The 144179-nt window shown below is 36.3% G+C and overlaps 5 protein-coding genes and 1 long non-coding RNA gene across 11 annotated transcripts; 3 read left to right on the top strand and 3 right to left on the bottom strand.

The window, feature by feature from the left end:
* Positions 1-40174: 40174 nt before the first annotated feature.
* LOC116168004 (galectin-8-like) lies at positions 40175-53309 on the bottom strand. Of its 4 annotated transcripts, none has more exons than XM_031483641.1 (5): positions 52883-53309; positions 47276-47364; positions 46814-47228; positions 40584-40749; positions 40175-40500 (listed from the first exon to the last, which is right to left on the bottom strand). In XM_031483641.1, the coding sequence occupies exons 1-5, from the start codon at positions 53138-53140 to the stop codon at positions 40220-40222; spliced, it is 1209 nt and encodes a 402-aa protein (XP_031339501.1). In that variant the 5' UTR covers positions 53141-53309; the 3' UTR covers positions 40175-40219. The 4 variants fall into 4 exon arrangements, with proteins under 4 accessions (XP_031339501.1, XP_031339503.1, XP_031339505.1 ...); XM_031483643.1 differs by having other exon boundaries at positions 53003-53307; XM_031483645.1 differs by lacking the exon at positions 52883-53309 and adding an exon at positions 47869-48044.
* On the top strand, positions 48197-48838 carry LOC116168005. The gene is made up of 2 exons (XR_004144686.1): positions 48197-48303; positions 48361-48838. It is a non-coding gene; the product is annotated as an uncharacterized LOC116168005 (long non-coding RNA).
* A 3460-nt stretch (positions 53310-56769) lies between the features above and the next one.
* LOC116169532 (signal-induced proliferation-associated 1-like protein 1) lies at positions 56770-106569 on the bottom strand. 2 transcript variants are annotated; one of them, XM_031485637.1, is made up of 7 exons: positions 106340-106569; positions 64837-65998; positions 64186-64689; positions 60079-60582; positions 59174-60030; positions 57971-59121; positions 56771-57864 (listed from the first exon to the last, which is right to left on the bottom strand). In XM_031485637.1, the coding sequence occupies exons 2-7, from the start codon at positions 65987-65989 to the stop codon at positions 57651-57653; spliced, it is 4383 nt and encodes a 1460-aa protein (XP_031341497.1). In that variant the 5' UTR covers positions 65990-65998; positions 106340-106569; the 3' UTR covers positions 56771-57650. The 2 variants fall into 2 exon arrangements, with proteins under 2 accessions (XP_031341496.1, XP_031341497.1); XM_031485636.1 differs by having other exon boundaries at positions 56770-57864; positions 59174-60582.
* Positions 103726-115509, top strand: LOC116169534 (60S ribosomal protein L9). 2 transcript variants are annotated; one of them, XM_031485640.1, is made up of 2 exons: positions 103726-103744; positions 114905-115509. In XM_031485640.1, exon 2 carries the CDS (start codon positions 114909-114911, stop codon positions 115476-115478), a length of 570 nt encoding a protein of 189 aa, XP_031341500.1. In that variant the 5' UTR covers positions 103726-103744; positions 114905-114908; the 3' UTR covers positions 115479-115509. The 2 variants fall into 2 exon arrangements, with proteins under 2 accessions (XP_031341500.1, XP_031341499.1); XM_031485639.1 differs by lacking the exon at positions 103726-103744 and adding an exon at positions 114608-114713.
* LOC116169533 (gastrula zinc finger protein XlCGF26.1-like) lies at positions 109477-111057 on the bottom strand. The gene has a single exon (XM_031485638.1). The coding sequence runs from the start codon at positions 111017-111019 to the stop codon at positions 109661-109663; it is 1359 nt and encodes a 452-aa protein (XP_031341498.1). The 5' UTR covers positions 111020-111057; the 3' UTR covers positions 109477-109660.
* A 5743-nt stretch (positions 115510-121252) lies between the features above and the next one.
* On the top strand, positions 121253-135646 carry LOC116169361 (ATP-binding cassette sub-family G member 1-like). The gene is made up of 8 exons (XM_031485433.1): positions 121253-121585; positions 133089-133206; positions 133501-133690; positions 133742-133887; positions 133934-134172; positions 134218-134349; positions 134393-134737; positions 134783-135646. The coding sequence occupies exons 1-8, from the start codon at positions 121420-121422 to the stop codon at positions 135379-135381; spliced, it is 1935 nt and encodes a 644-aa protein (XP_031341293.1). The 5' UTR covers positions 121253-121419; the 3' UTR covers positions 135382-135646.
* Positions 135647-144179: the final 8533 nt, after the last annotated feature.

The raw sequence follows: 144179 nt of genomic DNA, 5'->3' as shown, positions 1-144179 counted from the left end.
TAACTCTAGAAATTAAATCAATTACCTTTAGTTTTCACTCCTAGATCCAACACACATACTTTCAGCATCTGGTCACCTGAAATTAAAAATAAAGTAACACTAAAGAAAGAAGCCTTAAATTGGACATTGGATAATTGTCAAGGAATACTGGAGGCACAAAGAGAGTTGTTGGAAAAATATGACACCGGAGAGAACCAGTAACGTGGTCTGGAAAGATGGTGGGAGCAATATCCGGAAAAATCGATAGCAATTACCTTTTTTTACGCAATATTTACGGGATGATTACAAGTAACCTGCAAAATATAACGAATATCCCTGCAGATCAATTCTACAATGTTAGTACTTCCCTGTCTACCTTTCTAAAGCCGAAACTTGTAAAAGAAACCCTTTTTAAAATGCTTAAATTATTCTATTTCTACCAGTAGTAATGTGCGTCGCGAATATGGAATATTTGGAACGAGCAATGGAGTGAGTCAAAAGTTCAAGCGGGCTGTGGGTACGATATTCTTACGAATTAAGGTAAGATATCTGAATGGAAAACACATCGGCTCAGATTGGGACATACTGGCTTTACGCATTCATTCCTTTTGACGAGTCTCCAATGCGAGAGATGTAACCCTGTATACGAGGTATAAAAGATAGATGGAGAAAAGGTTTTTGAAAAGGAACTGAGAATTGGAAAAGCAATGTGACAGTTTGGAAAAAGAGAAAAAAGGCAAACAAGTATAAATCTTGCACAAATCGTACCCAGAAGGAGGCATTTTTATATCTCAACAATCTGAAAAATCTAAAAGCTTTTTTTGACGTTTCTAAATGTAATGGTGCTACCATTTCACGAATTTTTAGCTTCCTAGCATGTGCTAGGTAGCTATTGCGATAGCCGTTTTTTGAACATTGCAAAATTTCATCAAATGTCGACGTTTTAGACCATTTTAAGCAACTTTTAAAGAATAAAATTTATTTCCGTCTGTACGTATGTACGTACGTACGTTTGTTGGCAATTTTCTGAGAAAACGGCTCGACGGTTTTGTTGAAATTTTGTATATATGTTTTAGGCATACCGAACAGAAAAATAACGGGCCTGATTTTTGAAAAAAAATTTTGGAGCGCCGTAACGGCATCGAACTTTTTTTTTCAAATAGCAACCTAAAATTTTTATTCTATTATTTGGAAGACCTTATTTTCCTGTGTACAACCTACAAAAAATTGGGCCGGGTTATATTATCAAAAAACGTAGAAAAAAATTGTCAAAGTCAAAAAATTGTGTTGCATATGTGCAAAACGCAACGATCTTGTTTCTGAAGCAATTTAAACGAAATTTGTAGGGTAAGTCCCTTTAATAAAAGCAAACAAAATTCATGCGCAAAAATCATGTTGCGCATGCGCAGAAATGCAATTTTCTTATTTATGAAACAATTAAAACGAAATTTGGATGGTAGGTCCTCCTAATAAAAGAAAACAAAATGCATGCGCAAAAAATCGAGTTGCGCATGTGCAACATCCAACTTTCTTATTTATGGAGCAATTTTAACGAAATTTGGATGGTAGGTCCCTCTAATAAAAGCAAACAAAATGCATGCGTAAAAAAACATATGTTGGCAATTTTTGGTTTCAGCTAGGAAGCTATTCTGTCAAGAATTTGACACCTGGTTTTTAGTATCCTGCATTCCAGTGTAATCTTCATTTTCTTAAAAGTAATTTCCCGCGAGTAAAATGTACAAGATTTCCTGTCTATTCCCACTTTATCCCCAACACATTCTTAAAACTTAAAAAAGCTCTATGACTACATTAATTTCGTCTTCTTCACTAATTTTCCATGCGTTCGTTTCCTTAATTTCCACCTTGATCGACTTTCCCCATAATGTTTATACATTTCTGATTCATCCTCTTTGTGTTCTGATCAATTTTCACCTGCATTTCTTTCTTTCATTATCAACTACCTAAACATCTGCTTAGTGCAAAAGTTTCCTTAAATGGATTTTTAGGAATGTCAATCTTTCTTACGAAATTGGTATAAAGCCTCATCGGTCAAGTAATTCATGAGGGTTGATGGAAAAGGTTTATCAGATCCTTTCCACTGGGGGGGGGGGGGTCTGGGCGGAATGGAATACCCCAGCAAATGAAAATGTCTATGACCATTTTGTGAAAATTATGTTGCAGCCGTGGGGGTGCAAAGCCTCCCATCAAAGAAGGACTCCATAACCCTTATCTTCAGTAGCCTCTTACAGTAGTATTTTAGAAATGGCAAAAATTCCATTTGGACAAACGAAGTTGTCAGTTTCTACTCAAAAAATAAGTAATAGTTTCGTGTAGCACCGTTCTAAATGTAAAGGTACCGAACGGTTCAAAAGTTATAGGGGGACGACTTACTTTATGTCCTTACTGTATACACGTTATAATTTGGTCATCGGAAAGTAATCAATACATTGTGTACAGTGATCTTAAATAAGCATAATGTTATTCCCAATAAAAAAATCAGTAGGTAAGTATTTAATAACGTTTTAGAATTATGAAATATTGAACAAAGGCGAAAAAGGTTAAGAGAAACTTCGGGTGATGTTTGAAAAGTTTCATTATTTTTTTGAATGGGGGAAAAGTGCAAAAGGTAGTATTCTGCTGTTTGCGTTATCTACACCTATAGAAAGACTTTCGCTTCCTTTTAAAACGTCAGTAATGATATCGCTGATTTCTATCTTAAAGCGCCGACATTGTGATGCGAAGTGTATTGTACAAATATAGCGTGATGTCACACCATCCGGAAGTATTCTTTTCTCCCATTTCAAATGGGGTTAATTAAAGCCGATTTTCTCTAATCTTGCCGACTGTTAATGAGACACTAATTTGCCGACGATTCTTTGCATTAAGGGTGTCGTTAGGGGGATGTTATCTGGATTGGATGCAATTTCGACTCCCGCCGTAATGAAGGTTTATATGCAAGCAGCCGATAAATCAGCGATATTTCATCGCGGTACAAAAATACCGGTTCTACTTTGCCAAACAGTAACTATAAGATGTATTACGGCGGTAGAAATTATTTCATTGAACAAGTACTGTCTGCGAAAGAATTATGACCGCCTTATAAATAATACTCCAATATTTTACTTCAGCGCGGAGTGTTGCGGACGCAATACTTTGGGACCTCGTTTTATGAGGCAAAGTTCAAAGCTTGCGCTTGAAGGGTACAGCTAAAGCTGTGGTGTATATAAATTGTTATGTAACATAATTTTTGTAGCGCTATATTGCTTTCTTTCGCACGCTGTACTTTATATTATAAACAGGCGGCGGATTTGTAGGCGCAGTTAGAAAGGAAAGCTCATCTTATGAAATTTGTTCCACCAAATGTAACCAAAAAGGTATACTGTTTTATTATAACCTGAAACTCGTTCCCTTTTTCCTCCCCGTTTTCCACTCGCGTAACTTTGTCATCAATGTAAATGTCGGATTCCATTAAAACACACAAGCGAAAATTTAGGGAAATTTTGATGTAAGAAGGGAGTTAACCAAAATGTTTTAGCAATTAAGTCTATCTTGACATTAAATCGTAGCAAACTATAGTTAAGACGGGATATAATAGGTGCAAATTAGTATAATTGTCGTCTCAGAATTCCTGGCATATTGCAGTAATTAGATTTCAGTAATAGTTTTGGTAATGTAGGCAATTAACGCGATGACACAAGACAGACTTCAACGACTGCCGCAGATTTAATCACCCGTATCCATTGTTTCATAGAGAACAATGGGGCGAATCCCAGTTTCGCAAGATCTTTTCATACCTACAGGTTTTATTTATATGAAACGTGACATTTTTTTGCATCGATCTTGTATGAAAATACTTGTTGATCTGAACCTCTTAATATTAAACCACATTCTTTTCAAGTCCTTGTCTCAGCAATTATAATGGACGAGCTTTTATAAATTGTAATTAGTACAGTACCTGACTGTTCCATATTCAAAGGTTTTTAATAAAGAACCAAATTGGTATTATTAAACATTGTTACACCGCATATACCTCGCTTTATCAATGGGAAAGTAAATGTATTTGAGCTCTGTTTCCCCACTTTCGTCCATCGGCACAAGAAACAAAAACGGAGTGTAGAACCACTGATTAACGTATAGGTCAGCGGTAGGTATAGAACTAGGAGAAGCTAATTAGAACAACGTATATACAGTAAATAAATAACTTGACTCCTAATGAAACAATTTTCAATTAAATTTTACAATGATTAAGTTTATTATAGATATACCAACGTATAATAATTTCACTTCAGCGCACCTTAATTAAAAGATAAAAGTTGGAAGAAAATGTAATACTAAAAATAGAAAGTGGTTCGTGAAAACAGTCACGTCAGCGGAAACGGTGTGAAAAGTGTTGGAAAAACAATATGTTATCGGCTCTTTGTAAATATCAATTTTCAGAAAGTTATTGTTCTCACTTCCTTAAAGAGGCCGCATCTATGTTTTCTAAGCAAACAGTGGCTTAAAAAGCTTTGTTTTAAATTAGTTTGCTACTTTTCTTTGAGTTAGTTTCGTAGGTACCTCACTATTTGATGTATAAATTTATCCAATTGAAGGTAATTACAGTTTACAGATACTGTCTGTAGTAATTTCCTACGGACACTGGAACTTATTTCAGCCGAAAGTCGAATACGAGCTAAAATATTACAGTTGATGTTTGAATAATTAACTCAATGGATGTCCCGTAAAATTTGGGATAAATTCCCCCACAAGTGAAAATTAGCTCTCGGAAGGTTAACCCCCCGAACATTTGTCCTCCGAAGATTCGCTCCCGGACCAACAGGACCTTTTCGCAAGGAACTAGCTCCAAGGATAACCTGCATCCGAAGGATCGACTTGAAATAACCGCTAATTCCTCATTTCCAAAATTCCCTTCTATTTCTGTATAATAATTCGGCACGGTATAATAAATTCGCTTCCGACAAATATCGCTCCAGAAAATTCATCTCCATGTAAATACACCCCTTGAAGATTGATTGATTGATTGAAAATACACCCTATTTAATATTTATTAGTGGCAATTTAATAGGATTTAAATAAGATTTTATAATTTTTTTGACGTTCTCCCTCCGTACACGGAGAAAAATGGATTGTAAAAAAAATTGTAAAAATTACATTGTAATCAGTACGAGAAGCTATTATTAAATCAAACAAACTTTGACACACGCTGTACAATATGAATATGTCTCCCGGAAAAAAAATTTTCTTATAGAATGTGGCTTGTAGAATCCATAATTTCAAACAGTTCCAAGATTGGGCTACTAGTTCAAAAGTTACAGCCCTTTGAATTTTCTTTCGAAATTGGTGTCTAGTCTATAACTTTTGATTGAGAAGTCTGGTCGAAAAAGTAATATGGCATCCTATTAGAGAGACGCATTGGTCTTGATTAGAATTGTCCTATTTATATATATTCGACGGGCGGTAAAATAGATAGGGTGGATTTAAAAAAAAGATGCACTGTATCGCAATCGAGTAGTCCTAAGGGGATGTTCTTTGGAGGACATTACCATTGATCCAGAATTGTAGACGGGGAATCTCAACGTACGTACATTTTCCTTTGACGCAAAGGCGCTGAATGTTCCTTCGAGGCAAATCTTACGTGGGCGAATCTTCCTTCGACAAATATTTTCAGGTGCAAGTATTTCCAGTAGTTCCACCGTTACGAATCTTTTTTCTGAGTGAATCTCCCGAGAGCAAATATTTTGAGGACGAGTAAAGGCTGGGTATTCCGGAGGCTAGTATTCTATAGGTGAATATTCTTGGGAGAGTTTTCCTGCACATACACAAATTCTTATTTTTTCTTTCCAGTGATTTAAAAAAGGATTGTTCAAAGTGCTTTCCTTCTTTCAATTATTCACATTTATCGATGATTGTAAATAATATTCGCATTAATTAGTTTCATCGTAACATACACAGAACGTTTAAAGTAGAGCATTTATCACAATCAGAATCACATACGATCTTCAGGAAGGAAAGTTTGTATGGCTCTGTCAGCGTAATGGAAAGTCGGGCAATTACCTATAACTTACAAAATTGTAATACCTAAAACCAAATATTTGAGGTTTACTTTTCCATGCGAACGACAATAACGCACAGATTACAATGTGTGCAACAACGCCCTTACAAAAAATTCATTCAACTCCACTTACGTTACATGTTTCCTAAAATGTGACTGAGGAATTTGTCGACCAAGGGGACGACTGTGTTTACTTTGTTAATGAAACTGATAACGGCGAATTATTTTTTAAATAATTGTTAAACTTTTTTCGTTAAAAATGTACTATGATTTTTGAGGCACTTTAGAAGACTTTTTGTGCTTTACAGGTAAGGTTTTTTTGAGTTCTAAGTTAGGCCGAAAGTACTTTTTTGTTAAATATTGTGATAATTAGCGATTTATTTTAATACAGGAGTTAACCGCACAGAATTGCTTATTTGTCAATTTATTTAAAGTTTTGCGGGATTCCGCAAATTCCGGGATCCCGCGGGATTAACATCTAACAATCCCGCAAATACCGGGATTGAGATTTTGCTGCGGGATTGCATTCCCTACTAGAAACCAATTTCGAAAGAAAATTCAAAGGGCTGTAACTTTTGAACTAGTAGCCCAATCTTGGAACTGTTTGAAATTATGGATTCTACAGGCCACATTCTATAAGAAAATTTTTTCCGGGTCGATCTGAGACAATTTTTTTTTCGGGGCTCAAAAAAAGGCAGTGTATAACCTTCCTTTTTTACCAAAAATCGACTACACCAAAATTTCTCGGGAAACCACTTTTTCTTATTAATTTTGGTGCGTAGAATCCAAAACAATTCGTACTTTTTCGATCAGACTTCTCAATCAAAAGTTATAGACTAGAAACTAGGGAATGCAATACCGGGATTACGGGATCTCGAAATACCGGGATCCCGCAGCATTTTTGCGAGATTAATCCCGCACATAAATCGAGGGATTTGCGGGACTGAGGAATTTGTCGACCAAGGGGACGACTCTGTTTACTTTGTTAATGAAACTGATAACGGCGAATTATTTTTTAAATAATTGTTAAACTTTTTTCGTTAAAAATGTACTATGATTTTTGAGGCACTTTAGAAGACTTTTTGTGCTTTACAGGTAAGGTTTTTTTGAGTTCTAAGTTAGGCCGAAGGTACTTTTTTGTTAAATATTGTGATAATTAGCGATTTATTTTAATACAGAAGTTAACCGCACAGAATTGCTTATTTGCCAATTTATTTAAAGTTTTGCGAGATCCCGCAAATACCGGAGCGTTGTGTGCGGTTGCACCATCCTATTTAAACCAACAGTTTCCTTGCTAGTTTGTTTTTTTTCTGTGTGTCGTAAATTGTTGTATTCGTAATACGTAAAGGTACCTAACAGTCAGTATGTAAGTACTTTTTTTGCGAACCATATAAAAAATTAAGTTGATTGCAAATCTCTCAACTATGTCTTGTAGAACTCAAAAAGTGGCAATTAGAAAGATTTTTTTTTTAATAAAAACAAAATCGGCAAATTTCGATTATTCTGGAGTGTATTTGGAAATAATCGGAATTTTCTGGTTTTTTAAAAGCATGATAATAACTCGTGATGTGCAACCAAAGTTCAAATGAAATCGACTATTGACATTTCTGTGTTTTGTATTTTCTGTGCACTAATTTATAATAGTTATTTACATAAAAGTCCGGAAAATGATACAGTACCGGCGAGGAAATATTGAATTCAATTTCCGAGTCAGGTAATGTCATTTTACTGACGAGTTTTGTATTAAATTTTACCCAAAATCGTATATTAATATAAAATTTCAATGTTTATATAGAACTTTTGATTAATGTCAATCTGTCAGTGATGACAGGAGTCATTATAGACATTTGGAAATGTCACAAATGCGGCCGGTAAAGTGACGGTGCGGCCAGTCTGCTCTGCCTCTGTCATGGAAACTAAAATTTCCTGACATAAAGTAGGCATGAAGATGAAGGTTTCAGGATGATTTTGGGTAAAAGTAATTTTCCATCTCTCTAAAAGGGTTCTTTTTTATGGAAATTCTCTGAACGTACCCAGTTAATAGCCCTATTTGGCAGTTGTTGGATTTAGAAAGCATGTAGCTTTCAGTCTCGTCCACCACTTAATTTATTCACATGTTTGCCTGTTGATCCTGTGTATTAACTCATTCGTTCCAAAACGGTCGTAGCGGAAATAAAGAAAAGAAATTCCTTTTTACCCTAAATGCTTACTGATAACGATGGCTGTTGTATTGTGAATGGATTCACGTAAATTATTCATCTAGTATTAGCTGTCGCAAATACACGTACTCGGCGAGATAATAAAGAGAAATACAGAGACGCGTTTACTTTACAAAATGTAGGGAACGCCTTTGGCATCCAGTTATATGTTTCTCATGTATACAAAATTCTTCCACAATTTCATCTATGCGGTTCAACTAGACGATCTGTGTTGTTATAAGAAGGAAATAAGTTTACGTGAGCATGTAGGTAAACGTCTTCAAATTCCAATATTTTAGAAGAAGCGAATAGTGTGTTTACACTCTGAAAGTTCCTTTTCACTCTATTTTCTTTGGGGTTGAAATTTTTTACCGTAAGAGGTTTTAAAACATTGCGCGGCTTTTATATTTAGAACTGCTGGGGAATGCAATATTGCTGCCGTTCCGTCAATCTATGTATAATTTTGAAGTTCGTTTTAATGTTGAAGTACGGCGTCCGTATTGATCGGAGGTTTTTTAAAGCTCGCGCACTATAAATAATTCAAAAGCTCTCATTTTGACGAGCTTCAAAAAATAATAACTATAAACGATCAGTCCCGCGAGCTTCTTAAAGGAGCGCTGGCCCGTTGAAGATTATCTCTCGGTATTGTTTGTTGAGTAATCCATCATGGCCGAGCTTAAATACATTCCAAAGCCATCTCTCATCTCTGCCCGGAAATCTGAAAGCGCCCGAAGGAGCACGGACATCTGATGGACAAATTGTGTTAGTCGGTGGATTGGGATGCGCCTTAGTTCTCGTGGGGTAAAATTTAACGTAGAGGGACGCCGAGATCTCCACCGCTACCTGTAACTCTACCGTTTGTAGAGTGCTTTTAGTTGTCCATTCCAAGACTGAACTGTAATTCAATTTGTTTGTCCGTTGCGCCAGATGGATTGGAAAGACAACATCGTACGACTTCAGGCGTTCTTTGATCCTGATGTTTTCTAATGCACCCCGTGTTCTTATATGTAAGGTGGGAAATCTAATTTGGAATACACGAGAGGATTAACTTTTTTTTATTGCGTTACTCCGGACCGTTTGTATATTCGAGGTAGGACTCCGGCAAGCAACTCGAAGTTCCCCTTTTATCTTTGTCTTTAAATCCCGATCTCTGTAAATATTTGAATATGAATGCAAATTTTGTGTGACTTGTGAATTTCAATGTAAAGCTTGTTTTATTTCGCCGGCCGAGAGTTTATTAATATTTCCTTGTGTAACACAAACCACTTAATAACCACCAGATCTGCATTGCGCAACGCAGCATAATCAACTGAAGTGATTTATTTATTCATCTCAATTCCACTTTCGGTTTGCTCGATTTCACGGCCTTTGTCGGCGATCTCCCGTGCCCCCAAAATCTTGTTAATAAAGTAATGAGCTAATTAACTGGTACAAAAGAATCGTTTCGGTACTTGATGTCGGATGTCGTACAAATTTCTAAAGGTGTATTAAATTTCCATTTTAAAAGAGTAGACGAAATAAAAAATTATATTGTCTACCTCGCGCGCTGATCGCCGCCTCTTTCTCCCTACTAATTAAATTTTATTTATTATTTAAAGCGTGCTACTACCGTTTTTGCTTCTTTTGCCGCGGTTGTCGTTTCCGTAGTATTAAAAAGCTGCTTATACTTTTAATGAAACTTTTATAGTTTTAGTGAAACGCTGGGTTGGAAATTAATTAATCCTGAACTCATTATCGGTTAGAATTAAATTATTAAGATCAGACCACTCCCTGGACCAGGAACCTGTCAGGGATTTTGCAATAATCGCTTCAGAAGTACAAACAGTAACAAAATACTACCCCATCTCTATAGTTTATTCTACTTCACTTTTTGATCACTTTTCATATCTCTACTCTGTTCAAGTGTGTTTCTTATATAGCAAGGATTTATTCCTTTTAGCTTCTGATGCCAATTTATTTGGTTCATACAGTTTTGCTCGTTGTATTGTTCTTGAAGTCATAGAGGCATTTTCCTCGAAAGGTTTTTTCTACAAGGGGAGTTTTTTTGTTATCTGCCTATCATACTATAGCCTAGATATGAAAACAATATACATACCAGCTATAAAATTTTCTCATGTCAACATCCTGTGAAATTTTATAGTGGCAGCGACAAGTTTGTTTCAGTCCAATCATTTTTATTTTAGTTTAGTTTTAGAACTTGAACAAAAAAACGTCATACCATTTTTATCAAAACCGAGGCAATGCAAAAGTAGTAGATACTTATGAAGAAAATAGCCCGTTCTATTTTCAAGTTCAATTTTGAGAAAGCGGAACAGGGGAATGACTCTTCCCTTTGTTTTGATAAAACTGGAACAAGAAAACTTTATTCCAGGAAAGTTACTTAAATACCCTCGACTATGATTCGCTACTGAACGTTACCTGCTTTAAACTCCCCTTGCTTGCGTGTACCAAAATGCCATATAAATGTAGATATATTGAGGAAAATCAGGAAATGTGTTTAGCTCTAGATAAGACCGCAATTATAATTGACGTTTTAGGCTTCATTTCTAAAAAGGTAAAGATGGCAAAAAATGCACCTACAAGTTGCTGTCATTTGATTCAATTTATCCTGACACACGTTTATATATAACAGAGCAATGTCTCAGACTAAGAAAAAAATACAAAATCATCAAAATCCTAGCCCTAGTACTAATTATCCTTTGAACTTGGTTTCATTCACAGTGAAATTTATGTAATACCTTTAATTCGGAAAAATAAAATTTAATTAGAACTGACTCCAAATCCGTGAGTACTTTTGACTGCAACACAAATTAAAAGTACACAATATATCACTTTTTTCAGGTCCGTGAAGTTGGCAATGCCCATTTCACCAAACTTAAAATTGTTGTAACCATATTTTTGTGCTAATTTTGTGCTATTTATTGCTGATAAACAAAAATTTTGTGCTTTTGAATTTACCGAGTTTTTCGAAAAAACAGATGGGTACGGCCAACTTCACTAAGCGATACCCATGTAACAATTTCGAAAAACTTATACTAATTAATTTTGTGCTAATTTTGTGCTATTTATTGCTGATAAACAAAAATTTTGTGCTTTTGAATTTACCGAGTTTTTCGAAAAAACAGATGGGTACGGCCAACTTCACTAAGCGATACCCAAGTAATGATTTGGTTATTTATTGGCCATTATTACATAATGTTCTGCTATAATCTTGGTTATAATACTGACTGAGCAACTATTACTTGTATAATCAAGAAAGTACGAACGACTAGCCGCATGCTGCCATAACCAACGATTTGTTTTGGTTTGTGGTACCACATTATTTAGTAGTAGAGTAGTTACATCTTCTTTAAAAAAGATTTTTGGTTCCAAAAAAGTGGTGATAACGGATACAGATTCTATGCGACGACAGAAAAAAATGCACAAAGAAACTGTAGTAAACGTTCAGGTGACAGCATATCCTAATCGAAAGTGTTTGTTGACAAGCCCATACAGATTAGATCTTTTATATGTGTACTACATCGTCATAGCTGTTTTTTCAACAACTTTACTATTCAACACTACGTCGATGTCATTATTAACGTCACGTCTTTATGTAGCACACATATCGGAAAGGGTTGAAGTTCGGAATTTGGTACAATGCTACAGGCCATGTGCCGTTGAAGATTTTTCGTAATCCCATTGAAAATTTTTAATAGAGCTGGAAAAACGAGGAAACTATTACGAAATATCATATTCGTATATAAAATATTTATTCATAGGAAATAATTTCTCTTATAGATGATACCACAATTTATTAACTAAATTATAGTTGTGACTGTTCATTGTTGTGAATGTCAATCAATTTAAGATATAGAAAATGTTTCTAAAAGAAAATAATATTTAATTAAAAACTACCTACTTAGTAAATGCCAACAATTAATTCCCATTCAAAGACAAAATTAAAATATCGGGACAAAGGGGATTGAATGATAACTAAAATTACATTAGACTGCATAAATGTGGTTCAAATGGAATATTATCTAATATAATTTTTACTCGAATTTTTATTTTATAACTTTGTACCCAAGTTCTTACATGAACAGTGATTCATTTTAATTTTTAAATTTTAGAACGGAATGCGCTGTGTAGATTTAAACATAATTTATTCTAGAGATTAGAGATTCCTTACACAAGCTCTTTTGTACGATGGTTCAGAAGGGCCACCGCCCAACTTTTTTTCATGAAAATCTTGCACTTCGTGATTTAATCTCGCACTGCATGATATTATCTCGCACTGCATGATTTTATCTCGCACTGCATGATTTCATCTCGCACTGCATGATTTTATCTCGCACTGCATGATTTTATCGTGCACTGCATGATTCTCGTACTGCATGATTTTATCTCGCACTGCATGGATTTATTTCGCACTGCATGAATTTATCTCGCACTGCATGAATTTATCTCGCACTGCATGATTTTATCTCGCACTGCATGATTTTATCTCGCACTGCGTGATTTTCGACTTCCTTAAAATCCCTTGCTTAAAAATTGTATTACTAATTATACAACGGATAGCATTTTCTTGGGAGAAATTGATTTTCCGAAAAATCTTTAGTGGATTCCTTTTGTAACGAAGGACCTATTAAGCGCATTGAAAATTGCATACTTTCATTACCACCCGGTACGTGAAGTGCTTCGTTACGAAAAGTGTCGTACCAAAAGTATTTGTGTTGTGTTTCAGCTGCTGTTACCGTAAAACGACTGACGGCATTGATTTGTACGTTAAAGTGCCTTAATAATGTTAAAGCCATTTTGTTCTAGCTTCAAAAATAAAGGAGTTTCAGCAAATTTAAGGAATCTGCTAGTTTTTAGTTTTCTCTCTAGGGAAAAAACAAAAGACGGCAGCTTATTTCTGGCAACGGTAACGGAATAATCATGAAAAAAGAGGTCACGAGGACTTAAACCGTTTTCGTTTATCTGCACTAATATGGAAGTTACCCATTTAATCCCATCGAAATTGGACCACACTGTACATTTTATGTATTTTTTTACTGAGCCCACTGGAAAATATCCCCAATCCCCTTAAGATTTGCTGATAATGAAAACCTAGGGATAACTTCAGAAAATGTGGAATAAACGAATAAATCTTAATGGAAACTTGAGTTGAAGCATTAAGAATGTGATGGAAACGCGCGAGAGAATTAAAATTAACTTGAAAATAAACGTGATAAATCATAAGGGGAATTAAATTGTGAACGTGAGAGGAACTTGAGTAAAATTTGTTTAGAACTAAAAGGATAAGTGAAGGGAAAATTTAGAGGAAATGTTGATAAACCTGACAGGGACCAACTTAAAAAATGATAATGATTAATTATTATTTTTATTATCATAGGACCTGTAGCAGAAAATTTAACAGGAAATTAGTGAAATCCTAAAGTGAACATAAAATGGGAAAAGGCTTGAAAATACCACGAATTAAATATTAGGAACTTAATTTAATTGGAGCTTAGAATTTTGGGGAAATTCAGAGGAATTGAGCAGACTTGCAGTAAAAATTAGGGGAATTGTAACTTGAGATAAGAGAACTGCAGGTAAACTTACGAGACACTTAATTAAGAGATAATTAAGTAAAGTCATTGTATAAGATGGTAAAGCTTAAGTAAAACACCAGAGGAAATTCAAAATTGAATTATTGAAAATATTATTAATACGTAGAATACGTAGAAGTAGTAGTAAAATGTTGAGACTATTATTATTAATGTGATTTCATGTTGCATGTGTGTTGTTTTTCAGGTATTTAAAAAAATTGATACAAACTTCGTTAAAGAAGAAATTAAGGAACCCTCTGTTGAAAATATAGTGATATCTGTTGATTGTACCATTTCAATTTTTAATATGGAACATTGACGAAACGTCCGAAAACGTCAGATGACAATTGGGTAACAGCCCTCCTCATGTATGTGCATCGTGCCCCCTGTAGGGTTGAAAAAATCTTCTTTGAATGAAAATATCCAAAAGATTAATATGATTCCCAGCTATAACAACAATACAATTTACATTGACCATTTTCTACAAAAATTCTTTTATCCTCCCCTTTCTCTTTAAAGTTTAAATCAAAACTTATTTCTCTCCTTTCTTAGCTATCTAAATGCGGGTAATAAATACACAAGAACAAATTCATCAAATATGGCTATGGAACCCTGACAGCAAAATTTTCTAACGCAAACAAATACTCTTGTCTTAGGATGCGCGTAAGGGATCTAATTCACCACCGTGATTTCCTCCCTTCCCTTGAGCAGTAAAAGCTTTTTCCCACTTCTGAAAAAGGACAATGTATTGTCACAAGGTGTATTACCTTTAACACGTGCGTGGTTATAGTAGGTCAACGCAAGGGGTAAAAATATTTATTTAGGGTGTCCGTTGTTAACACGAGACACTACACTCAATTAAACTATAATGCGTAAAACGTCGTCGGTAAGTACCTAATCAGTAAAGTAAGAAACAAAATGTAAATATCGCCCACATATGTCGTTTCCACTCATTTAGGCACTGACATGTTGGAACCTAAGTGAACAAAAAGGATTTTGCGCAAAATATATCAAAGAAAGGATTTTCAAGTTTTAAGTGCAGAGTCAAACAGTCTCAAATGTAACATAGTCGGTATTCAAGTGGATCATAAATCAAACGGAATAAAGGAATGGAAATTTTGCTGCTGATTTGATTACATACAAGTAAAAGAAAAAAGTGCAATTTGAAAGGAGTTATTTTCAATTGGAGTAGGCGAATTTGTCACCGTCATTAGGGATGCGCTCCGACTTGCAACAAAAGGATGTAATAATTCATTTACATATTCTTTTACATATTCTCCATTTGCATACACATTGCAAGTGTCAGTCCGTGGTCCATGTCCAACCCCCCATTGCGAATACGATGACCACAGCTGTGTGAATGACACGAAACGTTTATACATCGTACTTGCATATTCGATATTTCAAATTTGTACCATTCGGCGGTTGTTATGGCATGATGTGTGTTATCCGAGGGAAACTTGGATGCGTTTAATAAACATTTATCTTTCCACTGCATTAAAACTGTTGGTGTATATTTCGCGAAGCTCAAGAATTTAACAATTGATGATGTGGAAGTTTACACATCTTATACCCTTCATGCGATCGGCTTAGTTGCGTCAATAATTTCCCTCGCTTGAACATTAAGTTGAATAAAAAAAAACGACGAGCTCCTTTTATACGAACACATGAAGAGCAGATAAATATTAAAATGCGTATAGACAAAGGAAGGTTGAGTTCAGCAATAAAGGTGTTATTTGTGAATATTTATTGGCATAAATATTAAAAAGTGCATAGTATCGCTAACAAACTTTAAAAGGTATGGAGGGTCGTGTCAATTACATCAGTAAACTTTAAATTAACAAATTCAATTAAGAAAATGTCGCTTACGTAACATTAATAAAAATTTTATAAATTCCTCAATTGCATGAATAGCAAAAAATGCATTGTTTCGAAATGCAGAACTAAGGGAGGGGCAAAGGTTTTCCACAAAAAGGATGGGAAAGAAAATATTGAGTTCGGCGGAATTTAGCCTCTAACTGATTTTTAACTTGAGGATAACGAGTGAAGAGCGACCTCGATACACTCGCCCCTTTCCCCATAAGTTATACGGTAAGCTTTCCAAATGAGATAAAGGAATTTTTTCAAATTTTTTAATGGAGTGATGCGCCCAGGAATTTTATAAATTGTGTAGAAAATCATCCTATTTCCCTCTAACGCATAGGTATATGATGCCTACTTAACTGTACATTTTCATGCATTGTTAGTTTTTACATTGTAAAAGAAATTATGTGCATCTTCTTGTACAGTTTCTTGCGTGCATTAGGTTGGCAATCCTCTACCCTTAAATTTACATGAAGCTGTTACTCAATGTATGAACGATTTTGTACTGGTAGCGATCGGTCCTGTTACAGTGGGAGCGGTAAGTTAAAAAAAACGGTGTTTAATTAGCCAGTCAATAAAAAGATTAATAGCGATGGGGTCCTTTGTAAATAAACCAAGGGTTCCTTGGATCCTCTCAAGTCATCTCTTTAATTTTGTAGCGGCATAACTCCTAGAGAGATAGATATGACTATCGCTTTATATAGGTCCTTCGGTATGCTTCAGTTTTTGTCTCTACAGATTAGTCAAATTCGCGGAGTCCTTCTGACCCTTCTGGGATTTATCAGGTTATACTAACCTCTCTGATCCTTAGGCCCTTGTTGTGCTTCAGATTTTCTGTTCCTTTAGACTTTTCATATTTTTTCGGTTCTTAGAATTCTTTAAACTCTTGAATTTCTTGTACATTCGTTGCATATTCGTCAGGTTCTTTGGATTCGTTAGTTTCCACAAGTATTGCCGACTCGCGGATTCTTCAGATTTTTTATGCTATCCAAATCCGACTATTTCTATTCATACTTTGTTCCGATGTGCTTTCAGCAGGGCTTTCAGTTATTCTTCTTGGGTTCTGGGAATTGGGATTGTATGATTTTTCAGATTCTAAAAAATTGTTATATTCTGAGAATGCATCCTATTGATTCCAATCTTTTAATTTTTCACTCAAACAATAGCCCCTTTTTAGTGCATTTTTGCAAATTTATTTGTAAAAAGTAGCTTTTAATCTCACTTTGGCTGGCTGGCTGGCTGGTCGGCTGGATGGCAGCATTTCTTTTCAAATTGGTGTCGTCGGAAAGATGTTGTAAACGCGCACAACTCCTGCGTGGCGAAATTTTGTTTTTTGTCATAGGGGCGAAATTAACGACCTTTTGCAAGGCGCGCGCGCGTCTTCGAGAGGTAGTCAACTTCGGGCACCTTTTACCTTCCGTTGCGAATTCTGTCACGCGTTTTAACGTTTCGTAAATCTCGAATGGCTGTCTCTCTTTCTCGTGTCGCCAATAGAAGCTCGAGCAATGAGAAGTGCCCCCCAAAAATTAAGTACTATCTTGTGGAAGGTTTTTAGCGAGATCCACCAAAATGTGGGTGTAATATAAGTATGCACCGAAAAAGGAAATGTGGTAACCTCCGACAAGATCTAACTGATGGTGGAGAAAAATCTTCAAACGCGAATTGCAGGTGAACGGGACGTCGGAAGTGGGTACCGTCAAAGGGAATGTGGTAGCCCCCGACATGATCTTACTGATAGTGGAGGCAAATCTTCAAACGCGAATTGCGGGTGAACGGGACATTGGAAGTGGGTACCGTCAAAGGGAATGTGGTATTCTTCGACAAGATCTTTTATTCATGGTTGAGTCAAAAGTGGCTAATAGAATACTGATCTGCCACACAAAAATGCGCTGAAGTCCCTTCGATCTCACACGAGGACTTTGATAATTTTTTCTTAAAAAATGCGCAAAAAATTAAGGACACAAACTCAGGGTAACAAAGACTTTCTAACAGTATGTAGTTGACTTATAGTACTTTGGGGGTTGTTACCACGAAACTTAAACGTGACGCTGGAGAATGTTAGAAGATTTTGCGGAAATTCATTTGAGACATACATATAGTTCATGAAATTTAATGTAGTATCAGAACGCACAAGAAATAAAACAATTTGAAGATTTGCAAGCAACCGAATCTTTCCCTTGCCTATACAATTACAGTAGCTGTTTTACCATACAAATTTACATAAACATTTTAGAGACCATTATAACTTTCTGACTCCTAAATCATTTTGATGTCGCGTCCATGTAGTGTGTATGGTATAATCGTAAATCATCCAATAAATACATTAATAATTAACTTTGATGTGTTTCAATATGAGGCGCATCCTGAAAGCTGCCCAATTTAATATTGTACCAATCGTAACGCGATGAAGTACAATTAATTGTCGGTACATTCACAGGTAATCAATAATTACATTGTTTTTAAGCATCCAATTGAGTATAAATGAAGAGTCATTTAAAAGTTTTGTATTGCTTTTAATAAAACTGTTCCTCTTGACTATGGATTTTTAATATCGATGTTAAATTAAAGCGTCCAACGGAAAAAAAACCTTTTTCAGCATTCCGCAGAATTTAATTGAAAATTGTTGGCACGAGCTGTACTTGTGACAAAAGTTTTTTAATTACTAAACATTTACGTCATACTTTAATTATCTTTACTCTTAATGTTACTTAGGTAAGGTTAACTTCAAATTAAAATATGTATGATGTAGATTTACAATAAAAGATTTTCTAAGGTAATTGCTAATAAAATAATTCTCTTTTCAGCACATATACAAGTGAGATGCTTTGATTCTTCCTGTTTCTCAATGTCCTTAGTTTCTATTAATTTTTCAGTGCCTCTTAAAGGCACCAATTGAAAGAAAACTAAAATTCATACCATAAGCTTTTACTTCCATTTCCTTTTCGGAAAGTTTCGTGTCAATCGTACCTGATCTGTAAAAATTTCGAAGGCGAAAAAGCCCCACCTACCTAATTTTTTTTAAATTTCCACCTTAAAATTCAGAATTTCTGATTTTCTTTAGAAAACGAGTAAAAAGTCAACAGGATCTTTGATGGGAACGATGGCCGAACTAAGGATCAGGAGGGAGAAAAGGGAAACAGAGATGAAAGAAAAGAAAGAAAATGCAAACCGGACCTATGCAAGGTGACTAGGTGGAATAGGTAAATTGGTCGAGTTGAGGGGGACATCTACAAATCTACGGAAAAAAATCTAAAAGAGGATAACTTGTGTGCTAGGAGTTTTTCTATACTTAGCTGTCCTAGAATTCTAAAATTTTCTAAAATTGAACTTGTAATTTTGGTCAGTCATTGAAAGCTCTGAGAAGTTTGTAAAATCACCCCAGGAGCCACCAAGCTCGTCTCCAAGCCAATATCTACGCTATGAGTTTCAGTAATTTTGGTGATTGTTCAAATTTCACCCGTTGGGAAATATATGTATACTTATTAAAACAGTAATTACATTCAAATTTTGCACGTATATCAAAATTATGGAAGCATTTCCTTATGCTTTAATACACATACATAAACTGAACCCTTGTAGAATGTCAAATAATAATAAGATCGAAAACATTTTCGTTTGATAAGAAAGGGCGTTACGAAAATTGTACATCATAAAAGTGCCAAAAGTATCGCCTTTAAATCTCATTTTGCGGCATCCCTCTATAAATATTATGTGTGTTTCCGCGGCCATCCCTCTACTGACCTTACACCTTATTAACAGTAAAGCAGAGAAAAGTTGCCTATAAAAGTAAAACCAAAAGAAGGACTATAAAACGTAAAAGCACCCCGCTTTATTCTTAGTATGCGGGCGGTGTGATGCCTTAATGGTGGTACCAGGAAGCACGTCATCTATAATGCATCAGAGCTGCGTGGGTCTTTGAAGTGTATATGTATGTGTTTATATGTAGGCGGATATGTTGCTCACTTCACAATGCTAATTACTTTATCGCGTACATCATAGGTGTGCGTGGTTTGCCGTTTTCATTTCTTGATTACACGAATTAGCTCCCAGGAACGCAAGATCTCTTGATGGGTGATAATTTAGTCTCTTATATGCTCCCTCTAAGTATTTGAAGTACCTTTCTCTATTTTATCAAAGTTACGAAACTTGGCGCTTTAAAAGCGCAATGAATAGACCACTTTACGGAAAGGTTAAAATGAGGCTTTCAGATTTAACTTGCTTGCTGGCTTACAACTTATCCATTGTTACGGGCCGTTTAATATGAACTATTATGTAAAAGCCACCATTCTCGACAAAAAGTGTTAAATCGAATCGTTTCATTAAAATAGAACGGAAATAAAGCATCAACGGCCCGCGACTCACTTGATATTGCAATGGAGACATCAGAAATATGAATATAAATATGGATCCGCAAAAAGACAAATTGTGCCATTTCCTTTAAAACTTGAGTTTTGTAGACCGTATGAGATCAACATCAAATATAAATGACAGTTTTGGAATTGTACTTCTATATACACCCTCATTTGTGTTTATTTCTTTCGAGTTATTTTTAGACTACCTTTTGAGGGATATCGCTGAAAAGAAACGCACTTACGCTTCAACTGCCTTCAAAAAACTTTACTCACTCTTTAAATCTCTAAATATAAATGGAAATTCGGAATCTTCTGATTTTCTCTACGCCGTGATAATAACTGTAATTGCTCAACTTTTCCCTAATTTGATCATCGGCGTATTTTCTTGGTTCCCGAAATCCCCATGATTAGCCATTTACTGTACAATCTTCCTTTTTTACCAAAAATCGACTACACCAAAATTTCTCGGGAAAACACTTTTTCTTATTAATTTTGGTGCGTAGAATCCACAACAATTCGTACTTTTTCGATTAGACTTCTCAATCAAAAGTTACAGACTAGAAACAAATTTCGAAAGAAAATTCAAAGGGCTGTAACTTTTGAACTAGTAGCCCAATCTTGGAACTGTTTGAAATTATGGATTCTACAGGCCACATTCTATAAGAAAATGTTTTTTCCGGGTCGATCTGAGACAATTTTTTTTTCGGGGCTCAAAAAAAGGCAGTGTATAACCTTCCTTTTTTACCAAAAATCGACTGCACCAAAATTTCTCCGGAAAACACTTTTTCTTATTAATTTTGGTGCGTAGAATCCAAAACAATTCGTACTTTTTCGATCAGACTTCTCAATCAAAAGTTATAGACTAGAAACCTATTTCGAAAGAAAATTCAAAGGGCTGTAACTTTTGAACTAGTAGCCCAATCTTGGAACTGTTTGAAATTATGGATTCTACAGGCCATATTCTATAAGAAAATGTTTTTTTCCGGTCGATCTGAGACAATTTTTTTTCGAGCCTCACAAAAAGGCAGTGTACTGTACAGTGTAGGTATAAAGCATCATAATCCAGCTTTTGGTCGTATGGGTTATTTTTCCGCGCATCGACAAAGTTCCCCTGTAAACCCCAAAGAACCCAAAGCATGCAAAAAATACATTGGCGGTACGGACTGAGAGCTTGCTCAAAATTGTGGGATCAATTGTTACGAAATTTTCACCGAAAAATTGAAGATGCATTTCATATTTCATATTTATTTATTTTTTTCCATTTTGATTTCAGTGTACAGGTAATATTGGAAACGTCATTTTAAATTTTACGCGACTTGAAAAATACCTACAAACTAGAGAATTGACTACAACCAGACTAACAGTAACACGCATTTACATATAACACACAGAAAGACATAATTAGGTTTTGCAGAGGTATTCGTTGACACTATAGAACGGATTATCTAGAAATAACGTTTTAACCTTAGACATAAAGGAGGCCTGATTGCATTTCAGGAGATCAATAGGGAGGCTGTTGAAAAGTTTAAGTTCCCATGTAAACCCCAACATGTATTTTGGAGAGTTCTCGAACAGGGTGGTATTAAGTCGAGGGACGGTGAGCTAAGAACCGAAACGAGTCTTCCTGTCACAGCTGCGGATCTCTTCGTTCGTTGTAAACTGATATGAGTTGTCGAAAACGAATTGCACACAGTTATAGATATATAGGGAGTACACAGTCCTTATTTGCAAGCGTTTAAAAAGAGGTTTGCAGTGGTCACGTATGCCAGAGTTACACATATGACGTATGATCCGTTTTTGCAGTAACAGCAGTCTGACAGTTGCATTGGATTTGCCCCATATAATGATGGCGTAGTGTAGTTGACTTTGGACCGGGGCATAGTAGTACTTCTGTAGAGCAGACTGCCCTACCACGGGCCTCATACATACAGGGTGATTCCTATAGTACCTGCCACCGTTTGGGAGCGTATAGGGGGTGCCTAGGGGAAGTCTTTTCATATAGGACACTTGGGGTCGGAAATCCAAAATAAGGGCGCCAGAACCAAATTTATCTTCTGGAATTTCACGCCTGTATGTAGGCAACCCAACCGACCGACATTTCGCGCGGAGCGATGCAGAGCGAGTTAGCGCGAGGAAGCGACATGGGAGGGAAGGAGGGAAAACGACATTCAAAAGCAATAACGTTCACAAGTGTTCAACGGGGCCACCGTTGTTCTCAATGCACTTCCTACATCTAGCCAACCACTCCCCTCGACCTCGCGTGAAGACTCCTATGTCCTGGCGAACAGCCTCTCCGGCCATGACGACGCGCGCAATTAAGTCCTCTTCGGATTCGACGGGAGTCTCGTAGACGTGCGCTTCCATCACACCCCACAAGTAAAAATCTAATGGGGTGATGTCGGGCGAGCGGGCAGGCCACTCCACCGCACCTCCACGGCCGATCCATCTGTCCGGATAGGTTTAGTCCAAGTGTTCCCTCACCTGCCGCCCGTAGTGAGCAGGGCACCCATCGTGCTGGAACCAGTGGTCCCAGTACAAGTTCACTGGAACATCCATTAAAAGTTCTGGTAGCACCTCGCGCAAGAAAATCAGGTAATTATGGGCATTTAGACGCGGAGGGAGGATGTAAGGCCCCAGTAGGTTGTCCCCCAGGATGCCAGCCCAAACGTTTAAAGAAAACTTGTCCTGGTATCCTCGCGTAAACGTTTCATGAGGATTGTGCTCCGCCTAGTAGTGGCTGTTACGAGGATTGAAGGTCCCCTCTCTTGAGAATCCTTTCTCGTCAGTAACTAGCACGCTCCTCAGAAAGTTCGGATTAGCTTCTTCCTCCTGGACGACTAAGTTGCAGAATTCCAGCCTCTTTTCATGGTCACCCGGCCGTAACTCTTGCACTTTCTTAAACTTATAGGGGTGTAAGTTGTTGTTGTTGGCGATGTTCCACACTGTGTGTTGACTACAACCATTGAATAAAAACACTATAAGAAGCCTAACGCTTATGGAAGAAAGCGCGACAAATCCCCTTGCACCCGCATTGGTTGTGATCACCGAACTCTGTTTGCGGTAAATAGGAGGAAAGCAAATTCTCATTCTTCTCAGTTTAAGAATCGACACTATTGACAGTGTTTCCATTATATTCTCAGTTCAATCTCTGTCGCGCTTTATTTCCACGGGGTTAGGCTTCTTATAGTGTTTTTATTCAATGCTACAACCCACCTGATCGGCTACAAGTCGAGTGCTAGTACGCGGGTTTGCCTCGAAACGTTCCAACACATCTTCCTCTAAGGCATTTACCAACGGGCGATCGCGATCACGGGCGCTAGTGGGCTGCGAAATAGGAGGAGGTCGGTGTAAACAAACAAACTTTTCGAAATGGGTGCTTAAATGACCCAAGTATCGATGTGCATCACGAATCTGTGTGTAAAGTTAAAGCCTCCGTCAGCTTACCTGCAATTGCCCTGTCTCGCACAGTCGGAAGTGAACTTCTTGAAAGACCTGTCTGCAGGGTAACTGACGGTTTCGATACCGCTCAGCGTACGCTCGTCGTGCAGCTCGTGCGTTACCATTTGCCAATCCGTACATGAAGTGCATGTCCGCGTATTCCGTGTTAGTAAAACGTGCCATAGTGTTTTTTCACTTGATACGCGTCGTTGCAGACGGGATTTCGTGGGTTTAAACAAAATTCTGATCAAGTGTCAGCCACACATCGCCGCCTGAGATCGCCCCGTGTGCACCGCCGGCCGGTTGGGTTGCCTACCTACAGGCGCGAAATTCCAGAAGGTAAATTTGGCTCTGGCACCCTTATTTTAGATTTCCGACCCCAAGTGTCCTATACGAGGTCCTATATCAAAATACTCCCCTACGCACCACCTACACGCTCCCAAACGGTGGCAGGTACTATAGGAATCACCCTGTATAATTGCGTAGCATGCACTTCTTAGTTTCGAGCAGATTTGATTGATGTGAGAGCTCCAATTTAGATTGTCACTTACAGTTACTCAAAGGAAGCGTTTACCACTGGTAATGCGCAACAGTTTCCCATTCATGATAATGTTAGGATGTCCCGCTTGGTTATTTCGGCTATTGCAGAAGCTTACTACGCCAGTTTTAGTTATTGCATCGCTTTGCTGCGAAATTTATTCCACGCGAATTTTCTCAGCAAGTCCATTTACAAAATCACCTCATCGACGATGTCTGCTACCAATACTTGATGCGTAACTTTTTTTGAGTCAAACTAGAATAGAAGACTCGGTGGCAGATCGATGCTAACCCCTTCCCTTCGACCCGTTTAGTTTTCCTGGTTATTGGTCGCTGTACTGTCGGGATTCTTCTAATGTACTTGTTCTGAACACACCTCCAGCAACGCAGTCCTCGGCGTTTTGATCGTTGCTGCTCCATTAATATTTGCGGTTAAAAGTTATTTTGTTTACCCATTTCTCCCATGATCAAGTAAGCAAATAGATGTCGCCCAAGTCTTTAGTTATAGTAGATTTACCATCCACCCGGGTTTTATAAAATAAATTTGCCCCTAACAGCAAATCAATTGGTCACGAAACATTAAAATTATCGCCGGCCAAGCTTAAGCTTCACAATGAAGTCAAAGAGCTAATATCAAAATCCAGGTCCTTATAATTGAGGTGACACCTAGTAAGACCTTGCCATTCATCTTAGAGTTAAAAAGTAAGGGATTTTTCGATCTAGCAAAAGCACCTTACACTTATAGATATTTAATTTCAGTTTATTTTTGATACTCCACTTAATCCTAGACTTAATAATTGAGTTAATGTACTCTTGAATATTTAAACAGTCACGTACGGATTGGTCTTTTTATTAAAAAGTTTTAGGTCGTCCGCAAATAGTAGTGCTATCGAGTCTTTTATCACTCGGGGTAAATCATTTATTTATAAGAGAAACAGAAAAGGGCCAAGAAGTATTCCCTGGGGAACGCCTGATGAGGGACAAAATTCGCCTGAATTCACACCATTGAATTTTGTTTTACGGAAAGATAAATATGATTTCAGGAATTTGACTATCGGATTACCTATGAAATTTAATAGTATATTAAGTATGGAGAACGGTAAGGGATTTTTACCGTTTGAAGACAATTGTTTGGAGGAGGAGCGAAGCGACGACTCCAATTATTGTCTGAGAACGGTAACCCTTAACGTTCGACGTGCTTATAACATTTTTTGCGCGATCGAAATTAAAATAATGCATCAATATAAATATGCACTAAGAAATTAACTAGCAAAATAAATCGAAATGATCGAAGTGGTATGGTGTACATCACTAGGTAACCAGTTTATTTGTCAAAATTGAAATTAATAATTTCATAAAATTGTGCATGTCTCTGATGTAGTTTGCTAGCTTTGCACTTCCTTTATGACTTTATGAGCGTCTTTCTGTAGGAAACAACAGCACAAATTGTACGTTTAATGTACCTAACAATAATTATAAAGATTAAATGTAATGTAAGACTGTTGATTTTTAAAAAGGCGTCGGTAAGTATTTTTGCTGTTCTGTTTTTAGATCGGTAAGTAATTTTGGCGTCGTCGTAATCATAGCAACTGGTAAATTCTACGTACTGTCATGGAAACACCCATGGTAAATAGTCAGAAATGACCGATCGCGCAAAAAACAAGTTTACGGAACAAGACTTGATGGGATACTGTGTCGAGTGCCTCAGCAAAATCTGTATAAACACAGTCTACCTGGGCTCTCTCATCCAAGGTTGCTGATCAGAAATGCGTAACCTGCATTTGTTCCGCGTGAAACCGTGCTGTTGATCTGCAATTATACTGCTGAGATGGGAATAGTCTATTGTAGATCACTCTTTCGAACATTTTCGCTATTGCGAGTATAATTTCAATTAGGCGATAAATCTCAACAATTGGTTCCAATTTATTAATTGGTTTTCGTAAACTATGAGTATGCGTGTTATTTAACATTAATTTGCGGACTGAAAACAAAATTTGAATCATGTATATAATGTATGGTGCCTTTTTTGCACATGTGCGGCAAATAAAAGTAGAATTGCAATTGTTTGCTTCGTGATTTCGTGAGCAATTAGTGTGGAAGTAATTAATGCGGCAAATAGACCGATGTGATAAATTTGGGGTGCGTTATAGGGGAAGAAAAACTACTGCCATTTATATAAGAAGATATTGAATATTATAAAAATTCATTCCGGGGGCTGTTCAAAATATTTTCCTTCCCTCAACCCTATTTACATTGACCGGTTATTATGAATAATCGTCGCATTAATTACTTTGACCGTAGCATATAAATTATTCTGTTCTATGGGTTAAAATAAAAAACTTAATGAATTCTGAACACACGGGTAAAATCTACAAATTTTGTCTGAATTTCCTTGGTAACGAAAGGTGAAACTGCGACGACTGCCATGGTACTTAATCATTTTAATTTTTTCATCCATTTCCAGGCGACTTAAATTTAAAATTTCATCAGCTATAAAAATCCTTTATGGAAACGGGAAAAGAAGAGGTAATTAAGCATGCTGTTATAAACTGGTAAAAAAATAATTTGAGGTCGAGCTTAAGTGGCAAAGTTTCCGTTAAAGTACAGCAAGTATTGCCAAAAATGTTCATTTCGGACCGGATTTATTACATCTCGGAATGACTTTAGTATAATCTCGTTTTAACTAAACTACGAAAGAAAAATTCAAACTTTGACACGATGTTGGTAGATTATCACTTCGTTGCGGATTTAAAAACCTCGTTTACAAGTTTTGTTAGCAAAACTTTTGTTATATAAAGCGACCATCCACTCGTCGTCATTGATGAAAATCGGAAATTTTATTATAATCTTCTTCCACATATGAAATTCTATAAGTTTCTAAACGAATGGCACTGGATAAAACAAGTTGAAAATCGGTACAGAAAGTCTCATTAACGAAATGGCGGTGTTAATTGAAACACTGAGGTAAGAGGATTTCAACATTCTTTTGATGTCATCTACGTTCATTAAAAGATTTTTTAAATAAAATTGTATAAAGAGAAAACCAAGAAATTTTGTTTTTCAACTTATACTTGTTAAAAAAGGCAAATTCGCTTTTTTTATTCTTTTATCTAAATTGAACAAAAGAAATTAATTAGATTTGGGATCGTTGCCGAGTTTGCAGGTGCCCCTGTTTCATTTTCATAATCTGAATATGATTCATTTACAAGAGGAATTCAAAGCACTAATTAGATTTGTGTCAAACGAAATGACATTGTTTATTCGGGTCGTTATTAAGATGTATCACCGCGAAAATCCCCAATATAGACCGTTATATTTGCACAAGCTCGTTCGCGTTCCCAGTAAATACCTGCAACAATAAAAAGTATAATTGTCTTGTTGGGTTATACTTTTGTCGGCGGAACATACATCAGTATTTGAATAAAGCGTTAAGCCCCCGCTTCGTTGTTTCCAGTTTTAAATACTAATTTAATCGTCCCATCTCACTTAAAGCTCCCCTTTTTCTCGCTCTAACGAACAACGGGCAGACTTTAAGGGGGGACTTGCGAAAGCTTGCTCCCGAATGATAATTTCACAAACGACCGCTCTGGCACAGTAGATAGGAAATATTTATTATTATTACTCGAATGCCATATTGTCATAGATTCGATTGCCAGTTTCCGGTGAAATATATTGAAAGTATTGCGAACTTGGGATGATATGAATTTTAGATAATATCACGACTCTTAGATTTTTTGGTTTGAATTTATTGCTCGTCCTACAAATTGCAACTCTATTTCCACTTGGAAGTTTCCGGTATTGATGCTCAACTGCTGCCAACATACAGACGAGAACAGATTGCGAGGCTTTGTGTAGTTCAAATGACTTTAGAACGTTATTATTTTGCGGTAGAACCGGAACTCTGCCAAAAGAAAAATTGCTTTCGCTTTGGGATCTGTATAACTAAAATTTATTGCCAATATTAAACACTGGACCGACTTTCATAAATATTTGCTAGATTGATTAATCTCGCACCAGATCCAATACATATAAAGAGCCCGTTGTGTGGAGCTTATATAGCCCTCCCTAAATAAGCCTAATATCGTTAGACGATCAAAGCGTTATATAACATATACGATGGGTATGATTAATTTGGTTGCGTCATGGCGCTTTAATTAATTATTTAGTGATAAGGATTAAATAAAGTACGTCAAGTAGACGACGTAGTTATACTAGAATAATTTATGTACAGACAATACAAAACCACTCTGTATGCCGCATCAGCTGAACTTTGAGGGTAATATAGTCTATTCGATACAATCTTTAATCACAAGTGATGTGCTAGTAATGGTTTAATGATAATTAGTAAAGCAGCTAAGTAGTGTATACAGTTACAGTGTAAAGCGGCGCAAGGTGTCGGGGTGGTTTTATTAGTTTCTGTTTGATTAACTACAGCTCCAAGTCTTGGAACGTCACATTTTCAATTATACGCCATCTAAGGGTTTTCTCCTGTCGTCTGCAGCCAATGAATACAGATTAAATCTCTTCGACTTCTCGAGGCATGTACTTACACCCCCTTGTAGCTTATTTACGCTCAACGCACGAAGCTTGTTATTTCGAGAAAAAAACTTTCACCATCCCTCCTCGCGTCATCATACTACCAACCCATTTTCGCGCATATCCCTTAAAGGATATTTTTTCTGAATATTCAATTACGAGAATGGAAAGTTTAATCAATCTAGATTTAGAAAGTTTAGATTAAGCGGTTTTATTTGGCGGTTTCAGCTTTAATCACCATTCATTTGAATTAATCAACATCTAAGGTTCAACCGAGTTCCTTTCAAAGTTATCCTCCGGTAAAGCAGTCGAATTGTTTTCTCTTTGGCTTTAAAATTTATGCAGATATATCGAGAAAGAAAATGGTAATTTATTTGTAACGACTCACCCTCTTGCATTGCAACTTTCCTATAATAAACAATCTACATTTCGACTTGCAAAAAACACGGGAGTCGTAGATACCACCCGCAAACCAGCGCATGCCTGATTTTGCCCTTTTATGTCTAAGAATATGTATACCAAATTTGGTTCCAATCGGTTGAGCCGGAAATGAGAGTACAGACCGACAAACCCACAGACCCACATCATCGAGATTCGGATTCCTGGAGCTTCAAAACGTGTATTTCCGTCAAAAAAGTGGGACCACCCGCACGTTAGTAAGGGAGGTAAAAATGGCACAAATTGGTTAAACATGTTTTTTGAGCTACACCTGTGATATGGGTTTTCCTAGTCAATGCGATATACTGGTGGTAACAGGTAAATTGATATGAGGGCGAACCCAGGCCACCTACTCTTTACGGTTTTAGGCTTAGCGTTGCCTCTTATTGCTAGCGAAACCACAAGTTAAGGGAACCCATATACCATCCATCCGTCTACCAAAAATTAGCGGGGCTGTTATTGTTCTGGTGCCTTAGTGTGTTGTAAGGAAGGAAGATTGTCTGAACGTAATTATATAGGCTTGTTGTATCGTAAGTATCCCGTAGGTTGACTGGTCCAAGAGAAACCGTTGTGACATTAGAAGGATTTTGTCATTTAAAAGTAGACATGAGAAAAACAATACACGTAAATTCCTATGTCTACTTCTAAATAAATATCACTGCATAAATTACCTTATCGGTTACAATATCGCCACTGCGCAAAGCAGTAAAAAAATTGGATGGTATAACGGGGATCAAAACAAGAATTTTATAAACAAACCAAATGTCCAAAATGGATTGCCCAGTTTCAAAATTTATGTTTCTTCTTTATTTTTTTTATTGTTTCCAAAATTCATACCCCAAGATTAATAAGCAACCAGGAATTCTTAAATAATTTCTGATATTCGTATATGAGTATCTCTAAACGTGAAAATAATCAATCCATAATTAATTGTTGAAGTCTCCAACAATTCCAACTGCAATTCTTGGTCGACACAAAACTAGTCAGAAATAGCTTGATGTATTTCAGTTGAATTATCTTTTAATTTTGAAAAATCAAGTTTAGTTTCGATAATTCGGTAATTCTAGTGGCGAGTATACTGTAGTAACAAGTCTCTGGTTGTTATAACAAACAACTACCCCAGTTACATCTACCTTAAATTAATACCTGTCTAGTGGATCAGTAGGTACTAGAATCGGAGGGTGGTCTCTGGTTCAAAATTTCAAAAAGAAACGCTTTGGCAGTACCTATCATAAGTCTGTCAAAAAAATCAGCCTCATTCATCCAACCGTAACCGAGTCCGTAGAAAGTTCCTGAAAAACCGAAGAATTATTTTTTACAGTTATCAATTTCTTTAAATATTTTTTAAGAGCTATTATCAACGTTTTCATTTGGTGTGTTACGTATTTTCTCAAAAAAAAACAATTTAGAATTGGTACCTACTGCAAGAAATACATTACCGGAGGCGGCAGAGGGTCGATTTTAGCATACTCGGATAGGCCATCGGTTAAAATTTTGATCACTCTCGTTCAGTGGATTTCGAGCTAGCTCCCCTACTATCTTATGTATTAAAAAGCCGCAATTGTTGGAGGTGAAGGTTTCTCTCCGAAGATGTGACAGATTAACCTAAATATATAAATCGAAAGTTGAAAGACCGAATCGCTTTAATCAAAAGCTCTGTTCGTCGCATCCCAAAAGCACCAAAACTTCACCCACAGGAATAAACGAAATCGATTCAGAAGAAGGCCTGCATTGTGAAATCCCTCATTTATCTGATCGCATTTTTAAGGAGATCCTTTAGGAAATAATCTCGGAAATTAAGTTTTAGTAAGGAAACGTTTAAGTAGATTTCCAATCATTTCTAGGAATGTCGTACAGCAATTTCTAAACATAGCTAGCTTAATTAGAAATCTTTAAGGAAATTTGTAAGAGGAGTCGTAAGCAAATTTCCTGGAAAAGCTTCTAGAATGGTCCCCTAAACAATTTCTAGGCGAAATTCTTTTGAAAATGTGTATTCCCTCATTTATTCACGTCTCCTATAAATTATATATAAGAAGAAATCCATCTACTGAAACCCCTATGTTTAACGGGGGTTTTCTGAAATCGAGAGCCATAATAAATCGAATTGTTGAAAGGTAAGTTCTCAAAATTGATTAAGGATAGAGATTTACTTTGAAAAGTAACATGTACTTTTGAATGTCTCATGAATTACAAGAGCCAATATGTTATACTTAAAAAGTCTTTGAAACTGGAAGAGACAACAGCTTATGTATTGTAGTATCGAGCACATATAAAGTAAATCAATTGAATTGGTATTTTTCCCAGCCTACAAAAAACGCTAATCCCACAAGCTTAGACCGTCTTAGAAGTTATCTAATTTATTGTGATCTAGATTCAATCTTACAAATTCCGATAAACTTACTTGAAAGGCCTGAGGCTTTATGTTGCTATGATTTAGGTAGGAACTCTCTCTCTAATTACGCTAACCAAAGTCTTTACACTTTGTTACTTCTAAAACCTTATTATCTACATTATTAAATTTTTCAGTCAGTTATCTTTGTTGGCCGTTTGAAAATCCTTCGGCTTTACGTAGTATCTTACAATTAATTCTTAAAAAATGAAGCGCCGCAATTTACACGGACTTGCGGGGATTAGACTAATTAGAAGTTATTGTAATATCTTTTAATTAGCACCCTAAAGTTTTAGGGTTACGGCGAGCTACGTAAACGCTATTTATTTGCGCACCTCCTTACCTTAACACAATATTCTTTACGCAATGTTGGCATTTCTTGCAAAGGATACCCTGTAATAGTTACCTAAATACAGGCGACATGTTTATTTTCTAAAGGGATCACTTACGGACCAACATGTAGGTAAGTACTATCATCGTGCTCTTAGTCGAGTTGAAAACCTATGCAGTACTAGATCAAAAATATCTGTTTTATTGTTTTGAGGTTTTTAGTGGTAGAAGGATACCTAGAGAATTCTTGAAGAAGTTTGCGAGCTCTTCAAAGACAATTTGTAGAGGGATTTATAATGAAGATCGAAATACCTTAGTGGATTCACAGAAAACAGATTTCTGCTGTATGAGAAGATTGCTAGGAAGATTCTTAGGTCAGTTACTAGGACGACTCTGGAAAAAGATTCGTAAAAAAGGCGATTCCCAAAAGAATTTCTGAGCAGGTTTCTAAAGTATCCGAGGCGATTATTAGGGATTCCTAGATAATTTTTAAATATAAAAAAGTGATATCAAATGTAGTTTCTGAACAATTTCCGAGACGCCCAAAGATATTTTTCGTTGGAAAATTGTAGGACAAATTCTGAAACAAATTTCTACGTAGTCAGAATGTTAAAGAAAATATTTTTGAGATACAGCAACAGATTGCTTGAATCTTGGGAAAATTCTTAAATAGATCCATAAGAACGTTCGTAAAGAAAATTGTGAAAAAATGCTCGACAAAATTTCGGCGAAGGTTTTTTATATTAATGAGTAAGTTTTCTTTAAGAAAGCTCCTAAGGTTCTATAGGACTATTAATGACTCGGCTAAGGGGAGATAAGGAGGTTTCGTTTTTATGGAAACTCCTAGAATTATTTTTAGAATTCCTGATCAAGTGTACGAGTCATCCAAGAAGAACTGGGAACACAGCAACTCTTGTGGCGATTGAAGTATAATGCAAAAAAGGTAGTAACAGTGAATTAAATTGTTATCAAAATTCCGAGAGTTTCAAAAACAAGCGCTTGATAATGAATTTTAGAGCATTAAAACGGAATACAATTTGTGTTTTCTCTTAATTATTCGCTGATGATGACAGCTTTACTGTCGAAACGCGTTTGTGTTATTAAAATTATCAAAAGACACTTTGTTAAATTTTTGAAGAGCCTACTAAACTCTTATGGGGCACTGGATATCAACTATTTATCATCTGCACAACATTGGGGCAGATTATGTGGTCTGTCACTGTGGCGCCTTAACCAAAGACAGACATCAGCTCCTTGGCCACAGCTATCTGGAAACGGGGAAGGTAAAGCAACTTAAACTAAACAGAGTCCTTTTGAGAGGAACGGTCCCTTAACCGAGTTGCGAAAGAAAGAGGATAGGCGCAACGGGCCTTTGGTATAATGTATAGTCAAAAATTTCTGAAAAAGACCTCATAGTGATCGATTTTCAAGTTGACGTGGAGTTGAAACTCATCAAAAAGTTCTGTAAGTTCATGTGAATTTATCAGGACATTGTAACCTGGAATTATGGAATAACTATAGGGGATGAATAATTTGAAATTACCACAAAATTTCATAAATATAGATCGATTATGAAATTTTTTTTTATTCTAAAAATTTCCTCTCAGATACCTCATCTTACACTGCGAAAATGACGGAACTTTACCCTCTAGGGAATGAGACGTCTTACAACTGCTCAGTGATCCACCTTCTAAGGGTACATGGAGGCGAAAAAGAAAAAAAACATTATTTTCAAAGATTGAACTCTCTCCATGCGTGCCATTGATTAGTCACCTCTTACGGCATGCAGTAATGCCCTATTATAATTAGAGGGTGAAGCCTATAATGTAACTGTCTCTGCCTTTTCCCTCCATAAATTGTAGTAGAGAAGATGGAATTAATTTTGTAAAACTAGTCGAGGTCTATTTGCATATTTGTTTAGAAAATGACCAAAGTTGGTCGACATTTTAAAGAGATAATCTTATTTCAGTTCTATTCTATGAAGCAGGATTTTACTAAATTCCCTTTTAATCCGCTCGTAGTCGTAAACGAAAACAAGAAAGGCATTTCGGAATATACCACGCGTACGTCCCAACAACTCCAGATATATATTTCAGATATTACAATGATCCGCTTATGAGGAACTCAAACGCTAAAATGTAAGTCGGTTCGACGAAGGGTCTCAAACATTAGCCTCTTGTAAAGTTTGCCATAATGTCCTAATGGACTTTCTTGTAATAGTTTAATAAGATTGAAAACCCTCAGTACCGGTTCTGCTTTCGAGAAGGGTTTTTTTTCCGCGCGTTAAATTGAATGTCAATCATTGTGACTAATTTCCAATTATAATTACGGCAAGTCCAATACATCCATCCCTTCGTAAAGTTTCTAATCCTTCCATGCAATCAACGAGCAACACATTTTGTTACTATTAATTACGTTAGACAAGAAACAGCAAACTTCATGTGACACGTTTTGATAGATTTATGTATTTAGCCCTAACTTGCTTAAAACTTTCTCGGCGTGCCGTATTCTCATTTGCATTAATGATATGGATTAAATAGGAAATTCAATTATATCATCAATTAATTACGTTTCCTTGTGAAAACTACTTCGATACGGCTATAACAGGATAAAACCTGCCAGCTATGTCTCGTCTAAGTTCTTCGTTGTTTCTAACAAGATAAATACGGGTAGGCACTTACGGGATCAAAACGACTATTTAGTCTCCATTTTTATAGACAGAAGTTGTTCATTTGCTCCCAAGGGATTAAATTTTCATTTAATCCCTTGGGATTATATTCTAAAATAGTTACGCATGTTTCATGAGAACTTCAAGTATATTATTTATTAAAGTAAACGTTTCAATTCACATTTTTACAGTGCTTTAAGTTAAATAATCGATTTATCTGGTCGTCAATTTGTGACAATTCAATATTACCAAATTTCTAATGAGATTTTGAAAATGTTTTCACCTTTTGTTGACCTATTCTGAAGACACAGTCGATGATCTTCAGTCGCCGTGACGCGATACCAAAGTCCTTCTACAACAGCAACGCTTTTGGTAGAATGTAATAAATCTAGTCACGATTTGAGGCGAAAATATCTTTCCCCAAAGGCAAAAGACGAAATTTTTTTCAAGCACGGACTTGTTTTATTTTTTCTTCATTGTAGTTATGCAATTACGAACCAAACTGCTTGAGTTAATTATTTAAAAACACAGAAATGTTAAGTCGAAATTTGAAATCCACTCATTTTTTGAAGTGCGGAATGGAAAAATCACCAACCATGCAATGGGCAGAGATTCAGTAAGAAGTTGGCTCTCCAAAACTGCGAAACGTCTCAATTTTCTAAATCAGTTTCCTTTTCCTAATCTAGGTACTTCCCCGAAAATGACAGGCATATAAGCGCCATCTCGTAAATTGCGCGTTTCCTGCACAAATGTAATTATATAATTCATTTGTAATTAAATATCTACATATGATAATTCACTGTAATGATATACAAAACAAATAGTTTCCTTACGGACTCGTGCTTCTACACAGTTAAGGGTATCAAAACATTTAGGTACTAGCCAGTTCAGCCTAGAGAAATAGTCTTTCATTAATTATTCGTTTTAGGAATCTAAATCGTGAATAAACACCGCGTGTTATTACAGTGGTGGAAATTGGAGATGTTTCTATTAAAAATGTGCTCTTTGTATTATTATAAGCGGGGTGTATTACTCATTTCGTTCAAAGTGATTGATTACATTACAATTAGCCAATTACGTTGGGTTGATGTTTAAAATCCTTCTGTGTTAATTAATGAAACAGCAGTACTTTTACTTTATCCAGTGCGGAAAAGCCAAATAGAATAAATTCATTATTTCGCTTACTGTACATAAATCCCGAAACATGAAAATGTGATCCCTGCCCTCAACCCCCCAAGTTGTTTAATGGGAAAAATTAAAGTAATGTACAAAACAAAACAAAAAATGAATGTCAATGAAGTAGATGTTCAAAATGCTCACAGTAACGTCTTGGCAAATAGAAATGTCTTCTAATCTTATTTACTATACGTATACAGCGTGACCGACCTAATCGCAATTTTTGCTCATACTTCCCATTTAAAAGTTTGAGGGTTGTAACTGTTGCGCGACAGGCGATAAACAAATAGTAAAATTAATTATATAAGAATAGAGACTGCAGTCCATTGTTAATTTTTCTAGACCTTTTGCATACTTTTTGGGAGTGTTGAATCCGAATTTAAGGTTCGCTGTGGGTCTTCAATTTTTCCATTAGTTTGGACAGCTATGCAATGTACAAATTAGGAATACTGTAATTACTATGTTTTCACTTGCTTTCCTTGCTCCTTGTAACAACCTTGATGTTACAAACGCTTCTTGATGTGGTTTACCTAGCTCTAAAAGATTTTTTGGTAACATATATTTTTCGTAGAAAGTCAGAATTTTTAACGGTTTTGGAAAAGTCGACCTTTGAATCATCTTAGAGAGGCTAAATCGTCACCTTGTTATTATATAACATTGTAAGTAATAAACAACACGGGTTTTGCAATGGGAAATCGACAATTATTTCTTCATTTCAAATTTTTATCCACACCTTTGCCTGGGGGTTCCACAAGGATTTGTTTTAGGGCCTATTATTTTTATTATTTACTAATGATTTTGTTATGTTTTTAAATTGCTTGGTTTTGTATGCGGATGGCACTACGGCATGAAAAATCCAAAAGCTATTGAGATTCTAAATGAGCTCAGAAGTTGGTTTAATTATAACAAATTATTCTTAAATCATGATAACCCGTTTTTTCCTACCGTTTACAACTTTTGGTAATATTTATTATTTGTCTGACTCAAGTCTGAATAAAAACGTTCATATTCTAGGCACTGGGAATCTATTTGGATCAAAATTTAAATTGTTTAAATGTCACTGCGGAAACCTTATTAAAGGACTAGACACTTATTGCTACCAAATACAGAATCATAAAGAATTAATGGATCTGGACCATACTTTAAATTATTACCTACTTTGCTCAAATTCAATCCAGATTGTCGTATGGAATTATTGTTTGGGGCTTGCCAAGCGCGAAAAAAAATTTTTTTTTGGTACAAAACGATTCGTTAGATTCTGATAGTAAGCTGTATGATTCGTTTCGCCACATATTTCAAAAATTTAACATTCTTGCACTTTCATCACTGTATATACAATTTATCACCCCATTAACAAGGGGGAAACCATACCTCTTGGTAAATAGATCGACTTACGTACGTTACAACCTTTCTGTTGCATTATCCATTCATTTGCGACAAAATTTGAAACTAACTGTGCCGTTGTCTACTAGATATAATAAATGTTGCATTAGAACAATAAAAAGGCAGTACTTAGATCTGGAAACTAAAAATTAAAGCTGAGGAACTTAATAAATGGAAATTGCCCTAAGGAAATAACGAGTTTTACCTGTATTTTAGCACGTAATTACCGTGGAGATATATTAGCATAATATCGCGCCTTCTTTTGTACTTTTATGGCATAATTTCTGTATTGGGAAATTTTAGATAATATGCAAGTAGCTAACATGCAACAGAAGACTTTAATTAATATTGCAAAACGTGTATAAGACGCTCGCGAAGGTGTAACAACAGGATTTACTTATTACACGAGCGTCGCTTATTATTCTTAATAAAACCGAAGCACTTTTGCAATTTAAATATTCATAGTTCTCATAGCAATTTCTCGTAAATTAAATGGGCGAATCATGTAAATTTGTTAAATTGGGAGAGAGAGTGCTGAAAATACGTAGTTAGTTATGTAGTATTATTAGTGCACTGCTTTGTTTTGAATAATTTTGTGAATTTAGAGCGAACTTGCATTGTGACCGGACGAAAATTACATTGAAACAATTCGTAATTACAATAATTCTTCATGCGTAATAAACTTCAACTCGCGAACCATTTGGTAAACCACCTTCATTTATCGTTCCTTGAAATTGAAATGGAATTGGAAATTTTCGTAAAATGAATATGCATAAATTAGAGTCTTGTTTAATTTTCATCTTTATTCCAATTTTGGCAAAATTAAATAACCTATTGGAGAATCGCTTAAATATTTTTGGGTTATTTTAGCTTGTTCATTAAAATACCTGATTATTTTCGTACAACTAGAATTTATTTGGTATTTGGTGGTGGAGAATGTTAATGAAATACTTCAGCAAAAAAATTATTCTGTGAGTTCCGTGGCGGATTGTCTACTAAAACCGCATTTTTGTCAGACATTAAATACCATTACTGCAGTAGTTGCAGAATATCTGGTTCTTTTAAGCAAGCCTAATTGTTGACAGGATTTTTATGAAAATTCCCGTAGTAAAGTTTAAATTTTCAAGTAGCTATTTCCAGATGCGCAAATTATGAAGCGTGTTTGAAAATTCACAGATATCCCTAGCATGCGCATGCGCCTATAAATGAAGGTAGTAAATGAAAGAGACTCAAAAGCACTATAAAACCCAGAAAATCAATGGAGAGTTCAAGGAGTCGAGAAAGTAACCGAAGCCGATGATTTTGACGAAACCGACACTAAATGAACCCACGGTGACTAGGGCAAAAGATTCCTAAAAGGTTTCGAAGATTTTTAGCAGGCGAGAAACGTTTCTGAGAAGTTCCTAAGATATTTTCTTAAGAGGAACTTAACAGTTTCTAAGAAATGTCTAAACATTTCGAAAACCTTTCTAAAAAACTGCTTAGAAAGTGCTAAACAGTTTCTACACAAATACCTACTGTCAATTTCCTAGAAAGACTTTCAGAAAGAGAATTTTAAAAAGGAATCGTAGGGATTTCCAAAACGTTTTTTTTTAGAGAAAATTCCTTAAATTGTACATAGTTCCAAAAGGGTTACCTCTCGCAAAATTTTTAAAATTTGTGAAGATGATATCTAGGGAGCTTCCCAAAATTCAGAAAAGGTTCTCTGGCAACATTCCCAGAAAAACGTTCCTAGAAAGTTTGTTTCTAACAAGGCTTCCATAAGATACAAAAAAGATTCCCGTTTATACTAAATAAATATCCAAGAAGTCATTCAAAATCTTTATAATGACTTCAGTGGTTTTTTTTTACAATAAGTCAACTACAAAAGAAAACTAAAATTTGTGTCCCCATCCGTTCCTCTCCTCTTCTCTCCTCGTTCAGCACTTCACTCCTGCTTTCCCTTGTTCTTTTCACCTCTACATTCCCATAGCATCTAACCCTCGTTCTCAATCCTTTGTACCTATTGTTTCCTCGTGAGCTCTCGATTTTCAACGTCTGTTACTCTACTTGTATGTGTACCTTTTTGTAAATTTATGTTCCATCTTATCCCCTATTTTTCTCCTCTTTTCGACCTTAACCTATCCGTATCCATTTTTTTCATTTATATTCCTTCTAGGTTAGCCCATTCCTTCCACCTCCACTGCATCAAAAAGCTATTTTCTTATTCTGAATTCACCGGTCTCATCGGTCGTCGCCACTTCCCCCTTTTTTCTTAGTTCCCTCATTTGAGCATTTAATCCATTAATTCGTTGCATCTGGTATTTTAAATATTTAAATTCTTTACTTCCTCTACTCTTTGCTCCCTCCACTTCCATTCTACCTGCCTTTTCCTTTCTCACCCCTTCCCAAATCTCATCATCTTGGATAATTCGACGTTTAACTCAACACATTCTCTTGTCCAGGTTGCTACATATTTGAATTGGGTCGAAACAGCAAAGTGCAATCGATGTTTCTTGTAAGTAGGCCGAGAATGTGAATATTCCTACAGATTTTTCTTATTAGGCCATTGGGACAACCTGTACAAGTTCTAAATTTGAAAATAGAATTTTTCAGGGTGCAGAAATTTTGCAATTAAGGGGTATATCCAACCAAAAAGGAAAACTCAGGAAAAGTGAAACATTACAGGAATAGGAATATATATATTTACATTTCAGCAATAATTCCACGTTGTACAGAAAGTGCGTAATAGGTACATATCTGACAAACCTTTTGAATAAAACTTCCGCTCCCAAGCGAATAAAAGGTTAAGAGTTTAAAATTTAAAAAGCCCTTTTTTCTGTTGTATGGCTCCATTTGCTGATTACATAAAATTATTATGAGCATTTCTGTACGAAAACTCTTCATAAAGGGAATAATTTCGGTGAAAATTTACTAAGCAATTTTAATTAAACCGTTCGCACACTTCATTAATATTCTTATCTAAACAACTTGATATTCAAATAAAAATGAAAGAAAACTTTTTCATTTTTATGCAAATAAGTTAAAACAAAGAATTTTTTTCTTAATAGGAAACTGTCTTAATAAGGTTTCATTTCAATTCGCTCGTATCCTTTACGGAGATTTGATTGTTAACCTGAATTCTCATAGGATGTTTGAACAAAAATTCGTTGCCCCATATTTCAACAGTGCCTTTTGGGTATCCACCCGCCGTTTTAAATTTTTCTTCTATACGTCATTATTACACTCTGCAACAGATTAATATCGTTCATGAATCAACAAGTAATTGTATAAAATGTGTAATAAATAAAACATTTAAAACAAACATTCATTTGTTGAACTCAACATATTTTTTATGCATAAAAATTTCATAAAGCACTATATCACCCTGTATATAAACAGTATTAATTCCCGTAAGTTGTCCTTCAATTTTAAATTCACCACTTAACTGTCCATCAACCCAAATGGAAAGCCGATCAAATCCTCGCCGGATCGCAATTGTAAATGGTGATCCGGGAGTAAATGGAAACATTCGGGTTCTTTCTTCTGGACCCCATTGATCCCCATATCGTGCATTTCTTATAAAAACATTCTCGCCGGCCGACGTATCTGAAATGAAAAGAGAGACGCGAACGTTTATCTGCGGCTACGAATTTTCTCTACTTTATATTAGCGAAATGATATAGACTTACTAAATCTGGGATTTAAGTGCAGGAAAATAATTGGATGAGGCCACAGCTGAGCTCCATCTTGTAAATTTATGTAAAATGAATGCGGTAAAAGTTTGATACGTCCGCTGATTTCCAACTGCCACCCTTCTTCGAATCCTTCTGGCAAATTTCCGGTGTAAGGCAGCGCCTGAAAGTAGTTTTTGTTTCGTTTTACAATTAGGCAATAAAGTAGGGTTATGTGGGGGTGCGCGTAACAACCTGTTGTTCTATTTTATTGGACAAATCGAAAACGCTTTTTGCCATGTGCGTGAGTCGTATACTTATGAAAAAGATTCGCTACGTTTAATCAATAATCTACCCCAGGTTTTGTTTTATTCACGCACACGGGAAAGGCATAACGTATGAAGTTTATTAAGAAATAGGCCTGGATCTTATTGGACCAAGGATTGCTTGATTATAACAAAAATTCAATAATGTTTCTATTCTGGAAATAGAAAATGACTAAGAAAATTATCCATTCCGTATCGTTAATTGATAAATGTTTAAAAATGTATTACGCTGTAGCCTTCTTCATGTGAGTATAATTTGGCAAAATGAAATTTTCGAGCTTCGAAATGGAAGTCGCAGAAATCTGGAGCCGCCAGAATTCACAGCGAATTCTTGGAAAAATCTCCGAATTGTAGGTGTGAGATTTTTTCCCAAGATCTTTAAAATTTTTTATCTCTGAGTTTTGAATCAAATAAATTATTTGAGATTAAACAGAACTCCGATGCTGTATAAGTGCATTCAAAATTGGTACAATTCCAGTACCTGGTTGCCAAAATTCATTATTTTAAGAATGAGAAGTTTGTTCAGAATGCCATCTTAATGCGGTGTAAAATAAAAATAGTAATTTCCTACTGGATCTCACCTTGCATATACGAATAAGATAATGGTATTTATTAAAGACACGCAAAAGTAATAATAACTTATAAATACCTATTCTTACTGTCTGACTGCAGCCGAGTACTATATTCAACGCATTCTTACATAGGAAAATTCATACATATTGCTACAATTTGCATTTTTGCAGGAACTAATTTGCCACTTCCGAAACAAATACAAAATGCATTTCTAGTGGCATTAAACGAATTCCACATTTCGTTTTTCGTATAATGTGGTATTAACAGCTTACAAACATGTTATTCTAAGGACGTAAATTACGAAAATACCAAGGGTTTATTTTCCGAGATAATATTCTTGATAATCGCCACAGTAATTTGCATTGAAATACTTTCGGTTGGCGTTAATGAAAGGTTATTGAATTTCAATTCGGAAGCTATGCAAATTCCAGGGGCATATGTTAAAATCGAATGTGATCTTTGGAAAGATTTTACACGTAGGAGTAAAAAAAATCGTGCCTACACTGGTAAGGTTTCAGAAAGCCGAAATGGGAAAGTGTGGTAATTTTCTATAGCTCTAATTAAATGTTCTTGGGTTATTACCAATATAATCAATACATACTTCTATATATTGCCAGGGTTGGACTGGACAGGAGAGATACCGGGAGATTTCCCCTGGCCACCGGAGGCCCTAATTCAATGCCTAATAATGTTATTAATAAGTAAATGGTATTTAGAGACTCGATTATCTGGACATTGGTTACAATAATCAACACAAAATAGGCACAAAACGATGACATAGGTTTCAAGTCGACCTGATTGTAAGGGCTGCTAGGTTAAGTTAGCACCCCCTGTAGAATTGTGAATGAATTATTCTTAAAAGAATGGCACACAAAACCTGAGTATTGGCGCACAAATCGGCACAAAACGAGCACTATGGCATTAGTGTCATGTGGATACGAGAATGATGGTGTTCCAGTATTGAGTTGGACCTCCAACGGACTCTTTTGACTTTTTAGTTATACTCATTGCAATTTTGTAAAAAAATCTAGGCCCAAATAACGCGATGAGGAAAATTCTGATCTGTACGAAATTTAGTCTCTGAAAATGTTTGAACATGAAGATAACTAGGTAATCTAAATATAATTATTGAAAATTTGGAAAAATGTATGACTCAACTACAAATAACTGCCTACACTGGCGAAAGTAATTTATACATCATGTAGTCGTGCATGTAATTAGTGAATTAAGAAAATTCAACCATAGAAAAATTTCCTAGGAAAAATCACTAGGTACAAAGGGAAAATGGTCGATAATCATAATTATTCTCTTTGACACAAACGGTTTTGAGAACGAGTACCATTTAAATACACATTTAAAATTTCTGTAATCCCACCAATCGCATCAGGGTATTAGAGCGGTACAAAGAGCACAAACCTAGTACCAATAACGTTTAAAAACTTTTTAATGAAAATCATTACTGGGTACGATTGATATTTCTGCAACCAAAGATCAGTGGTGTAGTATGATCTTTGCTGCAACCCAACGTATCGTGGACAGGGAGAGTAACCTGACAGAAAAAAGCATTTCCTGGCGTAGTATAAGAGTAGAGAAAGAGTAATTGGTCAATCTGTAGAGCTCTTGTTTCCTAATCTGCACCCATAAAGCAGAAGTGCAAATGTTTCACTCCTCTTTTACAGCACACAGTTTGGTTAAATGAGATGGATTGATTGACGGTGCCAGGCGCCGAAACAGATTCAGGGAGTTATGGCGGACTAGAAAAATGATGGCCCTCCTCCCCCTCCCCCAATCTCAATTAAACCTAGTCTATCTAATTAATCATAAAATGCAAGTGTAACACGTATGGTATTATTTTGCACATCCGCGGATGATATTCTGTTGGTATTCTCTACCCTTGGATTATTTTATGTATCAACTTCATTATTTGTTTAGACATTGAAAGAAAAAAAAACGCTGCAGAAATTAACAAGCAAATTCGTAGAGAAAATACGGCCCTTCCCATTCACTTCTCAAATAGAATTATATAGGTGCAATACGAAAACTAAGCTACGATTTTTTTTAATTTATTGGTCAACGTGAGCATTTCTAAATTATTCCCCTTGTCCAATTTCTGCCCTTGAGTTCCCCATTACGTCCCAACAGAAAATAAAATTAATTTCGAGATATTGGGGGGTTTTGGTATTCCTGAAAACTGAATTTCTGTACGCAAAGACCCAGAAATTAATCACTGGAATCGATCTGCACTGTGGCGTGCCGGACTGAATAGGCTATCTCTGTCTCAATGGTAGAGCGTTGGGCCACATAGCCGGAAGGTCGGGTGTTCGAACCTGGTAAGAATTTTTCATCTCTGGCAGAGATGGGAATTTCCTTGGATCAGTTGCGAGCTTATTGCCGGATACTCCGAATTAGGTTTTGCTGTAGTTTTCTTAATTCGTAAGGTAAATTTACCGGAATAGTAGTAAGTAGAACAACTCAAGACCTTCTGCAGGAGCACCTCTAAAAACCAGAACAAGAGATGAGACAATAAATAAATAAAGAATCAAAAATCGGGTCAAACTGCTGTTTTAAATAAAAATCACTATAAAACGCTTCTTTATCATTTAAAAAAGAACTGGTTCGTTGTCCATTCAAGCGATCTCCACGAAGAACCATCGGCGATCTAAAGGGATGTCAAGTGTTTTTTTTTTTTCTTTTTTTTTTTTTTTTATTTCCTGTAGACATATAAAAATGTATAGGACACGTCAGTAACAATAACAAACAACATAAATAGCAATAACATGTGAGTTGGATATTATCACAGTCCACATAGGTACGTGAAGTATGTTTGATATTATATTGTCAAATAATGGCTAGCTAGAAGATCAAGGTAAGTTCTTGTGAATGAATTCCGTAATCGAATAGTATGAGTTGTGATGTAAAATATCTTTAATTACATGTGTTCTTCAGCGATCTCCAAGGATTTCAATGAAGTTCGAGGATTTCAGAGGATCTCCGAAGTTTTTAGGGTATTTCAACGCATCCCGGAAGTGAATTTGACTCATAGCTTTCAAACGTTCTTAAGCATTAAGATTCTTAAAGTCTCCTAAAGAATAAGTGTGTACTAAAGATTCTAAAAATCTCTCCAGCCTTTTGAAAACTTTTCGAAATTCTTAAAAACCCAAATATAAGTACTAATAAATACATTTAAAAGCTTGTTCTTATACTCTTACTGATTCTTAAAGGTGACTTAAGACTACTCATCAAAGACTCGCAACGGTCAGCTCGATATTTAACGAGAGCGGAGAATTTTTAGGAACTCTTCTGAGTGGCTCTTAACGAATTCTTGAAACTCAGAAGCTCTTAAAGCCTGTTAAAGGCCCATAAATAGCTCTAAAGACTTTAAAGCATTTATCGAAGGTTTTCAAGACTCTTAAACCGTATTAAGAACCATAACAGCTTTTAAAGGTCAATTAACGGCTCTTAATCTCTAAAAGGTGTTTACACTTAAATTTTTTAATCGAAAAGACTTTTTAGAGGGCCACAACGTGGTCCTATGGCCCCTATGTTATTGAGAGCTCTTTCATGGGAGTTTCTGGGCGTTAATATTTTGACGAGCATTCCACTGGTTTCAGGAGCCGAACCTTCCGAAAAGAGAATCTTGTGGACCGCTTTTTTCAAGGCCGAATTATTGAGAAACTAAACGTCTTCTAGTATAAAAATAGTCACCTCAATCATCTCAGGTAGCCGCCCACTGCAAAACTGGTCGCCTGTGAGTTATACACAAAATACTATATTTTCATCTTTATCTAACCCATGTGAAGAAAACGACATATGTTTTTCAGCGGGCGGCTACCTGCGACTGTTCTTATACTAAACGACGTATAATTTTGCAGTGACACGAATTTTCCGGGTTTGTCAGCACATATTGGGCCCACGGAGTCTACTGGGTTCATCGAAACTAAACACGCTGAAAAAGCTGAGATTTTCCTGGTAAGGACGGGCTGAAAAAAGTCTTCTATGTAGTCTTTTTCTGTAACAGAGTAGACTGGACTATTTCAGAACTATAAGAATAACATAGCGAGATAAACCAGAGATTATTCTTTTGGGCGTTAGTATTTCTAATGGCACCAATTTATTACTCAAATTTAATTTTAAGAAAAGCAGTGATAGAGTAAAGAAAATAGAGGAGAAAGGATGGCTAGATTTTCAGCTAAATTCTAACCGAGGGTAGAAGAACGAAAGGACGCGAACGGGAAAGTATATCTTTTGATGAAATCATCAAAGTCAAAATATTGAAATTAAACACTAGCGGAGTTGATAATTAAAGTTTCGTTTTTTTTGTATCCTCTTGTTACCAAGGTGAGAAATCGGTGAAGGGCCAAGCATTGTGGCTGATAAAGTGATAACGGATCTATTAGAAATGCGGGTAAAATCCTGTACCGTATTGGTAGTGACATCTTACTTCGGAGGGTTGAATCTGCAGGGCAAACTAACGCCAAGAAAACTAAAAAATTGCAGGGATAAAAATAGTAAGCTAAAGCGAAAGACAGTAACTAAAAAGATCCCTATCACACCAATTTAGAGAAAACCGTACCTACCGTAAGCGTTACCACAGACAAAATACTATTTTAATCTGTGACGTAACTATAAAGAGGAGAACAGATTGTAGCTTATGAGAAAACTAATGGAAAAGTTAGTGGAATAGGTCTAGAAATCAATAAATAAATAATCGCAATTACAAACAAGGCAGAATATCATATAGTGACCCAAGAGGCAACTCTGTAGCGGATCGATAGGAAAGGAAGCTAAAGTTAAAATTTATAAAACGCTAATACGACTCAAGTACAGAACAAGCACACGATAAGAGTTGTTGAAAGAAAAATTATGGAGACAATAAGTGATAATATAAATGAGATGAAAAGAAGAATGCATTATATGACATTGAGAAGGAACGAGATCGAGAAGAGTCAAAGTCAAAGACAATGGTTGGGACATGTTTGGCGCGTGCTGTCCAAAAAACAACATTCAAATCACAATGAATGGAATAGGTACCTGCGACCAAAAGAAAACGAGGCCAAGAAACGGTAAACCGCCCAAACCGCCGGGATGGAAATGGGGATTAATGCTCCATACTAACGGAATTATAAAGAGACCGGCGGAACTCTAAATAAGAGTGCAGTTAGATAATCGCGCCGAATTTGATTACACGTGCTCAATTAAAAATGAAGGCTATATTTACACCTTATCGGAAACCCGAGGAAATCGATGCGGTTTTAAAGCAATAATTATTAACTACTTATTTTCAACGAATTTCGATTAGAATAATTGATTGATTTTTGATTCGAAATGGCGTACTGCGTAAACACTTACCAGGATCTGCGAGGTAACAGCTTCTTCGTCTTGTTTAGCAAATTCTATGCGTGGTATCCTTTCCGGGTTGTCTTCGGGGTAACTAGACCAATTCTTAAACGACACCCGACTGACATCGACCAGGCCTTCGATCTCTAGTCTTTTGCACGTATTCAGCGGAAATCGAAAAGAAAACCCGCAGAAATGAACACCATTAACGGAAATGAGGAACTCTTCAGTCGCAACAAACACAACCACTTCAAAATTTTTGTTTCGTTCGAGATTACTTTTGACAGCGGACGCAGTTTCCTCCTCATCCCATCGCCCACGTTTCCTCGAGTTTCTCACGATGTAATGGCGATCCAATCTCGGATTGAAGTGAAGGGGTATGTCGACGTCGCCACTTTTGTTGGGGCTGGTGAGATTAATGGCAAATCTGTAAAGAATTGGTGACTAAGAAAATTGGTAATGTGACGATAATACCTTGAACAGTCTGGATGTATGAATCCGCTGACGACGATCGTACTTCCTTTGGCAAGCGCATTAGGAAGATCTTCGGCGTACGCCACGGGCTGTTGAAAATTTCGCATCGTTATATGAATCGTCGCAATGAAATTATAAGGTGAGGTTGTGAAAGCGTGTGGATTACGTGAACAAAATACGCGAAATGGATACGTATACGTATAACAGTGGCGCACTTAGATGGTTACAATCTAAAAACTGGGTTTAACAAACAGTGAAGATAAGAGAGAATAGAAATGGACTCGAATGAAATCCCATTTGAATACAGTCATCTAATAGCAAACTAAACCTACGCTACTGGCGATATTATACGTTTCCGTATTGATTATCATCCTGCATTGCTCACCATTACAAAGCTATCCGGAATAATTTTCTTTTTTCCAAACGTTTGGTGGGTGGGGAAATTGCAATTTGTAACATTAATAATATATATATTCATAATAGCCTGTGCAAAAGTGATTTAGCAATGTCAATGTCATATGGGGGATAAAAGTGGACGTATTGCCGTCACGTACTTGTAGCAAATGGCAAATGCGTGGTCGTTGGTTACTCACAAATTCTTTTTCCTTTGCGCACATTTCGTATATTAGTGCACGGATTCTATAGGTTTAGTTCTGACCAGGGTTCTGACATTGAGCAAAAGCTCAAGTGCAGATACATAATTTCCTTCAATACGATGGAATTAATTATTTTGATCGGCCCGAAAAATTAGCAATTTGTAGGTACAACAATAATCAAGATAATTATTTCTTCCAGATCTTCGTGTATTACTTCAATTTAAACTGTTTGAACCAGGTTTGAACCTAGGTTTGAACTATAGTAAAATGCAACCAACAAGTCAAAAATGACATAAGTTAAAAAATGCTGGTCGCTCGTAGTTGACTGATTTATATGTCTACACTTCGCACGGGATGAGTGCTAAAGAATAGAAGAAACGTTTAGTTTTGTTCAAAAAAATCCGCCGTATGTTCCCAAAGAGAATAAATGAGGTAAACCTGTAGAAACATTTAGCATTTAGTGTTTTTGTAAAGGAGAAGGTTAAGTAGGTAAACGAAGTGTATCGAAAGCGAGAGGGGTTGCCAGACTGTTAAGAGTCCAGTGTGAAAAAAACACTTTGGACAGAACAATTCCTGCGTGGAGTGAGTGAAGTGAGAGTGCACAAAAAAGTATAGACTTGGCCTTGGGGATTCCCATAGAGAGATGGGAAGAGTGGAGCAGAGACAAATACAAATGAAGAAAGAAAACAGACGAGTACTGGAGGTGGAGAAAGAATCAGACCGAAGTACAAGCCGCCAGGAGGAGGAGGAGGAAGAGACCGAAAGGGAGGCAGGAAGAGGACACGTTTCCATAACTTACGCCTTACTTACATTTTAAATAATGCTGGAGGACGCCCTTGACTAATGGTTTTTGTAGTAAGTAAAAGACGTCCCCGCCCTTCATTTATTATCATTATAGTAAAATATTTTATGTTTTTATTCTACATTTATGACAATAAAGGAATTCATTCATGGCAATAAACTATTATTACCGAGATTATTATTATAGACAATAACCGAATTATTAGCAGTGTTGGGTAAGATCCTTTAATTATGGATCTAGATACAGATCCAGATACATTATAAAGCGTGATCTAGATCCAGATCAAAAATCCACACTTAATAAAGGATCTAGATCAAGATTCCAGATCCACCCAAAAGGATCTAGATCTTTTTAGATCCTTTATTGGTAAATCTGATTTACATGGGTGGATTTGTGTTTTGATTCATAACTCCAAATACTCAATATGCATTAAGTGTATGTAAATTCCCTGTTGACGTAGCATTCTCTTGTATTTGAGAAGGGCAGTGTTGCTACTGAGTCACTACTTTATCCTCACTTTTTAAAATAATCTTGTAAAATATAGGATTTAAAATAAAAGGAGCTTCAATTCATTCATTTTCTTCATCTATTTTAACGCTGCTAGATTGTACCTACACCACACTGGTAAATGCTTGTTTCTTATTTTATTCCGTGTATCCTGTGTAACCCCTTCACAGGTTTTACTTTCTCTTAATATAGAATTCAAAATCTGCTTAGGGAATTCCTACTTTTAAGGGCTTAACGCAAAGTTGTGTCCTTACCTACATAACAGTAGTGTTTTTTGGATAATTCAGGTAAGCAAGTCGGCGGCGCGGCGGCATGCCCATAAATTAGTTGTATTGTAAACAATTACCTGTCATACCTCCTAAGCCTAAGCTAAGCTACCCGTAATAACATCTTGCTGTCTGTTTTTGCCTGAGTACAGTGGCGTATTTACAGGGGGGATGAAGGAGATATATCCCCCCCCCCCAGAAGAATTCAGTTATCATCATAGCTATTAGGTATTTATAGGTAATACTCCGCTATCCGCTCCGCCCACTTTAAAATAAAGGCAATAATATATAGGTATATATAGAGAGCAATTTTGGTTTTGGTTAAAGTCTAAAGTCACTAAAATCTAAATATTCTGTAGTATTCAGTATTCACTACTCAGTTAGTGATCAGCAAGGCAGTTATTTTATGCAAATGCATGTTTTAAATTAATAATATGCCATGTGTGTGCTTTTGGATCTGGGCTGATCAACTTGTTCAAATAACCCAATTAATTTTTGCATATTTTGCATATTTCAGTGCCCTTGTGCATAAAAGATTATCAAGAGCATATTCAAGCATTTTTGATCCCTGTGTAGTTATTTCTAAAGAATTTTTGTCTCTGGCCTATTATAAAATTGAAAAGCAAGAAACTTTTGCACTTTCCTGTTCATAAGTCGACGCCGCGGGTTTTGTGTATCTTAGTGAGTCATAAATTCCGATGATTGCATAAAAAGCTTGCAGTTTTTACGTCTGCATTTGTAGTCGCTGCCGTAATTATCAGTTTTTCTTTGGAGTTTTACGAAGCAGTACCTACTTAGTAGCATTTTCCTTCTCGTTATCAAAGGGTAGTGTAAGTTGAAATTAATTAGTTTTTAGTTATATTTTGTGCATTTTTTTTTTTGAAAATTATACTACGAAGTTGTTGCAACCTGTTGTTTTAAATACCAAAATTTGTGGAAAAATTGTGCATTTTAAAAGAACATGATGCATATTTGGTGCATAATTATCACTATTTTTGTGCATATATATGCGCATATTTCTACATGTTGAAGTGCATATTATTCCTTGCCTTGGTGATCAGTGTTAGCAGTCAACGATTTGGCTATTCGGCATCGATCGGCAATTCGCTACATATTGATGCCCAAAATAACAAATAGGTATCAGGTACTTAGTACTGCTACCGAGGTGAGGTACCTGCGTCCTGCCTTTCACGAAATGACGAAAATAAGAATTTTAAATTTTAAAAACAGGAATTTTTTTGCCCATAACTTTTGATTGAGACGTCTAATGGAAAAAGTACGCATCGTTTTGGATTCTACGCACCCAAATTAATAAGAAAAAGTTTTTTCCCGAGAAATTTTGGTGCAATCGATTTTTGGTAAAAAAGAAAGGTAATAACTGCCTTTTTTTTGCCCAGAAAAAAAATTTTCTCAGATCGACCGGAAAAAAATATTTTCTTATAGAATGTGGCCTGTAGAATCCATAATTTCAAACAGTTCCAAGATCGGACTACTAGATCAAAAGTTACAGCCCTTTGAATTTTTTGTCGAAATTGGTTTTTTGCCCATAAATATACCTATTATTCAAAGTTTTCGTTGACTAATTAAAGCAAAAGCAATAAAGGGGCCTGTCAGCAGTAAGAAATAAAATACCGTTCTAATCTAATCTTTTTCGCCTGTACAATAATAAATAGATAAATGACTACCAGCATCAGCAACCTGCAACCCAATTTCTATTTCTTACCCCCCCCCCCCCCTCCCCTTCTAGTACGCACTGGGTGACTGTATGTGCCACGAACTTGTTTAATCCCCCCCCCCCCAGAATAAGTTTCTACGTACGCCACTGCCTGAGTATAACAATGGAATTCGGAAATGAAAATAAATCGCGGGTTATATCTTTACCAATGGTTATATACGATAGATTGTCGAAAAGGCCAGGGATTACTTCCCAATCGCATAAGGTAATTTGTGGTACAAATAATCAAGTTTCTGGTTCAAAAGTTACCTACTATTTTGAGTAAAAAGTGAAAAAGAGAGATAATTTCATAGACATTGAAAAAAAATGTTTCTGCGAGATTGCGCCATAATATTAATTGTTTATTTTCTAAGAAGCAAAAAGTAAATTAATTGCAAACTGCAATTCTTTTCGCATTTAACCATTTCTTTCCGCGGTTTCCGATATTCCTATGGTTAACATCGGAAAAAACCCACATGATGAAGTGAAAAATGTAAAGGGCAATTTAGCAATGGGAATTTTAACATATTAACATTGCCATCGAACAAAATATCACAGATACAAATTGTTTTAGCCAAGTAGCTAATTAGACAGGAATTTTGCAATAAAAAAACGTAAACTGCACTACCAAATTTGGACGAGTAACTATAATAGACTGCACTAAATACCCCTAATAAGTAAGATTTCGTAGTAGTACCAAAAAATATCGAACACGTGCAATTCGTATAGGTACCTATTGAAATCTATATTTCATCTGATCCCCTTAGGTGGAGATAAACAAAAGGTGAGTGCACAGCTCGGGGGATTGGTGGAATGAAAGGGAGGCGTAGGTTGTTTACTTACATTTTCTTAGCTTCACATTCAAGTAAAATTGTTATAACTTTATGCCTTTTACATTCCAACTAAAGAAAGTGATTTTAATTCTGACTGACTAAGACTAAGCAATCCGATTCATTTTTATTAGTCCGCTTCGGACCGTTAAAACCAAGATTAAATCTTGTTAGAGAAATAAATTGCAAATGAAGTACACACATCTTCGATACAAATTTAACGTTTTCGGGCATTTTTTAATAATAATAATAATAAATATGCTTTATTATGCAGTATATTTTTGAGTGCAAATTTTTGTTGGGACACCTCACAACACATCAAATGTAAATTAAATTGCCACCTTTTTTCGACAAATTGGTATTTAAGTTGGTATGAATTCCTAAGCTTATTATGTAGCAGACCTCCTTATACCTTCCCTAACGATACATTATTTATATGTTTACAAAGCAGGCGCGCTACAACATTCATGGATAACATAAATAATTAATCCTTCTACTGCCGGATCTGGTTAAATTAATATTATAAGCATATCAGTAGGTGAACAACTGATAACGTTTAGCTGCTTAACAACAATAACAATCCTGAAAAGCTTTTTTACTGATTAAAATCATACAAATTTTTCGATTCTGGAAAACAAAAATGAACATAGTTTTCACATCATTAAACAACACTACTGAAAATGCGTTCCATTCACATGGATTTACCTAATTTCTACACTTTGTCCCTGACCCGCACTTATATATAACTATACACAAGGGAATGTGGGGCGAAATAATTGTTTCGGCCATAAACTTCATATTCCGTTGTGAAATGGATGAGTCAAACAGAATTTATTACATTTCTATTATTAAATATTTATGTGTCATAGATAAAGCAACGCGCGCAGGTTACCTTGTGAATATTCGAAATTAATTGGAAACTTCCACGCCCGTAATCCACATTTTGCACCGGAAAAGAAATGCGTGAAATTAAAAAAAAAGAAAAGAATAAATCGGGCGATTTCTCACCTACCATTGGAAATTCAAGTTTTTCGCACACTATGGCACTATGTCCGTTCAGACTTTTTTCACTTTTGTACCGCGCCCGTTTTCCAAAGCAATTACAACAAGGCTTATCGTGAGGGTCCTGATCAATAGTTAACGTGGACATAGTTTTTTATAGACGTTAACACAGACAAGGTTTCGACACAACTAAAGCTAAATATATTCACTTATCTCAGTTTCCCATGAAAGAAACGTGTTTCGTCATATTCCGCTGTGCATTTTGCTAATTTTATTTGACCATCGGTCGCGTCGCCAAGCCTACTAAACGGCTGTTACCTAATGTAAACACGGTAGTCTAAATTTAGTTTTTACATGTTTTTAATATGAATGATTAGATCCCCACCATGACCCAACTTTCGCTTGGGCCAACGGCCCCCCTATTTCCATGCGAAGAAAGTGGGTTGCAAATGCAACGTGTATAACTAAACAATCACTATATAGTTAATATGGTAGCGAGTGTTTTGAGATAATTTTTTGAAAAAGTCTAATGCTCTGTTTGTTACATTTGTTATTGGGCCAGTAACGAACTTCGATCTTTAGCCAAGCATTACAAGTATTATACAACATGCAAGCCCAAAATGTTCCATCATTGAAGACGATCATTCTTTCAAGGTAAAAAGGCATGTATTGTCTTTTTGATCTAAACTCTGTGGCATAAATTAAAAATACCAATAGGTCAGGCATGAGGATTTTTGTGTTAAAAATTCCTACACTAATTTTATCCTCTTCGCTACTACAAACATAAAAATAAACAAACGTTGTATTAATATTCCAAAAGCAATTAATGAAATGTTCCGCTCAATTTTGGAAAACCTTTGCAGCGTTTCCTGAAAAGTAGGTACGTACCTACAAACGTAAATGCAGTACTTAGTAGGTAATAAACTAAGTTTAAATTAAATTTAGTGCAGATTGTGATTCACTGATACTCACTCACTTACCCGGTTTTTTATGAACTAACAACCCTTCCAAATAAAAAAAACCACTGGCACTAAAAACTGACATTCACTCCTTCAAGGCTTCAAATGGCTTAATTTGGGGTTGGTTTGTAATTGGTTTTTATCCAAAAGCAAACAATAATTACTACGTAACTCCTTTTACTTACCAAAATAGTTAGGTACACTATAAAACCCATATACATAAACTATTGACAAATATGATCATCATATTTAACAATGTTAGAGGGCTTGAAGGTAACATAACATCTCCCGCCTATATTAAAAAATCAATTATTTCATAATGTTCTCAAGACTCAAGACTATGTAACTATTAAAATCTTCTAACCCTTTCTTCTCTTTAATACTTCTCCCATAAATTTCAAAAGCGGCTTCTACAAATGCTGCCCATTTAGAGAAGAGCTTGTTTTCTTTGGCAAAAAACATGGCACCAAAAATCATGTTCCACCTACAGCTTACAAGATTTAATATTAAAACGTGACTATAATAAATTATACCAACATGCGCCGATAGGTACCTACTTTATTAATTGTATAAATTCTTGGTATTTTTCTGGTTGAAAAGATGCCTAACTATATCCAACTAAATCTCTTCTTCCGTAAGGACTTTTCTTTTATTAAAACCTTCTGAAACACCTTTCCAGTTTCCCTGCAATTGTTTTGTTTAAAATTCCACGACACTCAATAAAGTTCATTATAATACTAAGTACGTATGATAGTAACATTTTAGGGCAATTTTTTCGATAATAATAAATAGAATTACTAATTGCGGTGTTAATTTAAATATGTATAATGTATATAATATACCTAAGTGTTAACATAACAAGTTAAAAAGTGATTATGCAAACATAAATGACGAGAGCGTCTTTTCCTGCGAATAATATAAATGCTAGGACCGGGAAAAAATACCACTAGGCACGAGATCCTTACCCTCTTTCAAATGAGCCGCCTATCTTCGAAGTGTATGCAGTTTATTAAAAAATAAACGTGTAAACAAATATAGAAATATAAAAAATTTTACCCAAAATCGTCCTGAAACCTTCATTTTCATACCTACTTTCTGTCAGGAAATTTTAGTTTCCATGACAGAGGCAGAGCAGACTACGTTTCCTGCCGCTTGTCACTTTACCGGCCGCACCGTCACTTTTCAAAGAGCTTTATTCACATTGCTGAATCCTAGAAGTAACGAAAATTTAAGAGCTTTTGAAAATCCTCAATAGTCTTGAGTTTTGATAATCTCTAAGCGTTTAAGGGCATTTACAATAGCCGAATTTTAAAGAATTTAAGACCCTTCACAAGCACTAGGGTTTACGCGGGTGTTATTAGAATCTTTAAATGTCCTTCATGAACTTTTTGAGTACTGAAGGGGAACTGATTTTATATTTTTATAAAATTACACGTAATAGTAGCTATAAATTTGTCTAATTTAGCCACTTTTTATAGTGCATATTTCATTTTTAAACAGTGACCAGTGAGAATAAATTGAATTAGTAAGAGGCCTAGTAGGTACGTACATATTTTGAATGCATTGAAGTTGTACTCAACTCTGACCACTGTTATGAACATGTTAAGTTCAAGAAAAATTATCTCAGAACTCGCTCGTATTCTGACAATGTAAAATATAATAAGATTCTCAGCGAAACATGAAATTGCTTTGAATTATTATTATCAGCACGTGCAAAAAAATGAAACTTGTTGTCTGGGGATACATTAGTTAATAAAAATGTCAATTAAATCTAAAAGTAGAAACAAAAGCATAATGAGCAGTAAGAAAATAATAAATAAGGTGTATTGTGATATTGTCAATAAAAACAGGAAGTACTGAGGAGACAACATTTAAGATGTATTGATAGTGGCCTAACTATTTTTTTAACGTAATTTTTTAATAATCGGGTTCTCCATATCATGCGTTTAAGAAACTAGACCCTTTCCATGGAAATTTCTAGAAAGGGGATCCTAGTCAAAAATTTGAAAATAATTGAAAACTTTTGTCAAGGATTGCAGTTTTAAAAATGGTATTGAGACACCGAACTTTTAGCGAAGTTGTGTGGATGTTGCCTAAAGTGGATGTCTTAATGATTTATTTACTTTTCAGAGTTTCTACTCTTTCCCTAAAGTTTTCATTACCTATTTGATTTTTATTACGTATTATCATTGAATCTTTATTCATTCAATGGTTTTATTTATCAAATGGTGTTGCGGTACTTGGATAGTATAACATTGTGATAATGATAATTAATGTAAAGGGTGTAGGTATCTACGCACCATAAAAAATGAAATTGGATCTGAATTGGGAAACGTTTACAGACGTAAAAATAACAATCGTGACCCTAACCAGATGTATGTGTAAGCAATATTAAAAACACAAAGACGTAGTTGTAAAGGGGCACAAAAAGGTTCTGAAGAGCCAAAAGAAACATGTCAAATGCAAGCCAATCGATTTCTAGATGTTCAAGGACCACGCTATTGAATATGAGCCGGATTAAAAGTCGTCTTTCGGAATTGTAAAAAAAATCCCTTTCATTCCTTTGTTACTGATTGATTGATTCTATTGTGACTTTATATGTTATACAGGGTAGTATATTAAAAGTGAGAAAACTGTTTTAGAACATCTAAACGCGAATTTTCTGTACACTACCTTTAAAATTCATAGAGAAAGTATAGTTTAAAATTGTTTAATAGTCATATACCTTTTTAGATTACATTGTTTACTTTGTTAAACAATAAATTAAAGGATTTGTATTAATTACCAATTTAAATAGAAAATAAAACGTAAAATTCAGTGAGGATGTCTTTTATGGGTCATAGTGCTGAGGGTTGTCCTGTATACTTTATGTCATTTGCCCAAAAATAAACATGCATTGTTCAGTTATAGATGCTGTATTTTAAAACAAAAAAGTACATCTAACTTGAATTCATAATATAAGGCATTACGCAGGTCACACTGTAATAGTTGTAAATGTATCATAAATGTACAGGAATGACAATGTCACAATGTGTGGATATATTATTATATTATTAACTATAATAAATTTTTTGGTGTTCCATGTAAGAAGTAATACGTATAACTAATATAATACTTATTAGAACAATACATACCAACTCTACTAATACAATAAGTAACAATTCATAAATAACAAATATACATGAAAAACGATTTGGTATATTACTATTATACTACTTTAACCAGCTGTTGTGAAAAACTGCGGACTGTCCTCCACTTTGAAGGCCACTTTATTCGTTAGCTGTTCTGTTAAGAAATTGTAGTTCTCTACATATTTTTAGTTATAAATGCATTAATTCAGCATAGATTGCGAGGAAACAGAATAGAGTTACTTTAAAGTTGAAAGTCTACACCTTCCAATTTGTTTAATTAATCTATTATTGGTGTTTTAGTCCTTCAATTGCAAGCAAATTTAGAATATTGGTAACTTTTTAAATAGAACTGTTAAAAACAATAAACATCAAAACTGAAAAAGAATACTGACCAACATCAACAAACAAAAAAATTTAGAAATGACTTAATGTAATAATACAGCTTTGTACTATAGATTTAAAAATACTTGTTAACATTTTTAAAAATACATATTGTTAATACTATAAAACGGAAGTGCTCCAAAGTATATACACGATTATGTAATGTTGATAAATGAAGAGAAGATCGCTATTGCCGTTGTACATTTTTAAAAAACCATTCTGTAAATTTTCGTAGCTGGCTAACGGCCGCTTGTGCTTGGTCGTGTAACTTGCGATTTTCATCTTTTAAACGTCTCACTTCGTCTTCCAGCGATAAGCGTCGCCGCGTTTCTTCAGAGACTCTCGTTTCCAGTTCGCATACGTGATTTTGCAGTTCAGGAACGCTTGCACTTGAACTAATCCTAAAAATAATACATTTAAGTACCACTTCATGCATAGTTTTCGTTTAAAAGCAACTTAATGGGTGGTGGATTAGAGAAGAACTGAGATTATGTAAAAAAAACTCACACTGAATTAATTGAAGCGTCCATCGACTGATCATCTTGCCAATGCTTTCCTTTATCATCGCTTCCCAAACTTGAGGTCTCAGCAACTTGCATCATCACCCGTGTCGCGGTATCAACAAGGCTGGGCCAATCCATATCCCCGGGTAACGGTAGCGCCTCTGGACCCACAACAATTGCCCGCTTGCTCGGCGTACTCGTCACGCGAGGAGACAATCGCTCATCTTTCGCGATCTTAAATTCGGCAGGAAGAGGACTAGAAGTTGTGCTCGAGTTTGAAATGACAGTAGCAGGCCTTGCCATCGTTAGGATGACCTCGGGCTCCGATTTATTCTCCTTGTTCAACCTAATAGGCTCGCGCGACTCTTCGATACTATCTGGGTCTATGAGCCTTATCAATTCCTCCTGAAAGGTGCTCGTTGCCAAGTTGGCGCTGTTGCGATTAGATGAACGTGATGTAACCCCGGGACGTAGTTTCGCCTCGCCGTTTAGCGAGCGAGGACTTTGATTGCGGCTGTTATTATTCGATAAATTCGCTAGTTTTGTAGATCTCTTTGTGCGTGGCGAGACGTTACCTCCGCTCCCCGTCGACAATTCATCCTCGCTTCCAATCCCGTACAGTCGATCACTTACAGAGCTATCAGTGGAATGTCCATCGTTCATTAATAAATTATTCCTAACCATATCACTATTTAATTGCTGTAGGGTGGTGTATTCGGCCACTTTCGGCGCTCTCGTCACTACATACTCGGTCTCTTGACGCATTCGCCTGTCGTTTTCTTGCTTTAACAAATTATTCTTATCCATCTTGTAGTTCATTTCGTAGTCGTAGGTGCTGTTATGCAAAGCGGCTGTGAGCGGTGTTGAATAATTCGCGTGTTGCAAGGGTAAAGAATGGCTTACTTGTATCTTCGTGTGCTGAAGATTTTGAGGGCCGAAGTGGTTGTGTGATTGAGATATTTGCAGATGGGCTATTTGGTGAATATTGTTACGTTTTGGTGTTGAGGGATATGTGTTGTTTGATTGATGGGGGCGATTTTGGGTGGATTTTACTGGAAGAGGAGGAGGTATCCCCATTTCTAAATCGAGATTTTCCTGTATAAATTCATACCAACGGTCATCAGAATGACCACTTGAAGAACTTGTCATTGTTCCCTAAAAATAATACTCATGTCACATTTCCCATTTCCCATAAATGACAACTTACCTCAGGATTAGACGCAAATCTCGAATCATTCCCTAAAAAAGATTTGCTACTGCTACCAGTACCATATCCAGAACTACTACTCGATCTAGGAGGAGAGAAGCTTCTCTCATAAATCTTTTTATGATTACCAGGTACAGCTTGTTGCAATTGTGCTGCCTTTCTATTCTTAGAATCATCCGTATTACCATTTTCATAATCACTTTCATAGTTACCTTCGTTATATTTACAATTTTGTAATGCACAGCCTTTACGAGGCGATCCATCTGACATTGGAGGTATCACAGTTAGAGTAACGAGCATGGAAGTCTTAAGTAGATCGACCATTTGGTCATAAGTTAGCGTTGAAACCGCCACCTTGCATATTTCAACTAGACGCGAATTTTGCCGTAGCCCCGCTTGCCAAGCCTGACCCGCACTTTCGACTAGCGTGACTATACCATCGGGTTGCACGTGGAAACCTAGCTGCCCCATTATGTTACGTTTTAGTGACAATTCTTGCACTAAAACGCCGGGTGTTACGGCCTTCAACCGCTCCATTATCTCCATAAGTTCATCTCTGTCGTAATGTGCGTCGCGCATGTGGATGGTCATGCATTCACCTTGGTGGTGATATATCCTCAGACTGCTTGTTTGTGGCGACCAACCCAACACCGACTTGCATGGAGTTACAAACACAATTTGCCTCGATTGCTCTTCAATCAAAGCCAAGGTATCCGTTGAAATACCAAGAAGACACTCAATCTGCTGCGATTGACCGCTATCGTCCAGCATGACCTGCCACAGAATCGCACCTCTTTGGCATGCGTCTGGTATAAACCGTGGTCGAATTTTATCCTTCTTCTTACTGCTAAATATCGCTAAAATAAAAGAGTTACGATAGAAATATCCCGGAACTGTCAACTTACAAAATTTTTGCCCAGTGTCGACAGGCGTCGTGCTTGAAAAATTCGACACCAAATCCTTAAGGTACTCCTGTCTCGTTCGCGTCGCCATCGTAACAAACTTTTCAGATCTATGCGCGGCGTTTTCCGCATTAACAACTTTCGCGAGTAAGAAATCGGCGAACGCCTTTCCTTTGGGAAAAACTGCGCCATCCTTAATCGGGGGGCCGAAAACTTGAACGTCCTTCGATCTACTTACGGCTACAGTATAATGAGTGTTTTCAGTACACGGATTTATCGCTCGGACGACGATAAAAACGTGCTGAAACTGAGATCTAATATTTTTTGGAGTAAAAGGTAGAGCGCCAGGCTCTTGGAAAACTATCGTAACTATATCGTTTCCTATGTGTCTTTTTCGTAGAAGTTGTTGTCTGTTATTTGGTGTAAATGGAAGCATAGTTGAAACGTGAAACATAATCTCGCAGTCTTGATATTGGGAGTAGATCGAGTATAGTCCTGTTGAGTCGGCTGAAACAAAAAGAAACCATATACCACAGGAAATAAACTTGCATTTTTATCAGTTTGTTCTCTGATACAAAAAACATTTAAGTTTCGAAGGGGGCTAAGAGTTTACTAGAACCACACTCACGTTTTACCCCAAGCCCAAACAGTGAACTTGTGTTATTTATAGCTAAGTGTAGGTATTTTTAGCAATTCGCAAGTAATGAGAGATTTTTAAAATCCTTTTTGCGTATTTAAATTTGAAAAATCCCCTCTGAAGAATGTGGCAGATTCCGTAGGGAATAAAGGCTTATTTATTCTGTTTCCATTTCCTTTTGTCAGGCGCGAATGTAAATCGCGGAATCACACGATCCAAATTCTCCATAATAATCATCGACGATCAGAACACATCTAAAAGATTTTTCCGTGGAAAATGCCAAACGAGAGTGCATTGAGAAATTATTATTAATTTGTATCAGAATAGTCCAGGCCCTAGAGCTCAAAACAGGGGTGCACCTTGCAAATTTCTGAGACAAAGACCCATGATGCAGGGTTTATGTTTTTTGGGTCGCTGAATCCGAATTTGACATTTGCACAAAAATCCGCATGACGCGGGAGCCGCCATCTTGGAAAAATGGCGGAAAATCGGCGGTTTTTCCACAAAACCCGAAATAACTCATTTGGTATCGGTTTTTTGGCGAAGAAACATCAGTAATAAATTAAAGCACATAACATTTCCTTTGGGATAAGCCCTTGTTGATGAAAATCGGATAAAAACTAACGCCACTGCAGTGCGACGAAATTCGGCCCAAAAATGAAGTTTTCGCAATTTTCCATATTTCGCGCGCAAAAAAACGGAACTGAAGTCATTCATAAGCAGTAAGCTCTCCGAACGTGAGTAGGTTTTGAAGAACATCCAATTACCTTTAAAATGAGCCCAAGTGTGTTTAAATCAGACGAAAATTGACATCATTCCAATGTTTTTTCGATAAAATCCAAGATAAAATCGAAAATTTGCTTATTTTTGCAGTCCTCCACTTTTATCGCCCGAACCTACTTCTTTCGCCGAAATTAGCGCATTCACGGTGAAATGAGTATCAAGATCATATCTAAAGTTTTAAAATTTTTATTCACAATTTACAACGTGATTTATGCATTGAATGATTAAAAAGGCCTTACTCACTAAAACCCCTGGCGCCCAGGTTGTGTCGATTTAAATTAAGTTAATCTGTGTATTTTAAGGACTGTACAAAAAATATGTATACACTAGGACCGTAGATTAGGTACCAACGAGGGTGCCAATTTTGAACGTGCTCGTAGAAAAAATGTAAGAAAAGATCAACTATACGGGTGGAAGCAAGGAATTGTTGAAACTTTTTGATATTTTTTTATATAAAAAGTGTCGTGATAAACGTAGGAAAGTGACATCGTAGTATAGTATGACGTTTTCGGTATTTAAGAAACTTAAGTATATAGGTACTTGGATGAGACTTATATCCACCCATCGTATGGAGTGAGTAAATGCTGGCAATCCGATGAAGTATCGGGAGTTTATCAATCCAATAGGGATGGTCAGAGGTACATTATAGATCATGCTGGTGGTCGTTCTGGTTTTGTAGAGGATGGTTTGTTGTTGTTGTTGTCAAGTAACGATAGTGATTGAAAAAAGTTAATAATACGAACAAGGGTTGTCAACCTCTGTACTGTAACAAATTGTTATAAAGAGTTTTCGGTATTTTCTATTTAAATTTCCAAATTTTCTATCTGGACCCTCCCGTCAGGAGCGTCCCCATTCGATTCTTTTTGCTAAACTCGAACTGTTGTCTTTTCGCTTTTTGCCGGAATTTATAAGAGTTTCTATTCCGCGCTGAAGCACTACACTTACATCATTATTTAAGTCTTTTTCACAAATGAAACACTTTTTTATGCTTTCTGGTTCCATATTGAACGCTCAATCACCGAAAACGCACTAGAAAAAAAGGAAAAACATAACTAATGGCCATTTGCACCGACAAATATAAGCTGAGCTTAGCTTAAGCGTTGCTTAAAATCCATGACAACGATTATTGAGACAATGGTTGTCATGGATTTTGAAGCTACCCTTAAGCTAAGTTCAGCTTACATGGTTTTGAAATGTAGCAAAAAAGTTGGTTCTCTTTCGTTAAATGCTGCCCAATTATGCATTTGAATAACGAATGCCGAGTTTCTGACGAAACAGCCAATAAGGATATAAAAAATCAAAAAACCACACTAAAAGAACAATCTTACGTCGATGATTGCCAAAATTAGGGATACAATTGGATGTTCTTCAAAATATCCTCACATTCGCAGAGCTTACTGCTCGTGAATGACGTCAGTTCCGTTCCGTAAAATTTTGAAAATTGCGAAACGTCCTTTTTGGGCCGAATTTCGTCGCACTGTAGTGGCGTTATTTTTATCCGATTTTCATCAGCAAGGGCTCATCTCAAAGGAAATTTTATGTACTCTAATTTATTACTGATGTTTCATCGCCAAAAATCCGATACCAAATGAGTTATTTCGCGTTTTGTAGAAAAACCGCCGATTTTCCGCCATTTTTTCAAGATGGCGGCTCCCGCGTCATCCGGATTTTTGTGCAAATGTCAAATTCGGATTCAGCGACCCAAAAAACATAAACCCTGCATCATGGGTCTTTGTCTCAGAAATTTGCAAGGTCAAACCCTCTGGGGCCTGGCCTAGAATATCAGTGTAACATTCGAAGTAGCGCCGAAAAACCATATCCGAAGAGCCGCGCCTACCCCTGCTTCAATGGCGACTTTGACGGAAAAATATTGCCGTTTGCATTACCCTTAGCCTCTACGGATACCGCGCAGGATAGTACTGAAGATTCTTACTTACAATCCATAGATTAAAAAAACAGAATCTATGCTCAATCCCATCGGATCCCATCTTTCCGCCGTCTTGTTTCAATAGATCATGATCATACAAACCCCCGCCCCTCCTGGAGTAGTGTTAAAAATTCTTACTCAGTCCCATTTGAATAGGACAGTTTGGTTTTTAACATCGAATTTATTTTTTAAAAAATACATTGAGACTGCGAGGTCAATTTTTTCTATCGCGTATAGTTTAGAAGCCCCATACTAACGACCAAATACGGCCACTTTCACAGAGAAAATAATTTATACACAAACGTGAAATTGTCCAATTCCGAATACCAGGAGCTTTTCTTTATATTTGTCAATTTATGAGCATGCTTCATTGCGTCATATTAAGCAATTTTCAAGAGCGGGCAAAATGGATTTCAAGAGCTCTTGTCCCCCCTCTAGCTACGGCCCTGGCGTGCGAAATCAAAGGTCTATCTACGACAAAATGGGGTACACTCTACAAGTTTCTAACAAAAAACCTCCAGATAGAAAAATATCGCCAACAGACGTCCTAAAGGTTTTTTTTTTGTTCGAATTCTCCCTCCCTCCCGTCCCCTTAAGTTGCCACCATTTTTTTTATAAACAATTGAACCACGCGTACATTTTGCTTCGCAGTCGTTAGTTTGAATTTGGCTCATTGAAGTTACCAATTAAACAGGTTTGATTTTGTAGATAATTTCAAAGACGCGGAAGGGTTGTAAATCAATTACAAAATAAATAAACTTACATTTGTTATCCAATCCAGCCTTATATTTATCGAATCCCTTTAATCTAACTTTCTTTCCGATCGTATCCAAAAATTCTTGAAACGCCGGTCCCGCGTCCTCATTATTGTACATTTCCTCCTCCGACGACTGACCTGCCCTACAATACATCACACCAACCTTATAATTGCTAGTTAAACCCTGTTCATCGAGCTTGAGCAGCTGCTCTTCCATCTGCTGCTGACTTTGATTGCCCAATCGTAAGCAGTTAATTTGTATTTCGGGCGAGACGTATTCGAGCACTTCCTTAACGCTCATCGTTTTGCCACTCGATTGCTTTATGTTCGGAATGGCGTCCTCCAGAATAGCACCGCGTAGCGTAAGTAGTTCGGATGTGCGGATTATAAGACGATACTGATGCTGCATCAGGGGATTCGCGTGATTGTCTTGATGAGTGACTTTTTCACGACGTATCGACAATGCCACTGGACCCAACTGTTCATCCATGCCAAACCAGTTTTGATGGTCTGAAGTAAAGAAGGAAGTTATTTATTTGCATTTAAAATGACCAATCAAAATTGCACGCGCTGTAAGATGTTTTAAATAGGCGTACTGTTATAAACGCGACATAGTGGTCGTTGATCTCGACAAAGGCTTTATTTACTTCAACTTACCTTGACCCAAAAAATACTTTCGGTAATACAAAGCGCCTTGGTCCACACTCTCGATGGGCCTAGGTAGTCTTTGGTAGGGACAGGTAGAGTGCCTCCAGTGCGTCTCACCATTAGGAAATTCCAAAACGGCCACTCCATATGCTAATGGAGGTCGATGTAAAGGTCGTCTTCTGTTCGGATTCTGTTGTCCATTTTGTACCCTGGTCAAACTCACTACCCGTTCCTCCTCGCCACCGACTTCGTTGCGAAAAAACGGACAGTTCTCCACCAAATCGTTGCTGTGCCCATCGCCGGAATCCTCATCCCCATTCTCCCCGTCGGGCGTTGACGACCTAGCGATCATAGACGCAGCAGACGCGCCGGTTGTGGTGTTGCGTCGTTTCGATAATAAATTCTTACGTATACGGACGGAATAACTTAAATTAGTCGTGAGCGATTGACAGTCGTAATGCACAAACGCTCGTCTCCGTTGAATTTCGTCGGAGTCTGTGGGTAATGAAATACTGGAATTAATTGTAGACGAACTAACGACACTATCATCCATCGCCTGTCTTTGACTTTTTAAGGAGCTACCACTAACACTACCCGAACCCCAAAATTTTGGAAGCTTGACGCGTAACTTCGGACTTTGAGGATGCGAATTTAGTGTGTCGTCACTTATTAACGAATTTGAACTATTTTCGGCGTCGACTTTGCCGCGGAGATACTCCGATGGTCCGGGCGATCGTTGATCGGTTCCATTAGCGCCAAGTACCGTCGGTCTGTAATCCTGCAGCATGGCAAAGAACGATTCGCTCGTCCCCGAAATCGGTGCTGGACGATCGATAATGTCGATCGAGCCGTGACTGCCGTATTCGCGTTTAAGCGTCGGCGAAGAGGTGTTCGATGGTCGCACGTGATGATCGACCAACTCCAGGCTGGAGTTACTTCGATACAAAAGGTCGGGCGATAGATGCTGACGTTTTGGTATGACGTTGTGATGATGATGTCGATCGTTGTATGATGAGCGTGGCGCTGATAGACCGGCATTCACACGTGCTCGTTGTAGATGGGTGTTGTAGTAATCTACCGCTTGGGCCGTACGCTCTCGAGCTCTATTTGAAGAAGGCGGCGCTCGAGGGGGCGCAGGCCCACATTCTTCTAACCCGATCATCCCATCACGCTGTAACAAAACAAAATTGTAAGATTCCCATAAAGAGCTAAAGTGGAAGTTGTACAATTTCGATCGCTTTAAAAAAATTATCAATATTAGCCGTATTTTTGGAGGTCAATCTTTTATGTTCAGTAATTTAATTTAATTTGAAAATGGAATAAATTGATTGGATTAATAGGGTGCGTACAATAAGTCATCCCAGAGCAAAGCGGTGGAGGCTTTATAAGGGAGTTCCCGTCTGTCCGCGTGAACTGCCAAACGCTTGGGCCGATTCGGTTCAAATTTTGCACAATTGACCTATATACCTACCATATGTAACAAGCCCATATTGACAAAGGACCAAATTCAATGACCCCTTTCGGAGTTTATTAGGTTTTTAATCAAATGTCAGAATCTCAGTCAAAGACAGGTCTAGTATTTACTGGAGAACGATTAAGTATAGAGATAATATTTTTCGAGGATTATTAAAAACAACAGCTTATTCTATGTGTAATCTCGATCGCCAGATGTTCCATGTTTACCAACTCTTATTCGTTCAATTACCTACTTGCTTTTGATTTTTGAAGTACCAACTTTGATAATTAATGTATAATCACTAAGGTACTAGTACTAACTTGCGATTCAAGTGAGCAAGATCCATTAAGAAAATTGGTTTTTTTTTTTTTTTGAGTTGGATCCATCGTTCCTCGAAATGGGGGTTGAAATATATTATGTTATCAAAAATCTCTAAACCTTCCCCATATAGTTTTATTCGTTGAAGTTTTTAAAGTTAAAAGCGACTATAGTTTCGGCGTACTACCATCATCAGGCGATGTGAAAGTTAACAGGAAAACGGTAAATTACAAACGTTGAAGACGGATAAGACGAACATGTTGTTTTTTTTTAATTATAAACTGGCCGAAGCCAAGTGAAGAACCTGAAGGGTGGTTAAAACGGAAAGGTTGTCCTAAGTTTCAAGACGAATTAATTATCAAGCCTTGTTAAGACAACCAACCGGGGGGTTGAATTTTTACATTAAAGTTGAACATCATTTCGAGACATGCCGTCTGCATGATCTCGAATTTAAACTTTACTTAAATAATTTAAATATGTAGTCATCTTAATAGTTTCAATACTTTTATAAGTTTATTTTTCCCCCCCGTTCTTTTGAAATGTGTTAACCCAATTTTTCAACTTTAATGTAAAAATTCAACCCCCCGGTTGGTTGTCTTAACAAGGCTTGATAATTAATTCGTCTTGAAACTTAGGACAACCTTTCCGTTTTAACCACCCTTCAGGTTTTTCACTTGGCTTCGGCCAGTTAATAATTAAAAAAACAACATGTTCGTCTTATCCGTCTTCAACGTTTGTAATTTACTGTTTTCCTGTTAACTTTCACATCGCCTGATGATGGCAGTACGCCGAAACTATAGTCGCTGTTATTTTTAAAAACTTCAACGAATAAAACTATATGGGGAAGGTTTAGAGATTTTTGATAACATAATATAAGAAAATTGGGTTGCGTACTGTACATTGTACGTGCTTGGAAATATGAGAAACACTCAATTACCGAAATAAATGCGGATATTGATTAAAGAAATCACGCCCCGCATTTGCGGTTTTGAATATCTACTTGATATACGCATAGACATTCACAGATCTCGCCCCAAGCATTTCAAAAATCGAATGCAGATCCTTCACCAATAAATTACCTTAGTGGTTGTATTGCGTTTTACAAACTAATAGTATCGATAACATTCGACAATTATATCAATACTTTATTATGAATGTATCGATATCGCCGTTTTAGTTTAGAAATATCGATACTTATCGATGGTTGTCGATATACCCATAATTATATTATTAATTAATTATTGCAAACATGAAACGTGGCTTTTGTTGAGTACATCGCAACTCAAAAACCGTTAACAATTACTTTTTGAACACCCTATACAAATGACAGTTTTTTTCCAGTATAGAATCTCTTTATAAACCTTTTGTGAAACATTTGCAATCTACACAATTTTCCAGAGAAATGAATTAGAATTTTCTATCCGGAATTTAATTTCTTAATTACCATAGAAACCGTAGAAGGCTTTTAATGTGACTTTATATCACTGATGCCCGTTTGCACCGACAAATTTAAGCGGAGCTTAGCTTAAGCGTCCCTTAAAATCCATGGAAACCATGGTCTCAATAATCGTTGCCATGGATTTTAAGGGACGCTTAAGCTAAGCTCTGCTTAAATTTGTCGTAGTCCAGGCTAAATAGCTCTAAAATAATTTAGTTTCAAAAAAATTAGTTACCGGGCGAAACCGGGTTTTTCAGGCAGGTGAAATGAATAGAAATTGGGAAAAAATAATTAAAACAGCTGAAGTTTTCTGTGGGTGAAATCACGGGGGTTGAAAGGGGTGGAAAGTGGTGTTTTGTAAATTGTGGCAAAACTATTAATTTTAGACGAAAATGTTAAATGTAAAAGTTATAGAGATTAAAAAAATGAGCAACTTTTGTATCTACACTATTTTCACATAACCTCCAATTTTCCTAGAAAAACCGGAAAATTTGTTTTTTTCGTTTTTTATTCTTATTTTTGCGAAAAAATGGCGCAGGGGTTTGAAATTTGGAGGAAACCAGCTTGTTTTATGATAAAAAAGAAGATAATTTTTTGGTCCTGTAAAGTTGAACCGTTTCCAAGATCTCACGATTTCTGAAAAAAACGACCTATTTTTCGAGGGGATGAAAAATCTATTTTTTCTCATCATACAGAGGTGCGTGGGGTAGCAAAGTTTTCGTAACGACTTACATTTTAATAATCAAAAATCAAAAATATTATTCCAATAGAAAAATTTTAAGAAAAGCGGCAAAAACGTGGGGAACAGTTTTAAGATATACCGTTTTTGACAGTAGGTAAATAGCTTTTCTTGCAAATAAATTAACGCGCTAATAAAAAGTTTTTGAAATCTGTCTTCTCTCCCCTCTTTAATGTTGCTAAAATATGTTCTTTTATTTCCCAGTGCCCAACTGCCTTAATTAAAACATCTTTATTATTTCTTTTTTCTGATTTTTGCCGCAATAAAAGCAATTCGAAGTAAAATCGAATTCTTTTGCCTCTCGAACAATTTGTTTTTGTTCAATAACTCTTCTTCCTGCCTGTTTTACAGCTTATGGGAATAAGCTGGTCCTGTTGATCGTTTTATAGGAATTATGAATAAAATCCTCATAAAGTTTTCAACAGGCCCAACGCAATTGCAACAGCTATAAAACAGGTAGGAAGGAATTGTTCAGGGATCAGGAAGCAAGATAATCCGATTTTATTTCGAATTGCTTTTATTACGGTAAAAATGCAGAAGAAATAAATAATAAAGATGTTTTAACTAAACCAGTTGAGCATAAGATAACAAAAGAGAACATTCAAGCAAACATTAAAGAAGCAAGAAGACAGATTTCGAAAAAATCTTTATTAACATCCAACATGTTGATTTATCATGGCAAAAACCGTCTTAAAACTGTTTTTCCAGTTTATGGCGATTTTCTTGAATTTTTGCTATAGGAATAATATTTTTTTATTTTTGTTTATTAAAATATAAGTCTTCCCGAAAATTTTGCTACCCCGCGCACCTCTGTACGATGAAAAAAAATAGATTTTTCATCCCCTCGAAAAAGAGGTGTTTTTTTTTCAGAAATCGTGAGATCTTGGAAACGGTTCAACTTTACAGGCCCAAAAATCATCTTTTTTATCATATAACAAGCTATGTTTCCTCCAAATTTCAAACCCCTACGACATTTTTTCGCAAAAATAAGAATAAAAAACGAAAAAAACAGTTTTTCCGGTTTTTCTAAGAAAATTGGAGGTTATGTGAAAATAGTGCAGATACAAAAGTTGCTCATTTTTTTAATCTGTATAACTTTTACATTTAACATTTTCGTCTAAAATTAATAGTTTTGCCACAATTTGCAAAACACCACTTTCCTCCCCTTTCAACCCCCGTGATTTCACCCGCGGAAAGATTCAGCTGTTTTAATTATTTTTTCCCAATTTCTATTCATTTCACCTGTCTGAAAAACCCGGTTTCATCCGGTAACTAATTTTTTTTTGTCAAAAAATATTATATAGCCTGGAAATGCATAGTACCACCCGGTCATAGCTCATGGTATCCCATCGCCAAAACTATTGGTGGAGTAATGGGTAGGGAGGGGGAAGGGGGGATTTTTTCACTTCAACTTTCAACTTCCCCACTTGAAAAAAATAATAATTGTCATTAAAGTTGACAATTTTGGGACGTGGTAATTCACTTAATACTCAAAGCTCGGCATTCGACTTCAACAAGAAAATATAGGTACGTTGCCATTGAATAATTTTAATTATTTTGAAAATTACATATCTTTGTACCTAAGACTGTGTGAAAAGTGACCCTGCCCCTTCATCCTACAAAAAATCTCTTTGCTACAGCTCTGAATTCTCAAACTTTAGTAGATCTGAGATGGCGTGGGTTCTGCTCGGAGACAAATAGCAGAAAACCCTGAAGGGCGATGAACGTGTGAAGATCAAAGACAGCCATACGCTAAACTACCACAATTACACATAGCGCCACCTTAAATTGAATGAGGGCGAAGGTTTATTTAATTCAATAACAGTCTCCCTCTTTATGTTTACAGTCTATATTAAAATAAAATCGCTTTCATAACAAAGAAACGGTTTTAGCAAGAGCAAAACATTGAGCAACCATTGTGGTCACAGAAGCCAGCGTTAATTAACGAAGTAAACGCTGCAATGTCTTAAAAAGACGAAATACCACAACAAACAAACGGAATTGTCTCGTTTAATTGAATGGAATTCATAAATTTTAATGACAATAGACGCAACTCATGGTTCCAGTCTAGGACACTTGAAATGTGAGGACAAAGAAAGGAGCAGTTCGAGGGAAATTAAAGTCGTCTTTTATGGGACTGGTGGAAGCACAAAAATAGTATTTGTATGTGAAGCTGCAAGGTGATGAAAAGGTTAAAATCGTGGACCATCTGCTTTGAAAATGATTTTGGAACATCTGCCTCGCCTTACACTTTTGGGCTGTAAAACGTGTATATAGGTGCATTAAATATGGATTTTAACGTTGTTTCTCTAAAGAGCGAGCGATCTGTGGGTGGAGATATGCATGGCCAGTTACAATTTCCGTCCGGTTCCACTTCCGGTCGTTTGCTGCATATTGCGAATGGCATCGAGGATTTAAAATCAAACTGAAGGACGTGCCTCTATTTATATGCAGCTAAGCCATCTTAAGTACCCCGACGAACGTAATGGAGATCGTTACAATGCCGTAAGAAGCAATTATTATTTCCTTGGACGAAGTACGTGTTTATTACATCAATTTATTCGGATGACGCATCCGTGGTGGTCTTAGTTCTAAAACCCGAAGAATACGGGTTATCGTAACGTGACTCACCCAAACACCTCTAAAGAACCAGGCTCACACGCACGCATACCTGAAATTCCGTTCTTCTAATCAAATTTTTACATAAAAATTGCTTGCTCTAAATACGTCAAGGTGTTAACGGTGGTTTTAGCTGGATTTACATACTCGAGCATTGTATCTTCGATAAGCGCAATTAGAAAGCATAGACTATTCTTCCATGTACGTAATGAATCTTAATAGAGCTGCTACTACTCGATTAAGAAACATAATCTGACAGACGGCGTGGCGTTCATTTTAACCATTATTAATGATGATAATTCGAAGACAGTTCATAAAAAGTGCCTTACAACAAACAATTAACGGATACAAATTTAGAAAACTCACATTGCGCCGAGATAATTAATGAGAAGTACACGGCTTGGCGATCATAAACGTCGCTTCTGTACGGAGATCAGTTTTTTGTGTTACCCTTTTTTTTACTTACGAGTGTCGTTTTGTTTGGCAACGATAAGTAGATGTAACGACCAACAACAATCTGGGCCATTAGTTCGTTGAACGCTATTGCCGTGATTCATCTCGCTGAAGAAACCAGACGAAGTGCAGGTAAAATAGTTTTGTTCGCAAAATGGATTTAAATGTGAAACGTGGGACGCACATTCTTGAACTACAACCGTGCGAAAGATACGAATGGGCAGAGCAGTCCACGATTTTGGAACGGTTGGAGTTTTTCCAACGAAATCCGACTACCATGGCCGATTTTAATGTAGCTTTGGAAAGGATTTTAAATCCCACCTGATTTTCCAAACCTCGCTCTTTGTTCTGAACCAGAATGGATCATGCAAGCAGTTATTTTACCAAAAAGGCCCACCGTTCGCACGATAACTCAAAAACTCTCCGACATACGTAACATGGCAAAGAAAGAATTAGATTTAAGGGCTTCAGGAGTCAACCCCCTGAGGCAGTGTCATAGATCGTAACAATTTTTATCGGCAACTCATGGGTGTCTAAAAGGGGAAATGCAACACTAAAACCGAGACTAAAACCCTCTATAAGGCTCTAAAACGCGTTTATGATCTCTCGAAAGCTTAGAATGCTATTTCTAGGACTTTAGAAAACTTTCTCTGCTCTTTACGACGCTAGACGAGCCTAGAAAGCTACCGAAAAGGTTTTGGACGGCGATAGATGTTACTTTCCGAACCACGCGAATTTAAAAATGTAAGATAGGACCTAGAAAACTTTGAATCTGTACCATGAAGGGTCAGGGGGTAACACGTTTAAAGCTCGCCCCCGATTATTAATTTATGTGTCGCATTGAAAGCGTATTTGTCTCTTTTGTTTGCGATTTGCTTTACTATTTCTCTTTACTTCTCTTTAATAGTTCACCTACAATATTTTGTGGTAGGGATCTAAGAATCCAACGCTTAAGAAGCAATGAAGAATAGTTTAAGAAAAAAATTGTAGCAAGATTCACTCCCGAAATATTCGCCTCGGAAAATTCTCCCTCGAAATATTCGTCTCCTAAATTCGCCCCAAACATTTCGCAAATGTAGAATTTGCCACCGCATGAATGCACCTTCGCCAAGAAAAATTCGCGTTAAGGAAAGCTTGACCCTTAACGGATTGATTTTAATTGACCTGCATTGAGAAACAATTGCTATGCATCTTATAGTGAGATCAAATAATGACATCAAAAATCAATCAGTAGGTAATGAGTAAAATATCAGTCACTTTAAGTTTGCAAGTATCTTGTCTTTTAGGTGCAATATTGAGACTTTCGGTTGTAGGAAGACACGCCTACGAAATATTACACCTTCAGAATATTTGCCACCAGAAGATTCGTCTCGTATAAATTTACGTCGGGAAGTTTTGCCTCCGCAATATTTGCCCCCAAAAATTTCCCTCTCCCCGGAATACTCTGGCCAGGAACTAGGTACTTATTACAAAAATTCTGACATAAAAAGTACACGAGGAGGCGGAGGAGGTTTAAACCATTTTAAAGCGGATTTCAAATTTTTGTGATTCTTAAAAAATGCACCAATGAAAACTTATTTTAACCCATATTTTTGATTAGGGGTTTAATGCCGTAATTAGCTGAATCACTGAGCGGATAAGTATTTTGACGGATTGAGATAAAAATGAACCAATTAAAGTTTATGACTTGGTACTTTTTCATGAATGCAGAACCCGGACCGACATAATACAATATGTTGCATTAATGAATATAATTTCCGGTGAAGTGAGATTAGGGAGCTTCTAATTTTTGTTAGTTTATTTGAAAATCGTGTACATGGCACCTTTATCCCATATTATAAATATGTGTATTCCAACAAGCGGTGTATTGTATGACAATATGAAACCTGTATTTCACTAATTTTTAATCACAAAAATATTATAAAGAATAGTTCACGAGAATTTGCAGTTTCCTTGCGAAACTGTTTTTTTTTAAGATGCGACGTAACCCTTTAACCACTCTTACGTAATCTGGCGTGGCGTGGATGATACTGACACTACTTTTTGAAGTGTAAGACGACATGGTGAACTTCACTGTCAAAAAATTTAGGTATTTATTTCCCATTTTGAAATTTACAGTTTCTTTCAATCATTGTTGACTTGAAAGGCATGTTTCTTATGTACAAAGTATACCACCACGTTTAAAATGATTAGGTAATCAGGAGATCAAAAAACCAAATGCATAGAAAGGCCAAAATGTTGCGTTTGGGAGCTACTTCCCCAAAAGTCTCAAAATTGATGTTTTTCCGGTATCCTCAACCACATCAACAGACGAAATTTAATCCACCCAGTCTTGTGCCAAAAATAAAGTTAAATTCCAAATCTTTTGCCACGATGCATTAAATATACAGGGTGTTTAGTATGGTCTCTTTAATCCTCTATAAATAATACCCTGAAACTACGTAAAGCCGTTATTGCTGTTATTTCATTACTTCTGAAAAAATGAAAAATTGCGAATTTTGGATTGGTATTTCCAAAAATGCACCACCCTCTGTTTTGACTGACCGCTTACACCCAATTACCTACCATTCTTGGTCAAATATATGGAATTTCACTTTCAGAAAACTGGAAAATATGGATTTTTTTGAGGTGGTCCGCCATCAAATTAGAACTCGAATAAACTGGATATGAAATATAATATGAAAATTAAGATTTTATAAAAATAAATAAAATTCAATACAAAACTCGTCAGTAAAATAACACTACTTGACTCAGTCCCAAATGAAGCAGAGTACTTCAATATTTCCTCGCAAGGAATGTGTTCTTTTCCTTTTCCTTTTATACAAATAACTATTCATAGTTTCGAATGTATAGCTTAACGGCAATTTTTTTGCATTCGTTTTCCTGATTACATTGACGTATCAAACCTAATTCACGAATTCCAGAAATTTTCCACGTCTTCCCCCTTTTTGTATTGACTTAAATTTCCTCAATTTCTATAGAAAATAAGTAATTGTAGTTCATTAGGACTTACTTTCTATCTTCATAGACCGCAATTGTTCCATGAACTGACTCAAATTTTGCCCATGTCTATGCGAAGGGAGGGAATATTACATTTTGCTGCATTCGTTATAATTATCTTATGTATTCCTTAACAATTTTTTCGTCCTTCAAAATTGACTCTGTCCCAATTTTTATACGACGCACGATCTCCTTAAAAATTGTCTCCCTGTTTCGTAAGAATTTCCTCTGATAGAATTTCTTAAGAATTTTCGTATACTGTCCGTGAATCGCCCAGTTTCCTTTTTCGTCCAAAATTCCATTATGAATCCACCAAAGGTCTTCTCCTTTTCCCAAGATTTGTTGCATTACGTTAAATTACCCCATTTTCTCCGCAATTTTGATCAAATCAGATTTTCTCCTAAAGTCCAATTCATTGACCCAAATTTCTTCTTTACACCCCCATGCAGAATTCCTTCTACCTCAAGTTCAAACTTCAAGCATCTACCGTTTTTAAAAATTTGTAAACAAATGTAGTAAACAAGCTCCTGGGCTATAGCCTGACATTAAGTATTATATGGATAAAATTATGCTCATTTTGAATTTAATGCAATTCGGTTCATAACTAACTGAGATGTTTTTGGCCTACAATGCCAATTCACGAACTCCGATCTACAAATTTGGTAAAGAATCCACTTGCAAAATTTCATCGTAATTAGTCCATTCGTTTTCGAGATGTGCTAACGGACAGACGGACAGAAATCGCAAAATTATGAACTCCCTTGGATAATGTATATATTCCATTTGGAACCACAAATTTTTTTAATTTTACTAATAGAAATTGGCATCCCTATCCGTCAATTCTCCGGCAATCTACAAAATAAAATCTCTTCAAAAAAATCGCACACTAGTTAGTCTCAGTTTACTGCACAACTGGACGTTTCCCTATTAGCTCCTTATTTTAACAGGTTCATCATCATCCTCATGGATTCATCTCCTATTAATTTCATGCGAAACCGTCCATTAGCAAAATGTAAAAAAATGTGAATCATTGCCATGTCCTAGCCTCCCACATAGCAGGTTTGTTATTATTCCTTCGTTATTCCGCCAAATATGTTGCAACCGCAATTTTTAGGCATGCTCTCGAGATGACATCGCATTGTTTATCTTCCAATTAACGCACCATCGTGTAAAAGTTACACATGGTCACGATTTTACAAGTAAATTATAAGCTTTCTGACCCAGTTAAAGTTTTTTAAACTTATTAACCTTATGCACCAGGTGCCATTATGCAAAGTTGTTAACTAGAGCAAAGACGAACACGATGATGCCGACGACGACTCTAATCCCCAGACATAAAAAAGGCCGATGCACAAATATTGTTATCATCTTCGTGTAAACAAGGCGTATTAGCTTTCGGGTGGTTGATTGCCACACGTGTAGGCCTAAAAGCACGTGTAAAAATAAACATTTTAGGGTTAAAATTAACCGTTTCAAAGCATTATCTAAAACTTTACGATAACATTTTTTTGTGAATGTTTCTGATGGGCGAGGTGAAATTTAAACTGGCAATTAACCCAGCTGTTTTTAATGACGATGACTCTTGCGTATACCGTTTTCTGATTGACCAGCTCGTTATTGATTATTATTGTGTGTAACTGATGCGTTGTAAATGGCGCTTCCGGTAGTTTTGTACTCATTCTCTTTGTGAGAGGTATTGATCTGATTATACCGAGACCAAATTTATGTCGCCATATAATTCTGGTCGACGTCTGGACTATGGAGGTTAGGCTCTACTCTACTCTGAAATGTAGTTTGAAGAAAGTTTGTTTAAATCGGATCCAAAAATCGAACCGAGACGCGTTATTTTATACACAGTCTAGATATCTAAGCTACTAAACTCATAGATTCGGTTCGTTTAGAATCCGCCTCTAATTTATATAATGAGAGAAGAAAGATATTTTTGAAACCTTTTTGAGACTCCACGCTAGGAATTTCAACATATTTACGCAATGACTATGAGAAATCTCTCATATGAAAGTTGACAGTGTTACAAATGAAGGATTGCAGTGGGTATTATGCAAATCACGTTAAATATAAAGAAAGCATTTCTACAATTCTGTGTAAACTTTAAGCTCGAACTGCGAAAAACGTCACTTTCTCCTCTTAGACAAATAGCTATCATTCATCACTTTCAATTCATCTTTAGAAATTCCGGATCCATTTACAACAATGAGACTTAGGTGATTTAAATATGATCTACTAGTGAAAATGGAAATTAAAATTCCCAATGCAGATTTTCGTAATTTTCCCAGCCACGTCGATCTGTAACTGTTTGAATTAATTAAAACAACAGGACGATTCCGAAACTACCGCGATAATAAATGTGACCCTACGACCTAAAAAGTGCCGTTTACAGTTCACTATTTTGATTTTGATTATAATAGTTAGTTTCAATAGTCAATTACTGGCATAGAAAACGGGCGGTAACTTGAAAAGCGTTTCTGTATAAATAGATCAGGCTGGTGGGTTTTATCAGTGTGGGCAAATGTTGATAATTTATTTTTACCAAAGTAGATATTTTGTTTATAATCCCGTTAGGGAAGTGGGATGATTACTGTGAAATGGTCTTATTCATTAGCCCTGAGTTAATTAGGTTATGCTAGGGTGTGGCCATTAAATAACCTTTTCACTTAATCGTTCTAATGATAATCATAACAATAATAAAAGCGAAGGTCGCCGCTTTTGTAATAATTAAAACACATTAAACTGATAAGTTTTAATTAAAACAATTGTGAATAAATTTTTTATTGAATTGAACCTGGTTGAACTGCGCGAGGTGCTTCATTGAGTAAATTCCTCGATTCTTTGTTTATCAATTGGAGTTGCCGCCCTTGTCGAGAATAAATAGCCCAACCCTTCAGTTTTGCACGCAACGCAACAGTTGGTTTTTCACCCTCTATGTTTCATAAAACATGAGACGCAAAGTTAAACAGGTAGGTATCTAATATTCTTAATGGGTTTTAAAGTGAATAGCGTATTAATTTACCATATGGCACCTACACCCTCGACGTGTACTTCGGGAAGTCGCACATTCATTATTAAACTTTAAAAGTAAACGCTCCTCCTCCCTTTTGCAGAGTGATAAGTGGCATAGATAACAGTGGAATTCGAAGAGGTGTGATTCAATACGGAACACTCACATTCCCATGAAAAATCCTTTGAATATGCGTTCAACTTACCCGGAAGTCAAACTAGATATATTTTTTGGAATGGGAATTTGGGATTTTTTAAATAAAAAAATACGTAAATTGACCCTCAAGAAAATTGTATGTAGACTGCAATTTTTCACGGTGAAACCCCTACTCGGACCCTTAAAGCCCAGAAATATTAATGGCAACACAACTGGGATACGCCTTACCAAGGATATGTCACAATTCAAAATATTTGGTTGATAATCCAGTTAAATTGTATTTTTACCAGGAAAGTTGTGGGGTAGTTTTGATTTCTTTGATTCTATATGTTTTTTGGGGTGCTGAATCCGAATCTGAGGTTTGCTAACAAAATTTCATGACGCAACATTGAAAAAAATACAAAAGAAGTTGAAAAAGATATTTGTGCTTATAACTTGAAAACTATCACCTTTTCGAAAATAACCTTCCTATTCAAAATTAAAGTACATAAAATTTCCTACAGATTCCACTATTTAGTTTTTTTCCTCGATAAACCGTTCGGGCTCAAGTGCCAGTTGAAAACTGGCGTATTTCGGCTGTCTCCACAAAACATAGTTTTTTCGCACTAAAACCCTAAATTAATATTAAGCGTTGTCAATAAGTGAATTCCTTGCATTTACCTAATAGTATTTGAATTTTATATGTAAGGGTGGTTTTTTCTCATTTTCATAACGTTCAAGGTGTTTATTGTAGTCCAGAATTGTATGAAAAGTTAATTTCTAACGAACAACAGTATATCATATTATTATATTATTTATAATATATAATATTTATACTGTGCTATCTAAAACTATTCCCACTCTCTTCCGAACCAGATAAAGAAATCACCAAACCCTACTTAGCATGTTTGGATAATTATTGTTGAATTTGGGAAAGTGGCACTGTGGTCATTATTAATTCAAAAGGCAAAAGAGGTATACTGATTTCCTATTCAACGGCATTATCCCTCTTGCTCCGGTGTTATGAAGAATTACATACTCCTCGGTCGGAGTGGGGTAACGCAGTTACCCCAGCTTAAATTTGTCTGCTGACAACTGAACCCGATTTATTTCTTTTCTGTTTACATGTTAACCAGCGACAAAAAGCGAGTTTATGATTTTGGACTGTCCTTCCGTCCATCTGTGTAACTTTGTGCGCTTGTGTATGCATGTGTATGGGGAGGAGGGCCTCTAGACTGCAAACGGGGGTACACGGTGACGTAATGGAACTTGGCTCATCTGTGAAGGAGTGGGAGAGTTTTCTACCAGACGGAACAGTTATAAAATCTTTTGAGGAAACCCGTAGACAATGAAAAGTACGGATTTATATTTGCACAGATTAATAACAAAATAATAATAAAAGATGAGTATTTGCGGATACAGCCGAAATACTCCAATTTTCAATTGGCGCTCGACCCCGAAAGGTTCATCAAGGAAAAAAACTAAATAGTGGGGTCTGTAGGAAATTTTATGTACTTTCATTTTGAATAGGAAGGTTATTTTCGAAAAGTTGATAGTTTTCATGTTGTAAGCACAAAACTGCCAAAAAAATATCTTTTTCAACTTCTTTTATATTTTTTTCAATGTTGCGTCATGAAATTTTGTTGACAAACCTCAGATTCGGATTCAGCACCCCAAAAAACATATAGAATCAAAGAAATCAAAACTACCCCACAACTTTCCCGCTAGATGCCCGTTTGAGCACAAATGGCCTGTATTATGAGAGAACAAGTGTATTTCTCTAAGCTAAAATTCAAAGGTTCAATGTCAGTGATGGTTTTTCCTCCAGCGGACAGGGCAGTTTATGATGATGGATTATTTCCAGATGGTAATTTGACCGGCGACATTTTTTTCAGCGAGAAACTGACCGTGAATCATTAGTTAGTGTCATTTTTCAGACATAGAAAGCTAGTGAACAATTTCTTCATTCTATTCCCCCATTCACCTTACAAAATGAGCTGGGACATTAACGGCAGTTTCAGTAGAACTTTTTAGGGGGAGCACTACTCCTTATGCTATATCCCCAAGGACTGGAGGAAGGTAGACGCGTGTTTTATTTCTAAGGCAGGCAAGCGGCCCAGGGACCAACCCAAGAGCTACCGACCTATCAGTCTATCGTCTTTCATCCTTAAAACGATGGAGAGAGCAGTATAGGGAAATACATATGGGGAAAAGTTTTAAGAAGAAACGTACTGGACAAGAGGCTAACTTGGAAGCTTCACATCATCATGGCGGTCAACAAGGCCACTACGGTCTTAAAGAGCTGTCAAAACCTTATGGGGAAAAATGAGGACTAAAAAAAATGGCTATGGACCACTATCATCTTGCGGTGGAATTTCTGAATACAGCAACTTCCATAAATATATCTGACATACGCATTTTCAGAACTCTATTCCCATTAGCTTGAGTCAATTCCGTGGAAAAATCAAATCCATTATTTTGCGAATAGAATAGATTTCTATATTCATACCGAAGGATACTTTTATTCTCCTATACAACCCACGTAAGACATAAAAAAAAATTACCTAATTACGTACGAAGGATAACATCAATTTTGTGAAGTTATAAAGTAACTTATTATTTACCTAGCAAAGAAAATATTGTTTTAGTTCAGAAGGATTCTAGTGATTTTTAGATACAGCCCAACGAAAAATTTCAATGCAAACTAAATACGATAAGAATATTTGAAACTTGTGTGAGAGTATCAATGTCTGGATTTTCATTACAATTTCTCAAGACATCACATTGTGAAAATTACTACCAAAACGCATGTCATTAATTTATTGTTCTTGGTGCTCACAGAGGAAAATAGAGGATGGAACATTAAAATTAGAATAAGCATGTGGAGTTGGAAGATAAATGATAATCTTAAACTAACCTAACCAAATGAAATGCATGTTAAACAAATCCAGGCACATTCCCAAAAAGATAACACATGACATGCAGAGTAAAGTGCAAGAACCTCTCAATAAAGATAAACAATGCTAGATAAAAACGCTAACCAAGTAAACTTGACAAAAATTGTGGAGAGTACTACCAATAGATTACGTTACAATGAACAAGTTGGATTACATAATGGTGCCCTCAAATTATACTCATTGCCGCACACGTGATCCAATTATAAAACCCAGGCTTGAATGATTGCGCACACAAAGTGCAAAATACAGAGAGGAATAAAAACAATTTTCCCAGAAATAACAAACACAGAAGCACGTGCCAATTATTTATTGTACCTAATTAAATATACGTTCGCCTATTAGAACAATTTTTACATGTGGTCAATTTGTACGTGATTATTCCGCCGAAACGTCACAAATCAAATTACAGGAAGCGGCGGATACTGCGATTATTAACAATATCATAATTTTTTTCCGTTGCCAATTGACGTGAATCACGCGAACTCGAGGACAATCTGTTACGTTTACCTCACGTATGTGTTATTTATATAACCGCATGGGGTACGCCACTGCGAACTTTATTAATAGAGATTTGTTTGTGCAAAATAGATCGCGAATATAATAGATAGCCGAATGGAATGACTCATCAGTGAATATAAGATGGATTCAAATGTCAATATATTTTAAAAGCAAAAAAATCGTTTACTTAATTTTTAAGTTGGCGAATTGGTGGGCGAACAAGTAAAGAACCAATTTGGCAATTGAAGTGCCCGAAGACGAGCTGCACCTACCCAAATACTACACACGGATTTCGTGTTTTCAGAATTTCGTGTTCCGAATTTAGTTCATTATCCATGATCAAGATGTATTTCCATTATTCTCTGTGGCCGTTTTATTGCAACCAGGCGGAAGGGACAGGATCGCGATGGTGAAAGAGTCAGCAGAACATTCGGGGAAAATGTATTAGTTCACAGATGGTATAATTAAAGCTAGATCATGATTTCTCTTCAAATGAACACTTTTATTCTCCAACCCTTAATGACATTATTAGCAATTTGACTACAACTGCGCTATTTAAAATTTGTTTTTAATTATTGCGCATGGAAATTTACCCTTCGTCCTTTTTAGCGCATTTCAAAATATAAAAAAATGCGCTGTTGTGGCCACTTTGTCCGTCCGTCCGTCCGTCCGCTCGTTTTGAGACGCTACTAGTTCTTTATCTTAAGAGCTATTGTTCTACTTTTTCCGCTATGTGGTTCGTTATGGTGTCGAGTCTTGCACCAAGGAAGGAATTTTTTCTGTACCGCTTACAAAAAAAGTTATTATAAAAAAAACAAAAAACCGTTTTTTACATGTTCCATAATTTTACACTTTTGCCGTTTATTAACGATCCTAGAGATCGTTTATAATTTTGCATTGCTGTCTGTCGTCTGCCTGTCTGTTCCTTTGTCTGTCTGTCCCTCTATCTGTCCGTGTGAACGATAACTTTGTTTAGAAATGTCCGATCGCTCTTACATCTCCGTCAGTTATGAACTGAATTGCATGAAATTCAATATGGGCATAGAGCTTTAGCCATATAATACGCAATGCCAAAAGTTGAGTCGAATCGATTCAAAATTCACAGTGCCCTTTTCGCATCTCGACCATTTATAAACCGAATTGCAAACTTTTTTAATTATAAAAGTATTTAAATGAAATTTTATACATAGTCACTTGGAATAAAAGCAAATTTAACGCCAGTTTCAAAATTTGGTTTTGCGCATGCGCAGTGCCAACTTTCTTATTTATGGAGGGATTTAAATGAAATTTGATACATAGCCACTTGGAACAATAGAAAATCTAACGTTAGCTTCAAAATTTAGGTTTGCGCATGCGCAGTTCCAACTTTCTTATTTAGAAAAGCATTGAAATGAAATTCTTCTTAAATTGAAGTAGGACATCAAAATGGATTGCACATTATGCAACGCTCTTTCATATTTGTGGCCGGATTTTTACAATTTTAACAAGTTGCATCTTACAAATAGGAAATGAATGCAAGTTGAAATGCGTTTTATGTAAATCGTTTACGATTACTTTTTAACTTGTTATAAGAGGCGGTCATTTATTGCTAGTATTCTTTGTGGTACACCAAATATTTTTTATCTTTGATTGATTATGTTTAAAAGGCAACAAGAAACTGTTTACTTGCGTGTGTAAATGTAACCCCTCTCGCATGGAATTGTATAATTTTCCAAAAAATTCGAGCTTATGTGGCGGCCACCACGATTTACTTTAAAGGAAATATCACGTTACGATTAGGTATATGGTATATTTACTTCGGCTTTATGTGCCCTTTTAATTATTTCAGCAGATTTTTCGAAAACAACCACGATATTCGATTTTGGGCGTTAGCCCTCCATGCTCTTCCTTTTACACTGCTTTCCGTTAACATCTACAACGAAGGTGCGGCACCTGATCCTTTTGACGATTCAATGTGAACCGGAGTAAAGATGTACCAAAGGTTTCCTTATACAATCAATGCGGGGTTCGCTCTTTGGGACCAGATGATGGACGTTCAAAACATTATTCTACGCGCTATGAGAGCGATATTGAACAAGCTTCATCTGACTCTGAAAGTGAAACAGAATCGGACGATCATAATGAAGAACAAGATACGAAGAATCGCATACGATTTTCAGAAGGTGAATTTCTTGCCATTCAGGTCGCATTCGGAAACCATAATTAATCCAGCTCATATTCAATACCACTGATTCTTGATCACGTAGAAATCGATTGGCGAAGGTTTGACATCGCTCTCTTTTGCGATTTCTAAGGTTTATTAAAATCATATTTAATGATAATTGATCAAATTTATAATTTGTATCGATCGCCCTAATTATTTCGCCCTTTGTATTTTGTTAAAAGTCACTCTTTTTGTTCTCGAGTTAGACGAGGAACAGAAGGGAGGAATATTTCCCAAAAATTCGCTTAAAAGATGCCTATTTCCACGCCAAAAGGGTACTTCCTTTACAAGCGCTTACCATTCGGAATTATCTTTGCCCCATCTCTACATATTTCGACGTACAATGGACCAGATACTTTCCAGTTTAGAAGGAGTTTCCTTGACGATATCCTAATTACAGTTCCAAATTTGTCAGCGCACATGGATCGGTTTAAAGTGATTTTACGATTACAGCACCTGTAATAAATACCCAGAAATCAAAACGTGACTGGTTGAAAAATAGCATCACACATTTGGGCCACCGAATGGCCTCCTGCATACTACTGAAGGTCGCATTGAAGCCATAAAGGAAATGCATATAGGTACCCAGAAATACAACGCAGCTACAATAACCTATTATGGCCTATGCATAGGAAACCTTCATCCGGCCGAGGACACAGAAATATGTAACAAACTGAAACTTCAAATGGCACCCTGATTACGATCCAGCTAAAACACTTTCTGATAGTACACTGAAACCTATCGCTTTTGCTTCCCGTTCTTTCAACGACGTAGAAAAGCGATACTCTATACTATATTAGTCCAGGCGAATTACCTAACCATTTAGGCAAGCAAATGGTTAATGGAGCTTTTTTATCATGTGGATATGTTAAAATGGTCATATCAAAAACAAAAAAAATAAATACGTGAGCAGGGGAGTGGGACTAAGTTTTTTGGGGAGGGTGAAAAGGGGTGAAAATCGCATGACGGCATAAGTTGAGATCAATAGAAAAGTTGTAGATCGTGAAAAACACTCTTTCCAGTCACTTTTTCACATAATCTCAAAGTTTTATTGTTCAAGTCCGCAAAAATGATTTTGTTTTAACGAGACTTGGCTCAAATATACTTTTTTATAGGCTTTGGAAATCGCACCCCTATATCTACACCAAGGACCGTTCGAATGGGTTATAAATCAGCTGTTTAGCATGTTTTATTATTCAAAATTAGCGCCAAATATATAATGTCCCTTAAAAGGAACCGTTAGATGCTTTGCATCAAGTCACCTTAATTCAGCAGCTCATCTAAAAACGGTGAATTACAATCATTAAAATCTTTCAAATATGAAACAAACTGACTGAAAAAGTGAAAACCACCCACGCATTCTCGCAAAAAATCCAATTGCGTGCGCTTTGAGTGCTATTTCCGTATTTTTCTCCCCTAACAATCCACCGTTTAGTTATGGGTCGCAACATCAGCATGCAGCTTTTAAAGTCATGGCACATGAGCTGTAATGTTAGTTAACGGTGCCTAGTCTTATTAAACACGGTAGCTTTATATTTTACACTTTATGACTTTGATATTTTAGGCATTTAGAGGGGTTAGCGTGGTGTGCTGTAAGATTAACATTTAAACACCGACATAATGTCAGCACTCGCTTAAAACTAACCAATAAATATTTTTAATTAAACCATTAACGGTACGGATATTTCTAAAAATACATCCGTCTTGAAAATGTATGGAAATTTGGCGACCTTCCCTTTTTTTTGAGATTTAAGCATTCACAAAAAATCTCGAAACGGAAGCTACAAATCAACTTCCATACGATCGACTAATTAATTGTCAACGATAATTAGCTTCTACCCACCTCGAAACGAACGTGTCTCCTTCGTGCGAAACCAAATCTCCTTCTTCCGTTAGGTAAACGTGACAATGACGGTTTACGGTTCCAAAATTTTCCGTTATTTTTGTAATTCGACCCGCCCTTCGACTAATCAAGCCAGTTTCCACTGTAAAACCTATACGTTTCAGATGTAATTAGCGAGGTTAATTGGTCACGATAAAAAATAAAATGCGAAAAAGCGTAATTTGTACTTTTTTATGTAATTATATTTGATGAGGTCGTGCAAAGGAACGAACATTTTCCAATTTTATGTGCTATAACTTATAAATTTCTGTTTAATCATTTTATGGTGGGAAAAAAATGTGAAATTCTGTCATTATTTCACTACATGTGTTGAGCTTCTGTTTTACAGTTTCAAATTGGTTGCGCTTCTGTAATACCCACCTTTGTTTCATGATCAAAATGTCAGTACAAAGTCAATTATTTACCAAGAACTTGTCGTGTTTAAAAGCAGTCATTTTTAATTTAATAAACGTAAGAATTAGCTTTAGGTGTAATAGGGACTTTGAACATGCAGTACGTATGCTTATTAATGGTTCCCTTTTAAATGTGCGAGTACCATTATAATCCTCCACAGAAGCTTTCAACTAAAATTCGTTTTACTGCGTTTAAAGTGATTTGAGAATGTCTATCATACCTGAAAGGATTCACTGCTTTCTCCTGCTTCAAAAACGTCATTTTTCATGAATAAATGAATTTCGTAAGAACTTAAATTCGTCGGAATTAAATATTTCTATTATTCCCCTTACAGCGAGCCTTAAGGTGTAATTGTGCATTAAATGGTCCCCTACTTTAAATTGAATAGGTTCTAGAATATTACTCTATAGGAGTACTAAAACATTTTTTTCTAAGAAAGCTCGTTTTAAGTAGGTACAACGTTTAAAGTGATTTGGGAACGTCTGTCTCTCAACGGATTTACTACCGTGTCCCTCTTCAAAAATGTTATTTTGTGATTTCAGAAGTGAACTATTTTAGAATTCGAAGGCAAATAAAGCATTTCTCCCTTTGATCCCCTCGCAAGAAATTTTGAAAATAAAAACATTAGTTCCTTGCAGTTTTGCAATTACGGTTTTTTAAAATTCTAAATTATGATCTACGATATCGCTGAAAATGAGGTCATAATGTATAATTTAGAGGCATGATATAGCATTACCTACACCCGTGCGTAATGAAAAAATTAGAATAGATCATGTGCATTTGGAAGTGATGATTGACAAATTAATGTCAAAACTTTGGTTAAGACGCTGCAAAGTTCTGTGCATACAATAATCATAGCTTTTAGGCAATTACCACACAATGATTTTGAAAGTAACCCTCTAACTGCTAATACAAAGGTAAATCCCTCGCGGTTTTTTAAGTTGCCGAGCTTTAAATTTATTTAAATTTATACGTTGCAATGACATCTGAAGGGTTGTAACTTTTGCGGTACAAGTTCGCTTTTTTAAAGAAAATTTAAATTTATACGTGGCGCTCATCGACAGGTTTTTAACTATTGCGTTACATCAAAAAATTTTAAGTCCGTGATTAAAGAATTTGAGGGACCTACAAGCAACCCTCTAGTTGCGAATAAAAATGCACATCCCTCGCGGTTCCAAAATTATGATTTTTTAAATAAAATTCAGTGCTATATCGGTAGGAATATAACTTTTGTGGTATGTACATCAAATATTTTTGATTCTGTGACTGTATATTTTCTAAAAGATCTACAAGCAATTGAGCAGAAATTATTGGCGACCATTCTTAGCGATTATTCTAGTATAAGGGATGGTAATAAAAAAAACGTTTGTAGCACATAAAGTATTTTTCATTCTGAGAGTCTACCAGCAGACCTCTGCTTGTGCGAATAAAAACACCCCCCATTGCGACTTAAATTTTTTTTAACGACGAACATATTTTTTTGTAACAGACCTTCTGATTCAATTTACTATAAAAATGTCCACTGCTTAAAGCTAAAATTTATTACCAGCTTGAGCCTGATTATACAAAGTAGAAGGTATAAAATCGAAATTTTTGCCTCCTGTAACACGTGTTTTGAGCACACTTTGAAGCAACCCGAAGAATAAATTCCTTTTGTCATACTCACGTGCGCGCATTGACAAATTTCTAGGTACCGCTTAACCCGAATTACCCGTCCATCAAGATTAGTAAATACTGGAAATAGCCTGTTAAACGTCAACCCATGTATTTGTCTTTGAGAAATTTGCTTTCGTTTGACGGTACACTTTCAGTAAAACCTTATTGCTTGGTCTCCTGCAGTCTCGCCCCCTAAAAATTGATAGCCACCGTTTCAAACCACATGAAAAATTGTTATACTGGTCACGTTAACGTTGCGCAATAAAAAAATCTCATTTCCAATCCGCTATATTAAAAAAAAGTTAAAAAAATCGCCAATTGGCGTGAAAAAACCGTAAATGTTTTAAATGTAAACTACAGGTCACTTTGTGCAACGGTTGTGCTAATTTCCTTTACGATTGTAGCATAATTAACGCAGGCGTTTAAATAACCTATACGTATTTGCTCATTTTATTAGAAGGGTAATTCACAAAACGTTATTTACAATACTGGTTTTAAAGAGCGGCTACTTTATCATCAAAAAATTAAGAAAAACCTTTCTAGAAAAGGATCCCATTGCCCAATTTTATTTTGATTGGAAGCTTGAAGGGGATAAAGAGTGAAATTTTTTAAATGGCCAGCCTTACCAATTGCATTTTATGCAGATTAAATCATTATGGGAAATCCTGTATTCGCACTTAAGGTTTGTTATAGCCTAATTTAGTATTCCTACGTATGCGAATTGCATAATAATTGAGACATTTTACTCGTTTCCGGTTTGTGCAAGCAGCTGTATACCAACTAGACGCACAGTCGGTGACAATTTGCATTTAATAAATTGTGGCGGGTTGATGGTATACTGTCACCCCATAAAAGCAACCAAACGCTGACGAAGAGCATCCTCCACTCGAAACTGCACGTAAAATTAAATAGGTTAACATGTTCCGAATGTAATCGTCACCATTTACAGCACTTTTTAATGTCAATGCCATCAAAGTTATCGTTCGATTTAGATCGCCTTAACTTTGTTAATTAAGCGCTTACCTTCGACCTCAATTTGTGTATGTTTTTGACTAACGAAATTGCACAACTTCGTCCAGTTGCTGTTTGTAGCAGCTTTGGAAGAAATACTTATTGATCGAAAATGAAAGTCTAAAATACTTAACGATAGCAGGAATCAATGAAATTATAAAACTGCAGTAAACAAGGAAAGAGATTTTATGTGTTACCTATACGACATTTAGATGGTGGAGTGGCCTGATTGTTCAAGGTTCTAATGTCATACTCATATATAATAAGTATTATTTTTAATTCAAACATAATGACTAATCATTCTGTCCATTAAAGATCACAAGCGAGCGATGCCATTATGCAAAAGAAACAACAAATGGCCAACAACAGAACCTTGCGGCACCCCGTGCATTCAGATTAGGTATACATTAGATCTTTCATTTACTTAGATACATTTCAAGTTGTAGGATTAAGTACTTTCGTAAGGAACGTCGTTACCACGGTGGGATTTACATTGAGCTTTTAAAGTTGCATTATTACGCTAAACTACACACGGATTTCCTGTCTTAATTATCCTAGCGTATAATTGACACTATTCTGTCACAAAGCAGCGACAAATCTCATGGCTTTTTCGGTAAGATGTAGCAATAATTTCTTTATCTTTATAAATCATCTTCTTTAATCTACATTTAACATACTAAATGAAACATTATTTTTATTATTGTTTCCAGAAACAGCAATAGTCGAATGAATATTTTAACATCAAAATATGTGGCATTCTGATTTAATTACGGATAGGTAGCTCTAATGACACTTTAATCATGCTGAAATTGAACAGATTACCCGGTGGGAAATAGCAAGAGGGTACTTAGAGTTCTTTCTCCGTTTCAGGTATAAAATTCAACATGCCGTGTCACAGTGAGATGGCATAGGATATCAGCAATCACAAATTGGAAGAATCAACATAATGGGACACCCTGCAATACCTCCGTTATCATTTCCAAATAAATGAAGATTGCATTAAATAATAAATATTAAGGGAAGGAGCTTGGAAGAACGATTGTGTGTGATCATTATGCAATGAAAATTTGCTGGTGAACCTCATCAGGAAATTTCAATGAAAGTACTTTTCACGGTCGAACTAGCCATCAAGAGGAAAGGTCAAAATAGAAATGGAAAGCATTCCATGAAAAAACTTGATTGTCAATCAGAAAAAAACAGAACCGTCATCAACAAACGTGATACTTATATAATTATATTCTGGACCAATTTCCATTTCGTTCTTTTTTATACAAAATCTTTCCCTTTAGATGTATATGAATGTGATTACAAACTATCCTCCTTTTCTAGCATGGTGTCCACTTTAAAAAATTAAATTTTCAGCACTTTTTCGCCGCCCAATCCCCCCCTTCACTCAACGACAAAACAACAAAGAACAAAAGGGATTCCGCTCTAATAGATTACAATGTATTTTATCCTATTTTGTACATCTTGCTTTAGCATAACAGTTATTGCGCCCCCTTTTTGTATGCGGTTCTGTGTCCCTTAGGATAGGCAGGTATCGCATTTTACTTCAAAGTTAACCATTATTTATTTTAGAAAAGTCAATACAAACTAAAACCTTCCATTTGAAATGATCATGGGGTTGGTCAAAGTATCCATCAAAATATGTACATGAATGGTTAAATCCTATTTAGGAGCGACAGTAATTGTATCAAATGATGCGGCTAACATTAAATCTACACATATCATCCCTTAAAATACGCCAACTGAAGTGTGCATAGGCTTTATTTTTTAGAGATAATTTTCGAACGTGGCCGTTTTTCTTAAGTGAACATAGTGGAAACGAACCAATTCAAATTAGGGGTGTTTTTTTAGAACTAAATTCCAGTGCTTTTTAAATGGAATACTCCATACTTTTATTGCAGATTTGGAAAGAAAGTCATTTTTTGTTCTTGTTATAACCTTTTTTCCTCCAAATTTGACAGTTTTTCGAATTTTTTTGAGAGAAACTAAATCGTGCCGGTGGCAAAGGTACCTCTTCTGCTGTCACATAATTTTTTTAGGCACTTTATCGAAAAAGTTAAATTTTTGATTGATCTTCGCCAGATGTCATATTTTTTTTAAATTTCAAATAGCACCCCCCTAAACAAATTATAGCTCTGGATAGCTGAAACTATAAAATTTCCACTGATACAAACAAAACCACGCATCGCATGAGAAAATTTCAGTGAAGAGTCAAGTTTAAACGCCAATTTGTAGAAAAACGCTCTTTTTCGAACCCAAGTCTGCCATGATAAAACAAAAGATGTTCAATTGACATTAAATTAAATTAGCAACTTTAGGAACGTGACTATATGATGTGACATCTCGGCGCCATCCCCGAGCGTGTTAAACTACCGTGGTGATTTCTCAGTTCTTTCCTTCTAAAGTTTTCGTCCGACTGTTTTCAAAATGGTGTCGACGGAAAGATCTTGTAAACGCCCACAAATTCTGCGTGATGGAACTTTGATAGTCGACTTTGAGCGCCCCAAAATTTCGCAGAGCTCGAACTGCGGTCTCTCTTTCACATGTCGCCAAAAGAAGCTCGAGCTAAGGGAAGTGCCAAAAAAATTGAGTACTATTTTGTAGAGGGTTTTTTGCCAAAGTGCCGTGAGTAGCCCAACATCTGAGCTTCGCCCTCTTAAATTGTGTGCGTGCCATGATTTAATAAAAGACTAGAATATTATTATTATTATTTTTGCTGTACTTTTTCCCATGCTCTCTATATTTTCTTCTCTGTTGGATACAGTATGCACTTCTTTTTGTGTAAATTTTCACATTATACTTATAGTCAACGCTTACCATTATTATTATTATTGCTTAACATTTTCAGTGAGCGAGAAATGATCCATTGCGGGTAAGCAAGATTCAATGTGTTGCAATCTACATTTAAGATGCATTTGGGCAAGAATACATAAAATTTATGAACTAATGGATTGGGTTCGAAAGGCAACTACATATGCTAAATGAATTGTGTCTAATTATTGCCGACATCTTACCTCAAATTGGAAAAGTGGACTATTTGTATGTTGCATGAATTCCTCTAGACTAAATAATAATTTTATGATTATCTTAAGAGTTGCCGAAGAGATGCCAAAGAATTTTGGGAGACTATACCTGAATTCCGTACAATTCTTTTGGAATTCCCCGAAAATGCCTGAAGATTCCCAAACAATTTCTCGCAATATCCCTTATGTGCTAATTTTCAGAATTATATTCGCGTTGCAGCGACGTCGGAAGTGAATAACAGTTGGGGGGGGGGGGGGGCAAAAGTCAGCGACCATGGAGTCTGAATGGTCCCTCCCATGCAAAATTGTGTACTAATTAATGCAAAGCAGTGGGTTTTTTAAGTGGCCCTGAAACCTGTTTATTTAATAAGTCAAATAATGTATTTTTGAAAGAAAAGTTTTGAAAAAAATGTAAAAAAGTGTCGGAGTCTAGTTATATGCAACTGAGCAACTCAGAGATACTTGACTCGATTGAAAAAACCATAGCCATAGATCATTAATATTTTATTTAAAAAATATTGAAGAACTAGAACATACAAAAGTTACAAAAATTTTGTTCCTATTTATTGCACTATTGGGCATTGTAAAGAAAAGCAAGTATAAAAAATTAAATAGATCCAAAAATGTTCCGCCTTTCCACAGTTTTGCTGACAAATTCTTTCAATATATCCTCTACTTCTACACTTTTTGTAATTTCTGCATGCACATGCAGTAGAAGATGTGTTAGTCGCTTTTGAGTGATTTATTTACTCATTCTTAGAGGGGGCGCGGCCCCCCTTGTGTAAAAACTGAGGTTCCGACGTCGCTGTCGCGTTGGTTTCTAGGTTTCAACATACCTAATACCCCATGCTGATGTTGTCTTTGTATGCGACCATTGGGTAGGTTTCGCTTGGGACAATTCATGTGGGAAAATCCATTGAAAATTTGCGCTCAGAGGAAGAAGTGGTCTTCAATTCTGCTACAGTTGAATTTAATCGCTGACTGGATTAGTATTTTCTACAATACGACGTCCCCCGAAGCCATATACAACATTCCATCGAATAAACTCAATACATACAAAATGTAATGACCTTTACCATGGCCTTGATCGCAACTTTCGCAAAGTGAGTAAAAATCCCTCCTGACAATCAATCATTTTCCGCAATACGAATACCGTTCGCTACTGTTAGAATTATATCATCATCGCGGGCAGAGAAATCGTGCGAAACAATGTTAAATATTTTAAACAATTATTTTGTGAAAAAGAACTTGCGTAAATGCGTACGCCCGGTCACGCTAGAAACTTTGTTATAATGAGGAAGCACATGTGTAATTAAATACAGATTATGAACCCCCTGAATAATCAATGGTTCGTAATCTTTTTCTCAGCTCAAGGTATGTTATCGCATATTGTTTATATTTGCGAAGAATTTCTATGGCGAGGGATACGGAAATGGAAATCTTGACAAGAAGAGGACATTGACTCCTTATGACAATAGTGTCCTCCTTTAGCTTGTTGCATGATGAAGGTAACCACTTTAACTTATATCCGGTTAATTCCTTACGAATTTTAAATAGGTGATTTCCTTCGGCCGGATTCAAAAGGATTGGAATTTGTGGTAGTAGAAAGAGACTCACCACAGGTGGTGTACCTCTTCATTGTGTTTTGGCCGTCTGACGTTTTTCTTTACCGCATGTAGGATTCGGGCTCGTCGGAAAGGAATGCGAACAATTTGGGGTGAATTCGTCTTTTCGGAGTAGAGTGTTTGACCTTTCATTGCCCACTTCCTTCCGATTTCCCTTTTTGACGACGGCTTATTATGATTCGGCCTTATTCAACATCGTCGATAAACTTTTCCGGTTGCGGTACTATTCTAAAGCCATATCTAGGCTACGCAAATGTTTATGAAATGATAAAAGTCGTATGATCGACACTGTTGTTTGTCGTTAAGACCACAACTGTCACCTGCATTGTGCGGTTTAAAGACACGGGGAAATGAGACGAAAAAGTTTTAGATCATCTGATTCTTCCGTTTTTGCTTAATGAGTCAGTCGTGTATAACGTATCGGTATTCGGTATCCGGAAACTGGAATCAGTAAAAAAGTCAAAAAAGGCTACGAAAAACCGAGCGAAAAACTCTCAAAAAACTGGAGCAATTGCTTTGCAAAAGAAGGTACTAATTGCCAGACTCAGGGACGCAGTAATTAATTCCGCAAATTGGCATGCATATACTCAATTTTGAACCTGTCGCACTCACAGAAACCATGGTGGGAAAAAAACCCTTATTTTCCCGGTAGGTGAAATTGCAATATTCGCAAGGAAATCATTTCATTCGAATTTTTTTCTGAAATCCCCGCATTCGTGCAGGAATATCCACTGAAATCATTTGCAGTCGGCCCGACCCACTCTTGACATAATCGCCTAAAAACGCACGCGCAGTTTACAAGACGCGGTCGACTGGCACCACTGCTCCTTTGAGTGGTAGTGGCCCACTGGCGCAACATTTTTGGACTGGACCGGATCGTGTTTACACGGAGTCAGTTAATAAGAGTCCAGCCACTGGAACTCTATTCTAATTACCCCTCGCCCCCCAACTGAACTTATCTCTTTGAAAGGTATGTATGTCCTGACATTTTCAAATTCAAAATCGTTTCAGCCGTTCTCGAGTTATAAATGGTGTAACTAACCCGATTAAACTCTTGCGACAAAGGGCCCTCTCCCCCATAATTAGTCTAAGCGGAAGTCCAGTAGTTTTTTTGAGCCCCGAAGAAATTGTAAGCCATCTAACTTTTTAAGGGATAATAAGTAGTTCTTGGCGAAAAATTAAAGATGAGTTCTTCTCAACCCCTGGAAAATGGGACAGAACGCTAATTCTTCGATTACCTATTAAGAATGTCTACATTTTCCAAGGTACTACCAATTCTACTACCAACTTTCTGGTAACTGACTTCCCATAGCCCATAGGATTCTATCGAGAGGCGACCACCTTCTGAAGTACTCGCAAACAACTATAATTTGAATATTACAAATTAGGGAGAGTTACCGAGGGTCCTCAGCGATAGGCGGTCAAGATATTTAGCCCATTTAAGAGAGTAAGACCGGACGGGATATTACCGGCTCTTCTGCACAAAGGCCTGGAGCAGCTGCTCTTACATTCGATGCACCTCTTTAAAGCCTCCGTGGATTTAACGTATATCCCCGAAAACTGGAGAAAGGTCAGGGTTGTGTACCTACTTACCTAAACCGGGTCGTGCCAAATATATCATGGCGAAGGATTACAGGCCTATCATTATCGTTTCTTCTAAAAACGATGGAGAAGCTGGTGGATCCATACATAAGGAATGGGGTAGTCCTTAGACCACTACATCCATTCCAACATACTTACCATGCTTACAGAGCTGGCATGTTCACGGAGACGGCTCTTCACAACCTGGCCCTTAACGGAAAGGGAAACGCGCTCGGAACCTAGTTACGAAAGAAAGTGGGTGCCTAAGTGCTGCCTGGTCGGGCTATCTTCAAACTTTTTATTATATTTACAATATTTAAAACCTTTAAGACCCTTTCGGGGTTATTAAGGGGATTTAAACTCAGATATCTAGGCAGGCAGAGGGGCGGCCGTCTGAACCGTGTAATTATATAGCCAATAAGTATCGCAGCAGACCTTTTTTTTTTAATTTTTAATTAATCGAGGTTAGCATTAACCCTAATTTACAGGTCTGGAGTGGATCGCACCCCACAGCCACTTTCAATGTCCATAAGTTTTTTTTTTCTGAGATTATGCATGGAAACACGGCGCGCAGGTGGCGACAGTTAGAGTGGGGTTCGTTCCACCCCACGCCCGTAAACTTGCAACTTTTAGTGGCCAGTACACTAGGGTTAATTTGGGTGCGTAGAATCCAAATCAATTCGTACTTTTTCGATCAGACTTCTCAGTCAAAAGTTATAGACTAGAAACCAATTTCGAAAGAAAATTCAAAGGGCTGTAACTTTTGAACTAGTAGCCCAATCTTGGAACTGTTTGAAATTATGGATTCTACAGGCCACATTCTATAAAAAAAATTTTTTCCGGGTCGATCTGAGACAATTTTTTTTCGGGGCTCAAAAAAAGGCAGTGTATAACCTTCTTTTTTACCAAAAATCGACTACACCAAAATTTCTCGGGAAAACACTTTTTCTTATTAATTTGGGTGCGTAGAATCCAAATCAATTCGTACTTTTTCGATCAGGCTTCTCAATCAAAAGTTATAGACTAGAAACCAATTTCGAAAAAAAATTCAAAGGGCTGTAACTTTTGAACTAGTAACCCAATCTTGGAACTGTTTGAAATTATGGACTCTACAGGCCACATTCTATAAGAAAATTTTTTTTCCGGGTCGATCTGAGACAATTTTTTTTAGGGCCTCAAAAAAAGGCAGTGCACAACCTTCCTTTTTTACCAAAAATCGACTACACCAAAATTTCTCGGGAAAACACTTTTTCTTATTAATTTTGGTGCGTAGAATCCAAAACAATTCGTACTTTTTCGATCAGACTTCTCAATCAAAAGTTATAGACTAGAAACCAATTTCGAAAGAAAATTCAAAGGGCTGTAACTTTTGAACTAGTAGCCCAATCTTGGAACTGTTTGAAATTATGGATTCTACAGGCCACATTCTATAAGAAAATTTTTTTCCGGGTCGATCTGAGACAATTTTTTTTCGGGCCTCAAAAAAAGGCAGTGTATAACCTTCCTTTTTTACCAAAAATCGACTGCACCAAAATTTCTCGGGAAAACACTTTTTCTTATTAATTTTGGTGCGTAGAATCCAAAACAATTCGTATTTTTTCGATCAGACTTCTCAATCAAAAGTTATAGACTAGAAACCAATTTCGAAAGAAAATTCAAAGGGCTGTAACTTTTGAACTAGTAGCCCAATCTTGGAACTGTTTGAAATTATGGATTCTACAGGCTACATTCTATAAGAAAATTTTTTTTCCGGATCGATCTGGCAATTTTTTTTTCGGGGCTCAAAAAACCTTCCTTCCTTTTTTTACCAAAAATCGACTACACCAAAATTTCTTGGAAAAACACTTTTTCTTATTAACCCTAATTTACAGGTCTGGGGTGAATCGCACCCCACAGCCACTTTCAATGTCCATAAGTTTTTTTTCTGAGATTATGCATGGAAACTAGGTGCGCAGGTGGCGACAGTTAGAGTGGGGTTCGTTCCACCTCACGCCCGTAAACTTGAAAGTTTTAGTGGCCAGTAAACTAGGGTTAAGGACTGGATTCATTAATTGCTAATAATCAGTGAAAGTATATCCACTTTATTTGGTCTTGCCAAAAAATCTATCCGGCTTTTTTGGAAATTGTTCTTATGCAAAGCGGACGATTATAGTTTCGAAATAAATTTGCAACACACAATTGACCTAACAAGGTAAAAGGATGCGTAAGTACTTACACGACAAACGCTTATTTGCATAAGACAGTAAATTAACTTTCTAATGGTATCTCTCGAATGTAGAGCGGAAAAAGGATTTGAACGCCAATACGACGATAATATGTCACAATTGATCATAACTTCTCAACAACATTCCTCATTATTATCTAACTGTATGCAACGCAAATTATTTACATAATTATTAACGGTAACAATAGGTATACAATGTTGTTTACACACACTTTGATGTAACTCAAAATTCCCACCATTAAATCTGCTCGAAACAGTATAAAACAGAAGACCAAAATAACTGCGGCCATAACCTCCTCCACATAATGCACAGGAAGTCAGTGGGTAAATAAACTAAATCTGAAATGCAATTAAAAGGAATACTTTTGAGAACTGTATAAACATCTTATCGTAGTTTAATTATAATTACCATGTGCAAGCGGAAATTGCATTTTTTAAATGGAAGGTTTTCCTAAATGCAATTATTTTTGCATATCTGCGCCATTAAATTTACAAAAAACATGGCCGAAACGTCCTTGGCATCCAACAAGAATTAAGCAAGAATTAGACTTAATTAAAAATCGGTCTGGTAGTCGGCATTACTATAGTTCAGCAGAGACAAGGGTTGCTCTCAATGTTTATGGGGGTTTTCGCAACAAAGTGCGACACAAACTGTTCTCCCTATTATATCTTGGCACATCAGTCTAAAAGTCCATATATTTACATCATGATCGGAACAAGGATCAAAATTTTGGCAAAATATACGTAACACTGTTATTATTCAGTTCAAACAGTATTAGCAGAATAAAAATAACCAGCATTTGCTATGTATAAACAATAATATCTGTAGGTAGAGACAGTAGAATACAAACTAATATTTCTGAGTATTTACATGAAATAAATGTGCGTAGGTAATTAAATTTAAACATAAACACAATATTATCTGAAATATTATTAAAAGTGCTGTTAACCACAATATTACTTTGACCTTTCGTACTAACTTGCTTCGCCAAATTTAAAATCCTATTTCTAATTTCGTGTTGACGAAAATATTTTTGACAAGAATACTTATATTTGTGGTATGACGTACAGTCTTGACGTATTACGTTAGTTTTGTACCGTGTGACTATATGAATGAAAAAATCGATCAAAGAAAATAGTACTTGTGCTGTCAAATTTATTGTTAGATTAAGGGATATTTTAGAAATTAGGGTAGTGTGTACAAGTTTCGTTAGTAATTGGAGACTTTTGGCACCCTACGTTCAAACTGCTGATTAAACCACAAAAGGGGCGGTATAGCATTTATAAATAGATAAATAAAACTTCCTCCTTTTATTCCACTCGACACGTTTACAACTATATAAAAAAATCTGCAAATTTCCATGTACCCTCAGAAGGTATTCGTCATATACGCTAGAAATAGGACTAACAATTTGGTGAAAAGCTCTTGAATGAATTTTTGGCTAGGGGACTAATTTAACGTTGGAGATTTTTTGCATTTTCTGAAAACCTGTTACTCCGGAAAAGATGTCTCTGTTTTTCGATCATTCCTTGAAAACTTCACTGCATATATTTTTTATAACACTACGATTAGAAGCTTTTTTTTATTGCACTGCAATTCTAGTAACTCTTAAAGAAAGTCGCGCGTGTTACTGCAATCTTTCAAATGTTTCGCTGATTTCGGTTTGAATTAATTTCGGTTTTATGAAAAATCAAGAAAGATACACTTTTTCACAAAATAAAGTACCTTGGCGTTACTTATCTAACCTGGGCGTTATTATTATGTAATTGTTCAATGCTCACGTATTCCTGTGATTCAAAACCCGGAATTTTTTAAAAGAAAGTCTGGTTCTTTTTGTCAACATAGTGGGAACAAACTAATCCAAATTAGAGGTGTTTTGACACCCACTAGTTAAATATTGCGATTGATATGACACATGAACGTAGCGAGTATAAAAAAATGAAGGTTAGGGGTGTTCCCACACTACGTTAACTTAAAAAAACGACTCAAACGTTGTTTTTAAATGTTTACATTTTATTGGCGTAATATGTGCGTATTTATATAATTTTTTATTTATTTAAAGGGAATCACTTTAATACATAAATACTTTTCTAAACTATTTTGAATTAAAAATCATTAAATTAAAATCCAGTTCTCCTACATTTAACATAATGTAATTAAAGTAAAAATGCTCCACATCAAGGCTAGATATATTTCACACATATAGGCAAAAAATAATCCACAAAAACACACTTTTAAATGTTGTTAACAAAACGAAATAAACTGCACCAATATAGACAACGAGCGACAAGGTTACTTCAGGTTGACGAGTATTGACCAAAATTTAATCAATTGGAAAATTCGAAACCCTTCGAGAGTTATCAAGTACACAGATGGACGGACAGAAAGTCCAAATGACCAAAATCTAACCAGTTAGTCCATTGGCCATTGGCTGATAACAGAATTGGAAAATTCGAAACCGTTCGCGACAAATCATGTACACCAGGCATGTCCAACTCATTTATCATCAAGGGCCATTTTAAGGAATTCATGTATGTCTCCATTTCGTCCGTGAAGTATTTGAGGTACATGTAATAAAATTATTATAATTAAAAAATGGACTCATTGAATTTTTATTTTTCTTATAGCGATCAATTTCGGGATGTGACCCCCTTTTTCAGGCGTAGCTGAAATTATATTATATGTACACGTGTTTTAGAAGTGACTAGAATATTTACCGTCAATGAAATTACAATTATACTGATGTTGAAAAAAATGGTGGTGAAATGGTACGTTATGTATTTCTGTCTCCATCAAATCATTATACCTGGATATGCGATTAAGTAGATTTATTTAGATTAAGAATGAATTAATAGTAATTATTACCGCGATTTTATCCGCACTGAGATAAATAAAACAAACACCCTGAAAATAATTGGTCTGTGTGTCTAGCACTACAAAAGGTGTTTGAGGGAGTTTTACTAGTAAGATCTGCAGTGAAAAATTTCATTGAAATTAAGATTAAGAGAATGAACCCAGATACGAGTATTAGGGACACACTGAAAACAAGACATTCAAAACTCGAAAATACCTCGAAAAATACTAAATTTAAAAAAATTGATCTTGTTACATGCTTCGAATTTATAGCTCCGTTTCTGGTGGTCAGAACTTGATGGTTATAATTCTACAGGCAAAAGTTGTTACAAATGGCCTCCTACTGTTAGCTCTTATCCGAGCTTTTATCATTACGTGCTCTTCGAATAATATTTTGAATTTTACAGGCACAATTTTATTACGAATCGTCTCTTACTAGTAGATTTGCGACAACTTGCCCTTCCTAAATTTTAATGAGAAAGTTATGGTCCTAGCGTTACATGGGAAGGGCTGTCCATCAAGCAAAGTACTGTACACCAAATGCCAATTCGACAGTATTTAGCACTTTATTGCCAATAATAATGCTTGCACTGCTCCTGTAATGCTTTGATAATGCCTATAATGCTCGATCACTGCCTGTAAGTCCATGTAATGCCTGGTCACTGTCGATGTGTCCGATATGGAATATTAACATCAGGAGCAAATTACCTATGTGCAAAAAATATGTTGTACACCATTTACAAAAATTACTTAAATTACAAATGATTTACTGAATTTACAAATAACGAATGAATTTGCTTAAAACACAATCAACCATGGAATTATGTATTATAGAAATACATTACAAAACTACAAAACATCCAAAATTGATTCCCAAATGAAATACTAAGTGTTTAGTACCACTGGATTTAAGTATAATTTTTTTCTCTAGGTATCGCGCGACGTAAAAATGACGTCCATAAGAAATAAGAAAGTTGATGAGATTTACTCGAAACTCACAAGTCATAGAAATTTTATTTTAGCACCACGAGAAAGCTGAGGAAAAATTACTAGCGTTTGCTAAAATCATTGTTTGATATCATTGAAAATAAATAAACGCCAGTGATATTTTTCGGTTTTTTGCCCATAACTTCGCTATCTACGCTTTTCGCTAACTACAAGAAATTTTGAATGGGAAAATTAATCAGCATAACGTTGCTCATTTAAAGGACTTTATATCTCTTACGGTTTACGAGACCCATAGTGCAAATGAAAAATCTCGCCCTTCTTGACTTAATATAAGACCACCTTTTAACAGTGAGTGCAAAAAATAGATTCTGAAGTTAGTTCTAGAACTTTCAAAAAAAATTCCAGCTGTAATTCTTAGCTAATCCACCAAAATGACTAGCATTTCATAAAAATTAGGGGGTACCTACGGGGGTACACTCCGAGCGGGCATCCTGTCGTAAAATTTTGTACCTACCCCTTAAGGCAAGATATCTTTGAATCTCTTGGGGATCCCACCCAGATATCCTCGAGTATATCCCTAGATATTCTTTGAATAGTATCACCCTCGGTATCACCGGATGATGTCGAGGAATTGGGACTCGGGCTGTTTCATTAATTATAAATTTATCCACTCTTACTTTATATTTTTTTGCAAAATGATCTTTTGAAATAAATGTAAGGCGTCTTGACCTGGTACCTAGCACTATCCTAAAACCATTTGTATTTACTGAAAGTATTAGGCCATACAATTTCAAATACTGTTCATTCGTAATTAAATGGGGTAAAGCGTCCCTGGCAAATTATTCTATAGCACATACAACTAACTCTTCAATTGTTGACATTGTTTATATGCGGATTTTTTTAATACAGGGTCGATACAAAGTCGCTTAAATGGCTAAAGTTTTGCAGAATTTTATGCTGATTAATTTTTTTGTGGCTCTACAAACAGGGAAGTTATTGCTAAAAAACCGAAAAATTTCATTTTTCAAAATGCGCTGGCGTTCTATTATTTTCAAAAATATCAACAAATAATTTTAACAAAACCATTTTTTCGCAGGTTTCTGATGGTGTTAAAATAAAATTTTATGACTTGCGAGTGAAATTATCCTACAATCCTTACACTTTGTGTCCAACTCTGCTAAGATGGGTATACGCATTTTTGTGAAAACATAGCCGGATATCCTTGCCATTAGACTATTATAAAAAAAAGTTGAGGGGAATGGGCACATCTCCCATGAACCGTGTAGCTTCATTAAGAATTTTTGTAGGTATAAATTTCCATTTCAAAAAAGATAATGAACAATCTCTTACTCTCTGTATCCCCTACCCTAATTACTCGGCGTACAAACAGGTACCCACAACCGCGTACATAACAAAAATTGCAAAATTTAACAAAATGGTACCTACATATAAATATTAAAATGAGTCTGAGCATGCACGTTTATTGCTTGCAGAAATCACGCAGTTCATTTTAACGGAGTTTTCTCAGATACCCTCAGGATATCCTCGGACATCCTTCGATATCTTCAGATAACCTCGGACATCCCCGTGCATGTACACCAGATATCCATCGAGATATTCTCTACCAGATGGCCCCTAGGTACACTCTATGTATTTAAAAATAAAAGTGGCGAGTAGTTTTTCCAAAACTTGAACACGAAACTTAGCCAATTCGGAATTTTTTGGCACAACCATTTGCGGTAGAAATTTTGGAATCATTTTTGAAATATCGGAAAGTGCATATCCAAAATCCTTATATGTATGTATGTATTACAGCTGCAGAGAACAAATTAAAGACGAAACTCATATTTTAAAACTTTTAGGAGCGTAGCTCACAAATGAACCATATTAGACCTTTGGTTTATTTGAAATAAATGTTTGTTTTGGTCCAGTCTGCCGCCCAATTTTACGTACTTACTAATTGTCAAGTTAATTGTTAATCACCAATGAATAAAAACTAGAACTCGGCTCTTCGTTGGAAACCCTGTATTTTAAAGCATCAAGCAAAAAAGATATTTTGTTTCAATATAAGAACATAACTACCTATATTTAAAGTCGTAAGAGTTGCTAGTATTGAAACTTCCAAGTACGTCTTCCTGTAACAATTCTCGTAATTTTTATATGCAATCGAGTATACAATTAAACTTCCTAGAGGTCGTCTTGAAAACCTAGGGATTTCCTTCGAAATTAGCGCCGAAACAATCTAAAAATCAGGCTAAAAATGACTTCTTGATGGGTATGATCAAGTCGAGGATCAAGTCGAAGATCTTCCGAAAAACGGTACTAGAAGTAATCCATTAGAAATCTTCTTATTGGCATCCCGGACACTTACAGGTTCTATTATAAATTCTTTTAGGACAAATTTTCGGAAAAGCGTTCATGGAAACTGTTCAGGAATCATATCTTTGAAATTTCCATTGTTGTTTGATTAAGTACGTTTCCATTTTTTTAGATGTAAGTAGATCAAAATACATACGCCGATATACCTCTACTCTAATCCACGGTCCACAGTCTGAATTTACTAAGTGATTAATTCAATAATTTTTTTAATTCGCCCTATAGATTGCTGGACAATTTTCCTGCTTCAACACTGTTATTGTGTAGTTTTCTTTAACCATTAGTAACTAAAACAAAAATTCAGATGGCACGATATGTTTTATTGCCCCTAATTTTATTAAAAAGCTGTTTATCGTCTCGAAGTAGTGGTCGCGATAAGAAAGAGGTAGTTTGATGCGAGCAGTCGAACAAACCGCACGTTTTATGCGAAGTTGATTGAAAATTTTCATTCGATACAAGTATTCTAATAAAACCTTCGCCTTGTGGTGAGTATTTTGCCGGTATTTTGTCTTTATCTCATTGCATGTGTTACGAATTGCCCTAAGTTGTTAATTATGCGAGAAAATATGAGATAAATGATAAATTGAATTCACGTGTCTTATTAGAATTTGTTTACCTATATTAAAATGCATGATAGTGTTTAAGTGGTGGTGGTATTTTAGTTGCTTGATGATGAAGTGAGTCTTCAGTTGCCTTTATTTATACCTACTTGAATAAAAAAATGGCAGCAAAATTATTGTTCGGATTAATATTAGCCCCAAAACTTCGAAGTGCTTGTACCCCATGTTAATGCATTCCCTCCTTCTAAACAAAATTCTCTCCTTAATTAACAGAACCGGGAACGCGCGATCCAAGCAAATTCGTACTCAAAAGAAACACTTTACAATGGAAAGTGGCGTAAGATTTTCACAACGCACTTTTAGAATATTTGTCTCTAAGATTTACAACCCTGTAAATGTTGACCCCAAACTCTTCGTCTTCTCAGTTGTACCCCAAAAACTTGCCGTCGGAATATTCGCTTCTAGATTCGTCCTCAACTCGGTCCTCAAAGAAATTCGCCACTCTTTCAAGACGCATTTGCACTCCAAAATACTCAGACTTAAAAAAAGCGCTAAAGAGTAATTTATACTGAGGTGAGATTTCTTAGAAGAAACCTTTCGTGGCGAATACCGAAATACTAGGGTGGACTACTACCAGATTTACTTATTTGTGATTAGTTTCCTGATGTGTTTTCCTCGGTGTTTTCTTAGCGACGAATATTCTGGGGGCGAGTTTCCTTCGGTGACTGCAAATACCTCGAGAATTTCATCAACCCGATCAACCCTCAAAATTTCCTCTAATTCTCCCCAGAATTTCTTCTAATTTCCCTCATATTTCTTTGCAATTTGCTATGCGGATGACCAGAATTTCCCCCACGACCAACTCCTGGTGTTTTTGCATGAATTGGCTGTCATTCATTTTTTACACTGACACCAGTGCAACGTGTTGCTCATATACAGGGTGTCTTAGGTGTTTAAGTGGTGTTTTCCTTATACACTTTGTCCAAAATTCAATACTTTATTATTAATTTAACAATAAATCAATCTAGTAGGCCATGTAATTGTTTTGTCATATTGTTTATGGTGACACTGTTTATTCTTTGACGTTGTAATTTTAAAATTAAATTGATATAGCCGATTACGAGGCCGATTAGGTATTCTTCGATCAGGAAATCTCCGCTGATATTCCCTCACTGTCGCTCTTGCATTTCGGTCACAGTATCCGTAAATAAAGTGACTATTCGCATATTCTTGATTTGAAAACGTATAGCCAGATCAATTTAATCTTACAACGTCAATGAATAAACAATGTTACCATAAACAATATGACAAAACAATTAGGTACATGGCCTACTAAATCGATTTATTGAAAATTGAATAGTGCCCGTAACTCCTTAATTATCGAGTTTTGGACAAAGTGTACAAGGCAATGTCGACTTAAAATTGGCCAATGAATATGCTGGAAGCTATGTCCATTGTGTCACGGGACACCCTGTATATCCGAAGATTTCCAACAGGCATTTTGATCCATTGTTTTTAATAACCGTGTTCCCGAGATTTTAGACATTTTTTGGCATCTATCAGTGCTAGCCAAATAAACTTGTTGATTTTAAAACTGGCGATTGGTTTAAAGCTGTCAGACGGATATCCTGTGTATAGGTCCCAATGTCATTCCTACACAAGTCATTTCACTTATTGCAGTTTTTCATTATTTATTCATCAAATGTCTGGCTATTATTGTTGTATGTAAGGAATTTGGTTATGACACCATTGAGTAACACATTTGAATCAGACCTTTGTTTGTGTTTCACTGCCAAAGATATCAGGTTTTGAGGTTGTGGAAAGAGTGCTTGACACAGTTTTACAATCGAAGAAAAAATCAAAACAAAACGTTGCGGAAGTAAAAAAATCAATAACGCATTGTCGATTGTCGCAAGACTTTCTGCTCAATTTAACCTATGATTCAATTCTGAATGGAGCTGGCAACACCGGTTGAAATTATTACGGATGACTAATCGCACAATAAATCTACCTTTAACAAGAAACAGGCTCTTATGCTGCCCCTGAAGACTTCAAGATAATGTTAAATAATAGAGTACTACAATAATAAGCAGTTGCATTCGTCCAGTTATAAATTAAATGTGCAAGAGTTGACGCGGTCAGTGGCTTTGGCCTGCGAGACATTTAACTCATCCTTGGTATGACAGAACTTGGGCTGTAAAAAAAAAACAAAGTCTGCGTAGGCGTTGAAATCTGGCCCAAAAAACAATTGCGTGCACTTTCCCAAACAAATTCATCTTCGTATTGTGACCGTGATCTCGAATCACGAAGTGATGTAAGAAGTAAGAACCGCTTTGTCTTCGCCTGCAGCTAAAACAACTCGTGAGTTGAGAGACAGCGGAAATCGAATAATGAAGGACAATAGTTTTAAATACTGTAAAGGTAAACCCAAAGATAAGATAAAGTTCGTAAGTTACAGCATTCCGATAGTCATGGAGTGCTCCCGAAATTTTTTTTAAAGGGACTAAAAATGTTACTCACACATTCGCTCCGAGATGATCGTTTTTGTCGAGGCACACAAAATAACGTCACTTTAAGGCCTTTCTAAGTACTTATTCCTTGAACAGTTATCACAATTGGATTACACCGCTTTTAAGGGAACGAAAAAGAAAAATCACGCGAAAAATTGTCTTCACATAACAAAACACACACAAAAAATGCGACTGCGTCGTTCGATGCAAATGACGAATAGCTTCTGATCCGATGCTTCTGTGGCAGAATTTACGCTAGACTAAGTTTTCCCCTACCTCTGGTCGGTTTTCTACAAGCAATTTTAGACGGTAAAATGTATTTCGATAGGGAAGGAAATCGCCTACGCATTTTGTGATCGTTTACAGTTCGAAACGCGTGCGCTCCCACACAAACAGTGGGAATTTGAGAAAGCATTGCGACGATTTATGACGTCACGGTCAAAAAAGATGGCCTACCGTTGGCGGTTTTGTGAATATTTGAATTAAAAATTGTGGAATCTGCGGCAGAACCAAATTGACAAGGCTTATTTGGATCAATATTCCCTTCATAATTCAGTTCCGGTGTTTGAACTCCGGTAGCGTTATATTTAAACTAATGTGAAAGCAATAGAGGAAAAGGAAACCGATATTTGTGGAAAATAATTTCCCCATGGGATGTATTATGGTGATTGTCATCTACATTGAGTAATGTCTGAGCCTCCATGAAATGGCCATAAATCATACACGGAGGTTAAAGCCTCTTGGTTATGGTTTTTTAGATGCCACAATAAGGAGTACCATATCCATAGAGATACAAGCTTATAACATTCCTACAACTTACACCTACATATAAGTTGTGGGGATCCAACCCTGATCCTGATGTCAGTGTGACCATTGAAGCAACGGCAGTGTTCATTTCCATTCCAAGGCATCACTACAATGCAGTTGATATGTTAATCAAACTTTACTGAAGGTTCTTTGGAAGAGTAATAGAATTCAGCGTTGCATACTGCTACTATTTTATTTGTTCTATGGATATTGGTTTCCAGGGATGTTGAGATTGTCGTGGTGTGACTCTGAAGTCTATCGAATCCTAGGTGAGAGAGTTAGCAGTAGCCCATGGCTAACCATTCATTCTATTGTAAACGAATTACGAATCGGGCGCAGTAGGGCTGGATGCTGTTATACACTCTCATGTGCAGCCTTAACCTAATGGAATTTTGCTGTTGAGGCAGTCTCTTCACTATTTCTATTGATCTAAGATCTTTTTGGGACGCTTCTTCTTTGTTTTCCGCAGACGGTGCGATTTACGTTGACGCAGAACCTGGTGGTGGGTCACCTATCTTTTTCGCTAGAAGAATAGGAATGGCGCACAGAAGGTGATGGCCAGGAGTACTCGTGCTGCGGTTGTGGGTAGAGACAATTACAAATGGCTCAGCCGGTCGGAAAAAGCCAGAATGGTATCCACGAAGGTTGTCGCCGTGGATCAACCTCTCAACTCAAGGTGTAACCTACCGTGCCACGGACTGCGCGTTGCACCGGGGTGCAGTGGCTATAAGGGTGACCCTCTGATACTGGGCGACCTCCAAGTGGCGGCTTCTTTCCTTCGGGAAGCGGTTGGTAGCGAAACCCTAAGCAAACGGCACAGCGCAGATGAAACCGCAGTTCCGCATGACCCTTGAGAATTATATGGATAATTTCAGATTGGACCAACGAGCTGGACTCTGGCAACGGGGCAGGCTTCCTCTTGGGGCGCTTTTTCTTTGCTTTGGGCAAACGGTGTTTTAGTTACGTTGAGTTATAGATGTCGTTGCCCATCGAAGGAATCCCTTTGGTGAAGAGACCCATTGAGGGTGCCTCTGAGTGGCGGATAGGAGGAGACCCACCCACACGCCCCACTCGTCGGAGCTGAAACCCATTGGTATCTACAAAGGTCGTGCGTAGAAGTTGATAACCAGGACGCATCAGCTAGGGCTAGAGAATAAGACCTCAAATCAAGCGCGTCCTGCGCTAGAGCCTAAGACGGAGTTTGGGCTCAGGGGCACCCCGATTTCAAGGACCAAGCGTCTCAGATCGGGGGTAAGCACTCCTGGGTCTTGCTCAGGCCAGTCCCGAAGGTTTCAGGACACTCAAAGTTGTTGGTGCTTACCACGGACATATAGGCAAGTTGCTGATGCGGTCGGGTTTACACTCACGGAGATAGACATAATTGAACCTCAGTTGAAGTATACGTCGTCGTTTGCGTGATAGACTAGCAGGGTTCCGATGAGTGCTACTGCGAGGACCAGTGCACCTTAGACTAGCTGGAGAGGACGGTACCTCCTATTAGGCCCCTGAACGGCGCATCTTTGAAAGTTCAGTCCCTAATATAAGTGACAGTACAATACGTACACGGATCACACGGCCGCCATCTTGAAGCGCCTCGACAGGCAAAGCCCTGGTTTCAGAAGCCTATAAGTAGGGTCCTCCTCGCATTCGGAATCCCTAAGTCATTTTATAGGGCATTCAATCTGCAGAACTTCCAGGCGTACATACGCGGAGATCTCGCAAGTCACATTATCGTGCTCCAGCTGTACGCGGAAGGGTAGATACGGGACGGAAGTGTTCAGTTGCGACGGAGCGAGTTCAATATCCGTCTCTTTCAATGGGAAACCATCAGGAGAAGAAAGGGGAATCTAGTCCATCATTGATGGACGAGGTAACTTACCTGCACAGCAATTTGCAGCATAGTAAGAGGGCGAAATGTTTATTTATCAATTAAAATCTGGGGTGAAAAGGTCGTCTTTAGAGCTTCTACAGACAAAAAGGGTCCAATGCTATAGCGCTTTAATTATGATTTAATAACCATTAACAAACCCTATTATTGATTAGGGTCTTATTGGCGTATAAACACCTCCATTTACATGTTATGATGCCACTGACATTTTTTTAAATTACTTGATAATTTTGTTTGCATATTCTTGTAGAACATTTTTCATCGGTTACATTACAAAATGTTTGTGAAAATTTAAAAAAATATCGGTTTCCAGCAAGACGGTGCCCCTGCCCCATAACGCCAATAAGAAACTGGGAAAATTATAAAATTACCAAAAGCATGTCATTATATATACCTTTTAGTAACGTATTTGGAAAATACAATATCAAAACCAATACAAAACATGTTTTAAATAATATATATATTATAAAGGTGCATACCAATACAAAAAAAAAACATTTGAGAATCAACACAGTCCATAAAAAAAGTGCCTTTGTGCAAAATTAATAACAAATGTACCTTAGCATAGAGGCAATGTTAACTTAAATCCGTGACCAGTAAATAACAATAACAATCAATTTTCTAAAAAAAAAATGTTCATTCTGTCTTGATGGGCTCACTTTTAATATCGACATAATGAAAGGAACGATGATTTTCCTTTTTAATAATAAGACCCGCCTCTTCCGGATGTTGTTTTCGTATGTGCCTGTACAGTAGCTTGTTCATACCGAACCTTTTATTACATACACTGCAACCGAAAGGTTTTTCACCCGTGTGTAGCCTCATGTGTTCCTTGACGGTGGTGCTGTGTGCAAAATGGCGCCCGCACGTCGGGCACTCGTACGGTTTTTCGCCCGTGTGCACCCGGGTGTGCCTATTTAGATTCTCCAAAGTTAGGAAGGATTTCTGGCAAGTCTCACACGTGAACGGTTTTTCACCAGTATGGGTCATCATGTGTCGTTTCAGGTTCTGGGAGCACGGAAAGGCGCGCATGCACAACTGGCAGATGTAGGGCTTAATACCTGCATGGGAGTTAATATGCCTGCTTAAATGGCTGGAAGACGCGAAGCACTTCTCGCACATGTGGCACTTGTAAGTGCGCATAATTGGATGTTTTCTATGGACACGCATGTGGGATTGGTAGTTTTGGTACTCCTTGAATTTTTTATCGCAGACAATGCACTGAAATGGTAAGTCGGTCTTTGTATGCCTCCTACTCATGTGGACCATCAGTTGCTTCGCACTCCAAAATGTTCTGAAACAGATTTGGCAACCTACATTCTTACGTTTCACAGTTTGGTCATGGGACTTAATATGTTTGCGCAGTCTGGACTTGGTCTTGAAGCTCCCATCGCACTGTTCGCAGAGAAAGGGCCTGTCCAAGGAATGTGTCTTCATGTGATCCTCCAAATGTGCATACTGAGTGAATTTTCGTTCACACACTTCACAAGAAAACCTCCTTTCACCAGTGTGAGTCCGCATGTGTTTGCTCAGGTTGCCATTGATCGAAAACTGCTTCCCACACGTATCACAACTGTAGGGCTTCTCACCCGTATGCTTCCGATAGTGTACATTTAACTGTGTCATATCTCTGAACCTTTTACGGCAGCCACAACACTCAAATGTACGCTTTTGTGCTGGTTCCTGCACGTGATCACTTAAGTGAGTTTCAGTCTCAAAAGAAGAGGAGCAAATGCCACACTTTAAGGGGTCATATTTGGGAAGCATGGGAGTATTTTCCTCCTTGGTGTTTAATACAAGATTTGGCTCTGTTTTCATTTGAGGTAGGTAACTGTTGTTTGTGAGGCATTCTTCTTTCACAGACACTTTTGGTTCAACTTCTACGACTTCTTGAGGGGGAGGTTCTATCACTTCTTTTTTAATATCAGCTTCGTCGATAGTAAATAGTTTCTGTTCTTCTTTGAGAGAAATTGTATCAGCAGTGCACAGATCCATTTTGTATTTACCTACTTCCCTACTTGTTTAGATTTGGAATGTAACTTTCTAATGTTGGCGATAGATCGTCAGTGATTCCAAAACATTTAAATGTTGGACATGGCGGGGGGAGGTGGACAGCGATTCTAAATAAGTTTCCATGGTTCGTTTTGTACAGGGACAACCATGAGGCGAAAATACAATAAACGCCTATATTTATGCAACCCAAATAACTTCAGAAAATCACGAGGTCTTCAGTATTATCTGCAGTAGGGAGAACCAACTTGAACGTAAATGGTAACTAGAAGGAATCACAGTAAACCTTTTCTTCCAAAAGTTGGTAGAAAACAGTTCCTTTTGTTGAGACCTTTAATTAGTTATAGACTAGAAACCAATTTCGAAAGAAAATTCAAAGGGCTGTAACTTTTGAACTAGTAGCCCAATCTTGGAACTGTTTGAAATTATGCATTCTACAAGCCACATTCTATAAGAAAATTTTTTTCCGGATCGATCTGAGACAATTTTTTTTGAGAGACCCAAAAAAGGCAATATATAACCTTCCTTTTTTACCAAAAATCGACTGCACCCAAATTTCTCGGGAAAACAGTTTTTCTTATTGATTTTGGTGCGTAGAATCCAAAACAATTCGTACTTTTTCGATCAGACTTCTCAATCAAAAGTTATGGATTAGAAACTAGGGAATGCAATACCGGGATTGCGAGATCCCGCAAATACCGGGATCCCGCGGGATTAACATCTAACAATCCCGCAAATACCGGGATTGAGATTTTGCTGCGGAATTGCATTCCTTAGTTAGTATGAAAAACGCATTGCAGAAACGCATCCCTCTCCCCTGCGATCACCCACTGATCTCGAAAAAGAGTCGCGCAGGAAGGTTGTAGTTTGTACAAACCAATTCATTTCGATGAGACCTTTCATTAGAATACCCTGAAGGGTAGAACGTGTGGTCCCCCCCCCCCCCATTTTCAAAAGTCTTAATTGGCACTACTGAATGCATGCGTATGCAGAGCAGTCCTCAGGAATCTATGGCCTGGAGCGAAATATTTTTTTGCGGTGCCTTTATTAACAATGATTGGCGAGGGGAGGTGTACAGACTGCTCCTGCTGGAGGGGGGTCTTCCCTCGGAATTTTTTGCTCCGTCACTCGTCACCCCGCCGTCTCTAACAAACGATATTTTACATTTGCATTTTTTTGTTCGCGACTAATGACTAAGTATCTCGTACGAATCAAAGCCGTACGAGTGGCCGTAACTAAATATGACCGCGCCCTTGGCGGCACTTCAAGTTTGCCCCCCCCCCCCCGACACCTGCGCGTGGGGGTATTAAATACCCCCCATCAAAAACGCCGAAAATGTTCTTAAGTCCAAGGTTTGAAGCTTTTTGATCCGAGAATTTCGCTTCTTTAGGGCTTAATAAAACGATGTTTTAAAAATGCGGAAATTCCGATCAGTTCCGAAAATATTAAAAAAAACCAAAAGTAACTTTTTAAGCTTACCATTTTATAAGATTTTCGCTGCGACGTTTCGTCTTTGAGAAACCACCAACAACTTCATATTTTTATATGGACCGGAAAAAAGTACATAATGTATTGAGTAGCATTTTTTATTACGAATACAATTATGTATGGTACAATATGTCATTTAGAAGAACAAATTATTTTGACATTTTGTCAACGCCTACTAAACCAAAAATGTTAAAAATTTAGTAACAAGCCATTTTTCTGAGCTAAATAATAAGGCGTTGACAAAAGATCAAAATAATTCATTGATGGTTCCTTTAAATGATATAGGTGATAAAGAATCTTATTGTGCCATACATCGTTGTTGATGGTTTCTCAAAGACGCCAATTGTACAGCTTAAAAAGGTCCTATGAGGAAGTGTTATTTATTTTTTAATACCTTTTCAAACAGGGCCGGCAAAAAATAAAACCGAATATGATTAATTTCGTTTTTTTCGGGACTGATCGGAATTTACAAATTTTTAAAATATCATTTGACTTGCTTGCTTTTCCTTTTTATATTGGACGCACTGTATACCGGGTAAATACTTTCAAACCGAACATAGGGAATTAACATGGGAAAACAGTTTTTCGCAGATTGTTGCTCCCCAAATTAACTTAGAGAGTCCATAATGCCACTATTGGAAAGAAGATTTTTTCCGCGTTTTATGATATGCAAATTATTAACGTCTAGTTGCACTTTTAATTATTATTTTGCGCAGAAGTAAGTCCACGGACAGACGAACGGGCGAACAAAACGCAAACAATAGCATTTTTTTTTTATTTTAAAAAAATGCGCTAAAATTGTATTCTCACCTGAGTGCATCGCTTGAAGAGATAGCGCGAAACCACACCGTTACAAAACATCGTGGTGGAAGTCGCTAAATAATTTTTCGCAAACCCATGGGACTAACAACAGATCTGAGAGGCAATTCCAAGCGCCAGTTGTTCAATATCGGGCCTCAACTTCGGCCAAGAATTGCTCTCACATTCTCCTCAAGTTCCCCCTCGCGTTATTCTCATATTTCCTTTATAGCGCATTTTCCAACGAAGTTGTGGGCGCTATTGCAGCCACTTTCTCTGTCTGTCCGTCCGTCCGTCCGTTTATCCATTCGTCTGAGGTAACTACTACAGTTTTCATATAATTTCGTTCTTTTTGATTTCTGTAGCTTATAGCTCTGTATGAGCCAAGAAAAATCTTGACAATTAAGGTGCGCATGCTCCGGCTGCGTAATATCAACGTATTTATTTATTAATATGTGTTGAAATTTTAACCACAGATCGAGATACTTCTATTACAAGCAAGCATATTGCTTACAGTAAAAATGAGCGAACTGACAATTTATGGAGATTTCTTTGCAATTATAACTATAGATTTCTCGCAAAGGATAGCGCTAAAGTTATTCAGCTTAGGGCGAAAACCTTTTTACATGTTTCGCTGTGTCCCAGAATTTCCTTTTTAAGTATCTTTCAAGTTCCCCCTAAACTTCTCCTGAGATTTCAATCAAGTTCGTCTCAAACTTGCTTCACGTTCATTCATGTTCACTTTTCAATTTTGTTTCAATTCCCAGTTTATATTTTTTAAGTTCCTCGGCGGTTTTCTTTTTAAGTTTCTCAAACTCTCCTCAATGTTCTTTGCCTTTCTCAAGTTACATACCTTTCCCTGAGCTTTTCCCAATTTTTCATAAACCGCTTTTAGGGGTTCTCAAATTTCTCTGAAGTTCGCGTCCCAAATTCCATCAAACTTCTTTAAATCCCTTCAAATCCTTTGTATGCACTCAAATGTTTTTTGTATCGTTGAAAGAATAACGTTCACAATATCAATAGTGTTTCAATTCTTAATCGCTTCAGCCCCTCGATATCTATTGCAATATGTTACACTTGAGTTTTCATCCCTGGATTTTTTTATGTAACAGTATCTTTTGAGGGGGTTCTGAAAATCCCCCACAACCCCTTGGTTATATACGCGTGTAACTCTTCTTTAATTAGATTGGGATTGATAAATTGAAATTGATATTTCTTTTCCTGTAAGCAAAGACTATCGACTATCCTACTCAGACTTTATTGTAAACTACAGAACTAAAAAGATGTTGACGCACCCTGTATTCATCAATTGCTTCGCCGATCGCTCCACCTAGCGGTTACCCACTAAACTGGACCAACGTTCCTTTTCCACTTGTACCGTGTAAGAAGCGATGTAAGTAAATGGTTTTTTCCAAAAATTTCTAAATCATCCATAAAAGTAGACTTTTCAAGTAGATCGGAAATTCTTTTTGGTACAAAATTTTACAATTTTAAGAATGTATTTAATTGACACGGACTTTTCAAACACATTTGTTGTCATTTATTTAGGTTATGTTCTTTGAGATTAACATTATTTTTTTTTAGCAATATGAAGCAAATTGTGACGAACCAATCGGTGAAGATCCCCAGCAACCTAACGGTAACAGCCAAGAATCGCAATGTTACCGTAAAGGGGCCCCGAGGAACACTGAAACGTTCATTCAAACACTTGTCTGTCGACATCCGTATGGTCAACCCGAGGAAGCTACTGGTAGAGAAATGGTTCGGCAAGCGCAAAGAACTCGCTGCGGTGCGTACAGTGTGCTCGCACGTCGAAAATATGATTAAGGGTGTAATTAAGGGCTATCAGTATAAAATGCGTGCCGTATACGCTCACTTCCCCATTAATTGCACGTCGTCTGAGGGAGACTCCGTTTTAGAAATCAGAAACTTCTTAGGCGAAAAGTATATTCGACGAGTTAAAATGTCGCCCGGAGTTACAGTCAAAAACTCGCAGAAACAGAAGGACGAACTTATTATCGAAGGTAATTCGCTGGAAGATGTCTCAAGGTCTGCAGCTTTGATTCAACAATCCACAACCGTTAAGAACAAGGATATTCGTAAATTCTTAGATGGTTTATACGTATCTGAGAAAACTACGATTGTACAAGATGATTAAATCGATATTTAATAAATATGTTTAAAATAGGTGTTGTTTCCTTCAGTACTTTAGAATGAAAATTTAAGTATCCCTACTGAAAGGAGGCTTATTAGGAACAGAATTGTTTAAATATTCTGAAGGTTTAAGGGTGCTGAAGTAGGAATTGTTTAAATCGAACTACGTGTACCATACAATACAGATGAGCTTCAAATTTGCTTGTCTTTAGACATGCATAACCTGGACTACTTTAGGCATTTGAAAATGGAACTACATAATATACCTAATCTTCAAGTTTATTGCACAATTGAGAAAGCATTAACACTTTAGGGACGCTTAAATAGGTACACACTACACAATATTCATCAAAAAGACCCAATGATCGACTTCTTTTCACTAAGGCATCAAGGTAAGGTCCCTACTGAGAATTGAACCCATTTCCACAGCTTTTATGCCCACAAGAGGAGAGTCCGTCATTTTGACAGTACTCTATCAACTCCCTGAAAGGTGCCATCTGCCATCTTTCAGCTGACGTCAGATCCCTGAAACAGAAATCAACCATTAGATAAAACTGGATTCGTCTATCGACATAAATGGAAGTCCTAGGGTTCAGTTGGCTGTCCCTCTTATAATAAAGAGACTCCTCCACCTGACCTAGACCTCTTTTACGCTTCTCTTGTAAACCCAAAGGTTCTTGTTTAAGGCATACGCCTGTCTGCTTTACAGCGAGTTGTTTAAACAGGTCCTTACTGTGCTGCAAATTGCTCTGTAGGTAGTAATCCATACATTCCTTGGAGGACGATCGACGATAACGAGGGATTGAGCTCCCTCACTCGCAACGGAACTGGGTCCCGCTGCTCCGGTGGAGCCTTGTCCCGTGTCATTCGAGAGGTCGTATAACACAGCCATTCCCTTCGTTCAGAGATGCGGCGGCGGGATGGTCCTCTTCAACCAGTCTCAGGTCCATAATGTCCTCTCATTCGGCCAAAATTGCACCCTGCGGATTCCAGCGCAACGCTACCAGCCAAGGGAAGGCCCCCTTTGCCTTTTTCTGGTCAACAACTGCATTCAATGCAGCCATAACACCTCGACAGAGGCTCAGTGAAGTCCACTTCCGGGAACAATGGGTAACCGTCTTTGGTCAGAGCCCGCTTCCTGGCCATTGCATTTTGTGTGCTAGTCCTATTCTTCTTGCGAATAGGACCTGACCCACCACCAGGTCCTATCGCTAGTATAAGGCCCTGTGTTGAAGCCGACCTCTCTCTTTAGAAGAACCTGTTTGGGCAAAGATACCTACTATCTTTGGTTTAGGGATACTTCTTAACACCTCTTGCATCAAGTTCATTTGAAAGTTTTTTTGCTACTACATCATAATTAATGTTCCAGGTCTATCTTCTTTCTGTTAAATTCTACTGGAGTAATAAATAGCCTGTTAAATTATAATAATCGAAATTTAAGAGTTCAATTTATACGAGACTTGTATTACGCTAAATCATTTTCAGGAATACCTATGTTTAAAACGAGAGTTCGGTTCGATAACTGCTGCTTTAATTAAGATAGAGAGATAGATAGTGTTTATTCTCTATACCAATTTGGTGTCGAACACGAGAAACAATGTTAAATAAAATTACATTACTAGGTACATAATTATATCTTACAATTTTTGTCTAAATAGGTATAGGTAAACTAACACAAAACAAAAACGCACACATAAAAAAATACAATTCCATAGGGAGCTCGCTTTCTTTTCAGGAGGAACAGATTAGAAATCGATGTACTGCTGTACCTACTGTAAAAATAAAAGAGCAAGAAATTATATAATTTTATCCTAGATGCCTGGTCAGATATATAAAAAGAAATGAATTTGAGGTCTTGTAAATTCTAAATGACACAATTCCCATTTCCGCATAACACATTCACATCCCTAATACAGTATAGGTACCTTCAGTTTATCCAAAGTTTAATTTCTTTGAAAGCGGGATTATTATAATTTTAATTAGGAAATGCACTCTAAGTAGGTACGCATTTCATTATTAGATTGACTGAGGGATATTTCTAAATTGACTCGATGGTTCAATTATGCCAAGGGATTGTTACTTCATAAATGAAATTGTATATGGGAATAGATTATTTGATATTTTAATTTTTAAAAATCCTCATTAGATACCAAATTTCTCCGCAACTTGTTTTAGGGCTTCAAGCCATTTTTACAAACTCTGAAAGTGCATCTCCGAAAACCTGAGTAAAACTGGCACCTTTCAATTTCTTTATCTCGAAGTCTTCAAATTGTTTTCAAGTCATCCTCAAGTTCTTATTATAAGCTTTCCCCATTCTTGCATTACATTTTTCTCAGCTTTCAGTTCATCTCACCTTATGGGTAGACCATCTTAGATTTAAGTAGAAAATTCGAAAGATCATACTGCAAACGGGAATGACGCCTTTAAAACCGATGATAAATAATATGTTAGCTGTTACAAATCCATTCGTTTTAAGATTGTTATAAATTTATTATTGTTTATTAAGTTTTCTAAAATCTGATGATTTATAGCACAAATTCTGCTTAAATATTAGGTATATTGAAGAAGTAAGATACATATTTCTTGTAATTTACTCTTGACTTGCATTATCATATACCTTATGTGTTTATGATGCTAATAAATCACTTTACACTTTACACTAACCCCAATTTCTAGGGATCTCGATTTAATTACACTAAAAAGCCTTAATCACTTTCAAATTGACACTCAATTTTAAAAAAACGGGCGCCTTTAAAGACAATCCCCTTAGCGAAGCGCGTGAAATTATGCATCGTGCAAATGGGTACGTATGTCTTTAAAAGGCTCGTTTTTTTTAAAAATTGGATCAATTTTAATAAACGCATATACCGGGTGAATATTCCCAAACCGAACATAGGGAATTAACATGCGGGAAAAAGGTTTTTTGTGTTAACTTAGAGGGTTTATAGTGACACCAATCGAAAGAATATTTTTCCTCGTCTATTGATATACGAATTAGTTCATTTTCAGGTGTATTTCTCACTATTTTATCAAAAATTCGGCAATAAATCCACTTACCAAAATCATGTTAAGGTATATAAGACAAAAAGTAGATTTAAACGTCGAAATCAATCTCAGTTTATGACAACTGGCATTAATTTTTTTGTAAAATGCTGTTCATTGAGGAAAAATTATTTATAATAAACGTTTTCAGCGGAAATATTTACTCTAGTACGCGATATTTGTTTTCTTTGCATTTTAATGAGCGTCCCATTCCATCTGTGTGAAAACCTATTTCAATTCTTTACGAAATTTCCATCATGGCTTAACATGACTTTGCTAATTGGATTTATTGTCGCATTTGATAAAATAATGAGAAATACACACCTGGAAATAAACTAATTCGTACACCATTAGATGAGAAAAAAAATTTTCTTTTGATTGGTGTCATTTCGGTGTCATTATAAACCCTCTAAGTTAACATCGGGAGAAACGATCTGCAAAAAACGTTTTTCCCATGTTAATTGCCTATGTTCGGTTTTAAAATATTCACCCGGTACACAAAGAGCGGTAATAAAGAATAAGATAGAGTTTTGGGGTAAATTTTGTTTAAATAAAAGTCACATACAGAAAATGATAGACATTATTTTTAGGTTCCTACGGTAATCGCTTTAAACATGCACCCCCACTCGTCTAAACAAACAACCGGAATTTTAAGAAAAAAATCAAATTGAATGATAGGAAATAGCGTTATCCCAAAAATCGGAAAATTTATTGCAAACAAAATATTCCTAATGTATTTTTCTCTATTGGGAAATTAAGGAAGGTAAGGAGGGTTAAAAAATTCTACACATGTAGCTGCTTCATGGATTTTTAGAAACTTGGTAAGTTAGATTTAAAAGTCGATACAGAAAGATTTCAATAATTAACGAATTCATTTAGGACTACTCATATTTACCGGATGGAGTTTTAGGATCATCCTATTCTTTGGGCCGTTTCTCCAGAAATTTAAATGGAACAGTATATTTACTGCTGCATAGTATATTAAAAGGCATAGGGTAGTTAGATTTATGTAAAAAATCAATCCCGTTACTGAGCTATAATAAGGGAGGTTTTTAGATATTCCGTGCATCGGGATTTTTATTATATTTGTTGGGATTACATTCTAAACTTATGCGATTTTATAATCTAATTGGGTAAAATAGCATGTGTGTATAAACAATTAGGTAATTAATAACTTCAATATAAATAAAAACTAGTCTTGTCATACAATTCCCTTTAAGCGTTTAATTCATACAAAATACAATAATATTAAAAGGAATTACTTCAAGAATTCACTTACTGTGATTTTATCCAAGTGTATAAGTCCTTAAATGCAGTAAATTAGTGTTGTCTGCTGGAAAAATTGATAATTTCCACTTTGTTGGTGCCAAACTTTAAGGAGCAGTTGGTAGACATGTATACGCACACAGAACAATATTTTGAGTTCAGTATGTTCATGTGGCAGTCTGTAATAATTTTCCTTGTAAAGTTACTGATTGTACCTCGTCCAAAAATGAGTGATCTGGCTCGTTCAAATCGGTTGCCAATCATACAACCCATTCATGAAAGTGTAATGGATTGGGGATGAGAAAAATTTGTGCGAAAATGGTTTCTAACAATTTTTCAGAAGAACAAGATGCATGGATTGAAAATGAAATCCGTTTCTTGGAACTTTCTTAATTACTGGTACACCAGACCTCCTTTGATGAGAGCTGTCCCCTCTCTGGTGGAATAATTAATGAGCTAGGAAAGCTCAGGAAAGTCATCAGAAGAGTATTTAATAAAAAGCCCACTGGGTGCTGCAATGTTAGTGGCCTTATAAATCAAGCTGGGGAGATTATAATTATCCCCATTCTCCTTACAGACTGAGACATTAACGTCAATTCTAGTAGAAGCATTGTTTAAAACAATGCTGTAGCTGTAAGCTATATCCCTAAGTACTGACAGAAAGTGGGTGTGGTTTTTATTCTTAAGGCAAGCAAAAGGTCCAGGGACCAACTCAAGAGTTACCAACCTATCATATTGTCGCCCTTTATCCTTAAACCGATCGAGAGAATAGTAGGGCTATACATAAGGGAAGAGTTCCTTAAGAACCCTTGACACCAACCAACATGCATACCGTCCCACGGATATCGCATTTCATAACTGCAAGTTTTCTCGGTTTTTTTTATGAAATCTTAGATTTAAAATTTTTTCTACCCTTCTACTTGGAATGGACATTTTATGCAACACTTCGCACTACACGTCATTGCGAGTGGTCTAAGAGTTGAGTGTCTAGTTTAAAAAATATTAATTATCATTTTGAATAGAGATCCTAAGGAAATAAATGCAATATTTACCCACATCTCGACTAATTGTTTTGGCTTTTGCCCTTCTACTAACATGGGAACATTACGCGTTTCTCGATCCATTAAAAAACGGTCTATTCATTTAATATCGTTTAATGGTTTGTAATTAAAAAAGTTCATTGCTTCCCATGAAAACTCCTAATAAACACGCTATTAGAATTAATTATTGTAAATACCCCACATTAAAAAGACATTTTATTTTGTGTTTGTCTTTCGTTCGATAACAAAATAAAAATTATGTAAAAGTGGCAGAGTAAATCAAAATTCAAATCCGCTGCGCTATGATATCACACGTGAAAGTGCGCATAAATTATTTACTTACCCAATTACAATGTAGATGTAATAAACTCTCTCCTCTGTAATTTTTTCTCCCCAAACAAAACTTTAAAAGATGTCAATTAATTATTGTAGTAGTAATAATAACAGAGAGGGGAGTAACAAAAAAATTTATCTTAACGATAGTGAGTTCTCGAGCGAGTGTATACGCTACAGTTGTAACAAACTATACCTCACTACTTCGAGAGGTACAATCGAAGCGCGTCTCATGTATTTTTTTAATTTTTAAATTAAACCGCGATGGACGATAATTTAGTTAGTGTGCCAAAAACTCGGCCCGATTCACTCAAAGTGGAATTATTGCGAATACCTGAAAATGATATACCTGTTAGAAACAGGCGACATGAATGTAATGTAGGATTTGAAAATTTAAGTTACAGTGTACGAGAGGGAATATTTCGAAAGCGTAAGTTTTTTTTTAAAACCATTTGTTCTTGTGTAAAGAAGTGCTCGGTTATTTAACTGAACACAAAGACGTAAACAAAACTCAGCTGTTCGACCTCGATAGTACACACAAGCTCTTTGTCATCTTAACACGTGTTTCACCTTTGAGTCACCAGCAGCTTTTTGGGCTTTTGAAAATATTGGCAATTACGCAAAGTACTCGGGATGGTTTAAGTGGGTGCGACACAGGTGCTTAAGAAGATAATTTAGGAGATCGATGTCCTTATTAAACTCTTCAGTTTTTGTCTCTTAGATTTCAAAGGTTATTCGACCAAAATTCGTTTGGTATCGATGTAGAGCTGAAAAATTGAAAAAAATTTATTTACCCTTGAGCTTCATGTCGAAACGCTTAAAATCAGATTTAACGCTACTTAAACTCGCGAAAAAGTTTGTTTTAAATAATGGACCCGAATTTAGGAAAATTGAATTAGCAAAGAATTTCCTGCGCCAACGTTAAAAAAATTAAATAAAGTCCATTGACTATGTATGTTGCACCATGACCACAAAAAATTTGTGTTTACGGTATCCTTTAAAAAGTACATATTTCCTGGTAATTAGTCCACGAGAGTACTAAGGAAACGCGTGTTGGTGACTGTGCGTTACGAATTTCAATGTCAATCACCAAATTTGTCCAATTGGCTGATATTTATCTATTGTAAGTCTCAGACAGATAATTTCATTGACTTTCAATTTGAAGATCAATGATCAATTGCCCTTTTAAACTCATCGGAATGCAGTTTTCATTGATTCGTGTACAATACTGTTACCTTTATTGATGTTGAGCAAACATTAATTCAGCTTGCCCATTGTAAAAGCCTTACGTGCTAAAAAACTATCTTTAAAAAAACTGACAGACTAAAAAATCTACCACAACTTATTGAAAAATGTTTTACTCTCGATAATATTCTTTCTCCCTCACATCCTCCGGTGTGACTTCATAGGGATCGAGTTTGCAAAACCCGACAACTGGTCTCCTGTAGGATGAAATTTTCACTGACTTCGACATTATCTTCGATGAAAAGTCCAAGCCCTCCAATGGGTACAATGGGTAAAAAAATCTTGTTTTGAAGATATATCCAGGTTAGAGACAAATGCTTACCCTGTATAGAGGCAACATATGATATTAGATTCGTTACTTCCATGAAAATCATTGCTCATAAATGTATAGGTATGTATTCGTTACTTTCATTCGTTTTGGTCTCTTCTACCTTTGGATTTTGTTGTGTACTTTACCCTCGACTTGCATTACACCCTATAGTGTCTATAATATAAAAATACCTCGCAGACGAACAAACAGATCAGATACGCCTAAAGGGTTAAATCCCCACGAAAGGGCGTTTAGAAACTGTCCATATAAATTCCTTTAAAATCTGTTCTATTAATCGCAAAAGGTTCGCCGATCGTAAGAAACGAAAATATGCCGGAGGTGCTATAATAGCCAACAACCTTTAGATTTACATTTTTTTGTACATTTTTGCCGTCTTGGACTTCTGTTATAAAGTGCCATTCAATGACAAATCTTATCAGTTATCACAAGTATCCCACCGTTAATGTGATGCCCTTATTTAGCTCATTCGTCAAACGAACACACAACGGTCCTTGCCATACCAAAATCTGCGAATTTTAACTTTTGATGTTTTTCGTTTTAATTGGTTAATTTCTTAGTATCATTTTTGTGTTCAAAAATGATTTAAAAAAATTGATTTTGACAATAAATCAATTTGAACAATCCCATTATAATAATTAATTCGTCAATAAAATCCGGAAGAACCTGGAGAAGAGAAATGTTTACTTTCATACATCATTAAACACACGCGCCAGACGGACGGATGGACAAAAGGGTAATTTTTCCAAAACATTCACGTATATAAAGCATTCGCTCCAGTGGCATATTTTTGGCAGAATTTGATGATATCTGTATTTTACCATTGTTTCTCAAAAATTAGATGAGATGTCTATTTGACAATTTTGTTCTTTGCTCCACTGTAAGTCATTAAACCTATGAAATGAAAAACCGCTAGTTTCTATGTGAGCAGAAGTGCAAGATACTAATCTTTGTCATCATTAAAAGGTAGAAATTTATAACAGAAAAATTATTAAAAGATGGAGAAGAATCGCATAGAATTTTTAATGGGGGAATTTTTTGACACTCAGCTCGCATTCGGAAACCAGACTTTTAATCCGGCTCATATTCAATAGCATTGATGCTTGAACTCGATATAAATCGATTTGGTCTCTTTTCATTCTCGAATTAGATGAGGAACAGATGGATAAAACCATTGGATATTGGCATTCTATTTTTCGTCTGAATCTACAATGGGGCGAAAGTAACAAACCACAGGCAATTTTAAGTTTACAATTTGCTTTCAGGCTATTTTTAGAAAAAGCTAAACGGATGCGGACGTATATCAAAGCATTTCATTGAGCCTGCACATTTCTCATACATATTTATCAGTTATCAATTTAAGACTATTTGCGTTTGTTCATTTATTTAATGATTAGATTTGCTTACTTATATCAACATTTTGTATTTGTGAATTCCTATCGTCTAGAAAAGCGGAATTTAATTTGCTAATGAAGTTCTACAAGATAAACAAGGATTTTTTCCCGTTTAAATAAGTTTCTTAACACTTATTTTTCACAATATTTATATGCGAGTTTACAAAACCAATACTCAGTTGTGTGAAGAAAAATTTTGAAGATTTTTCTCGCTAAAATTTGACACCCTGTCTGTTCACGTTCAAATTTGGGTAGTGCTATACATATTTGGTAGTTTACAGGCTGTTTCAGGCCGTTATAGGTACCTAAAAGTATTCAGGCTCTCATTGATAATTTAAATCTGAAGATTTTGGACACAAACATAGTTTTTAATGATCTATCAAAAGAAAATATTATGTGTATAGCCACTTTCTAATTTTAAATAGAACACCCTATATTTTATTGCATTTCCGAAATCTACATGCAAATCGTCGTTTGGTACATACATTTCCCTATAATACCCAGCATTAAAGGCTTACAAGCTATTCTTTTCTCTTGAGCCTGTATCGACTTCGTTGTCTTGAATTTCAAAAAGTCTCCCAAAATGGATATTGCAAAATTATCTACCTCCTTTCATCATCAATTGGGACAAAATTCTCATTACAAATCTGTATGGTGTTGTCCTAAATTAAAGGGATGAGAAATAAAAAATCTCGAGTAATTACAAAAGAAATGGGTCACTCTAATCTCGAGCACTGTTTTAAAATGGTATTTAGAAGCTGCAATTCGATTACTTTTTCGACCAAACCGGAAGGCGTAATCAGGAATTCTTTTTGGTAATCGCACTCTTTGTCTGTACGTCACACTTGAGGTCATACTACATTGTACGGTATACATTTTAGCGCATTTCCACAGAAATAAAAAGCATGCGCTAGTGTGGTCATTTTGTCCGTCCGTCTGCCAGTCCCTGGCGCTACTGGAATTGTTGGACTTTTTCGCTATTTGGTTCGTTATGGTTTCGAGGCTTGCAGCAAAAAAGAATTTTTTTTAAAGTAAATAAAAATAAATAAATAAAACCGAATTGAAACGACGTATGCAAGCGCAGTGCTAGCTTCTTATTTATGGATGGATTTTTCTGAAATTTTAAAAGAAAGAAGGAATGGATTAGATGCATATCAAAAAATAAATTGTACATGCGCAAAGTAAAAACACGTAAAACAATTATTGCGCATGCCCAGATCTACATTCGTTAATTTCCACCAATGCTTCTGAAATTTTAGCGTAGGATTCTTGCTATAAAATGAAATTGCACATTTTAAATTTTAAATGTAAAATGAATGCACATGTCAAAAAATGGATTACTTACTTACAAATCAAAGGTATTTGAATACTAAATACGTTTACGTCCAGCACAAGGGAATACTAGATACAGATACATTGAAAAGTATGCAAATACTTAAAAAAATAAGTATTTAAATACTTTAGAATGTATTCGAATACTTTCAAAAGTATTCGAATACTTGTGTCACTCAAATACATTAAAAATTTAAAATAGTATACTAGATAAAAGGCTTAATACTACTTAAAAAATCAAGTTATAGTAGTAGTATTATTATTATTATATAGGAGGTACCTACCAGGACCTTTCTTATACCAGTTATATCCTTAAGAATACGTGTACCAGTTTTCAAAGCGATGGTACGTCGTGCACAAGATACGTACGCCTTTCTGAAATTAATCCTAGCGATTTTGGAACAGATCCATTTTTGACCATCCGTTTGTCGGTGTGCATGATAGTTTGTTTAGAAACGTGCGATCGCTTTGAAAATTGGTACACATGGACTTAAGGATATAAGAAAGGTCCCTATTGCCTTCAAGTTACGTAGACTATCGAGTTCGGTATTCAGATGTATCGGATTTTTATGACAATGGAAACTTTCCCTAAACATTTCTAAATTGTTCTTAAACATTTGAATAACTTAAAAGTACTGCCTTTTTTTGAGGCCGGAAAAAAAATTGTCTGAGATCGAGATCGATCGAGAGTTCATAATTTCAAACAGTTTGATGATTCGGCTACTAGATCAAAAGTTACAGCCCTTTGAATTTTTTTTCGAAATTTGTTTTTTGTCCATAACTTTTTATTGAGAGGCTAATCGAAAACGTACGAATTGTTTTGGATTCTACGCACCAAAATTAATAAGAAAACGTGTTTTCCCGAGAAATTTTGGTGTAGTCGATTTTTGGTAAAAAAGGAAGGTTATACACTGCCTTTTTTTGAGGCCCGCAAAAGAAGTTGTATCAGATCGACCCGGAAAAAAAATTTTCTTATAGAATGTGGCCTGTAGAATCCATAATTTCAAACAGTTCCAATATTGGGCTACTAGTTCAAAAGTTACAGCCCTTTGAAATTTCTTTCGAAATTGGTTTCTCGTCTATACCTTTTAATTGAGAAGTCTGATCGAAAAAGTACGAAGTGATTTGGATTCTACGCACCAAAATTAATAAGAAAAAGTGTTTTCCCGAGAAATTTTGGTGTAGTCGATTTTTGGTAAAAAAGGAAGGTTATACACTGCCTTTTTTGGAGGCCCGACAAAAAAATTGTCTCAGATCGACCTGGAAAAAAAATTTTCTTATAGAATGTGGCCTGTAGAATCCATAATTTCAAACAGTTCCAAGATTGGGCTACTAGTTCAAAAGTTACAGCCCTTGAATTTTCTTTCGAAATTGTTTTTTGTCCATAACTTTTTATTGAGAGGTCTAATCGAAAACGTACGAACTGTTTTGGATTCTACCACCAAAATTAATAAGAAAAAGTGTTTCCCGAGAAAATTTGGTGTAGTCGATTTTTGGTAAAAAAGAAAGGTGTTACACTGCCTTTTTTTGAAGCCCGAAAAAAAAATTGTCTCAGATCGACCTGGAAAAAAAATTTTCTTATAGAATGTGGCCTGTAGAATCCATAATTTCAAACAGTTCCAAGATTGCTACTAGTTCAAAAGTTACAGCCCTTTGAATTTTTTTTCGAAGTTTGTTTTTTGTCCATAACTTTTTATTGAGAGGTCTAATCGAAAACGTACGAACTGTTTTGGATTCTACCCACCAAAATTAATAAGAAAAAGTGTTTTCCCGAGAAAATTTGGTGTAGTCGATTTTTGGTAAAAAAGAAAGGTGTTACACTGCCTTTTTTTGAAGCCCGAAAAAAAAATTGTCTCAGATCGACCCGGAAAAAAATTTTCTTATAGAATGTGGCCTGTAGAATCCATAATTTCAAACAGTTCCAATATTGGGCTACTAGTTCAAAAGTTACAGCCCTTTGAATTTTCTTTCGAAATTGGGTTCTAGTCTATACCTTTTGATTGAGAAGTCTGATCGAAAAAGTACGAAGTGATTTGGATTCTACGCACCAAAATTAATAAGAAAAAGTGTTTTCCCGAGAAGTTTTGGTGCAGTCGATTTTTGGTAAAAAAGGAAAGTTGTACACTGCCTTTTTCTGAGGCCCTCAAAAAAAATTATCTCAGATCGACCCGGCAAAAAAAGTTTCTTATAGAATGTGGCCTGTAGAATCCATAATTTCAAACAGTTCCAAGATTGGGCTACTAGTTCAAAAGTTACAGCCCTTTGAATTTTTTTTTCGAAATTTGTTTTTTGTCCATAACTTTTTATTGAGAGGTCTAATCGAAAAAGTACGAATTGTTTTGGATTCTACGCACCAAAATTAATAAGAAAAAGTGTTTTCCCGAGAAATTTTGGTGCAGTCGATTTTTGGTAAAAAAGGAAGGTTATACATGCCTTTTTTTGAGGCTCGAAAAAAAAATTGTCTCAGATCGACCCGGAAAAAAAATTTTCTTATAGAATGTGGCCTGTAGAATCCATAATTTCAAACAGTTCCAATATTGGGCTACTAGTTCAAAAGTTACAGCCCTTTGAAATTTCTTTCGAAATTGGTTTCTCGTCCATAACTTTTGATTGAGAAATCTAATCGAAAAAGTACGAATTGTTTTGGATTCTACGCACCAAAATTAATAAGAAAAAGTGTTTTCCCGAGAAATTTTGGTGCAGTCGATTTTTGGTAAAAAAGGAAGGTTATTCACTGCCTTTTTTTGAGCCCCGAAGAAAAAATCGTCTCAGATCGACCTGGAAAAAAAATTTTCTTATAGAATGTGGCCTGTAGAATCCATAATTTCAAACAGTTCCAAGATTGGGCTACTAGTTCAAAAGTTACAGCCCTTTGAATTTTCTTTCGAAATTTGTTTTTTGTCCATAACTTTTTATTGAGAGGTCTAATCGAAAACGTACGAATTGTTTTGGATTCTACGCACCAAAATTAATAAGAAAACGTGTTTTCCCGAGAAATTTTGGTGTAGTCGATTTTTGGTAAAAAAGGTAGGTTATACACTGCTTTTTTTTTAAGCCCGCGAAAAAAATTGTCTCAGATCGACCCGGAAAAAAAATTTGCTTATAGAATGTGGCCTGTAGAATCCATAATTTCAAACAGTTCCAAGATTGGGCTAAAGTTCAAAAGTTACAGCCCTTTGAATTTTCTTTCGAAATTGGTTTCTATTCTATAACTTTTGATTGAGAAGTCTAATCGCAAAAGTACGAATTGTTTTGGATTCTACGCACCACAATTAATAAGAAAAAGTGTTTTCCCGAGAAATTTTGGAGTAGTCGATTTTTGGTAAAAAAGGAAGGTTCTCAAAGTATCCAAATACTTTGCGAAGGATTCGAATACTAAATATTTGTGAAAGTATTTGAGTTACAAATACAAATACTGCTTCCATAAAAGTATTTAATTACAAAGTATTTGAATACTAAAAAGTATTTACAAAATCGAATACTGCCCAGCTCTGCCGCCATTTAAATGCTGAATGAAAATCGGTACATCTGTATGAAGGATCGTATGAGTTACATTATAATCTGATGGTGGGTGTGTGATTATAATGTAACTCGAGTAAAAGTACTATCAGAGGGGTTGTAGAAATGCTGGACAGTAGGACAGTGAAACTTAAATCAACTAAGCTTGAAAAGTGAGAGATCAAATTGCATCAACTCAACCAGAAATGTTGAGTAACACTTTAACACAAAGCCATTGGTAATACTGTATATAATTAAGAACGATTAATTATTGCACAGTAGGAAAATGGACGGCATAAAATTTGAATTTCCCACGAGTTTGACATAAGAAATCTCATGCTTTTTTTCTAAAATTGGGGGTAAATATATGATTTAAAAAAACTGCCTCCCGAAATTTCGAAATATAAAGCGATATTATTCGACTTTGCAGTACCTATAGTAATAGTAACACACATCTTCGATGGCTAAGAATTTGGAACGTGTGACACGTGGTGGTCGGCAATTCTTAAATTAGTTGATCCACTGACGCATACACCCGAATCTTACACAATTTTTAATGATCGTTGCACATGCTCGCACTATATTATAATGGAAATATAAACAACTTCAGGTCAAGAGCAACCTATTTTGGGTTTTCTTTGCCAAATCACACTTCTTGTCGATCGACTTTGTATAAACGTTTGGGTTAGAATTTCCACCAAAATTAGGAGTTTAGCTGTCTGATAAAAATGTATGGTATGTAAAAACTATGAGCCATATGCCATCCCAACAAATTAGCTGCCTGATCTATTGCAGTTCATTGTCACAATTCAAACTTATATTTATAATCGGCCTTGTAAACGATTTAAAATAATTGCATGCGTTAAAGGCGTTACAATTTTCTTAAATATTAAGCTACTCAAATTTGCATTTCTATTGTGAGCAATTCGCCGATACCATGTATGATGAAAGGATAACTGAATTGATCAAAATTAATTTTAATTGAATGAATGTATACAAATGGTACCTACACAAATTATGGCTCTACTTTACACACGTTGATGGTCGTCTCAGAAAACAGGCACCGTTTAGATTAGAACCACTCGAAGTCTACCTGTCGACCTTCGAGCTGACAAGTGATTCTGATTTTTTACAGAAACCGGAATTTGTTATTACTGAAAGTAAAAGGGATCTTCTTCACGTAACTGCACTTGAAATTTCTTAGCCATGGCCATCATTATTATGAGAGACGTTTAGGTCTTTGCCAGCGTGAAGGTTATTATTAGAATTAGGATATTGGACAATCTTTTTCAATACTCCGATTAACTGATTGAATGTGCAATATACATCTTTGCTAAAATACTTGACCGTTGATTCGAGTTTTGTGGAACAAAACATATTTATCGTTATCTTACACAAACCTACGTCTGACTTGATAAATCTCGAAACACTATGACAATAGGTATACGACGTTGTGGTATCCTAGTTTTTGCCTTTTTCCATAGAGCTTCCAGGTTTCCCCACTTCATGGGAGGTCAGATTGCCGGCGCGGCCACGGATAGTGTTTCAAACTCTCCAGTACCAGCTCCGGGAGTAGTTATTGAATTAAAATTGAAGACTTGAAGACATCTAATGCTTCGTCGTGGTCACGATATGAATACTCTCTTTATCTGCGAGTAGCTCCAAATTTACTTTCAACAAAATAATGTACTTCGGATTTGGTTGGGGGGATGAGGGTTCCAGCATTAAGCGGGTTTTTCATTCTAGCAGTAATTTGTTATGTATAGCGCAATAGTTTTTTATGGCGAAAGATTGTGCATAAATAGCACGTTATTTTGGTCTGTATTTTAAAAGTGTATGGAGCATGAAAGGGAAAAACGGAGAAATTTCATCTTTGGTAGCAAAACAACATGTAACCAGGTCATATCGAACGCTTACTTTTCTTTAGGAAAATATTGAACCGAATTTTTTTGCAATCAGAAGGTGAATAATGAGTTCCATCGTTCTAAGTGTAGATTTTTCTGAGAAAAAAATAAAAAAGAAACCCAAGCTTTGTGACTGTTGAGATATCTTACAAAATCTTACAAAAAAAATTGTTTTTTTCGCCAGTTTTTCAATTGTATCTATTGATGTAATCGTACGATCATACTTTTACTTGCTGTTTAAAGACTCTTCAGAGCCGAATCTTTCAGAAAAACTCTTTTTCCGATAACTTCCAGAAGCCGTTTTAGATGCAATGCTTATTACAGCCTTTGCTCTTTTTTTTAAATGAGTTTTTCGGCTGTATCTTTGGATGTAATGGTAGGATCGTAATTTTACTTACTGATGTTACAGACGCTTGAAGACATAATGTCTCATAAAATTGATCTTTCAATATCTGTATCATAAATAAGTTTCTTTCGATCGATTGTAGAGGATAGGCAAGAGACTTTGCTGTTTTTTGGATCAGTTCCTTTAATGCAATTGTGCGACCGTAATTTTGGTTGGTTATTAGAGACTTTTCAGGGCATAATCTTACAATAAAAATTGTTTTCCGATATATCTTCGATCACTCATTCTTGAATCAATTTTTAAGCTTAGCTCTTGTAATTTTACTCGCGGTTCCAGACTCTTCAGCGCGTAATCTTTTGCATCGAAAAATCGTTTTCCGATCCATCTGAGATCCGAGACAAGTCGTCTTTCAGTCGGAAACTGAGTCATTTCTAATTTGACTGATAAGGTATGTTAAGTGTCCAGTGCTTTCTCTCAATACACACAATAACACTCCAAATGCAGGTGTAAAATTTCGTTTTTTGTAACCTAAAATTGGAAATCCGGATCTTCGGTAATATTGACGTTTAATGGAAGTAGAATCACAAACCAGCATAAATCTGAAATCGACCAAATAGGTTGGTAGCTTCACCTGAAAAGTTGCTTACATAATAACATAACCAGATAATGAAGTTAGGTCAAGCATAATTTATTTAATTTCGGGAAAGAAAAAAAGTAAAGTTAAATTTTGCATGTAATGAAACAATTCCCAAGTTGCATTGTAACCACGAAATTACATAGTAATTGTAATAATCTGATCCTTGTCCTTGCCTGCAATTTATACAAAAAAGGATTTTTTGAAACAATTTATCCTATACGAACAATTTGCTCGCGATTGTATTTTTTATCCACAAATCTTAATGTTCAAATCGTAATTTTTAATCAGTTCATTGCTCAACAAAACGAGAAAAAATGTAACGGAAGTACAAATTGACCAAGATTATATAATATACGGAAGTTATATATATATACGTTTTTGTTTTAAAACATAAGTCACTACCAAAAAAACGTTGTGGGCATCTAATGAATAAGAAAACCAAATTAAAAGTCACTTTATAATAACTGGGGACAGTGCGTTATCTTGTAGAATTAAAAGATCGTTAAGAAAGCAATAATTACTGACGTTAAATTGTTTTGTATTTCCATCTTAGAGCGAGGCGTCGGAGGAATTGAAAGGAGCAGCAAGGTTTTTTAATTTTGGTCCCCAAGGTCGAAGACTTTACCTGGTAGTTATTTCCGATGTGACGTCCAATCTCAAATTTTATCATTTATCAACGTGGATGTGGTCAATCGGTTTTTTCAAGGGCCTGTTCAAATTATGGAAGGATTTACCTGCCGATCGAAATTGAAATATCGAGAAAATGGCAAACGTTTATGCGATCGACAATCGAAAATTATAAATGCACATAATATTTTCTATAAATTCACAAGTTCAGCAGGAACCCCCCCCCCCAGGATTTTTTGTGCAGAATTAAGAATAAGCTCGAATAAAATTTTACACGTTTCCACATTTTATCTTCTCAAAGGTATTTCAACGGAAGAAGTAGTACGTATAATTAGGAAAGGTTGATTTTTTAGAAGTTTTCACCTCGGTTTCCCGATCAGTACTTTGTCAAACATATCAAATTACTCGCTCGTGCGAATTCTATTTGTTGCAGTTTATCTCTCCCAACGTGACTTAATTTTCTCATAAGCACCACATAATCTATGCAAACACGTAATGGTGCCGTTAAAAATTCTGAAACGTAATTAAACACGTCGTGTTTTTCTGCAATAAAACGATACCGATGCCAATAAACTACTTATAACTTATCTTCATTACATAGAAAATTTTGTTCATTTTCCAGGACGCAAAACGATTTTAAGGAACATAAGCGGAACATTCGATGCCGGCAATCTAACAGCGATAATGGGCCCTTCGGGCTGCGGAAAGACGACGTTAATGAATATTTTGGCGGGCTACACGTAAGTATTTTTTTCAATCAAGGCAGGATGAGTAGAGCACAAATTTTGTGACAAAAAACGATAACGAGGTCGTTCGTTGGCTTTTTACCGCGTTTCCGTGCACTGGAAGGTACTTTCGGTGCAAGTGTACCGACGAGTGCGCGTGTACCTGCAGGTTGAGTCACCGATACAGGTGTTGGTAACGAGTGGTACTATCCTCTGTGTAAACACTTTCGTTGTTTCCAAACATTTAACTGGATAAACTGGTTTTGCCACCAATTGTATGAAAAAATTCAGAAATTTACGCTTTTTCAGTATTGGAAACGTTGAAGGGGAGCTGCTTGTAAACGACGAGCCGCGTGTCGAATCGTCTTTTAAGAAAATAATGTGCTACATTATGCAAGACGATTGCCTTCAACCCCTGCTAACAGTCAAAGAAGTCATGATGATTGCAGCCCGTTTAAAATTACCGGACACTGTCAGTAGGGAAGAAAAGAAATTAAAAGTATGCCCCTCATTCTTTAATTGGAAATGATAACGTACCATTTTATTGCAGATCCAAGAGACACTTGAGGCTATAGGTTTAGATGTGTGCTGTGACACGCGTACTGGTTCATTATCAGGAGGGCAAAGAAAAAGACTGTCTATAGCATTAGAGTTACTACGCAACCCCCAGGTCCTAATTCTGGACGAACCTACCAGGTGAGCCTTTAACTCAGCATCAGTCGTGCTGATACCAGTTTTACAGTGGGCTCGATAGCTCTACGTCAAAGCAATGCATTATGCTTCTGAAGGAATTGTCGGCAGAAGGAAGAACCGTGATCTGCACGATACACCAACCAAGCGCATTGCTCTTCGAACTATTTGACCATTTATACGCTCTCGCTGAGGGCTGTTGCATATACCAAGGTTCGATCAAGGGAATGTTACCGTACTTAGCCGACATAGGCCTGAGGTGCCCACCATACCACAACCCCGCAGACTACTGTAGGTATCCGATGGCAAACTCCATTCATCATTCGCATTTTACAGTATTGGAGGTTGCGAACGGAGAACACGGCAGTTTCACTAACGAGCTCGTTGTGAAATCCGCAAACGGCAGGCGCGACGATTGGAAGAAAATACACCGAAGCACTTTACAAGTTCACTCCATGAACCACATAGGTAAAAGACCACCATTAAACCTGCCCTAATTCCCTCAGTGCAGGTACAATGATGGACCGTGGACTCATAACACCAGTCAAAGCGCCGCCCTTTAGATTTAGTCATTCAACCCCAAGAAGAGGAAGCTCCTCGTGCCATTCGCCCAAATATCCCACATCCTTCCCAAACCAAGTCGCAGTCCTACTAAAACGTTCCTTTTTAGTACTTAAAAGGGACCGAACCCTTACTTACTCCCGCATCTTAACCCACTTTGCCACGGCATTATTTATAGGCATTTTATACTACGGCATCGGAATCGACGCCAAAGATTTGCACAACAATGCCAACTTTATGTTCTTCAGCATTATGTTCCTGATGATGACGTCATTTAACTGCGTCACACTCACATGTAAGTCTCTCTTATTTGCTATCTGCTGGTGTAACGTTAGCTTAGTTCCAACAGAAGTGGCACTCATCAACAAGGAACACTTCAACAGTTGGTACTCCATAGGGTCCTACTATTTTTCAAATATGATATCCGACCTACCGATTCAGATGATCGCAACTTTAAGCTACGCCCTGGTCACCTTCTACATGACGTCGCAGCCTAGAGAAGGATTTAGAATAATGTACTTTCTGATCATATGCATACTGATATCGCTCGTGGCGCAAAGTTTCGGAATGCTAGTCGGATCGAGTTGGGAGATGAAGACCGCGATTATTATCGGCCCGATTTGCTTTTTACCTTTCACGATCTTCTCGGGATTCTTTGTGCAGTTTCACGACGCCCATCCGTACGTGCAGTGGATCTTCCATATATCCTACCTCAAGTACGGATTTGAGGGATTGATGTTGGCCATATTGGGATACGAACGTGAGAAATTACCATGCGAGGCCGACTATTGCCACGTGAGGTACCCGCAGCAGTTCCTCGAACAGATGGATATGGAAAATGCGGTCTATTCGCATTGTGTTTTCTTCCTCATCGGCCTGCAATTGATTTTTCGCATCGTAACTTATTTCGTTTTATTACTCAGGGTGAGGCGGAAATAATCATCTGACTGCTTAAGTAGGTAATAACTGTATGTGTTCAACTGTGGCCAAACACAAAAAATCAAAAATGTGTAGGTACATTCCAAAGGTGATATTGTATATAATTGTTTAGCCAAATTTTATTTATAAATTTTATTTTTATATTGTTAAGGTACTTATTAAAGTTATTGTGTTGGTACTGAGAGATCTTTTTGAAAAGATCATGCTGTGACCTGCACAGTTCGAGTGTAAAGTAAGCTGCCTAATAAATTCCCAGATGACCTTGTTTTGGTTCCTAAACCGTCTTGGGTGAGCATTTAGAATCTCGCTTTACCATAGGTTCAAAAATTGAAGAAAGTGATCATGCTGATCTATAGTTCTTTGGATCTTATAGAAAGCTACCTAGAAAAAAAAAACAGAAAACAGCTGTGCATTTTTCATACACCAGGTCTTCAGTAAGTTTGATGAATGTATCCTAAAGAAAATATAATGCAAATGGATGTTAGCTTTCAAAAAGAAGAGCAATGAAACATATAATCTTCTTTAGGAATTTAATGATCTACTGAGGAATTTTGCGTTCCTTATAATAAGCACACGTGCACGTTTAGTTGCTCACCGTACACCATTCACGCAAGAAATTTACACAAATTGAACAACTTTTTATTCTTGAGGCAAAGTTAGTACATTAACCAGGAAATTGTCAAGCGGGGAAATTCAATTTTCTGGTCTACGAAGATTTAGGAGACAAATTTTCAGGCCAATATTCCCCCTTAGGAGAATAAAGAATGAACCTCAGGCGATATCTTTTAGATTTAGAGAATATGGCGGGCGCGTACAAGGTTTAGGTAATGGTTATCATCTGTCCCAATCTCGGGAATTATCAATTTTTCCATTCCTTGAAAGGATTTTTTCAATCTTTCTTGTAAAATCGCGTAACAAAATCCAAATGATATTCCCCAATTTTCAGCATGCCCCTTATGATCTTCGTGTCACTTAAAAATGACTTCAAAGAATTAAATTAATTAAACACAAAATCGCACGCTACTAAGCACGTTAATCAATAAATAATAATCCGGGTCAAAACTATGATCATGATTTACTACAGCATATGAAAAATGAGGCATCGAATTTTCTTATTGACAACAAACCCTGCATGGTAGTTACGAGGGCGGTTCGATAAGTACTTAGCCTACAAAAGAAAAACGAAAAATTTGGAAAAGTGGCGATTTATTTTTCAACATGTCTTTTTAGGTCCTTCTTTAACCCGCCTGAAAAATACGTTTTCTCGAAGTCTGCAAAGTAGGCCCCCGTGGCGGCGATCAAATTTCTGCCCGGCGAGTGACTTTTTAAAATTTGGAAACAAAACCACGGACACGGGGCAAATACGGTGGATGGATTAGCAGTTCTTAGCCCAATTTGGCCGTTGCGACGGCGGAGGTGTGACCCGGTGCGTTGTCATGGTAGTCTTCGCCAAATGGGGCCGTTTTTTCTTCAATTGTGTGACCGTTTTGCTCTCCTCCAGGTAGTCGGTGGAGATCACACCTTGTGAATCCCAGAAAACAGAATTAACCTGCATTGTCTTGTGAGACTACGAGTTTTCGGGTGGAATGTATAGACAGTAATAATTTTAATTATAGAAGGTTAGCCATAAAGGCATGGCACACCCAAATTGCATCCATTTAAATAAGACACCCTGTACACTATTAGGGATTTCAATTTATCTCGCAATTTTAAGGAAAATGTACTACCTACCTAAATTCACTGATGATTAATTATTAACTTCAGTGTTTTATTATAGGTAATCAGGATCTAATATTAGCTTCATAATAATATTTCAGATTCTTTGTCTGAAAGCTTGATAATATCAAGAAACCAATTTTCTTTTCAAAACATAATGAATTAATCGAGAGTTTTCCGCTATAAATACGATTTAACTCTACGCCATTTTGTTTTTTGATAAACTTCATTTCAGATTCTGAATCAGTAGCCTCAAAAATATAAAGTAGTATAAAGTAGTTTCTTAGGGTTTGGATCGAATTCTTGTGAGCAAATTTATTGAGGAGAATAGACACACACACTAAAAGTAGTTGTAGACGAACGTTTCGGGGACAAATTTGCAGAGGGTGAGGGTGAATCATTCAGATGCAACTCGACAGGCGAATATTCCAAATTGATAGGCGAATGTATCTAGAGACGAGTTTTTTTTGGAAAATTCCGCTAATGCGAGAACGAAGGTTTATTGAAAGTTTCTGCAAGGAGCGAATTTTTATCTGCGGCGAGCTCTTTTAGGGAAAATATTGCAGAGGCGTATTCTTAAGAGCAAAAATGAGCGATGTATCTGAGCTTTTTTCGGAGCGAATAACAATTTTTATCTGCGGCGAGCTCTTTTAGGGAAAATATTGCAGAGGCGTATTCTTAAGAGCAAAAATGAGCGATGTATCTGAGCTTTTTTCGGAGCGAATAACACGAGGAAAAGTTTTAGGCGAAGTGTTAATGCTTCCGATTTATAATCGAATTTAATGCGAGCATACAAGGAAAATCTTCCTAGCACGAATATTTTATGAAAGTGAGTTTTTGTAAGACGTGAATTTTTAACTGGATCAATTTTCCATATTATTGTCGCGAACAGTTTCTTGTGGGTGAATTAACCTACATTGGACGAATGCGAATATTCCAAAATTTTTGGAAAGTTTGGAGTGCTATGCCTTTATGATCGATCATGTATAATTAAAATTATTACTGCCTATAGTACGCAATGAAGAACCCCAAGACCTTCGTATAACACTTTTTTTCGATATCTTGTATATTGTCCTCGATAATCGACCGTTTCCAGACTCATCGGCGACCCTGCATTTCGACAAAGATTACCCCAAACACGAACTTTGGCGAGGCACTAGCTTTTTCGGAGGAATATTCAAGAAATTGTCCTGGGCGTTTTTTTGGGCAAAGAATATTGCTGCATATTTTGCACTATTTTCCCATTGTTCATGTTGCAACGGAATTGAACGCGAATGTAAGGAAAAAATATTCTGAGGACGAATACACCAAAGAAGAATATTCCGGGGATGAATAATTAAAAGGAGAGTTTTTCAAAACAAATCTGTACTGAATGTATTTGAAGAGATTTTAGTCTGAGGGCGAATTATAATAATATGACGAATAAGCTCGCGAATAATGGATATTTATTTTTGTTATCGCATTTTGCCATAGCATGTAATTATGTTTCGTATTTTTGTAAAAATTGTATTTCCGTTGAATAAATAAATAAATTGCACTCACAACATAAATATCTTAATCATCAGTTATAATTAGAATACTCGCAATAAAAAAACAATTAATTTTAAATTCTCACAATAAAAAAACATAGTACATTCGTTTGAATACATAAAATCTCATACACAAATTTTATTTATTAAGCAGCAAGAGTATTGCCCATAGAACAGAAAAGAAAGATTTCCAACTTCTATACTAAAAGCTTTGAATTTTTATATTCAAAGCTAAAAGGATTCGGTACGGTTCAGAGGACTGAAATGCCAGCTTGAGGACTAAACCGTAAAAAAGGTATTATTCTTGTAAAAATGGCTCTATATCAGATGACTAACTACATGGGAATGTCAAACTGACAACACGAACAAGTAACAATATGGCATAATTTTGTTTAGATATGTTTTAATAATAGTAATGTTATCTAGTGGACTTTACATACACTAGGTACACTTTGTCCCACATTCCACTACATCATGCGAATCCATTTTGTTACAAAAATACGGGAGTTTGTTAATAAACTACCATAAAGACCTTCAGATTTTCTATAAGCCACACTTATTCAACCCCAACCGTGGGTCTTCTTAAGACGATTGTTGAAATCCTTAATTTTAATATGCCGAGGTTATGTAAATAGATAACAAGCCATTATTTTTCAGTACAAATAATTGGAGATCTGGAGGGTTTTTTTGTCTTACAGGAATAATTATACTGGGTGTAAGGTTTACGAAAATTTCAGATCAATATTCTGATATTAAATTTGGCATCTGGGAATCTTTGAGCATGAAAATATATCAAAAAACAGTATAAAAATAGACCCCTTTTAAAAGTGCATAGTTTCAACATTGGCATAGTTAATAAATCCTTGAGGAACGAATTCATAATTTCGGCGTTTCTTTGATATTTGCGACGATGAGGTAGCGAGGCAACGTTAAAATCACTTAATTAGAAAAGTACCTAATTACCACCTGTGTTTTTTTAAAGGGGATCCAAATCGTAAGTGATTTCTTATAATTACTCATAATGTGGCCTTATTTCAATTGATTCTCACAAGCAAAGTTGTTGAGAAATGGAAAAACAGATGTTGTTTTGTAAGTTTGAGGTCCGCGGATAACTATTCCTGTTGGGAATCGTCTACATTTAATTGAATGAAAACAAACAGAAACATTCACGAGATATACAGTACCGTCCATTTCTTTTCTCTTGTGAATTGTTACTTTGGAACCTTGGTCATGGACAAAGTCGGCATGTAGGCGTTTGAATTTGCCCATTGAACTTGGGAGGTTCAGTAGTCAATTTTGCTATATATTATAATACGTAGTAATTAAAAGGGAAGCTCAAGTGTTCAGTTGTTTTGTCCTAGATTTGAGGGTAAATTTGTGCTCGAAGGGAATGAAGTGATACTTCAGTTGATACATCCTGGTTCTTGGCAATGAAACTAGGATTACGATTCCATTTTTGGGGACACACCAGAATCTAAAAACCATCAAAATACTTATTATCCTACAGGAACACATCGAATTCATTTCGACCATGTTAGTTTTCGAACAGTGCACATCCTTCGTAAGGACACCAACTTGCAAATTAGTACCGGTTCGCAAGTAGAAAGAAACCTTGAACTGGTATAGCATAAAGATGAATGAAAAACTGAAAAAGTCATCCGTTTATTACCTTTTTAGTTGTGTAAACATATGCATCACATACCTACATCTTTAATTTGCTCTAGCCGGAAAACGATCATAAAAATAAACGGAAATAAAGTCAGTCAGAGTTAAATATAAACATATTTTTAATCGAATAATCTCGTTATATGAGATGATTACAAAACCGCAATAGACATTTAAAAACGCGAAGGCGCACCAAAAATGTATAAAGAAAGTAATTCCATGAAGAAAACCGCAAAAATTATCGTACAGCTAATTTTGCCATGTGATTTATGGACACGTAGTTCGAGAGGTATGGATTGTGGCGTCATTAATTGGGGACGGGATGTACCAAACCGCCATTAATGACGACGCATAACGCAAAATGTTAAATAACTTTCGTATTTGTATACAATATTTCAAAATACAAAATCACATGTAGGTGTAAAATACAATGGATGTCATTGTGTAAATAGACAATGGCGCGGATTTAACCGGACCTACATTTTTCGAATACATTAATTTAAGAGGATTGTTGTGTAATAGTAGTTTTTATTGTAACACAAAGTTATCAATAATAAACAAGCTACAAGACGTGGAAAAACCGCATGTCTGATATTAACATTCAAACGCAGTTCCATATTAATACAGAAGTCAGGTATTATACCGCATCCTTGTTTTGCAGAAGACCATTCGTCGGGTAATTAGTACTAACGACGGTGTATACTGTATACAGTCGAATTATAAATAATTACATGAATTGAGGCGACCTGAAATTTGAATGGAGGGTGCAGCATAAAGCATGTGATGTGGGTCACTGATTGAAGCATTCTAGGCCTGTACTGCGCTAGTACCGAATGTGGGTGGAGATCGAGAAAGTTACATGGAAATAGTTTGGAGACATTTTCCTTATACTGAGAGATTGCAATTTTACCCGAGAGTTCGACCTTTGTGTTTCACATTCCGTGAGTAGTATGTATTGTGAAATTTGTAATTGTTATAGTAACGCGGTTTCTTCACCATTGCCTGTGGGCAAGTTTCTGGAAATATTTACGGATCTTGGTATGAAATGAAATGGCAACATAAAATGCAAATAAGTACATAGGCGAAACCGGCAGCAGAATCAAATAATATCTAGGAGTACGTATAGATATGGATGTTCAATTGTATTAATTTTCATCACCTTGCGCTAACAATATTATTTTAACCATAGCAAAATCATTTGAAAATAATTAAAATCAGTTCAACCAATCAGAAATTATAATAAATTTGGAAAAAACATGGCGGACATAAGACTACACTGTCTTTATACAGTTTTTGTAATTTCCTATGACGACATCCGTACCTTGTTTCTTTGTTGAGCGTGTTTTCACCTGTAAATGGTTTGTGGAACTGGTCAATATTGTGTCCTTTCACGTTCTCCAGAAACAGTTTTTCGTTCTATTGCATCAAGACTACAGTACCTACATAAGAAGATATCAGAAAACTCTATCCATCTACTAGCCAATAAACGGAGGCATTTCACCAGTAGGTTCTAATAGATTACTATGAAAATCTCTTACAATAAATAAACACAAGTACGAAAATCACGATTTAAAAAAAATGAGCTTTAATTTATCTTTAACTGGCACCCAGACCCCGCACCCTGGAAATTTTCATCTGGAAATTTTGCACCCAGTTTATTTGCCTCTAGGCATTTACGCTCCCTAGACATGTCGATTACTCGAGAGTTTTGGACTCGCGTAATTAGCATCTGTAAAGTTCGCATGGCGTTTAACGATTGCATAGCACGCATTTTTTTTAAAACTTAAATGTAGGTGTATTCATACCCTGTCATTGTACGAAAAGATAAATATACCGTTCCATTTAAATTTTAAGAGAAATAAACCAAACTCGACTTGAATCTCTTTTGGCACGCACCTTCCATTTACTTATTATTAAAATCAGCTGTTTCAATTACATTAAGCGAAGCCTCGTAAACATGCTAACCAAGATAGCGAAAAAATAAGTAGATAGCTTTTAAATATAGATCTGAATAGTACGACCAGACGCACGGACAGACAAATCTGCTACAAAAGCGCAATTATCTAAGTTTTTGCGCTAAAAACACAGTAACCCTGTGGGTATATGAATAATTTTCTTTCAACCTTGGTGAGTTTTCCGCGTCTCTTCACTTTAATAGCATCTCTACGGTGATAACATTAGATTTGCATAATACTCTCCCGCCGTACTACCCTTATTCATATAAGCAAAATTCCAAAAAAATGGTAGTCATTATTTTTCCTCCAGAAGGTGTGACTTTAAACTCCTTCGGAGGGCTCTACATCGACTCTTCATCATCCAGTGATTCTCGACCATGTTTAAACAATTTTTATCACTCGCAAAAGGTTGTTAATAAATAATCCAATAAATATCTAATGTTTATCCAACAAAATTGACGAATTTATTGTTGTCTGTTTCTCCGAACATTGATTAACGGACGTGTTAATAAAATTAATAGATCCCGGTGAACAAGTGTACTGGTTGACGTGAAACAGCATATAAAATATAAAACTGTTAATATAGATAAATAAAGCATGGAATAAGTTTGCGAATTTTGCCCCATCAGTAATTGATCTACACCATAATAGTTTTTGACTTACTGCTGTTCATCGCTATGGTCTAGGTAACTTTAAAGTGCTTTTGGCACGCATAGAAAATGTATTAACTGTAGATTAATAGACTGTTTCAGAACCGACCGCAATATTGTTATTCTGCGCGATTTTAATGTAAACTTTAGGTTAAGGGTTGTTTATAGATTATTTAAACGTAATCTATCAAATAAATAAAAATTTTCCGTGTAGTACGAAAGCTACAACCCCCGCAAACTAGGTATGCTGTATAACGTGCTACTTTGCAGTACTTAACAAATTTCGCAAGCTTAAAGCAGACGGAAATTTATAATTACAGAGCAGTTTAAGGGTTGTTTATACAATATTTAAATATAATCTCTCAAATAAATAAAAATGTTCGGTAAATTACAAAAGTTACAACCCTCACAAACTAAGTATGTTGAACGTGCTAGTTTGAATCGCTTAAAAAATTTCGCAAGCTTAAAACAGACGGAAATTTATAATTACAGGGCAGTTTAAGGGTGGTTTGTAGAATATTTAAACATAATCCCTCAAATAAATAAAAATTTTTGGTGTAGTACTAAAGTTACAACCCCCGCTAGCTAAGTATGCTGTACGTGCAACTTTGAATTACTTAAAAAATTTCGCATGATTAAAGCAGACAGACATTTATTATTAAAGGGCAAATTAAGGGTTGTTTATAGATTATTTAAACATAATCTATCAAATAAATAAAAATTTTCGGTGTATTCCAAAAATTACAACCCCCGCAATCTAAGTATGCGGTACGTGCTACTTTGAATTACTTAAAAAATTTCGCAAGCTTAAAGCAGACGGAAATTTGTTATTAAAGGGCAATTTAAGGGTTGTTTATAGAATATTTAAACATAATCTATCACATAAATAAAAATGTTCACTGTATTACGAAAGTTACAACCCCCGCAACGGTGGCGGATTTAAATTTTTGGCGCTCCTAGGCACACCGAAAGATATGCGCCCCAAAATAATCTTTAAATTGCAATAAATTTTAAGATGGTAATAAAAATCAAATTATAACTTGAAATTTTTAAAACTAATATGAAAAGAAATACAGTATACCTAAGATTAAGTTTTGACACACGACACAAACTTGCATTGTAGATTACCGTTCTTACAGTTACAGTTTGTTTAAACTATCGACTAAAATAATAATCGTTCTATCTCTATTATCCCAGTATTCGGGAAAATATTAGAAGGCGTACTGAAAAGTAGGTTGCCATCATAGCTAGAAGAAAATGATTTACTGAACCCTAGTCAGTAC

The sequence above is a fragment of the Photinus pyralis genome, unplaced genomic scaffold, assembly GCF_008802855.1.
Source record: "Photinus pyralis isolate 1611_PpyrPB1 unplaced genomic scaffold, Ppyr1.3 Ppyr1.4_LG4, whole genome shotgun sequence".
NCBI lineage: Eukaryota > Metazoa > Arthropoda > Insecta > Coleoptera > Lampyridae > Photinus > Photinus pyralis.
Note: the sequence above shows the minus strand (reverse complement) of the source record. Positions and strands in the feature narration are given on the sequence as shown.

Coding starts and splice junctions, on each gene's coding strand:
- LOC116168004 (XM_031483641.1), bottom strand. CDS start 53,140: ATGTCCACGTTAACTATTGATCAGGACCCTCACGATAAGCCTTGTTGT. Junction 40,750..46,813: donor CTGTTACCTCGCAGATCCTG/GTAAGTGTTTAC, acceptor AACTACTTTCAG/GCGCTGCCTTACACCGGAAA. Junction 40,501..40,583: donor GCACTTAAATCCCAGATTTA/GTAAGTCTATAT, acceptor TTTTCATTTCAG/ATACGTCGGCCGGCGAGAAT.
- LOC116169532 (XM_031485636.1), bottom strand. CDS start 65,989: ATGATCGGGTTAGAAGAATGTGGGCCTGCGCCCCCTCGAGCGCCGCCT. Junction 59,122..59,173: donor GATTTGCGTCTAATCCTGAG/GTAAGTTGTCAT, acceptor TATTATTTTTAG/GGAACAATGACAAGTTCTTC. Junction 57,865..57,970: donor GACGCTTCAATTAATTCAGT/GTGAGTTTTTTT, acceptor TATTATTTTTAG/GATTAGTTCAAGTGCAAGCG.
- LOC116169533 (XM_031485638.1), bottom strand. CDS start 111,019: ATGGATCTGTGCACTGCTGATACAATTTCTCTCAAAGAAGAACAGAAA.
- LOC116169534 (XM_031485640.1), top strand. CDS start 114,909: ATGAAGCAAATTGTGACGAACCAATCGGTGAAGATCCCCAGCAACCTA.
- LOC116169361 (XM_031485433.1), top strand. CDS start 121,420: ATGGACGATAATTTAGTTAGTGTGCCAAAAACTCGGCCCGATTCACTC. Junction 133,888..133,933: donor ATTCTGGACGAACCTACCAG/GTGAGCCTTTAA, acceptor CCAGTTTTACAG/TGGGCTCGATAGCTCTACGT. Junction 134,173..134,217: donor CCACAACCCCGCAGACTACT/GTAGGTATCCGA, acceptor CGCATTTTACAG/TATTGGAGGTTGCGAACGGA.